The sequence below is a fragment of the Saccopteryx leptura genome, chromosome 1 (assembly GCF_036850995.1).
Source record: "Saccopteryx leptura isolate mSacLep1 chromosome 1, mSacLep1_pri_phased_curated, whole genome shotgun sequence".
NCBI classification, from domain to species: Eukaryota; Metazoa; Chordata; class Mammalia; order Chiroptera; family Emballonuridae; genus Saccopteryx; species Saccopteryx leptura.
Window position 1 is genome coordinate 90,447,947 of NC_089503.1, and position 144,179 is coordinate 90,592,125.

A 144,179-nucleotide genomic window follows, 5' to 3' on the forward strand; every position below is an offset into this window, starting at 1 on the left:
TGGGCTCTTGATTTCATGTAAGAAAGATTTCACAGCATAAGCTCTGGTGATTTTGAGCATATGTTTATTAAAGCTGGGGATAGTGAAACAAGAAAGAGCTAGAATAGAAGTAACAGGAGAGAGACTGGAATTAGTTGCTTTGGCTCTTGAGAAGACTTGTGGAGAGAAATGAGGCGATACTGGTAAGTCAGAGCAAAGGAGACTTGGAGGCAGGTTCAGGGGCATTACCCCAGCATAATATTCCACAGTACACTGTCTCTCTTGCTTGCAAGTCTTATGGGGACCTTTAGAGTTTAAGACATGCATGTTTTGGGGCAAAAAAAAAAATCAGCTTTCCAGGTGTGTTCTTTTAGGGTTGTGGTGTCCACTGATTGATTGGCACCAGGACAGGGAGTGATTAGTCATTGCAGGTGATCTTGAAGTCAGCAGTAGAGTCACTTGTCTGCTTTTACTGCTTTTCTACGCCTGCAGCTGAAACACAACAGAAACCTAGATGTATTTGATACAAGTTAGAACTTTGTTTTCCTTGATGTTTAATGTTTAAGGGCTATATTCTATACCAGAGGGATGGGGAGGTCTACAACACATGAAGAGCAAGGTGCAGAGTGCAGGAGAGAAAAGTTAGGGGAGAGTCCAAACCACATAACTATCAATATGAAGGGCCAAGGGGCCCACACAGCATGACCAGTAATATGTTAGTGGAGGAAAGGTTACCCTTGGGGGTGAGGTCCTTCTTTTCTAATATTTTCCCATTGCTAGACACCTGGGGATTTCCACCCTGGTGACCTGTACCTGGCCCATCTTTCTTGCTCTGACTATGTCTGTCTAACTGACCTCCACATGTGGAACTGGGTTCTTAGAAGGATTGGTGGAAGAGAGGGTAGTCTTCAGGGGGCTACCCACAGACTGGCACATGCAGGAGGACAATACTTCACAAAATAAGAAACAAAAGAATTTATTAGAAAAAAAGAATTCATGTGTAATTTAATACAATGCAATTGATTAATGCACACTTAATTTTATAATAAATTTGCTCCCTGACACTTCTAACATCACTATGTATTTTGAAAAGGACATTAATAGAATGATGAGATAGAGCAGGGTGTAGGTAGAAAAAGAGCTATGTCTAGCCTAGAGACAAGAGAACATGCACTGGAGCCACATAGGAACAAGGTCCGAGGCTAAGACAATAGGAAGCTTTTTCTAACCAGACAAGACAAATGAACATAACAGGAACTGATCTCAGGATAGGGGGACTGCTAAGACTTTAAGTTGAAGCATTGGACCTTACTTTATTACAGCTTTATTTTTAATGTAAGTGCAGGGTCTTTTTCAAAGAGATAGTTAATAAATATCTGGCAGGCATGGTATCCTTTCCCAATAATAAGATCAATCAAGACTCGAGCCCTATCCATGGCTGTGTTATTCTCATCTTTCACTTGACACATCTCCTCCTGGTTAATCATTTTGCCCTGCAACAGGTCATCCAACAAGGCATTTATTGTACCATGTCCCACTGAACAAATAAACAGCCTCCTCTTCTGAGTCAGGATGTTGTCTGCAGGTACATAACAATTTCCTAAGTAAACACAACAATTGTCTTCTCAATTTACAAACAAGAAAGCAATAATTTGCCTGACCAGGCAGTGGTGCAGTGGATAGAGCGTCGGACTGGGATGCAGAGTACCCAGGTTCAAGACCCTGAGATCGCCAGCTTGAGCGTTGGCTCATCTGGTTTGAGCAAGAGCCCACCAGCTTGAACCCAATGTCACTGGCTCCAGCAAGGGGTTGCTCGGTCTGCTGGAGGCCCACGGTCAAGGCACATATGAGAGAGCAATCAATGAACAGCTAAGGTGTTGCAACACGCAATGAAAAACTAATGATTGATGCTTCTCATCTCTCTCCGTTCCTGTCTGTCTGTCCCTGTCTATCCCTCTCTCTGACTCACTGTCTCTGTAAAAAATAAATAAATAAATAAAATTAAAAAAAAATAAAGCAATAATTTGAATAATTTTCTGTGAATGTTTTTATTTCTCCTTCATATTTGAAGGATAGCTTTGATGGGTATAGTATTCGTGGCTGAAAGTTCCTCTCTTTCAGGACTTTAAATATTGGGGTCCATTCTCTTCTAGCTTGTAGAGTTTCTGCTGAGAAATCTGATGATAATCTAATGGGCCTTCCTTTATATGTTGTATTCTTCTTTTCCCTGGCTGCCTTGAGAATTTTTTCTTTGCTGTTGGTTTGTGTCAATTTCATTATGATATGCCTTGGAGTAGGTTTGTTGGGGTTAAGAAAACTTGGAGTTCTGTTTGCTTCTTGAACTTGAGGCTTTAGTTCTTTCCACAGGCTTGGGAAGTTCTCATCTATTATTTGTTTGAGTATGTTCTCCATTCCATTTTCTCTCTCTTCTCCCTCTGATATACCTATTATTCTTATGTTATTCTTTTTGATGGAGTCAGATAATTCTTGTAGGGCTATCTCATTTTTTTTAATTTTTGAGTCTCTTTCTTCTTCTCTCTGTTGTGCCTCAAGTTGCTTGTCTTCTATTTCACTAATCCTCTCTTCTATCTGACCTGTTCTATTAGCTAAGCTTGTTACTTCGTTTTTCAGCTCGTGAATTGAGTTTTTCATCTCTGTTTGATTTGTTTTTATAGTTTCAATTTCCTTGGACATATATTCTTTGTGTTCATTGAGTTGTTTTCTGAGCTCCCTAAATTGCCTTTCTGTGTTTTCTTGTATATCTCGGAGGATTTTTAGGATTTCTATCTTGAATTCTCTGTCATTTAGCTCCAAGGTTTCCAATATATTAAATTTTTTCTCCATAGATTTTTCTTCATCTAGCTGTGTTACCTCTCTTTCTTTTGTATCCATGATGTTCGATTTTCTCTTCCTTAATGGCATCTGATGGTGGTTTTGTTGATAGTATTAATGAGATTTAATAAAGAATAAAAAGTTTAAAAAAATAATAAAAAAAAATCGAAAAAAGTTGTTTTTTTTTTTAAAAATTAATAATGTAATAAAGAAAAATAAAATAAAATAAAAATTTAAAAAAAAAAAAAAAAAAAAAAGGAAATTATTCCCCCCCTCCTTTTTTCCTCTCCTCTCCTCTCCCCTCTTTCTTGATAAAATCTTGTGGTGGACTGTGAATTATAACAAACAATGCCTGTGATGGAGGGCCTGAATTGGGGAAAAGTAATAAAGGGGCAAAAAAAAAAAAAAAAAAAAAAAAAAAAAAGAAAAAAGAAGAAAAAAAAAAAAAGAGCGTATGGACCCACAAAAAGCAAATAAGGAAAAAATTTGGGTCAAGAATAAAATGATTTGCTTTTAGGTGTTGGTTGTCTAAGAGTTATGATGAGAGGATTAAGAGGAAAACGGGGGGACAAATTAAAAAATTACTATTGTATTTAGTGGAACAAGAACTAGATAATATGGAGAGCCAGGGATGGGAGCACTGCTAGTGAGTTAAAAAGGTGAAGTAAAAACCCCCCAGAATGCCACAAACATAAGTTTGAGTCCCAGATAAGATAATTTGTTTGTTATTGAGGTTTGAGTGAGAGGAGATGTAAAGGAGAAAGGAAGAAACTAATATAGAGGGAGAAAAGAAAGAGAGAGAGAGAAAAAAAAGAGGGAACCACTAAAAGAAGAAAAAAGAAAGGAGAGAGAGAGAGAGAGTTAAGGGTTTTGGAGTGCAACCCTCATAGAGAGAAAGGAAGAGAAGAGAAAAGATAATGGGAGATGTAACACTTATGGGTAGTGTAGTTCAAGGAGAGGAGAGAGTAAGACCGGTAGAGAGTTAATCGGCCAAATTGGAGGAGGAAAAAAAAAGTATCAAGAATGAAGATAAGAGAAACAAACGAACAAATATAATAAAATGGGATAGGTTATAAAGTCTGCAGATTATTCTTGATTTTGAGAGGTTATCTTCTTGCTTTTTCTTTTCTCTCCCTCTTCCTGGTCGGTGACTCTGTACCCCGGGTTTTGCCCCTTTGCCACGCTCAGGTGGAGGTTTGCAGTTGATAAGTCTCTATGGCAATGTCATGTATTGTGCTTTAGTCTTGTTGGCAGTCTAGGCTATTAGCATTTATAGGCTCCGACAGTGAGAGAGTCCGTGTTTCTAGAGCCTTTCTCCTAGTCTTTCCTTCCTCAATTAGTAGCCTGATAATCCAGCTATGGGGTTGCTGCTGCCTCTGCCTGGATAGTAAGAGGCTCAAAGAGCTGGCAACTCCCCACTCTATTTCCACTCAGCACAGGGCTCTGGGTAAGGCTCAGTCAGTCAGAGCTGCTAGCATAATCAGGTGGGCTTTCCGGCCATTCAAAGACCTCTGGCTCTGCCACTCTGTCCGGTAACACAAGCGCGTGTCCACTTCGGGGCGCTTGGAGGAAACGCTCACTCACTGGCTGCGCGCGCAGACCAGGATATCCGGCCAGCAGTCTCACGCTCTGAGTGAAACCCCCAACCGCAGGGAAAAGTTGCAGCGTTGGAATTGAGTCTCGCTCCGTCCCCGTGCGTGGCTTTTGCAAGGCGCTGGGGCGGCCCGAGATTCCGCTTTGGCCCACACAAAGGCCCCTGACTCTGCCCCTCTGTGCGATAACACGGGCGCGCACTGCCGAGGCACTCGGAGGAATCGCTCACTCCTTATCTGCGCGCGCAAACCAGGATATGAGGCCGGCCGCTTTCCCTCTGAGTGAAACACCCTCCGGCAAGGAAAATCTCCACCGTTGGAATTAGTTCTCACTCCCTCCCGTGCGTGGCTTTCCCAGGGCGCTGGGGCTGCCCAGAGACTCTGCCTCGGCCCACAGAAAGGCCTCTGACCCTCCCTCTCCGTGAGGCAACACGGGCACTGACTCCCGGGGCCTAGGAAGAAATCTCTCGCCCACTAACTGCGCACCAGCCAGGAGATTGGGTAAAATGGCCGCACCGCTTGTCTTTCTTTGTTTGGGTTTGGCGCGAGTGTTAGCTTGTATTGCCCGGGTTGCCACAGGATCAGATTTTCCTCGGCTTGGATCTCCGTGCCACAGCCTGGTTCGGCCGTTTGTTTCGCGGCCTGGATGTATTCACCCCCTTTGCCAGCCTCAGTTTCTATATTCACAGTTACCAGAGAAAGCCGCCCTGTTTAGGTTAGTGAGGAAGGCGGAGCATTTCTTACTCCCTAATTCCTTCGGGGTTTGGTTATATATTTAGCCAATTTTTCACTCAATCATACCTTTGGGTGTATTGCGAAGCATCTGGAAGCTCCAAGTATAGGTTTTTCTGTTTCTGGTTGAAGATCTTGTTGAGTTTTGGGGGAGATTTATCGGTATCGCTTCCTACCCCGCCATTACTCTGACGTCATCTCAATTTGAATAATTTTCAATCAAACTTTTCTCTCCATGGGGTTCAGTAATCTACAGCCATAACCCAATGCCTTTGAATCTTGAGACATCTACTTCATAGAATCTTTCTTTTTTTTTTTCTTTTTCCGGAGACAGAGAGAAAATCAGAAAGAGATCAGAAAGAGGGATGGACATGGACAGACAGACAGGAACGGAGAGATGAGAAGCATCAATCATTAGTTTTTCATTGCACGTTGCAACACCTTAGTTGTTCATTGATTGCTTTCTCATATGTACCTTGACTGCGGGCCTTCAGCAGACTGAGTAACCCCTTGCTGGAGCCAGTGACCTTGGGTTCAAGCTGGTGGGCTTTTCCTCAAACCAGATGAGCCCGCACTCAAGCTGGCGACCTCGGGGTCTCGAACTCGGGTCCTCTGCATCCCTGTCCAACGATCTATCCACTGCGCCACCACCTGGTCAGGCCAATCATTAGTTTTTCGTTGCGAATTCAACACCTTAGCTGTTCATTGATTGCCTTCCCATATGTGCCTTGACCACGGGCATTCAGCAGACTGAGTAACCCCTTTCTTGAGCCAGCGACCTTGGACTCAAGCTGGTGAGTTTTTTGCTCAAACTAGATGAGCCCTTGCTCAAGCTGGCAACCTCGGGGTCTCGAACCTGGTCTTCCGCATCCCAGTCCAACGCTCTATCCACTGTGCCACCGCCTAGTCAGGCCATAGAATCTTTCTGATTCTAGCACTTCTCACATGTAATCTCTGAATAAAATCAGAGAGTTGATTTTATGCTTTTTCTGTTGGCTTTCTGAAAATCAGAGGTTATTCTGCTTTGACACACTCTAATTTATTAAATTCTGAAAAGCTTTGGCTGACTGGTTTTTTTTATTTTTGTTTTGGAAACAACAGCTGTTGATATCCATCCTGTGCACAAGTGTTTCATCATTTCAAATTCAGATAAGACTAGCAAAATAACAAGATACTAATATCCTCCCCCATTCTGCCTGGCCTTTACCTTTTATGTCAAAAATGCTGTGAAAGGCCACTGAGCTCTTTCTCATCCTACTTCTTTTCCTTCTCCACATAAGCCTCTGAGTGTTAGGTTGCTCACACAAACCTTCACCAAGTCTAACAAGGAAGGCAGGCCTTTCCCAAACCATTTCCTCCCGTAAGCACTCAGACTAGAAAGGACTCACGAGCCATGGCTCCTCACTTTTCCCTCGGTGTGCAGTGGAAATGGCAAGGAAGTTCACCCTGTATTTATAAGGTGTATGTAGGTGCATGCAGAGATTAAGATAATGTATTAACAAATATCACAGCTCATGAGTCAAACACTATTTACAAACTGACCAGGGCAGGTTGGAGTAGAGACGTGTGTTCACCTGTTGAGGCTAGTTTTCTCTAAAAGTCAGGGGTGCCTCAGGCTAGCTGATTTTGACCAAGGGAATGAAGATCCAGTTCACTCTATTTTACAATTGCCTTTAGTACAGTGGTTCTTAAACTTTTTGTAGTCGGGGCACTTTTAAAATCCTACAAATAATTATAGGTGCACTATATGCAAGTTTCTGAGAAATATGTTATAATAATTAAGTCAAGCCTGACAGGGCAGTGGCACAGTGGATAGAGCGTGGGACTGGGATGTGGAGGTCCCAAGTTCGAGACCCTGAGGTATCCAGCTTGAGCGCAGGCTCATCTGGTTTGAGCAGAGCTCACCAGCTTGAGCCCAAGGTTGCTGGCTTGAGCAAGGGGTCAATCACTTTGCTGTAGCCCCACGCCTGCTCAAGGCACATACGAGAACATTAGCAATAGCCTTGAAGAAAAGTATCTTCAAACCTTATCTTTATTTATAAAGTGCTTACAAGTTTTAACATCCCTTATTTTATTCTCTTTTATAAAAATGTCTCTCTAAGTTGAGACAAAATATACCTCTGTTGTATGAAGAAGAATGCTAAGTATTACAGATTCAGAGACCTGCTCAACACAAAGGCTCCCTTGCTCAACACTGGGCCCTGTGTGAGCAGAGGCTTGCTGTCCATCCAGCACTGTGACAGAAAATATGGAGAACCCGATCATGTAAGATAGGACTTAGATCCTACTCTTAAGGAGTTTAAAGTAATTTGGGGGTGATAAGGCATGACAATACAGCAGAACATAGCATAAAAGTGCTATATATGAAAACGGTGAATTACCGGTAAATGTTCTGAAGCAGACAGGAAGATTTTGCACAGGTTGTAGGATGCGCTCCCAGAACCTGTAGGGTGGAAATTTCTATGTAAGTACTGGGAGAAGAGAAAAGGTTTATAATTTGGTAACACCTAATTTTTTTCTCTAGGTACTATAACAGGTTGTTTAAGTTGGCCAAGAACACTGAGAAAATGACATTTGTAGTTCACTTTTGCCAAAGAGGAAAAAAGGTGAATCTTTCAGAAAATAAACCTCTTGTCCATGATCATTGGATCAGTAAATGTGACTTTAGGCAGATTTGATACATATTTTTAATGAAAGTTAAGGTTTGGGTACCTACTTCTATAATTGAGAATGAAAGGATTCTCTAACTCTTTTGTTATGCTCGACAAAATTCAGATGTTAATATTTTACTATGTATGAGGAATTACATTCACAACCTGGGTTTGAGTGGCACTAGAGCCAGAAGATGGGGAGGAGCACCTGGGATTTGGGGTGGACAAGAAGGTGCAGAGTGAGCAGCAGGGAGTCTGACTAAATTAGCAGACAGTCACGAGGTGTGGGGCCTGTCAGAGGCAATTTCCTATAGTGGGATAGCTGGGGAATGCCAAGGGTGAAAACTCAGCAAATGACTTGCTCTAAGCCAAAGCCTTTCAGTTACTGGTGGGATTCAGCCGGTTCTCACGGGTTTGACAGAACCAACACCTAAGTTTTTGTTGAGTTCGAAGAACTTGTTAAATGGCACTAGTAGTCAGGGTTCTGTCTGCCTTGGGTGACTGAGTATCTGCCCAATGTGGAAATCACAACTTTATATTCCTTATTCCATTTTAATGTTCATCTGCTCAACAGAGTATTTATTCTAAGCGCCTATACTAATGTTCATTCTGTTTATTAGTGAAAAAAAGTTGCAGGTGAGGACGCAAATCAAGAAGCAATATGGAAATAGATTACATAATAGTTACATGGTTTTTGGTCAGGTATGATTTAATATTATTTCATTAATATTTTAAAACTTTTTATAACATAATCTAGTTTTGTGCACCTCTTTTATTGTTTTTATTTAAGTATTAAATACATGAAATAAAGTACCTTTAGGTCCATTGTTATTTCATACTTAAAATGGTCATTAAGGCAGAGAACCAGTTGTTAAATTATTTGACTCCCACCACTGGCTCCACTGGTTCTAGCATATTTGTCCCAGGCACTGAGGACAGCTCCATGGCCTCATCTCAGGCACTAAAATAGTTTGGTTGCTGAGCAGTGGAGCAAAGGACCCAGATGAGCAGAGCACTGCAGAGTAAGGGGTTTACCAGTGGATCCAGTTAAGGGAGTATACAGAAATCTGACTTTCTGCCACCCCACCTCTCACTTAATAAAAAAAAAAGAATATTGTATTTTCATTGTATTCTGTGTTGTACTATTTCTGAAAATAAATTTGCAGTCACTTTTATTTTTATTTCCCTATATGTAATTTGTCTTTTTCTCATGGCTTAAAATAATCTTACTGGATTTTGGGATTAGGATTCATTGAGTTCTTCAGTTCTGTGAGTTCATATTTTTTATCAATTTTAAAAATATGCCCATCATTATATCAAGACTTCTTTCTAAAGTATTGCTCTGGAAGATTTAATGTAGTTTTTATTCCAGGATTTTTGTCCAACTATGTTGCAGTAATATGAGGTTATAGTAATTAAAAATATAGAAATATAGAAAATATGGAAGATATATAATAATAATTAGGATATAATATTGAAAGCAATTAAAGAAATTAAATAAAGTTATACTGTCTGGATAGGAATTATATAGTGTGTTCAGATATGATAAACAGACTCTGCCTTTCGCGCAGGGCTCAGTTAGTATGTGTGTGAAGTGATATATAGATAAGAAGTGGCTTGATGTCATAACTATGTGGATTGACGAAGGCAGGAGGCTCCCCTAAAAACATCTTAAAAGTAGCTTGATATAACATTTCAGTAGATTAACATAAAAAGGGCTCCCTTCGAGGAACTCCCAAAAAAGTGGTTTGAAATGACAATCTGTAGATTGACATCTATTAGAAGGCATTGGCCAGAAAAGGTACTAAAGCTAAGGGGCCTCCCTGAGGCAATAATCACCCAGACTCCAACGTGAACATGGACAGTCTCCACATGCTTTGTCCAAAGACAACCAAGAGGAGCATGTCAACGGAGCCCCTTTAAGCTGTACCCAGGCACCCCAAAAGTATTTGTGAGTAATAAACTGCCTGTGTAATTCCTGCAACTAACTTGTGTGTCAGTTGTGTCTTTCCCCCAGTGGCAGTTGGTCACTGATAAGTAGAATCCTCATAGCCGCCTCAAGAGTAGTCTTGAAAAGACTGCAAGCCTTGCTAATAAGAAGGAGTGTCCCACGGCATAAGGAAGTCGAATCAGGGATGCCTGATCAACGTAGAGCTTGAGCTCTACTGGGACAAACTACAAAAACATGATTTAGTGTTCTGAGTGTTCACTGAGCCCTATCCATTCATCATGGGTAAATTCAAACATCTACTAATGCTGTGTGAATCATATGGATTATTGATGTTACAATTCCTGATCATTCCATAAAAGTGTAGGCCAATACTCTTCCAAAGACTAAGGAGGACCATTCTATAGTTATTTGGAAGTGTTTTATCTCCTTCACCACTGGAATTTAATTTTTCATACTTTAGCTGCCTCGACTTACCTAAAATCAATCTCTTCCTTCTCAACTCACAGATACTGTCATATTTTGCTTGTTACTCGTTTCTGTATTGTGTAACACAAATTTTGACCAAGCATAAAATTGTGTGTTGTAGTTGTAATTGTATGCTTTATCTTATTTATTTCCCTTCTCTAAGCAAAAGCAGGCTGATACTTCTCATTATCCAATACATAAAAAGAACTGTTTCAAAATTTTTGCAAAATTTTTGAATTGTTTATGGTGGAAATACAATACCAGTTACTAATCAATAGCCACATGACAAATTTTTATTTTTGATAGATACTAGAAGCAAGAATAAAATAATAAATACTAAATATTCTAAAGTTCTTTTGTACATAAATTATCATCATTCTGTTCCTTACTTTAGTCAATATGCTACTCAGCAATAAAAAGGAGCAAATTGCTGATACATGTAGGTAATAACATTGATAAATAATTTCTGTTTTTATTATGAGTGAAAGAAGCCACCTACAATACAGAATCTATGATTCTAATTATACAAAGTTCTAGAATAGAAAACACTAATGCCTTTTATTTATTTATTTTTTTGTATTTTTCTGAAGCTGGAAACGGGGAGAGACAGTCAGACAGACTCCCGCATGCGCCCGACCGGGATCCGGCACGCCCACCAGGGGCGACGCTCTGTCCACCAGGGGGCGATGCTCTGCCCCTCCAGGGCCTCGCTCTGCCGCGACCAGAGCCACTCTAACGCCTGGGGCAGAGGCCAAGGAGCCATCCCCAGCGCCCGGGCAGTCTTTGCTCCAATGGAGCCTTGGCTGCAGGAGGGGAAGAGAGAGACAGAGAGACAGAGAGGAAGGGGGGGGGGTGGAGAAGCAAATGGACGCTTCTCCTATGTGCCCTGGCCGGGAATCAAACCCGGGTTCCCCGAACGCCAGGCCGACGCTCTACCGCTGAGCCAGCCGGCCAGGGCACTAATGCCTTTTAATAGGAGTCAGATAACTATTTCTGAGGAGGAAGTGGAGAGAAATTGAGTGCAAAGGGCGTGAAAGGATATCATGGGGTGATAAAAGTTCAGCATCTAAATGGTGTTATTCTACATTCTACATCTGTCAATAAAATCATATAATATCCTAAATAGAAATATATTTTATGTTATGCAAATTATACCACAATAATGTTAATATTTAAAAACTAAAATCAGTGATTGTAATGATAAATTGAATGGGAATGGATTTTCTGTCCTTGTATTTATGAACATACTCAAGTCTCAAAAAAAATCAGAGAAAGAGCTTTCTGTACTGACTGAAACAGAATTACCTACCATTAGATGGAGATTTGTGGACATAATGGAAACAAATTATAGAAATAATATGCTTATGTACTCAGATATGTACCTAGAAAATAGTATTATATAGATAAAATCTTCATAAAATAAATTAATGGAACAGTTCAATTACAAGTAGTGTTTTAAAGGAAGCATACTTATTTAAAATCCTCATATCAGAATTTCCTGTGATAGCCTGTACACCAAAATAATTTTTAATAACAGTAGATAATATGAAAAGTTTTTACATAGAAGGCAGAAGACCTCTGTGCTTGTTATGCTCTGGTTGTGTCGTTTCCAACGCCTAGAAAGCTACTTACACAGTCAGCTTATTTATCTCTTGTTTTTCTGTATTATTTTAGAGCCGTTAGGATATTTTGGTAAATACATTTTAGTAAGAGCACTAACCATCCCATGTTAACTTATTTTTTTATTTGTCTAAAACCTTATCTATAGCCTGATCAGGTGGTGGCACAGTGGATAGAGCGTTGGACTGGGATGCAGAGGACTCAGGTTCGAAACATCGAGGTCACCAGCTACCTTGATATTGGATCAACTGGTTTGAGCAAGGCTCACTAGCTTGAGCCCTAGGTCACTGGCTTGAGCAAGGGGTCACTCCGTCTGCTGTAGCCCCCAGTTGAGGCACATATGAGAAAGCAATCAATGAACAACTAAGGTGCTGCAACAAAGAATTAATGCTTCTCATCTCTCTCCCTTCCAGTCTGTCTGTGCCTATCTGTCCCTCTCTCTGTCTCTGTCACATAATATAAATGATATAAAAAATAAAAATAAAATCTTATCTATATATAGCTTATCTACACGGACTTTGAGATCCAACAGCCACTGGTATCAACTTTCATTCATTAGCTGTAGACCTTGGGCAATTTATTTAATGTCTTTATGCTTTGGTTTACTCACCTGTATGTATATATGTGTGAGTGGGATAGAGGGTGTTCATAATTGTTCTTACATCCTAGAATGGAATGGTATGGGTAAAGGCCATGCCACAGTGCCTTCTGCGTACAGTAGTCATGTCAGGAGCTGTATTTCAAAAGCCAATAATGTCAAAATATATTTCTTTATGAAGTGCTTCCAAATGTTTCATATACTTTCTTTCATGGTCTTTCATGACAACTATTTAAGTTAAACAGCTTATATAAGCATTTATTCAATTCATGAATAAAAAAAAAAGGTAAAAAATATTGTTCCAGAAAATCAGCAGACACGACTTAAAGAACTTCAGTGAAAAGCATGCTCTCCGCTTCATTCAATTCAGTCATGTACCACATAACAGTGCTTCAGGTAATGACTGACAGCATATATGGCACTGGTCTCATTATATTATAATGGAGCTAAATTTCCTGTAAGAAATGGAAGGATATGTGGTTCAGAAGAATTTCTTTTAATCTTTAAATTATGATTGACATACAATATTATATTAGTTTTAGGTACATTCCGTGATTACACATTTATATAAGTTTACCCTCATAAATCTAGAAGTGATTACTCCCATAAATCTAGTATCCACTTGACATCATATATATATATATAATTATTACAGTATTATTGACTATAGTTTGTATGCTGTACTTTACATCCCGGTGACTATTCTGTAACTACCAATTTGTATTTCTAAATCCCTTCACCATTTTTAGCCATTCTCCGAACCCCAGTTTTATCTGGCTACTGTCAGAATGTTCTCTGTATCTGAGTTTTTTTCTGTTCTGCTTGTTTGTTTATTTGTTTTTTGATTCTACCAATGAGTGAAAATGTACAGCATTTGCCTTTCTCTGTGTGACTTACATCACTTAGCATAATACCCTCTAGGTCCCTCTTCATTGTCTCAACTGAAAATATTTTATTCTTTATTATAGATGAATCATGTGTCCTTGTATATCAGCACCCTTTTATTTGTGTATTCATATAAAGATGGACACTAAGGTTTCTTCCATATCTTGGCTATTGTAAATAATGCCACAATAGCATATGAGTGTATATATCTTTTTGATTTCATGTTTTTGGTTTCTTTGGATAAATACACAGTCGAGTTGTTGGGTCCTTTCTTAGCCTTTTGTTATAGTCTTTTTTTTTTAAAGTCTTGTTTCTCTGATAGAACTATTGCTTTGCAATATATATTTTTTAGTTTTTATTTTCATGAAATTTTTTTTCAATTCCTTTACTTTCATTTTGACTATATCATTGGATCTGAAGTGAGTCTCTTATAGAGAGTATATGTAAGAGTCTTTTTTTGTTATGCATTCAGTCACCCTGTCTTTATAAATTTCTTTTTAGTTTATTGATTTGAGAGAGAAAGAGAGAGAGAGAGAGAAAGAGAAATCAATATGTTGTTCCACTTATTGAAGCATTCATTGGTTAATTCTTGTGCTGTCCTGACTGGGGATAAAACTTACCTTGGCATATGGGGATGATGCTTTAACCAACTAAGATACTTGACCAGACCCACCCTATGTCTTTTGATTATACATTTAATCCAATTGAATTTAAAGTAATTGTTGATAAATACACATTTATTACCAGATTATTATTTATATTTTTGATCTGCTTCTGTTTTTCTTCTTCTTTTTCATGAAGACCTTTTGTGTAGTACTGCTTTGGTGGTGATAAATTCCTTTAGCTTTTTCATGTCTGAGAAGTTCTTTGTATTTCCTTTGACTCTAAATGATAGTAATGTTGGGTAGCATAATCTTGGTAAGAGGTTTTTACTTTTTTCATCACTTTGAATATTAATGCTAATTCCTTCCGACCTGCAACCTTTCTATTGAGGAATCTGCTGAAAGTCTTATGGGAGCTTCCATATAGGTAACTAACTGCTTTTATCTTATTGCTTTTAAGATTCTCTGTTTTTCTATAACCTTTGTTATTTTAATTATGATTTGTCTTGATGTGAGCCTCTTTGGATTCATCTTTGTTTGAGATCTGTGTTTCCTAAACTTGTCTGTTTTTATCACCAGTTTAAGGAAATTTTCCACAATTATTTTTTAAAATAGGTTTTTAATTTTTGTTTTTGCTGTTTTCACTAGGTGTTTTTTGCTTCCTTATTTTGCAAATCACTGATTGGACGCTCTACTTCATCTATTCTACCATTACTTCCCTGGAATGTATTTATTTTTATCTGTTATAGTCCTTATTTCTTTTTTATGGTTTCTATGTCCTATTAATGCTGTTGAAATTCTCACTAAAGGCCCTGGTCAGTTAGGTCTGTCAGTGAAGAGTGTCCTCCCAAAACAAGAAGGTTGTGGGTTCAATCCCCAGTAAAGGCACACACAGGAAACAATCAGTGAAAGCACAATTGAGTGGAACAATAAGTGGATGCTTTCTTCCCTCTCCCTCCTCTCCCCTTCTCTCTCTGTCTCTTTAAAAATCAACAAAAATTAAGCTCTGGCTGGATAGCTTCAGTTGTCCCTGAGCCCAGAGCTTGCTGGTTTGATTACCCAGTCAGGGCATGTACAGGAGCACCTCCATGTTTCTGTCTCTTTCTCTCTGCCTCTTTTTCAAAAATAAAAAAAATGGAAGAAATAAAATTCTGACTAAATTTCTCGAGCATGCTTATAATCAATGTTTTAAACTCTGTATCTGGTGGTATGCTTGCCTCCATTTTATTTTATTCTTTTTCTGAAGATTTCTTCTGTTCTTTCATGTGGGACCTGTTTCTTTGTCTCATAATTTTAGCTACTTACCTGTGTTTGTTTTTATGTATTAGGTAGAGCTGCTATGTGTCCCAGAGTTGTTAAAGTGGCCTTATGTAGTAGTAGTCTTATATGGCCCAATGTCACAGACTCTCCAGTCACGTGAGCTGGGTGCTCCATTTGCACCCTTCCTGTGGGCAGTGCGCACCCTCAAGCTACAGTGGAGCCTTGATTGCTGTTGGCATGTTAGTAGGAGGGATTGACCCCGAAGGCATCACCTGTGAGGACTAGGTACAACTACAGCTGGAGGAGCTGCTGTGGAGGAGCTGACACCAAGAAACAGGATTTGCTACAGCAGCACTCTGATACCCAACAAGTCTGCCCCTAGTGTGTCATTCATGGAGGTGGTTATGTTGTAATTTGGCATGTTGTGAAGCTTTCCGCTGGGTACACTGGGTCTGAGGCTTACCAGGAGATGCAAAGCAAGGTCAATTACTGCCTGATCCCCGTTAAGGAACACTTGGAATGAGCTACAAAAGATCTTCAGATGTCTGCTACTTGTGCTGGGCTTAGAGGTACCTGGGAGAGGCCATGTTGCAACCCCATATGTCTATGGCATCTTTTGATAGGCTGCCCTAGTGCTGGGGCTCAGAGTAAGTAAGTTTAAGTAAGTCAGTGTGTGGGCCCTTTAACAGAAATGCCTGCAACTCCAGAAGCTTGTTGTCTCATTCAGCCACAATCCTTGCTGTTTTTCACAGCCAGCAGTGATGGGTATTTCTCATCCTGGCACTGTAAATCTAGGCTGGGGATTCTGGTGGTGGGGGGAGGTTGAACACCTGCCTCCTAAGGAGGGACCTGCACAGCTGAGATATTTCTCTCAACGTTTAACCATCACATGTGGTTGTGGGACCAGCATGTTTCATGTCTCTGACCCTCCTACCAGGTTTAGCATAGCTTCTTCTGAATATCACTAGTTATAAGACTACTGTTTAGCTAGGCTCCACGTGGTTCTGAATGAAGATTATGCTTTAAATTAATTGTAATCTTGATGTAGTTGTGGAAGATCCCAGGTACCACATTCACCTATGCTGCCATCTTAACCAGAAACCCAGAAGGAGTCTTTGTTGTTTGTTTGTTTCTTTTTTTATTTTCTCTGACAATAGCCATATCTGTTGAGCTTGGCAATGGATTTCCTCTCACTCACATGAACTTACTTTTGGGTATACAGACTACATCCCAGTTAGTGAGCCACTGATCTATTTCAGCACAGAAGAACCTAACTGCCCAGTGTAAAATCCAGAAGGTGTTACATTTCTCCCAGATCTAGGTTGATGGTCTTCAGAATACATTGTATAAATTTTTTGTTGAGGACTTAAGATCCTCTACAAGAAAACAGTTCCACAGGAGCTATCTTAGCAACTATTAAGTGCCTTTTTCCGCTTTAATAATAGTTTTCTGTGGTAGTGTGAGCCAGCCTGTCATTGAACTTTGGAAGTATTTTCAGGTTGCAATGATTGTCAAGAGTAGATAGGTTTTATTTCTTCTATCAATGCAATGCCAGAGAGAGACTTTTGTGTCAGAAAAGATAACTGGAATCAAAATAAATTTAGTTACCAAAGTCAAAATGTTGAGTCTGAGAGCCCTGGCCTGCTAGCTCAGCGGTAGAGCATCAGCTCGGCGTTTGGAATTACCATGTTTGATTCCCAACCAGGGCACACAGGAGAGGCGCCCATTTGTTTCTCCACCCTTCCCCCTCTCCTTCCTCTCTGTCTCTCACTTCCCCTCCTACAGCCAAAGCTCCACTGGAGCAAAGTTAGTCAGGGCAATAAAGATGGCTCCATGGCCTCCACCTCAGGTGCTAGAATGGCTCTGGTTGCAATGGAGCAATGCTCCAGAGGAGCAGAGCATCACCCCTCTTGGGCATGCTGGGTGGATCCTGGTCGGGCGCATGCGGGAGTCTGTCTCTCTGCCTCCCTGCTTCTCACTTCAGAAACACACACACACACACACACACACACACACACACACACACACACAAAATGTTGAGTCCTTACAGTTCTATACCTTCTCCACGTTAAACATCCTCTTTTTTGCGATTACCACAAAGTGTCTTAATCTGACCACTGCTTTTATCTGCAATAGCCAAAACCACATTGCCATGACTATCCCTTATGTTTATCTTTTCATCTTGAGTTCTTACTTTTAATGATATTCAGGCACTATTATGGTGACCTATGCCTTACCCAGCCAGTTTCTTCTCACTATTTCTAATCAATTCAGCCCACATTTCTGTTCATGGAATAGCACTGACGTTTCAAACTTCTATTTCTGACACTGTATGAAAGAAGCAGGGAGAGGGCTTGTGAATCAATGTTTATATTAATAAAATCAATGGTAGTGCTCAGTAATGTCTAGGTCTTTACATCACTCACCACTCACTCAGTGGACTCACCAGGGCAGCTTTCACTGCAATAAGTTTTATTCATGGGCAGTGGCCTATAGAGGTATATCATTTTTCAAAATTTTTATACACATCACTGTACATTTTATACACTGAAATATATTTAGATACACAAATACTTACCATTGTGTTGCAGTTGCCTAAGGTGTTCAGTACAGTAACACACTGCACAGGTTTATAGCCCCGGAGCGAAAGTCTGTGCCAAATAACATAGATGTGCAGTAGGCTGTACTATTTAGGATAGTATGAGTGTGCTCTGTGATGTTCACACAATGACAAGATCACCTAATGATACATTTTTCAGAATTATCTCCTTTATTCGGGAACGCATGACTAGACTTGCTCATTGGGAGCGTCCTCCTCCTCAGCCAGGCACTGCTTTAAGAAATTAGTATTAAAGCATTGAATAGGAGTATTCCTTATTTTTATGGAACTAAAGATAATTCAGGGAGATATAAATGGTGAAAAGAATTATAGTGACAATAAATGAGGGCAAAGATAAATGTGCTGTGAGATATCAGAAGAGAAGTCAGTTAAAGATGACATTGAACAATTGGGGAAGGCTGCACAGGCAGGAGGGATGGCTTTTGGACTAGCAATGGGGGGAGAGAAGATAAATACCTTAATGAAGCATTTATGTGTTCTAGGTAGTGAGATAGGTATTTTCAACAATACTTAAAAATTATTAGCTCAATATTACAGATTTTGAAATTGAAGCTTAAAGGGGCTAAGTCTCTTTCCCAGTAGCAGAGTCCATGAGTGCAAAGTGTAATCAGATTGCTTTCCTCTTCTGTCAATGGTTTTGTTTGTTTGTTTTGAGATGAAAATGATCTAATGAGAAGAGTAATATAAACAAAATGCAGAGGCCAGCATTATGATCAAAATGTTTATATCAAAGGATGCTTGTTTTGGATCAATGGGAAGTGAGTTTTGAGAGAAATATTGTGTCAGATTATGATGATTTACAGCAGTAAAACTCAGTGAGGAATTTAAACTGTGGGACAGGCATTAGGGAGAAAATTTAGCTCCTTGAGTAGAACACTCATGTGAATATACCTCTAAAGAAGCTATTTTATATTGAGTATTGAACGAGAACTAGACCTTGGAGTATTTGATCAATATCAGTCCTGCAAGTGAAAACTTTTGAAAATACTAATATTCAGGCTTACTCCAGGTTATTATATCAGAATGTTTAGGTATGAGGTTCCAGGCTATGAATATACATAGAAATAATCCTAGGTGGTTTTGATATATATCCTCTTGTGAATGTTATTGCTGAACGTCTTAACCTATTATCAGGGACAACTAGAAGCTCTCTGAGACCCCCTTGTACCATAACATTGGGATTTGAGGCATTGCTGGTCTCATATGAACCAAGATATGGGACCTGAGTGGCCAGGATATTGAGACCAAGAGATGTGATGGGAGCTCCTGGGAGTCAGGGTTGTCTGGGAGAAGATACTTCAGAGGTTGTGAGCTGAAGAGAAGCAGCAAAGAGCTTGTCTGGACTAACATTTTCCCAAGAGGTATGTAGTCTCCAAGCATCAGATTTTTATACCAGCAGTATTATAAAATACTGACCTATGGAACCTCTACAGAGTGGAAAGACTGATCTTAGAATCACATTGGTGTCAAATTCTTGTGGAGGGATGAATGTGATCTTGAATCCAGAGTGTCACTTGTGGGCAAACCAGAAGGAATCCTTCTCTAATTTCAATCCTAGGTCTTTTACTCAAGAAAGAGCCATATCACAGGTGAAGTTCATAAACATACTAAAAATCAAGCCACTATAAAAATATATCATAATAAAACAGCAACTACAAATTGACCTCCCCAAGGATAAGCAAATGTTAGTTTGATCAAATATAAAGTATAGAATGGCAATGAAAGAGGAGTTCAAATAAAGACAGCAAAAAATGCAATTGTCATATAGTAGGGATAATCAGAGCTATTTATTAATGGAAGTATATCAGTTGTAATTAATAGGGGTTAGGTTGAAAGGAAGATACATAAAGTTTGTGATAGCATAAGTGATTGGAAAGATATTTTCAAACAATTTGTCTAGAATGTTATTGAAACAGAGATGAGGAGCTTGGAAATATGAAGATGGGGTTTAATGATATGAAGACTAGAATGAGAAGCTCTAATATATATCTGATTAAAATTGCAGAAAGACATAATTGAGAAAATGGAAAAGAAAACAATATTGAAGGAACTTTCTAGAACTGAGAAAAATATAAGTCCACAAAATTAGGAAACACAATATATCCCAGCAAGATAAATTCAAAGAATAACAGCTTTATGATAGCCCTTGAGTGAGCCATTATTATGAGTTGTATTGTGTTCCACAAAATAAAGGGTTTGCAAAAGTAAGTTTATACTTGTTCGTATGAAAAAAGACATGTATATTGAAAACATAGACATGCAGAGAAAATGCAGCAATGATTATGAAGTCAGAGTTTGAAGATGTGCAAGTATAAACCAATGAGTGTCATGTATTGCTGGGATCAACCAGAAGCTGGCAGAGAGAATATGGCCCTGTTCACACCTTGATTTCAGACTCTTAGACTTCAGATCTGTAAAAGAATGCATATCTGTTTTAAGCCTTATAGTTTGTACTATTTTGTTACTGAAGCTCTAGAAAGGGAATGTAGGCATAATTTGTTTCATTTGCAGATTAATCTCTGAGAAATGAACTACATTGTCAGAATGACTGAGGAGCAATCTCAGCCTCATGGATTTTTAATGGGTTAGAACAGAAATCAGAAATCGGTGACCTACAGTCTCCATGATGAGTGAAGATATCTTTTCTCTGACCCCCACAGCTAAAATTTATTTTGGTTTGTTTAACAGGCATTTATAATTGTGAGATTTTAAATAAAATTTTGGATTAAAGTCCTTTCTTACCTGACTTTCTACATGGCAATACTTATCTAAAAAAGTCCATAATACTACAGTCATGATTCATATGCTCTTCCGATTTTCCCTGTCCTTATATAACCTGATAAACTTATTTATGTTTTTTGCCAAGACTCTAGGGTATTAACATTTCTGGCCTCTGTTGGAAAGATTACAGGTTAAACTTTTGACTCGGTTATTTTTTTGTGAATAAATTTTTATTAATTTTAATGGGGTGACATCAATAAATCAGGGTACATATATTCAGAGAAAACATGTCCAGGTTATCTTGTCATTCAATTATGTTGCATACCCATCACCCAAAGTCAGATTGTCCTCAGTCACCTTCTATCTAGTTTTCTTTGTGCCCCTCCCCCTCCCCCTTCTTCTATCCCTCCTTCCCTCCCCCCTTCCTGTAACCACCACACTCTTGTCCATATCTCTTAGTCTCATTTTTATGTCCCACCAATGTATGGAATCATGCAGTTCTTGTTTTTTTCTGATTTACTTATTTCACTCTGTATAATGTTATCAAGATCCCACCATTTTGTTGTAAATGATCCAATGTCATCATTTCTTATGGCTGAGTAGTATACCCTAGTGTATATGTGCCACATCTTTATCCAGTCTTCTATTTTTTTTTACAGTGATTAAAGCCTTTAAGCAAACTCTTGGCCAATACAACAACAATCCATAAAAGAGTAGTGTACTTAACATGTTCACCAAGTACAAGTTGGCACTAACACCATTCCAAATCCCTACAAATGCAACCCAACCCCAGTTCAGTCTGTTAGGAGCTATCACAGGGAGCAGGAGTCCAGGAAAAGTCCACATCCAGGAAAAGTCCGCATGGCACTGGAATTTTTGTCACAATTCTATACTTTGCAGCTCACGTCCAAGTCCCAATGACTGCTGCTTCTAGCTGGTAATGATTCAGGTAGACTGGAAAAGCCATCTGCAGCATGTGTGGAGATGGAGCTACTGTTCTCCTCTGCCTGGAGAGATGAGACCAGGGTGCTTTTCCCTGGAGCTCTGCAACTGTGGTGTGGTAAAGAGAACCTTGGGATACACTAAGCTGGGTGGCAAAGGTAAGTCCATAATAGAAGTTGGCAAAAGGGGGAAGAGAGCTCTAAATTAGGAGTAGGTCCCAGCCTGAAATATGAGTGGGGCATTGAGATAGGAGGAATAAAGGAAACACTATATATTAAACAAAGCAGCAGAAAATAGGACTATCAACACCCACAACAGAGATCTTCAAGACTCAGCTATTTTTAATACTCTCAGCATTACTCTGGGTAATTATTGACATGATTGGTATTTAACTCAAGTGTCAATTTCCTTATCTGTATACTACCTGCTTTGGAGAGTTGTTGAATTAAATTTAATGCTTGAAATTCAATATCTCTCGGTAAACAGTAGACATCCAGTAATGTTAATTATTACCTTAATATAATTCTTCAAGTATCTATAATAGCATTAGAATATGAGAAGTGTCATAAGAGAAAAACAACATATTTCCTTTTATTAGTTTTTAAAAACATGAACAATTACATCCATTTCAAGGATAGGAAGAGAGTGTAGTGACATGAAGATTATGTTGATTAAAAAAGAAAATAAATTAGGGCATAAATAATATAAATTTAATAAGCAACATAGTGTATGGGATTAATTTGCACGATGGATTTGAAAATCATTCTACATGCCACAGGTCACTAGCTCACCTGATGAATGCTGCAATGGTAGGGCATTCCCTAGATGTGGCCCCTGCCCCAAATCAAGCTACTATGCCCCAGGTTCTCTCTGCTTTTCTTTCTGGGCATGTTCACCAAAGTACTGAGGGTTGTCTGCTGTGGGCATACACACCCAGAAAATTGGGGGTGGGTAAGAGCTTGCCTCCAGGGGAAAGCTTGAACCAAAGGAGGGAAGTAGTCAGTTGATGAATGCCCCCCTCCACCAATTCTTCATCTTCTAGAAAGGTAGAGTCTACACAACTTCAGAGGATCCTCAAGTAAATTGAAATCTGGTTGCTAAGAACAGTGATGAATTCATTAATGCAGTTCTGAAGGGCAGTTTTCTCCCTTTTATCTCCCTTCCCCACTCCCTCAATTCTGCTTCCTGGGAACCATTTCCAAATAAGCTACCCACGTGCAAGTCCCCAGATCTCTCTTTATTTACAGGAGCACTTAAATTGAGACAGTTGAGATCATCAACATCCTTATCTTTACTGAGTATTTTTCAGTATGGAAAGCACTATTAATTTCCTATATATATCATCTCACATAATCTTTACTACACTGAGATTGGTAGTATTAATTCACCTCACAGATAAAAATCTGTGCAAAATTAATTACAGATATAACCACACATCTAATAATAAGGATGAAACAAAGGTGGATCTGAATGTATATCCAGATTACTTTAATTCCCAAAATTCTATCTAAACTGAGTACTAGATTTATTTATTTTTAATAACTTATGCATCTCAGTACAACTTTTTTTACCTTAGATTTTAAAGCCTGAAACTATGTTCTTAATATGTCTATTAGACTGATTCTCCCAGTTCTCCACAATATTTACTCACTAACTTTAAGAAAACAATGTGCAAAATAATCCCTAAAATAATTACCTTGTCTGAGTAGTAAGCTCCAAGCTTTTTGTTTTTATCTAAGAGATCTCTACAGATTTATTTGTGATTCTTTTACTACTCCTTGAAGGAGCCATTAAATGACCAGTAAACTACAGAAGTGTGTAGACTTATTATATGTCAATAAACAAAACCTGAAACAGCACAGAGAAGAATAAATAAAATAATATGCAAACTAAGATGCTCATTTCATCTATCTAAACCTTCTCATTCATGTTCACATAGTGCATGGCCTCCTGCCCCTTCCATTCTGGGGTTTATTGAAATCTAGGTATTGCTGACCTCAACTTGTAAAAGTTATCTAGAAAACTGCTTTCTTGAGGTTGAAGGAAAGAAAAGAAATTTCCTACACATGTGCTTTGTGAATGGAATCTTCTAAGTTCATTAAACAAGTCATCTCAGGTATTCTAGTGACGTCTTCACTCATAAATGTTTTTGTTTGCTTGCTTTTATGGAACACATGCTCATACTTTGTTATCTTTCATGTCTCCTTTTATCTTCATAATCGTCTTTCTATTATTTCTACCAATCATCATCTATCTCTTTCTCTCTCTCTCTCTCTCTCTCTCTCTCACACACACACACACATACACACACACACATGCACATACACACATATACATATACTCACTCAAAACCTGTATCCCCACTTTCCTCCAAATGGTCAAAACTCTACTCTTCTTCTCCTTTAAAGAACACTAATTCAACACAGTAAGCTCTGAAAACAGACATAGCAAACACCATGTCCAGTAATAAAATATTAGATTGAATATTCATTGCCAAGTTACTCAATCACTTGATAGCAAGAAAAATACAGCATGGAGATAAAGTTCCAAGAAGCATTGGACACAGTCCTTGATATTCACTAGGCTATAAATACCATTGAATGCAGTGCTAAACAAGAAATTCGCAAATTTTACATCCCCAGCACTGAAGTAATAGCATTCACCCAACATAGAACTAGATAATGATGACCTTCAGTTGTTCTTAAAACTAGAAGCAGTTCCAAGCATCCCATATTTGAAAGTTTGTTTTGCAGCAATATTGGATCATCTCCTCAATCCCTCATAGTCAAAATTCACTCTTACTCTAGCAGTATTGAAATTAGCCATAACTCAGTAGAAATGCACAAGCTCATGTACCACCCAGACCTGCTGAATCTGAGTCTTCAATTTAACAAGCTCGCTAGGTGGCTTATTTGTCCACATAAATTTGGAACACAACTCTAAATGCTTCTTTCCACTAACACCCCCTGAAATAGTACAAGATATAAATACAAGAAGAATTGCCAACAGCAATTCAAAGTTTCTGGACAGGCAGCAGAAAATCTTTAACACTGAAGTCATATTTTGAAAATATTCCAGAGTCATTGAATTTGGATTCACATCAAGTTCAACTTACTCATTAAAGCAAACTGAACAAATGGTGAATGAATCTTAAATTAGTAAATCCTCTCCCTTACTCTCTAGGGTCTACTTATCCACTTTCTGATGGACAATTGTATTCCCCATTAGAAAACTCAAAAGACAAAGAGTTAATGTGATTTATATTTTATTCCAATACAGCAAGAAATAACAAAACTTTGAAAGATTGGCAAATTTGTTTCTAGTATAGAAGGCAAGACGTCTGTCATTTGCTAAAAAAAATGGAGGGAAAAAGGAAAAGTTTGGCAATCCTGCCTTAAGCCATTTCCTGAAATAACAGCACATGTGCTATTAGTTCTTCATCACCAAACATGTCTTTATTAATTGAAGAATGATAAGAAATTACTAAGAAAAATTTGTAGTGTTGTGTAGCAATAGTAATGCCAAATAACTTAGAATATTAAACAATTATTGACATAAATGGTAACAAGTGTTCTGCATGAGTGATATAATTGCTGTGACTGAGTGTTTGATGACACATACTAAGAGACAAAATTAGGTGAATTAAAGAGGGTAAGTTTAAAATGGCATACGAAGACCCTAAACTTACCACCTGTCATGGACACACCATATATACAAATACATATAGAGCAATTTCTCCTGAAAAAGATTGAGGACTGATTAAAGAATTCTGCACAACAAATAAGAGAGGGACCATAGAAAAGGGTAGAAGAAATAGAGACATGACAACCACAGAATATCACTCCCATATGAGATATGGCAATAAGGAAGGATATGACTGAGGGGCCCACATGCAGACTTGGCTGCCCTTTGGCACAGGGCAAAAAAAAAAAAAAAAAAAAAAAAAAAAGGTAGTTTAAAAGGCACATGGACTGTATCAGAAAGGAGCCCCTTTACTAATTTCAAAGCATCTACCATGTAGAAGCTGTTAGAACTCTCCAGAATCTGAGGTGTCAGTGAATGCCATTGTTTGTATCACCTCCCCACCTGAATAAATCAGGTGGGAGCTCAGTGGAGGTGCTCCAGCCCATCTACAGGTCTGCTGCAGCACACCTAGGGCCTCTCACCCACTCCATCTGAAGCAGTCCTCTTCAGGACATACCGGAACAGTGGCTGTGGAACTCCTCAGACCCTGCCTACTTCAGATTTCTCTACCCACACTTACTTCATCCAACCATGCCCAGGCAGCTTGCTGAAGTGTGCTCAGGACACCTCAAACTGTGTCTGCTCCATATCTAGCTACCTCCCTACCCAGGGTAATTCAAACCCACGCTACCATAGCCAACTCAGCCAGCGCACCCAGGTGCAACAAACCCCAGGTCTGCTAAATTGGTATCGACTTCAGACCAAGATAATTTTAAAAAAATTATTATGGATTAAATTAGTGGTTCTCTAAAGTTTCCTAAGACTTATTATAATTTCAAGGAGAGCTTACTCTGCTTACAGACAGTATCTCTTTCACAGAAACTCTACGATACTGCTGACATTAGACTACAGGTACCTGAAACAGAGTGACAACGTGCATTTAATTTGTTAAAGAAAATCTGCCCTGGCCAGCTGGCTCAGTGGTAGAACACTGGCCCCACATGTGGATGTCCCAGGTTCGATTCCTGATCAGGGCACACAAGAGAAGCTCCCATCTGCTTCTCCACCCCTCCCCGTCTTGCTTCTCTCTCTTTCTCTTCCCATCTGCAGCCATGGCTCTATTGGACCTAGTTGGCCCAGGCTGCTGAGGATGGTTCCATGGCCTCTGCCTCAGGCATTAAGAAGAGCTCAATTGCTGAACAAAAGAGCAATGCTACAGATGGCAGAACATCACCCTTTACTAGGTTTACTGAGTGTATACTGGCCGGGGTGCATGTGGACATTTATCTCTCTGCCTCCCCTTCTCTCATTGAATAAATTAACAATAACAATAACAATAATAGTAATAATAATGAAGAAGAAGATGAAGAAGAATTTGTTAAAGAAAGTCCAACCTTCTTTTCCATGATAAATGAGGAACTGGCTATCCTTATGTCTATATTCTTCTACTTAATTTCCATGAATACTCCTGTCACTAGAACTTTTACAGAAGCAGAACAAGAGTGTCATCTTATTGGTTAGTATTTCTCTAATGATAACTCTGTAATTTAACCTCCCCATGACAATTTATCTTTGGATATTTCAGCAGCAGCATGCCACTCACCATTAGTATACCAATATAACTCATCAGGTTACTGTGCTGTGCGGAAGGTGCTGTACAGAGATACAATTACTCATGGATGGATTTTAGGGAAAAATTTACTATGATTAATAACAATAATAAAAATAATCAGGCAAAATAAAAAAGGGTTTGAACTTATGTAACCTAAAATAGAATAAATGAAAAGCTTAATACAATCAGCACAACAATAAGCTACACAACATCACCAGATTGAGAAACATCAGCCTGGGCTTTAGAGTAATAGCTAGTTAAAGCAGCTGGCTAAGAAAAAGAGAATTATGAGTATGTACAAATCTCACCAAACTGCGGAAGAACATAATACCAGACAGGGAAGCTTCAGCATAGGCCCCAAAGTCGGCCACCCGCCATAAGCATCCATCAGGAAGAGTTCTCTAGAGCTTCAGACCATACATATTCTTTGGGAAAATTTTGGTCCTTTGTGCATAGCCTCTAGGAACAAAGAAAGGTCACCACATTCCAGAATAGTTACCTAGGCAGGCAGGCAAGTGATAAGAACATCCTCCCTGGCTGCAGGGGAAACTGCGGCAGGACTACTCATTCCACTCTGAGTAAATGACTCAGACATTCCTGTAACTATTTTTTTTTTTTTTTTTTTTTTACAGAGACAGAGAGAGAGTCAGAGAGAGGGATAGATAGGGACAGACAGGAACGGAGAGATGAGAAGCATCAATCATTAGTTTTTCATTGCGTGTTGCAACACCTTAGTTGTTCATTGATTGCTTTCTCATATGTGCCCTGACCGCGGGCCTTCAGCAGACCGAGCAACCCCTCGCTGGAACCAGCAACCCTGGGTTCAAGCCGGTGGGCCTTTGCTCAAACCAGATGAGCCCGCGCTCAAGCTGGCGACCCCGGTGTCTCGAACCTGGGTCCTCTGCATCCCAGTCCGACGCTCTATCCACTGCGCCACCACCTGGTCAGGCCTCTGTAACCATTTTTTGGTGACCCATATTGTTCATGTTCAATTGAGTTCAAATTCATATATTTTTTTTATATATTGTTCCTCCAGTTGCACATTCTACACTTGCTCTCTATGGGCTACTCTGGTCCACATAGATATTTTACATTTTTAGAAACTTTGTTTTCAGAGCAACACTAGTTTTTAGTACCACTTTATGTATGTCACTGTATTTAATTTTTTTTTTTTTTGCAACAGATACACAGCTTTAAAGACTTATCTTAGAGAAAAATTAATGGTTCTCTCAAATAAATTCTTTGTTTATAGGGCACAGGGATAGCCAGTGTAAAGCCAGGAGGCACGGCCAGGGCCACTATCACAGCAGCCCGGCCCGTGCAGGTTCGCATTGGATTCGGACAGTGGGTAAAGAAACGGCGGAGCCAAAAACTGATGGGCCATAGTCTTTAATTCTAGCTTGCACCCGGCGGGCAAGTAAAAATACACACTGGGCTCCAAAACCCAGTCACATTCAGTGCTCACAAAGCCACTGACTTATCCGAGTTTCCTAGAATCAAAGGTTTCTAGCTCACCAGACTTATTCACCTCTGTTCCCCATCTCCTTCCTTATCCCAAATACAAACTCTACACAAACTGGCATCTCACTCAGCACTCCACCATCTTGGCTGCTTTTCCTGGCCTCCTCCACGTGGCCTCCTTCCGCTGCTGGCTCTACTCTCTCTGCTCTCTCATGCTAACCTCAGGAACCAAGAGCCGGCAACCTCCTGTTCTGCTCCTATTTTATAGTGTAGCTTCACAACCTCTAATCCAATATACAAAATAGGGAAGTCTCTAATACAAAGTCACTTCTCTGAGGCATGATTGGATTGTACTGCCCCACAGCAAAAAGGGTGGGAAAGGCTCAATCCCAAAACCAAGCCTCAGGCTACAACGATTCTCAACACACATTAATATCACCTGGGCAATGGCCTCTTTAACGAAGTGAGCATAATACATTTTATCTGCCCAACAGCCAGCTATTAAATAAAATAAAAATGTTTCTTATATATATTAAGTTGACTCCTGATTAACATTTTATACTTAATTATTAACATTTCACACAGTTTCTGTTCAACCATTTCAGAACTTCAAAAAACGTTGGGTGGTAGGTTCAGTAATAGGATAACACTATTGGAGCCTTTCTCCAAAGCTAGCATGTGAATACAGTAACTGAATTTTTCTCCGTAGTCATTTGCTGTACTTCAGGCTGCTCTTGAGGATGTGAAACTGCTGGTCCCACAGAACTGCTTGGATGAGACTTCATAGCTGGAACAAACCCAAAAGCCCCTTCACCACTTGTTTCATAATACTGACCACAAAAATAATCATGGTGGGATGACTTTGTACAAAGGACATCATCCAGCTAAGAGTAAACTTTGTTGACCCTTTGTTGGTCAAATAAGTTTGTAAATATGATATATATGTTTGCTTGCTTGTGACTTATATTGGGTGTGGGGGACAGGCTATAAGCAGGCCAGGTCGTTGTAGCCTGGGGTTTGGTTTTGGGACTAAGCTTTTCCCCACACCCTTGACTGATTGTATGATCTGGGTGGTGCACTCTCATGAGGAATCCAATTATGCCTTGTGTTGGGCAGATAAAATGTATTATGCTCACTTTGTTAAAGAGGCCGTTGCCCAGGTGTTGGGGTGGGCTAAAGGCAGGCAGAATCCTTGTAGCCTGGGGCTTGGTTTTGGGATTAAGCCTTTCCTACCCTTTTTGGTGTAAGGTGGTACAATCCTATCATGCCTCAGAGAAGTGACTTTGTATTAAGAGACTTCCCTATTATGTATATTGGATTAAGGGTTTGGATTTCTACACTATAAAGTAGGACAGACCAGGAGCTTGGACACACAGTTCCTGCTATCACAATTGCAGGGACTTCCCTGATCCCTGGCCCTTCATAGGAAGAGCTGGTTTTCTGCTTTTCCCTTGTCTTCTTTTGTGGTTTGCCTGTCTTGGTGAGACACCAATAAATAGGATGGCCCCCCATCCTCTGACTCCGCCATTTCTTTACCGACTGTCCGAATCCAATGCGAACCTGCATGTGAATGGCCACGATGGCGGCTCCTGGCCTTACAACTGGTGTAGTTTCCGGCAGGATTCAGAGATTGGTATGGAGCCACCACCCTTGATGGGTGGGATAGAGTACTGGTTGCTGCTCTGGCTCCCCATGGCTGTCCTTTTAGGGGCCATGGGCTACATGTTTTTTACTCAAGAGGAAAACTGCCCGAGGTCAAAAGCTTCAGTATGAATTGAAAATAGAACGGCAGAAAAGGCTGGAATTGGAGCGAGCACTGAGGAGAATGAATTACGGGTTCGCGAGTTGCAGTTTACCCTGGAAGTTGAACGTGTTCACCGCAGTTATTGGAGAAACAAACTGCGGATTCAAGAGCTCGAGTCTCAGCTTCAGGCCAAAAGCCAGCAGCCACACAGGAGCCTAATGGTCACCAAAGGAGCCAGCAGCATCCGTGCCGGTGGATTGGCTTTGAGTCAGCGGGAGCAGGCGCTTGCGACTCCTCTTCGTAGGATGAGAAGGCTCAGGCTGAAGCTGCCTTAACGCACAGTGAGAGCCCGACCAGTTGTCGCCCAAGAAGGTAAAAACCCAGCAACAAAGAGTCCCTCAGGGGCAGCCACAGCCTCCAGCCCAGGTAATGGAACACTCTGTTGGTCCGGCCTATAACCCAGGCAGAGCTGATGGAGTTGGGGGCACAATTTAGGCAGAAACCTACTGAATCCCTGGTAGCCTGGTTACTACGATTATGGGATATAGGGGTGGATGGCATCATCGTCTCCGGAACAGAGATGGAGAAATTGGCCGGCCATTACCACACACATCTTCCTTGAGGCTGCGTCTTTCAGAACTGCCATGGCAACCCAGGAGACCATACCCTATTAGAATGGGTGATGGCTGCCATTCGTCATGGTCTGGCAGAAGCTGGATAGAACTGCCAGGGGGCAATGAGTCGGTGGCAGTGCTACAGTGAGTTAGTAAAGGTCCTTCGAGAACTAGGTATGAAGATTGCTGTTTTCAACCCTGGGTCTCGTGGGCAGCTACGAGGAAGTGTTACGGCCAAAATGAGGGAATTTTGTCCTTGCTAGCGCCCCGTCATGCCCTTTTTGGGTCACTTGTGGCAATCTTGGGCCCCTATGTGGGGCAGCCCATCAATGCAGTTACACAGATGGTAGCAGAATTTGGGAGAGCTGGAGGCCGCTCGGGATCATAAAGCAGTGAGGGCTTGCTGCCTATGTTTCTCCCCCCCAACTAACAAGGGAAACGGGCCTGTAAAGGTTACCCGAAACACAGATGTGGGTAGACTTGATTGCGGCTGGAGAGATAAGGGGAAATTGGAGGGCCAGGTCTAATAAAAATTCTTTTGGAGCTTTGGCAGCAGCTTAAACCAGAACAGAAGTTCAGCCACTGAGGACGAAAGCCCCTGCCAGCTACCAATAAAAACGTTTGGTGCGCGCCCACAGCTCGGTTACAAGATTATATGATAGAGACGGCCGAGGGAGAGGGGAACTCCAAGACCCACTGTACCAGTTGAATAGGAAAAAGGCCCGAGGGACCCGTCTAACGGGGAATGGGCGGGGACCGGAGGCCACATGTGGAACTGGCTATCCACTGGTCCCCTTCCATGTACAACAGGTGTTGGCCTGGTGGATACAGGTGCAGAATGTTCCCTTCTCTATGGAAACCCAGAGCGGTTTTGCTGGGACCCCCAGTGGCCACTTGACGGTTTATGGGGGCCAAACTGTTCAAAGTGAAGCCAATAACTATTCCATTGGGGATAGGGAGACTGCCTACCAAAGCCATATAAGGTGTATGTATCTCCTATTCCTGAATATATTTTGGGGTAGAATGTCTTGCAAGGACTGTGGTTGGAAACTACAGCTGGGGAAGTTCCGGCATGCGGATCAGGGTTGTGAAGGCAGTATTGCTGGGACATGCATCACATTCCCCTTTTGCAATTACCCGTCCCTCGGCGTGTGACTAACACCAAGCGTACTGCCTGCCAGGTGGTTATGAAGAAGTCACAGGGGACAATCCTTGAGCTAGAAAAGGGGGGATCATCCGGACCATGCACAACAGTCCTTACAACGTCCCCAGTATGGCCTGTGCGCAAAGCAGATGGAACCTGGAGAATGACAGTAGATTACAGGGAACTTAATAAAGTTGTTCCCCCCTTTGCACGCTGCTGTTCCTTCGATAGCTAACATGATGGACGGCTAAGCCATGAGTTGGGGACATACCACTTTGTGGCAGACTTGGCCAATGCTTTTTTCTCTATTGATATAGCAGCAGAGAGTCAAGACCAATTTGCCTTTCAGTTGGGAAGCGGAGACAATGGACCTTTACAGTGTTACCCCAGGGCTATTTGCATAGCCCCACCTTGTGCCATGGGCTGGTGGCTGCTGACCTGGCTAAATGGAAACAGCCAGAGGTAGTCTGCATGTATCATTATATTGATGATATTATGCTAACTAGTGATTCTCTTCCAGAATTGGAGCAAGCAGTCCCTACCCTGCTATCCCATTTGAAAGCATGTGGCTGGGCAGTTAACGAGACAAATTACAAGGACCTGGGTTATCTGTTAAATTCTTGGGAGTTGTCTGGTCGTGTAAGACAAAAGTTATCCCTGACGCAGTTATAGATAAGATTCAAGCATACCCCGTGCCCACTACGGTAAAAACAGTTACAGGAATTCTTAGGTTTGTTGGGGTATTGGCGAGCATTTATACCGCATTTGGCTCAGTTACTACGCCCCTTGTACAACCTTATTCGAAAGGGGGTTCGCTGGGATTGGACTGAGCAGGGCGCAAGGTTCATTTGCAGCTGCTAAGAGAGCTGTCAAGGTGGCACAGGCCTTGAATGTGTTTGATCCCTGCCAGGCCCTGTGAGCTGGATGTTCATGTAACCTCGGAGGGGTTTGGATGGGGCTTGTGGCAGCGGACAGAGCGCCTACGGCAACCTATTGGATTTTGGTCCCAATTTGTGGAAAGGTGCTGAAGTTCGTTACTCATTAGTAGAGAAGCAGCTGGCAGCTGTGTATGCTGCCCTCCTGGCAACTGAGAGTATTACAACCACAACACCAGTTACAGTCAAAACAACATACCCTATAGCTGGATGGGTGAGAGATTGGGCAACTAAACCACGTAGTGGTATGGCCCAAATGTCTACCCTGGCCAAGTGGGGTGCCAATCTGCAACAAACGCTGTGCTCTTAGCACCAGCCCATTGAGGGCAGAACTGCAGGAAGTCTTGGGTCCAGTCACCTATGCGACTTTAGAGTCAGGTGCAACTGGGGCTCAGGAGGCAGAACCTGAGGTCAGTCCCTACCAGGAGGGGCGGGTGCCCATCCCCGAAGATGCCTGGTATACTGATGGTTCCAGCAGGGGCCAACCTGCCAAATGGACGGCTATCGCCTTCCATCCGGCCACTGAGACTATTTGGATGGACACGGGTACAGGCCAAAGCAGCCAATGGGCAGAATTAAGAGCTGTTTGGCTAGTTGCCCATAATGAACCTTCACCTCTGGTGATCTGTACTGACAGTTGGGCTGTCTATCGTGGACTGACCCTTTGGATTGCTACTTGGCACATTAACCAGTGGATGGTAATGCACCGTCCATTATGGGGTCAGGCCATGTGGCAGGACTTATGGGAAATAGGACACCAGAAGCAGGTGACAGTATATCATGTCACAGGGCATGCCCCTCTAGCCCATCCTGGGAATGATGAGGCAGATACGGTGGCAAGGGTGCGATGGTTGGAGACTGCACCTGCAGGTGATGTGGCACAGTGGCTCCACCGGCGCCTGCTCCATGCAGACAGAAAACCTATGTGGCTACGGTTAAGGCTTGGAACTTGCCTGTGTCCTATGCAGAGGTACTTGCAGCCTGTGAGCAATGTGCAGTATGTTCCAAGGAACACCCTCGGTAGACCACTGGTGTCACCTGGACAGATCCAGAGGGGTCATGGTCCCACTGACACGATGGCAGATAGACATCATTGGACCCTTACCAAATGTCAGATGGGTACCGTATGCAGTCACTTGTGTAGATACTGCCACTGGGCTGCTTGCTGCTTTACCCGCTCGTAACCCCTGACCAGAGGGCAGTCATACAGGCTCTGGACCGCCTGTGTGCTACATTATGGGCGACCGCTGGTCCTTGAAGTGACAATGGTACCCACTTCACTGGTTCAACGGTGAGGCAATGGGCTCAAAAGCTGGGGGCTGGACTGGAAAGTACCATGTTCCCTACCACCCCCAGGCTGCTGGTATCATTGAGCGTTATAATGGACTCTTAAAGCAGGGACTGCGACAGGAGGGGGGCACCGGACTCTCTTACTGGATGGACACGCCGCTTATGGACAGTACTTCGGATTTTGAATGAGCGACCTCGACGGGGAAGCCCAGCTCCAGTAGAGGCCCTCCTGCATCGGACAGCTGCCCCTATTCAGTTTGCAGATACGCACCAAGGACATTTTACTCAAGCCAGGTTTCGGACAGCAGGGCAACATGCTCTTGCCTGCTCCAACAGCCCTTCTTAAAGGACAACGGCTTCAATGGACTTGGCCCTGGACTGTACAGGCCCCCCATCTGAGATGGGTGGCCTTGTTGGCACCATGGGGAAAGGGGTTAGAGGTGGACCTCCAGTTAACTCCTTGGGCACCAGCACCTGGCCACCTAAGGTAGAAGTGTATTATCCCTTGAGTGCTCAAGGGGACAGCATTTTGAAGGGCACCTTTGTAATTTCTTTATGGCCAATAATGAGTTCCCCTATTTTACTACACATAGAACCAGCAGATGCTGGTGTATTGGCCAATAAGGTTGGTATGCCCGCTCAGGGCGGCCTCTGGTGCCAGCTACGGTGCTGTCTGCAGACAAAACTCTGGCCTGTATTCTGCCAGAGGGAAAAGATTTGCCTCTCTTGGTGCCACTGACAGCTCTCTCATTTCGCCCATAGTTTTTGATCTGTTAATCCTATTGCTGTAGTTGGTATTATTTCTGTTTATGCAATGTATCCTACTCCTTGCAGAGTGACCATCATGAAGATGCCTGTGGTTTAGATTGTAAAGCGAGCAAAAGGGGTGGAATGTTGGTCAAATAAGTTTGTAAATGTGATATATATGTTTGCTCGCTTGTGACTTATATTGGGTGTGGGGGACAGGCTATAGGCAGGCCAGGTCGTTGTAGCCTGGGTTTGGGTTTGGGGACTAAGCTTTTCCCCACACCCTTGAATGATTGTATTATCTGGGTGGTGCACTCTACATGAGGAATCCAATTATGGCCTTGATTGGGTGACTTTGTATCGGAGACTTCCTTGTTTGTAATATTGGATTAAGGGATTTTGGTTTTCTACATATAAAGTGGGGACAGACTCAGGAGCTTGGACACACAGTGTCCTGCTATCACAATTGCAGGGGGCTTCCCTGATCCCTTGCCCTCATGGGAAGAGCTGGTTTTCTATGCTTTTTTCCCTTGTCTTCTTTTTGTGGTTTGCCTGTCTTGGTGAGACACCAATAAATAGGATGGCCCCCCGTCCTCTGACTCCGCCATTTCTTTATCGTCTGCCCGAATCCAATGGGAACCTGCATGTGAATGGCCACGATGGCGGCTCCTGGCCTTACAAGCCCCTTCACCACTTGTTTCATAATACTGACCACAAAAATAATCATGGTTGGATGACTTTGTACAAAGGACATCATCCAGCTAAGAGTAAACTTTGTTGACCCTTTTTTGGTCAAATAAGTTTGTAAATAAGATATATATGTTTGCTTGCTTGTGACTTATATTGGGTGTGGGGGACAGGCTATAAGCAGGCCAGGTCGTTGTAGCCTGGGGTTTGGTTTTGGGACTAAGCTTTTCCCCACACCCTTGACTGATTGTATGATCTGGGTGGTGCACTCTCATGAGGAATCCAATTATGCCTTGTGTTGGGCAGATAAAATGTATTATGCTCACTTTGTTAAAGAGGCCGTTGCCCAGGTGTTGGGGTGGGCTAAAGGCAGGCAGAATCCTTGTAGCCTGGGGCTTGGTTTTGGGATTAAGCCTTTCCTACCCTTTTTGGTGTAAGGTGGTACAATCCTATCATGCCTCAGAGAAGTGACTTTGTATTAAGAGACTTCCCTATTATGTATATTGGATTAAGGGTTTGGATTTCTACACTATAAAGTAGGACAGACCAGGAGCTTGGACACACAGTTCCTGCTATCACAATTGCAGGGACTTCCCTGATCCCTGGCCCTTCATAGGAAGAGCTGGTTTTCTGCTTTTCCCTTGTCTTCTTTTGTGGTTTGCCTGTCTTGGTGAGACACCAATAAATAGGATGGCCCCCCATCCTCTGACTCCGCCATTTCTTTACCGACTGTCTGAATCCAATGCGAACCTGCATGGGCCGGGCTGCTCTGATGGTGGCCCTGGCCCCAGCTGCTGGCTTTACATTTGGCGTAGTCTGTGGCAGGATTCGATACAGATCGGCAAGGAGCCTTTGAGCGGTGGAGTAGAGGACTGGCTAGTATTAGGGTTCCCCATGGCTGTCCTTTTGGGGACCATAGGCTGGCTGACTTTTACAACCATGTGTGAGGAAACTGAGAGCTCTGTGGAAGAGGCTGCCCGGGACCTGCAAACCGAGCAGTGGAAGGAGATGGAGCAAACGCAGGAGAAACCGATGCTGACCCTGGAGCTGGAGGAAATACTGGAGGAGGAGCCCGACCAGGTGTTCGAGATTCGCCTGGAAATGGAGCAAACGCTGGAGGAGGATTCAGAGGTTCGTGAGTTGCAGCTTGCCCTGGATGTTGCGGAGAGCCAGCAGCGGCAGGAGGCCAGGGCTGAGGCTGAGGCTGAAGCCGGGGCCAGGGCCGGGGCCGAGGCTGAGGTTGAGGCCGGGCCCGGAGCTGCAAGGTCTGCGGAGCAGAAGGCTGTGGCAGCCCGGGGCTCGAGACTGGCAGCGGAAGCTGGTGTTTTCAGTTCCTCTTTGGAGGATGTTGGGCAGATAAAATGTATTATGCTCACTTTGTTAAAGAGGCCGTTGCCCAGGTGGTATTAATGTGTGTTGGGGTGGGCTAAAGGCAGGCAGAATCCTTGTAGCCTGGGGCTTGGTTTTGGGATTAAGCCTTTCCTACCCTTTTTGGTGTAAAGTGGTACAATCCTATCATGCCTCAGAGAAGTGACTTTGTATTAGAGACTTCCCTATTATGTATATTGGATTAAGGGTTTGGATTTCTACACTATAAAATGGGGATGGAACGAGAGTTTGCTCTCTTGGTTCCTGAGGTTAGCATGAGAGAGCGGAGAGAGTAGAGCCAGCAGCTAGAGGAGGCCACGTGGAGGAGGCCAGGAGAAGCAGCCAAGATGGCGGAGTGCTGAGTGAGATGCCAGTTTGTGTAGAGTTTGTATCTGGGATAAGGAAGGAGATGGGGAACTGAGGAGAAGAAGGCTGGTGAGCTAGAAACCTTTGATTCTAGGAAACTCGGATAAGTCAGTGGCTTTGTGAGCACTGAGTGTGACTGGGTTTTGGAGCCCAGTGTGTATTTTTACTTGCCCGCCGGGTGCAAGGTAGGATTAAAGGCTATGGCCCATCAGCTTTTGGCTCCACTGTTTCTTTACCGACTGTCCGAATCCAATGCGAACCTGCATGGGCTGGGCTGCTCTGATAGTGGCCCCGGCCATGCCTGCTGGCTTTACAGAGGATGAGGAGAATCGGACTGGAGTTGTGATCTGCAGTCTCCAGAAGATGGAAGCCCAGCTGGAAGGAGCACCTACTGCGGCCCCGGTAGGTCTGCGATTTTGGGACATAGGGCTGGACATGCTTTCTGGAGCAGAGATGGAAATGCTGACTGCCATTGCCACGTGCTCCTCTTTGGGACAGTGTAAGACCTGCCAGGACGGCAGGGATGAGGGGGGTGGCTGATGCCCCATGTGCGTGGACTGATTTCCTGGACTATGACCGGAGTGGGCATTGGCTCCTTTGTTGGATGGACTTTCGGATTACGGATTTTGGACAATGTAAAATACCCTGATGGGGGTGGGGGATGGCTTTGCTGGAAGCACTCCCCTACCCCGGGAAGCTTTTCCCGTGGCTAGAAAGAAGCCAAGGACATTTTGCGCTTTGGGCTAAGTGCTCAGAGACTGGTGAAGTGTACCATTGTAATTGTTGAAACTGTATGATTTTTGCTGTTGTGATTTGTGTAATGTTCTAATTTCCTTGCACAGGGATGCCTGTGGTATAAATTGTGGGTAGTAAAGTGAGCATAGGGGTGGATTGTTGGGCAGATAAAATGTATTATGCTCATTTTGTTAAAGAGGCCGTTGCCCAGGTGATATTAATGTGTGTTGGGGTGGGCTAAAGGCAGGCAGAATCCTTGTAGCCTGGGGCTTGGTTTTGGGATTAAGCCTTTCCTACCCTTTTTGGTGTAAGGTGGTACAATCCTATCATGCCTCAGAGAAGTGACTTTGTATTAAGAGACTTCCCTATTATGTATATTGGATTAAGGGTTTGGATTTCTACACTATAAAATGGGAATGGAGCAGGAGTTTGGCTCTTGGTTCCTGAGGTTAGCATGAGAGAGTAGAGCCAGCAGCTAAAGGAGGCCACGTGGAGGAGGCCAGGAGAAGCAGCCAAGATGGCGGAGTGCTGAGTGAGATGCCAGTTTGTGTAGAGTTTGTATCTGGGATAAGGAAGGAGATGGGGAACTGAGGAGAATAAGTCTGGTGAGCTAGAAACCTTTGATTCTAGGAAACTCGGATAAGTCAGTGGCTTTGTGAGCACTGAGTGTGACTGGGTTTTGGAGCCCAGTGTGTATTTTTACTTGCCCGCCAGGTGCAAGGTAGGATTAAAGGCTATGGCCCACCAGTTTTTGGCTCCATGGTTTCTTTACCGACTGTCCGAATCCAATGCGAACCTGCATGGGCCGGGCTGCTCTGATGGTGGCCCTGGCCTTGGCTTCTGGCTTTACACCTTGGATGAGTGACTTTGTATCGGAGACTTCCTTGTTTGTATATTGGATTAAGGAATTTTGGTTTTCTACACTATAAAGTGGGACAGACCAGGAGCTTGGACACACAGTTCCTGCTATCACAATTGTAGGGGCTTCCCTGATCCCTTGCCCTTCATGGGAAGAGCTGGTATTCTGCTTTTCCCTGTCTTCTTTTGTGGTTTGCCTGTCTTGGTGAGACACCAATAAATAGGATGGCCCCCTGTTGGGCGGATAAAATGTATTATGCTCACTTTGTTAAAGATAACACGAGGAGGCAGTCGCCCAGGTGACATTAATGTGTGTTGGAGATTGTTGTAACCTGGGGCTTGGTTTTGGGATTAAGCCTTTCCCACCCTTTTTGCTGTAGGGCGGTACAATCCTATCATGCCTCAGAGAAGTGACTTTGTATTAGAGACTTCCCTATTATGTATATTGGATTAAGGGTTTGGATTTCTACACTATAAAAGGGAGGCAGAACGGGACTCGGTCCTTGGTTCCTGAGGTTAGCATGAGAGAGCGGAGAGAGTAGAGCCAGCAGCTAAAGGAGGCCACGTGGAGGAGGCCAGGAGAAGCAGCCAAGATGGCAGAGTGCTGAGTGAGATGCCAGTTTGTGTAGAGTTTGTATCTGGGATAAGGATGCAGATGGGGAACTGAGGAGAAGAAGGCTGGTGAGCTAGAAACCTTTGATTCTAGGAAACTCGGATAAGTCAGTGGCTTTGTGAGCACTGAGTGTGATTGGGTTTTGGAGCCCAGTGTGTATTTTTACTTGCCCGCCGGGTGCAAGGTAGGATTAAAGGCTATGGCCCATCAGTTTTTGGCTCCGCTGTTTCTTTACCGACTGTCCGAATCCAATGCGAATCTGCATGGGCCAGGCGGCTCTGATGGTGGCTCTGGTCCTGGCTGCTGGCCTTACAACCCCCATCTTCTGACTCCGCCATTTCTTTATCGTCTGCCCGAATCCAATGGGAACCTGCATGTGAATGGCCACGATGGCGGCTCCTGGCCTTACAACTGGCGTAGTTTCCGGCAGGATTCAGAGATTGGTATGGAGCCACCACCCTTGATGGGTGGAATAGAGTACTGGTTGCTGCTCTGGCTCCCCATGGCTGTCCTTTTAGGGGCCATGGGCTACATGTTTTTTACTCAAGAGGAAACTGCCTGAGGTCAAAAGCTTCAGCATGAATTGCAAATAGAACGGCAGAAAAGGCTGGAATTGGAGCGAGCACTGGAGAAGGAATTAGGGGTTCGCGAGTTGCAGTTTGCCCTGGAAGCTGAACGTTTTCACCGGCAGTTGTTGGAGAAACAACTGCAGATTCAAGAGCTTGAGTCTCAGCTTCTGGCCAAAAGCCAGCAGCCACAGGAGCCTAAACGGTCACCAAAGGAGCAGCAGCATCCGTACTGGTGGATTGGCTTTGCATCAGCGGGAGCAGGCGCTTGCGACTCCTCTTCTGAGGATGAGAAGGCTCAGGCTGAAGCTGCCATACACACACTGAGAGCCCGACCAGTTGTCACCAAGAAGGTAAAAACCCAGCAACAAAGAGTCCCTCAGGGCAGCCACAGCCTCCTGCCCAGGTAATGGAACACTCTGTGGTCCGGCCCTATACCCAGGCAGAGCTGATGGAGTTGGGGGCACAATTTAGGCAGAAACCTACTGAATCCCTGGTAGCTTGGTTACTATGATTATGGGATATAGGGGTGGATGGCATCATGCTCTCCGGAACAGAGATGGAGAAATTGGCCGCCATTACCACACACTCTTCCTTGAGGCAGCGTCTTCAGAACTGCCATGGCAACCCAGGAGACCATACCCTATTAGAATGGGTGATGGCTGCCATTCGTATGGTCTGGCAGAATGCTGGAGAACTGCCGGGGGCAATGAGTCGGTGGCAGTGCTACAGTGAGTTAGTAAAGGTCCTTCAAGAACTAGGTATGAAGAATGCTGTTTTCAACCCTGGGTCTCGTGGGCCAGACGAGGAAGTGTTTACAGCCAAAATGAGGGAATTTGTCCTTGCTAGCTCCCCGTCAGCCCTTTTTGGGTCACTTGTGGCTATCTTGGGCCCCTATGTGGGGCAGCCCATCAATGCAGTTACACAGATGGTAGCAGATTTGGGAGAGCTGGAGGCCGCTCGGGATCATAAAGCAGTGAGGGCTGCTGCCTATGTTTCCCCCCCAACTAACAAGGGAAACAGGCCTGTAAAGGTTACCCGAACGCAGATGTGGGTAGACTTGTTTGCGGCTGGAGCAGATAAGGGGAAATTGGATGGCCAGTCTAATAAAATTCTTTTGGAGCTTTGGCGGCAGCTTAAACCAGAACAGAAGTTCCAGCCACTGAGACGAAAGGCCCCAGCAGCTACCAATAAAACGTTTGGTGCGCGCACAGCTCGGTTACAAGATTATATGATAGAGACGGCCGAGGGAGAGGGGAACTCCCAAGACCCATTGTACCAGTTTGAATAGGAAAAGGGCCAAGGGACTCGTCTAACGGGGATGGGCGGGGACCGGAGGCCACATGTGGAACTGGCTATCCACTGGTCCCCTTCCAATGTACAACAGGTGTTGGCCTTGGTGGATACAGGTGCAGAATGTTCCCTTCTCTGTGGAAACCCAGAGCGGTTTGCTGGGACCCCAGTGGCCATTGACGGTTATGGGGGCCAAACTGTTCAAGTGAAGCCAATAACTATTCCATTGGGGATAGGGAGACTGCCTCCTAAGCCATATAAGGTGTATGTATGTATCTCCTATTCCTGAATATATTTTGGGGGTAGATGTCTTGCAAGGACTGTGGTTGGAAACTACAGCCGGGGAGTTCCGGCTGCGGATCAGGGTTGTGAAGGCAGTATTGCGGGGACATGCATCACATTCCCCTTTGCAATTACCCGTCCCTCGGCGTGTGACTAACACCAAGCAGTACCGCCTGCCAGGTGGTTATGAAGAAGTCACAGGGACAATCCTTGAACTAGAAAAGGTGGGGATCATCCGGCCAGCACACAGTCCTTACAACTCCCCAGTATGGCCTGTGCGCAAAGCAGATGGAACCTGGAGAATGACAGTAGATTACAGGGAACTTAATAAAGTTGTTCCCCCTTTGCACGCTGCTGTTCCCTCAATAGCTAACATGATGGATCGGCTAAGCCATGAGTTGGGGACATACCACTTTGTGGCAGACTTGGCCAATGCTTTTTTCTCTATTGATATAGCCGCAGAGAGTCAAGACCAATTTGCCTTCAGTTGGGAAGGGAGACAATGGACCTTTACAGTGTTACCCCAGGGCTATTTGCATAGCCCCACCTTGTGCCATGGGTTGGTGGCTGCTGACCTGGCTAAATGGAAACAGCCAGAGGTAGTCCGCATGTACCATTATATTGATGATATTATGCTAACTAGTGATTCTCTTTCAGAATTGGAGCAAGCAGTCCCTACCCTGCTATCCCATTTGAAAGCATGTGGCTGGGCAGTTAACGAGAACAAATTACAAGGACCTGGGTTATCTGTTAAATTCTTGGGAGTTGTCTGGTCGGGTAAGACAAAAGTTATCCCTGACGCAGTTATAGATAAGATTCAAGCATACCCCGTGCCCACTACGGTAAAACAGTTACAGGAATTCTTAGGCTTGTTGGGGTATTGGCGAGCATTTATACCGCATTTGGCTCAGTTACTACGCCCCTTGTACAACCTTATTCGAAAGGGGGTTCGCTGGGATTGGACTGAGCAGGTGCAAGGTTCATTTGCAGCTGCTAAGAGAGCTGTCAAGGTGGCACAGGCCTTGAATGTGTTTGATCCTGCCAGGCCCTGTGAGCTGGATGTTCATGTAACCTCGGAGGGGTTTGGATGGGGCTTGTGGCAGCGGACAGAACGCCTACGACAACCTATTGGATTTTGGTCCCAATTGTGGAAAGGTGCTGAAGTTCGTTACTCATTAGTAGAGAAGCAGCTGGCAGCTGTGTATGCTGCCCTCCTGGCAACTGAGAGTATTACAACCACAACACCAGTTACAGTCAAAACAACATACCCTATAGCTGGATGGGTGAGAGATTGGGCAACTAAACCACGTAGTGGTATGGCCCAAATGTCTACCCTGGCCAAGTGGGGTGCCTATCTGCAACAACCCATTGAGGGCAGAACTGCAGGAAGTCTTGGGTCCAGTCACCTATGCGACCTTAGAGTCAGGTGCAACTGGGGCTCAGGAGGCAGAACCTGAGGTCAGTCCCTACCAGGAGGGGCGGGTACCCATCCCCGAAGATGCCTGGTATACTGATGGTTCCAGCAGGGGCCAACCTGCCAAATGGACGGCTATCGCCTTCCATCCGGCCACTGAGACTATTTGGATGGACACGGGTACAGGCCAAAGCAGCCAATGGGCAGAATTAAGAGCTGTTTGGCTAGTTGCCCATAATGAACCTTCACCTCTGGTGATCTGTACTGACAGTTGGGCTATCTATCGTGGACTGACCCTTTGGATTGCTACTTGGCACATTAACCAGTGGATGGTAATGCACCGTCCATTATGGGGTCAGGCCATGTGGCAGGACTTATGGGAAATAGGACACCAGAAGCAGGTGACAGTATATCATGTCACAGGGCATGCCCCTCTAGCCCATCCTGGGAATGATGAGGCAGATACGTTGGCAAGGGTGCGATGGTTGGAGACTGCACCTGCAGGTGATGTGGCACAGTGGCTCCACCGGCGCCTGCTCCATGCAGGACAGAAAACTATGTGGGCTACAGTTAAGGCTTGGAACTTGCCTGTGTCCTATGCAGAGGTACTTGCAGCCTGTGAGCAATGTGCAGTATGTTCCAAGGAACACTCTCGGAGACCACTGGTGTCACCTGGACAGATCCAGAGGGGTCATGTCCCACTGACACGATGGCAGATAGACATCATTGGACCCTTACCAAAGTCAGAAGGGTACCAGTATGCAGTCACTTGTGTAGATACTGCCACCGGGCTGCTTGCTGCTTACCCCGCTAGTAACCCTGACCAGAGGGCAGTCATACAGGCTCTGGACCACCTGAGTGCTGCATACGAGCGACCGCTGGTCCTTGAAAGTGACAATGGTACCCACTTCACTGGTTCAATGGTGAGGCAATGGGCTCAAAAGCTGGGGGTGGACTGGAAGTACCATGTTCCCTACCACCCCCAGGCTGCTGGTATCATTGAGCGTTGTAATGGACTCTTAAATCAGGGACTGCGACAGGAGGGGGGCACCGGCTCTCTTACTGGATGGACACGCCGCTTATGGACAGTACTTCGGATTTTGAATGAGCGACCTCGACGGGGAAGCCCAGCTCCAGTAGAGGCCCCCCTGCATCGGACAGCTGCCCCCATTCAGTTGCAGATACGCACCAAGGACATTTTACTCAAGCCAGGTTTCGGACAGCAGGGCAATATGCTCTTACCTGCTCCAACAGCCCTTCTTAAAGGACAACGGCTTCAATGGACTTGGCCCTGGACTGTACAGGCCCCCCATCTGAGATGGGTGGCCTTGTTGGCACCATGGGGAAAGGGGTTAGAGGTGGACCTCCAGTTAACTCCTTGGGCAACCAGTACCTGGCCACCTAAGGTAGAAGTGTATTATCCCTTGAGTGCTCAAGGGGACAGCATTTTGAAGGGCACTTTTGTAATTTCTTTATGGCCAATAATGAGTTCCCCTATTTTACTACACATAGAACCAGCAGATGCTGGTGTATTGGCCAATAAGGTTTGGTATGCCTGCTCAGGGCGGCCTCTGGTGCCAGCCATGGTGCTCTCTGCAGACAAAACTCTGGCCTGTATTCTGCCAGAGGGAAAAGACTTGCCTCTCTTGGTGCCACTGACAGCTCTCTCATTTCGCCCATAGTTTTTGATCTGTTAATCCTATTGCTGTAGTTGGTACTATTTCTGTTTATGCAATGTATCCTACTCCTTGCACAGTGACCATCATGGAAGATGCCTGTGGTTTAGATTGTAAAGCGAGCAAAAGGGGTGGAATGTTGGTCAAATAAGTTTGTAAATATGATATATATGTTTGCTCGCTTGTGATTTATATTGGGTGTGGGGGACAGGCTATAAGCAGGCCAGGTCGTTGTAGCCTGGGGTTTGGTTTTGGGACTAAGCTATTCCCCACACCCTTGACTGATTGTATGATCTGGGTGGTGCACTCTCATGAGGAATCCAATTATGCCTTGGATGAGTGACTTTGTATCGGAGACTTCCTTGTTTGTATATTGGATTAAGGGATTTTGGTTTTCTACACTATAAAGTGGGACAGACCAGGAGCTTGGACACACAGTTCCTGCTATCACAATTGCAGGGGCTTCCCTGATCCCTTGCCCTTCATGAGAAGAGCTGGTTTTCTGCTTTTCCCTTGTCTTCTTTTGTGGTTTGCCTGTCTTGGTGAGACACCAATAAATAGGATGGCCCCCCAGCCTCTGACTCCGCCATTTCTTTATCGTCTGCCCGAATCCAATGGGAACCTGCATGTGAATGGCCACGATGGCGGCTCTGGCCTTACACCCTTATTTAAGGTTTATCTGCTAGAAGAGAAGAGTTATCTCACATGAACAGTTTGTAGCTGTATCTGTATATTCTAGGGCAAACTTCGGCATCAAAAGACATCTCAACTAAAATTGAATTAGCCACCAACTGGATATCACAGGACAAGATTAGAGAAACTAAGGTTTGCTAATTAAAATTACTGTTGGACAGATAAAATGTATTATGCTCACTTTGTTAAAGATTACGCTGCCCACGAGGAGGCCTTTGCCCAGGTGATATTAATGTGTGTTGGGGGCAGGCAGGATCATTGTAGCCTGGGGCTTGGTTTGGGGATTAAGCCTTTCCCACCCTTTTTGCTGTGGGGCGGTACAATCCAATCATGCCTCAGAGAAGTGACTTTGTATTAGAGACTTCCCTATTTTGTATATTGGATTAAAGGTTTTGAATCTACACTATAAAATAGGGGCAGAAAGGGAACTTGCACTCTTGGTTCCTGAGATTATCATTAGAAGAGAGAGCAGAGGAGAGCAGAGAAAGGCCACGTGGAGGAGGCCAGGAGAAGCAGCCAAGATGGTGGAGTGCTGAGTGAGATGCCAGTTTGTGTAGAGTTTGTATTTGGGATAAGGAAGGAGATGGGGAACAGAGGTGAATAAGTCTGGTGAGCTAGAAACCTTTGATTCTAGGAAACTCGGATAAGTCAGTGGCTTTGTGAGCACTGAATGTGACTGGGTTTTGGAGCCCAGTGTGTATTTTTACTTGCCTGCCGGGTGCAAGCTAGAATTAAAGACTATGGCCCATCAGTTTTTGGCTCCGCTGTTTCTTTACCGACTGTCCGAATCCAATGCGAACCTGCATGGGCCAGGCGGCTGTGATAGTGGCCCTGGCTCCTGGCTTTACAATTACCAAGAGATTATACTCTTCGGGTCCATCCATACTGTCCCAAAAGGTAAGATTTCCTTCTTTTTTTATGGCTGAGGAGTATCTTATTTTGTAAATGACCCAAAGCTTTTTCTTATCCACTCATTTACTGATGGGTTCTTGGGCTTGTTCCAAATCCTGATTATTGTAAATAACATTGCAGTGAACATAGGGGTGCATGTATTCTTTCAAATTACTGTTTTGAGTTTCTTAGGTTCTATTTCCACCAAACATCATCAAACATCAAACTCTGAGTCTGTATAATTTCAATACAAGCGCCTGCTCATCAGCTGCATGGTTTTTATTTTGAAGTGCATTCTTTTCCCTAGACTCTGGCAAGTACTCATGAAGTTTGTTCATTAAGAAATAAAAAAACTAGCCCTGGCCAGTTGGCTCAGCGGTAGAGCGTCGGCCTGGCGTGTGGGGGACCCAGGTTTGATTCCCGGCCAGGGCACATAGGAGAAGCGTCCATTTGCTTCTCCACCCCCCCCCTTCCTCTCTGTCTCTCTCTTCCCCTCCCGCAGCCAAGGCTCCATTGGAGCAAAGATGGCCTGGGCGCTGGGGATGGCTCCTTGGCCTCTGCCCCAGGCGCTAGAGTGGCTCTGGTCTCGACAGAGCATCGCCCCCTGGTGGGCAGAGTTTCTCCCCTGGTGGGCGTGCCGGGTGGATCCCAGTCGGGCGCATGCGGGAGTCTGTCTGACTGTCTCTCCCCGTTTCCAGCTTCAGAAAAATACAAAAAAAAAAAAAAAATTAAAAATAAAAAGAAATAAAAAAACTCATGTTTTCCAGAAAAGTCTTTCAGAATGAAGTTTTTTTTTTGAATTCCTAATTTCAGTTCTGTAATTAAATAAAGTATCTTGCTCAAAGTATTGTCTTTAAGGGAAAGTTCAGATCTAAGTGGACTAAAATGTTTAATTTTCTCCTAGATCTGTATAGCTTTTGACCTTCCAATAGCAAGACTAAGCTCACTAACATATAGGAGATCTTGTAAAAAGAGTAGCTTTTCTAATATAATTGTTACTCTAACTTTTTTTAATGTAGAAATATTTATAAAGTTGTGGAAATAATGCACAAATGAATTTCTCTCTTTCTTTCTTCCTTTTTTCTTTTCAAGTGAGAGGAGGAGAGATAGAGAGACAGACTCCTGCATGTGCCCTCACCAGGATCCATCTGGCAACCCCTGTCTGGAGTCGATGCTCTGTATATTTGGGGCTATGCTCACAACAAAGCTATTTTTAGTGCTTGAAGTGGAGGCTCCAGGGAGCCATCTTCTGTGCCTGGGGCCGATATGCTCGAACCAGTCAAGCCATGGCTGTGACAGGAGAAGAAAGAGAAGAAGTAGAGAGAGGTAAAGAAGCAGATGGTCACTTCTCCTGTGGGCCTTGAGCTGGAATTAAACCTGGGACATCCACATACTAGTTTGATGCTTTGCCACTGAGCCAACCATCCAGGGTCACTAATGAATTTCTGATTCCTTTTTATCTGTAGGTATGGGTTGCTTTGTAACTTGAAGGTCAGGGAGAAATTTCTTAAGTAAAACTCATTTTCATCCTTATTGTACTTGAAAGAAACATTAAGTCTTAGTGACCTGGAAATCCTTTGGGTTTTTTCTGTTTGCTGTGCAAGATGGCTTGCTGACAGCTTTTCTGGTAGCAGCCATGAACTGACAGCTCCTCCTGGAGGAGGAAGTTAAATATCTAAAGGGATTTCTGTCATAAAGGTATAGTCTACAGAGGCCTGAAGGAGGACATGAAGTTGAGTGCTTGGAAAGTGTGCTGTTGTCTTTGTGTTACCTAAGGGTGCATTTATTCATACTTCTAGGTTGTTTGCCTCTCTGAAGAAGATACTATATTTTTCCTTGACTTTTTGTTGTTAGCATTGGCATAATGAACTGGAAATCATAATTTTCAGAACTTATAGATTTTGGACTCTTTCCCCACTGCCTGAGGCAGCAGATGCTCTGCTTAGCCCTGCCTCCCCACCACTCCTAGTGGAACTCCTGTGAACCACAAAAACACTTATCTTGCCACTGCCACCTTCCTTGAACTTGGAGACTCCAAGCCTCAGATCAAAGTCATTTAAAGATATTTGTACACTCAGTTGATCAAAAACCTGGTTTGTTATAGTTAACAGTCTCTGATGAATTAGTATCTGATCACTCCCATTGGTAATAGTGTGTTTGTGGTTTTATCACATGGGTATGTATGAATAAATAACTATTTGCAAATATTGTTCTTTCACTACAGAAATATCTTGCTTTATTTTTTTTAACTAATACCAAGAATACACACACACACAAAACAACAATTAAAAACAGTATCACCATATAACTGGAAGCCCATTATGACCCAACTTACTGTGAATTTTATTTTCTATTCTAGTCACTTATATAAATTGTTAACAACAGATACTGATACCATAAAGAATTTATGAGATCTACAGATACCACTTAAGAAGTCATAATTCCCCAGGGAAGCACAAAGCCAACAACAGCTTGGTTGAAACAGGTAAAATAAGCTGTTGCATTTTATCTGTGATAGATGTTTCCATAAACTGGCACTGTTTGGAATGACATGAAAAGAACATCCACTTTCTGCTTCTCTCTCAGGAGTTAAAGTTAAAAGGGGGTTTATAATGGCTTTGGGGGTACTACCCAAGGTGCTGGTTCCTGCCTCATCTAATTTAGAGTACTGAGAGGTAAACAGAAAACTTTGGATGCCTGAGGGATACTGAGAATAAAGGTAAATTCAGGTGCCTTGTTGCAGCATAGAGATAAACCCCAGAGAGAGAATGAGATTATGAGCTCTTTAAAAAGAAACCAGAAAACTCTTCTCATTGGGAGATTAAATACATAATCCTAGAGCACATGCATTCCCAGAAAACATTAAAGAGGCCTCAGAATATCTAATGGAGGCAATGGTTGAAGGTCTTTCCCTTTTCAAACCAGTGTATAAAAACTGGGAGAGGTAGTAGTTTTTAAAATTTTTCAAGTTTTAGAAAATAAAAATAATGAGGCATACAAAGAAACAAATAAATATGATCTGATCCAAAGAACAAGTGAATCTTCTGACAATAACCTTAAAGAATGTAAAACTCATGATATCCTGAAAAACAATTTAATAATAACTATCTTAAGCTCAGTGAGCTAAAACAGAACACAGATACAAAATTTAGGGAAATCAGAAAAATAAAGCATGAATCTAATGTCATGCAAAATCAACAGAATTATATTAAAAAAAAACAAACAAAAAAAACCACAGCGCCTGACCAGTAGTGATGCAGTGGATAAAGCCTTAACCTGTTAACCTGGAAATGCTGAGGTTGCAGGTTCAAAAGCCTGGGCTTGCTTGGTCAAGGCACATATGGGAGTTGATACTTCCAGCTCTTTCTTTCTTGTCTCTTTCTCTCTCTCCCCTCTCTAAAATGAATAAATAAAATCTTTTTTAAAAAGTACTTTTAAAAAAAACAAAGAAACACAGACATTTTAAAAGTGAAGAATAAAATAACTGAATGGAAAAAAATAATTACCAGGCTGCTTTAACAGCAGTCTTCATGAGACAGAAGATAAAATTAACAAACTCAAAGATACTATTTTTTGAAATTATCTAATCATAGGAGCAAATAGAAAAATTAATGAAGAAAAATGAAGAAAACCTAAGATTCTTACAGGAAAACATCAAACAGACTAATATATACATTATGGGAGTCCTAGGAGAAAAAGAGAGAGAAAGTGTCAGAGTTTATTTGAAGAAACAATAGCAAACAACAACAAAAACCAAAAAAACAAAACAAAAACTTTTTATATTTCAAAAGGGATATAGACATCCAAGTGCAAAAATTTCAGTGGACTCTGAGTCCAATGAAATCCATTCCAAGACACATTACAATCACATAGTCAAAACCAAAGGCAAAGAAGCTTAAAAGCAGTAACATAAAATTGACTCATCATATACAAGGTGGTCTTATAAGATTATCAGTAGATTTCTCAGCAGAATTCTTACAGGCAAGAAGATAGTGGAATAATATATTTAAAGTGAGAAAAGAAAAACAATTTTTAAACACAAATATTATATCTGGCAAAGATAACTTTGAAAAATGAACAAAGACTTTTTCAGATAAATCAAATGTAAAGTAGTTCATCATCATTAGATCTGTTTTACAAGAAATGCTAAAGAGTGTTTTCTAAGTTGAAATAAAAACACACTAGACAGAAACATGAAAGCATACAAAAATATAAAGCTCTGTGGTAAAGGTAAATTATATACAAATGTGCAATCCTATAATTATGGAATGGTAGTACATAAATCATTTTTAATTCTGGTAAAAATTAAAAGCATAAAAATAAGTATAACTACAAAACTATGTTAATATGTACACAAAATAAGATATGTAGTTTGTGACACTGATAACATAAAGTGGGGGAATGCAAGGGAGTAAGGTAATTATATATAATTAAAGTTAATTGTTATCAATGTAAAATATATTGTTTTAACTATAAGATTTTTAATGTAATCCCTTTGGTAACCACAAAGAAAATAGCTACAGAAGGTACACAAAAAAATGAGAAAGAAATCAAAGCATATCATTCAAAGAATCAGTAAAGCATCAAGAAAGACAGCAAAAAAAAAGAAAATAACTATAAGACAAAGCAAAAAATTCATAAAGCAATAGTTAAGGAGGTCCCTGTCAATAAATACTTTAAATGTAAATGAATAAACTGTTGAATCAAAAGACACAGAATAGCTGAATAAACAATAACAACAAATCCAGATGCACACACACACACATAACACAAAAACATTTTCAACTATGTACTGTCAATAAGAAACTCACTTTATTAGTTATTTTTAGTGAAATATATATATATATATTAGAGAGAAAGGAAAAGAGATGAGAAGCATCAACTCATAGTTGCGGCACCTTAGTTGTCTATTGATTGCTTTTTTATATATGCTTTGACTGGAGGGCTCCAACTGAGCCAGTGACCCCCTGTTAAAACCAGAGATATTGGGCTTCAAGCTAGTGATTTTCGGGCTCAAGCCAGAGACCATGGGATCATGTCTATGATCTTACGCTCAAGCTAGTGGCCATAGGGTTTCAAACCTGGGTCTTCAGCATCCCAGGTTGATACTCCATCCACTGTGCCACTACCTGGTCAGGCAAGAAGCTCACTTTAGTTGTAAGGACATATGTAGGATAAAAGTAAAAGGATGGAAAAAACATTCTATGCAAATGTTAACCAAAAGACAGAAGAAGTGATTATATTTGTACCTGACAAAATAGACTGGACAGGTGTTTACTGTCTTGATTTTGTTACTTGTAATTTTGTATTAATACTATACACGAAGTTAAGAAAAAATTATTTGCGGAATCTACCATGTGGGATATAATTCTTGTTTTTTGTACTTTCATTCTTTTAATCAGTATCATGATTCTGTGTTTCCATGAACAAAAATAACAATACAATGATTAAAATTATGTACAAATCATTCTTCAAACAACAAGCCATGCCTTGTTCCACCTTACCCATTTGGGTTTGAAAGTCTGTATTTTTATCAGTACTTCCATGACCATTTTTTAAAGAAGCTTGGTTTTTGATGCTGGAATATTTGTCTATGAGTTTTCTGTAGTGTTCTCCCAGCAAGGAAGGTTTGTTTATTACATTGGCTAGTTATCACAGAGCTGGAACTGAAAAACTAACATGCATTATAAAGATGAGTGCATTATAAAGAGTCAATGTTATTGAAGATTCTGACTGAGGGTTTTATTTGTTTCTTATCACAGCAGAAACCAAAGTGAGTTTTTAGTTATGTCTACTGAATTGTAAGCAAATAGAACAGAAATCAAAAGGAGGAGGAGAGGCATTCTCAATTAGATTACAATCATCCATGGCCTTTGTTATTAATGGGATGTCATTGGCTGGGTTAGGGAAGGGAAAAATAAGTAACAAGAATTGTAACAGGGTAAAAGACTTAAAAATAGATGACCACTGGAGACATTAATCTATGATAAAGCAGACACTTTTTCTCCCACAATGACTAGCAGATTCTCCCTTGGAAGTATATTAAGGAAGAGCTGATATTCTAGTACTGATGGTCAACCAGAGATCCCATCTTCACTCTATGAAGAGAGCAAAGAATGATAAGAACAGTCCAACCCACTGATGTATATATGTATCAGTGGAAGAGAATAAAGAGCCCAAAAAGAAACCCATGCCTTTATAGTCAATTAATATTTGATAAAGAAGAAAAAAAAACACAAAATGAGTTAATGATAATCTATTCAATAATTGGTGTTGGAAAAATTGAACAGATACATATAAAAAAATAAAGCTAGACCAACTTCTTACACCATAACAAAAGAATCAACTCAGAATAAATTAAAGACTGAAGTATTAGACTTAAATCAATAAAATTACTAGAAGAACACATGAGTAGTAAAGTCTCAGATATTTTTTGTAACACTATTTTTTCTGATATATCACCTTAGGTAAAGAAAACAAGAAAAATGTAAACAAATGAAAGTACATCAAACTAAAAAGCTTTTACACAGCAAAGGAACAAAGAAAACCATCAATGAAATGAAAAGAAAACTCACTAAATGGAAGAACATATTTGCTGATGCATCTATAAGGGCATGATATCCAAACTTTATAAAAAACATATACAATTCAACACCAAGTAAAACAAACTATCCAATTAAAAATTGACAAAGTTCCTAAATAGAAACTTCTCTAAAGAGGACATAGAGATGGCCAACACACATATGAAAAAAATGCTTAGTATCGCTAATAACACTGGGGAACAATTTTGTTTTTCATTTTCTGTTGCATGAGGTTTTAGAACTGTTCCTATAATTCCTGCATCACTGATTCCAAATCTTAAATCCATGTTTGTTGTATGCTCTAGTTTTTAAGCAATTTTAATTTCTTTTTGTTAAAGTTAATGGCATGCATTGGTTTTTAAATTGAAGTAAAAGGGCAACAACTCTCTTGGATTGAACATAACTACAAGGCAATTAATGTTTTTACAAACATCACTTTTACATAATTGTAGTTTTTTTAATGTAAAAAATTATTATCTGATAAAAACACCTTCTTATTTTGTTTTAAGATTGAATCATGGCTTCTTCTAGTAGGCATAAATGTAAGAATAGTCCTGACACCTTCTGTTATATATGTGGTTGTTACACACTTGGTCATCTAAGGCACACTATTTCATCATTTGTGACACGTGCATATATTGCTTATTTTCAACTTCCCCTTGGCGATCAAGATAAGAATTGGGCTCCTCATATTGTGTGTCATAATCGTGAGGAAATGCTTCATGACTGGACAAAAGGAAAATGCAAAAGAATGCCTTTTGGTATTCCCATGGTTTGGCATGAACCTAAGGACCACGGCAGTGACTATTATTTCTGTCTGATCTATACAAAGAGTATTGGCATGAAAAAACGGCATATGATCGCATATCCTAATATTCCTTCAGCAATACGACCTATCCCACACTCTGAGACACTCCTGGTTTCAGTTTTCAATGGCTTTATTTCTTCTAAGGACAAAGAAAGTGAACATGGTGATCAAGTGTATTTTGATAAGATGCATGAGGAAATGGTTGTAGAATCTGAAGGATCTTAGTCTGATGCCAAGCAGTGATTAACCCCTCAGCAGTTTAGGCAACCTGAATTAAATGACTTAGTAAGAGATTAGGGCCTATCAAAGAAAGCAGCTGAGTTATTAGCCTCCACGCTTCAAGAAAAGAATGTACTTCACCGGTCAGCTAAAGTATCCCATTTCAGGAAGCATGAACAAGTTTTTGTGGACTTTTTTTCCAAAGACAAACACTTTGTTTATTGTCATGATATCAGTAGTCTTCTCAGCCAGCTAGATGTTACTACTTACAGTCCCACAGAATGATGACTATTTCTTGACAGCTCCAAAAAGAGTCTGACATATGTATTCCTACACAATGGTAATGTTTATGCAGCAGTTCCAATTGGCTATTCAACTCATTGCAAGAAGATTATAATGACATAAAAAATTGTCCTCAACTTTCTAAAGTATGAGGAGCATAACTGGATCATTTGTGTGGATTTTAAAATGGTAAACTTTCTGCTAGGACAACAGAGAGGTTTCACAAAGTTTCCTTGCTTTCTGTGTTTGTGGGACAGCCGAGCTCGAGAGAAACACTGGACACAGAAGGAGTGGCCAAAACGTGAAGCTCTGGAAGTAGGGATGCAAAATATTGTGAATGAACTCGTAGTTAATAGAGAAAGGATTATTTTTCCCTCACTTCACATTTAACTTGGCTTAATGAATAGAAAAAGTGAATGCTTTCAAGATATTATTTTTGCTTTTCTTGCCTTGTCTTTTGAGAAGATAAAAGCAGGTGTACTCGATAAACCTCAAATTCAAACCCTCATATGTAATGAAGAATTTGCCAGTAAGATGAATAAGGAGGAGAAAGCAGCATGGCAGTCTTTTGTGGCAGATACAAAGAACTTCCTTGGTAACAACAAAGCAGAAAACTATGAACTTCTGGTTCAAAGGATGCTTTTGGCTTTCCGTGACATTGGATGTAACATGAATGTTAAGATTCACTTCCTGAACTGTCACCTTGATAAGTTTCCAAAAATCTTGGAGCTGTTACTAATGAGCTGACTACTGCTGGAGCATCAAACGAGATTGTCCTCAACAAGTACACAAATGCAAGAGCTACAAACGCAAATTTTTGCCTGAATAGAATTTAAATGTTTTGTGCAAATTTTATTATTAAACTAAGTGTTTTAATATGTTCTATTTTGAAATTGTAGACAAATTTTGATGCAATCATATCTTTTAGTATATTAATGTATTTATTGCATTATATAAATTATTATATTTTCACAAAGATGATGTCCAAGAAGACATTCTACTTGTTATGTTTAACTAAATCTTAAAAATTTTGCAATAAGATAAAAACCTAAAATCTCGAATTACAAAAAAACTGTAGCTTACAGAGAAAAACTAATGTCAGATTTGAGATCAGCACACTTGAGTTAGGTAAGAACAAGTGTTTTTGTGGATGAAAACAAAAATTTTGTTCCCCAGTGTTAGAGAGAAGCAATTTAAAAGCACATTAAGTCATCACTTCACTTGTCAAAATGATTATCATCAACAAATCAACAAACAAGTGTTGGCAAGGATGTGGAGAAAAGAGAACCCTTGTGTACTGTTGGTGGGAATGTAGATCGGTGCAGCCACTGTGGAAAGTAGTATGAAGTTAATTCAAAAAATGAAAAATGAAACTGCCTTATGGCCCCAAAATTCCAACTCTGAGAATTTATCTGAAAAAACCTGAAAAACTAATTTGAAAGAATACATACATCCCTATGTTCATTGAAGTGTTATTTAAAATAGTCAAGATTTGGAAGCAGCCTAAAAGCCCGTAAGTAGATGAGTGGATAAAAAAATCAGTGGTACTTTTACACAATGGAATACTACTCATCCATAAAAAGAAGTAAATATTACTTTTTGTAACAATATGGATGGACCTTAAGAGCAGTATGCTAAGTGAAATAAGCCAGTCAGAGAGGACAAGTACCATATGATTTTACTCACATGTGGAATCTAATGAACAAATGAACATACAAGCAAAATGGAAACAGAATCATAGATAGAGAGCAGGCTGACAGCTGTCCATGAAGGGGGCTGGGTTGGATCAGGGGAGTGGATGTATTTATCAAAAAAAAAAATAAATAAATAAAAGAGGGTGAGAGAGAATGAACCAGCTCAGATACCAGTGCCTGTGTTACGGAAAAGGGATCTGGTTCTTTAAGTTCGTCTAAGCCAGCCAGTAGTGCGTGGACTGTTGACTTCATGTAAGAAAGATTTCACAACGTAAGCTCTGGTAATTTTGAGCATATGTTTATTAAAGCTAGGGAAAGTGAAACCAGGAAGGGCCTAAAATAGAAGAAGTAACACGAGAGAGACTGGAATGAGTTGCTTTGACTCTCTAGAAGTCTTGTGAGAGAAAAATGAGGCTATGCTGATAAGCCAGAGCAAAGGAGATTTGGAGACAGGTTCAGAGGCATTACCCCAGTATAATATTCCACTGTACACTGCCTCTCTTTCTTGCAAGTCTTATGGGGACCTTTAGAGTTTAGCAGATGCATGCTGTGGGGCAAAAAGATGGGGATAGGAAAGGTGTGGCATGTTCCTGGCAGTGCCCAGGGAAGGCTCTCAATAGACTATTTGTCAGCTTTCCAGGTGTGTTCTTTCAGGTTTGTGGTGTCCACTGATTGGCTGGCACCAGGACAGGGAGTGATTAGTCATTGCAGGTGATCTTGAAGTCAGCAGTGGAGTCACTTATCTTCTTTTGCTGCTTTTCTACACCTGGAGTTGAAAGACAACAGAAGCTTAGATGTATTTGATACAGGTGATAACTTTGTTTTCCTAGAGGTTTAATGTTTAACAGCTATATTCTATACCCCTTAAGGGGGGGGTGTCAACACCACATACATAGCAAGGTGCCGATTGCCGAGGGGAAAGGTTAGGGGAGGTTCAAACCATACGACCAGCAATATGAAGGGACAGGGGGTCCACACAGCATAACCAGTAATATGTTAGTGGAGGAAAGGTTACCCTTGGGGGTGATGTCTTTTTTTCTAAAATTTTCCCATTGCTAGGCACCCGGGGATTTCCACCTTGGTGACCTGTACTGGCCCATCTTCCTCGCTCTGATCATGTCTATGTAACTGACCACCACATGTGGAACTGGGCTCTTAGGAGGACTGGTGGAAGAGAGGGTAGTCTTCATCAAGCTACCCATAGACTTCCACATATAAGTGAACAATACTACACAAAATAAGAAACAAAGGAATTTACTAGAACAAAGAATCCATGTGTAATTTAATGCAATGCAATTGTTTAATGCACACTTAATTTTATAATAAATTTGCTCCCTGACACTTTCACCATCACTATGTATTTTGAAAAGGACATTAATAGAATGATGAGATAGAGCAGGGTGTAGGTACAAAAAGAGCTATGTCTAGCCTAGAGACAAGAGAACATGCACTGGAGCCACATAGGAACAAGGTCCGAGGCTAAGATAATAGGAAGCTTATTCTAAGCAGACAAGACAAATAAAAATAACAGGTACCGAGCTCAGGATAGGGGAACTGCTAGGACTTTAAGGTTGAGGCATTGGACCTTACTTTATTTTAGCTCCATCTTTAATGAAAGTTGCGGGTCTTCTGCAAGGAGATAATCAATAAATACTTGGCAGGCATGCTGTCCTTTTCCAATAATAAGATCAATCAAGACTCGAGCCTTATCCATGACTGTGTTATTCTCATCTTTCACTTTACACATCTCCTCCTGGCTAATCACTTGGTCTTCTAATAGGCCATCCAGCAAGGCATTTATTGTACTATGGCCCACTGAACGAATAAACAGCCTCCTCTTCTGAGTCAGGACGTAGTCTGCAGAAACACAGCAGGTTTTTAAAAAAATAATTATCCTTTTATTTTATAAATAAGAAAGCAATAATTTATCTTTCTCAACCAAACTTTTCTCTCCATGGGGTTTATTAGTCTTCAGACATGATCCAATGCCTTTGAATCTTGAGACATCTACTCCATAGAATTTTTCTATTCTAGCATATTCCACATATGATCCCTGAGTAACCTGAGAGAGTTGACTTTATGATTTTTCTGTTGGCTTCCTGAAAATCAGAGGTCATTCTGCTCTGACACACTCTAATTTATTAAATTCTGAAGAGCTTTGGTCGACTGTTTCCTTTGAAAACAATAGCTGCTGATATCCATCCTGTGCACAAGTATTTCATCATTTCAAATTTGGATTCAGACTAGTAAAATAACAGGATACTAATAGCCTCTCCCATTCTGCCTGGCCTTTACCTTTTATGTCAAAAATGCTGTGAAAGGCCACTGAGCTCTTTCCCATTCTCCTCCTTTTCCTTCTCCACATAAACCTCTGAGTGTTAGGTTGCTCACACAAACCTTCACCAAGTCTAACAAGGAAGGCAGGCTTTTCCCAAACCATTTCTTCCCATAAGCACTCAGACTAGAAAGGACTCACCAGCCATGGCTCCTCACTTGTCTTCGTTGTGCAATGGAAATAGCAAGTAAGTTGGTCCTGTTTTTATAAGGTGTATGTAGGTGTGTGCAGAGATTAAGAAATAGTTTTAACACATACAAAAGCTCATGAGTCAAGCTATTTATGAACTGACTAGGGAAGGTTGGAGTGAGGAGGTGTGTTCACCTGTTGAGGCTAGTTTTCACAGAAAGGCATGGGTATCTCAGTACAACTGATTTTGCTCAAAAGAATAAAGATTCAGTTTACTCTTTTTTACCTTTGCCTGCAGTCTTTTTCTCATTATTTTTTTTCACCTGTGTTATTGTTTTAAAACACTGTACAGATTAAATAAAAGCTTACTTTTTAATCACATTTGTTCTGCAGGCCACATATATGTCTTCAGTGCTCTTGGAAAATTATTGCCTTTGTATTCTTACAAAAGGACCCTTTGTCTTAGGAATGTGTAGTGTAAAATTTTGTCGTTTTTAATCTGTGGTTTTCTTAAAGCATTTTTTTTTTTACTTTCCCTTTTTACTTCCCCAAGTAAGATTGTAGCAAGCTCTGTATCCTGTTGCCATAGGGAATAATCACGGCAAAGCAGAAATTGGAAATGATCAGAAAGCCATTGGGATCTGGAGAGAGAAAAAGACAAGGCATATATGTGTTAAAATGGGAATGTTATTGTGAAAATGCAGAGAACATTGTTCTCAAAATAATGGACCTGGTAAGAAGGCAGAGGTGATGGTGTATTTCAGCCAGCTAGGACAATTGCTAGCACTGTGAGGTGGTGTCTTGACCATAGTCAATGGCCAAACCATGCCTCTAGGGAGCAAGACTGTACCAGGATGCCTGACTCTCAGTTTTCTGGAAGGCCAAGAGAGAGTTACTAGACACAAAAACCCATGGCTGGCTTTAAAAATGAAAATGTCAATGATTATATTGTTTAAATGGAAATGAAAGGACTCTTTTCTCATCTTTCTGGAGACCACTCAAGTATATATACATCTCGTAAGACTCCAAGAAGAGGATGAGACTCATATAGTAGCTAAAATTGGCATTACTCACCACTCCATTTTGATAGAGACTCAGAATATAACTTGGATTTAGATATAAATATCATCCAATAGATGAAAGTAGGGCCGGGGACCAACACCTCGTGGCCATTCACATGCAGGTTCTCTTAAAATTTGGACAGATGGTAAAGAAGCAATGGAACCAAAAAATGGTGGGTCATTTCTTTATTAACGTCTCACACCGCCGATGAACATACATACAGGGCTCCCCAAGCTACTGATGCATTCTCCGATTCCACAACCCGAAGAATCTTGTCTGGTTCCTCTTAAAATCAAAAGCCCCACCAGTCTCAGTAGGGTTCCGTAGTAGCTGCGACCACCATCACAGCTGCCTGGCCCATGCAGTTCACATTTGATTTGGACGGACGGTAATGAAACAAAGGAGCCAAGAACTGGTGGGCCATTAGCTTTAATCCTAGCTTGCACCCAGCAGGCAGGAGATATACACACAGTGGGAAAACACTTCTCTTTCCATTCAGGGCTCCCAAAGCCACTGACTTATTCGAGTTTCCTAGAATCAAGGTTTCTACCTTACCAGCCTTATTCACCTCTGTTTCCTGTTGGGCAGATAAAATATATCATGCTCACTTTGTTAAAGATGGCCCTGCCCATGTGGAAGCCCATCTCCCAGGTGATGTGATTGGTTGCCCTTCTTGCTTGGGATAGGCATGATTATATTAATGTGTGTTGGGGGCGGGCTGTGGGCAGGCAGGATCCTTGTAGCCTGGGGATTGGTTTTGGGACTAAGCCTTTCCCACCCTTTTTGATGTGGGGTGGTGCACTCTCATGAGGAATCCCATTATGCCTCAGATAAGTGACTTTGTATCAGAGACTTCCTTGTTTGTATATTGGATTAAAGGTTTTGGCTTCTATACTATAAACTGGGGCAGTCCAGGAGCTTGCTCTCTCTCAGTTCCTGAGATTAGCATTAGAGAGGAGAGCAAAGAAAGGCCACATGTAGAAGAGGAGAGGTAGCCAAGATGGCAGAGTGCTGAGGGAGAAACCAGTTTGTATAGTTTGTACAGAGAGAAGGAGATGGGAAACAGAGGTGAATAAGGTTGGTGAGGTAGATACCTTTGATTCTGGAAAACTTGGATAAGTCAGTAGCTTTGTGAGCACTGAATGAGTGGGTTTTGGAGCCCAGTGTGTGTTTTTACTTACCCACTGCATGCAAACTAGGATTAAAGGTGATGGCTCACCAGTTTTTGGCTCCATCCATTGTTTCATTACCGTCTGTCTGAATCTAATGAAAACCTGCATTAGATTTTCGTGGCTACTGGTCCTACATTTCCCATCTTCTTCTCTCTGCACAAACTGGCTTCTCCTTCAGCACTCTGCCATCTTGACTGCCTCTCCTCTCCTCCAAGTGGCCTTTTTCTACTTTCCTCCAGCATGGGCTCCTCTACCTCATTTTATAGTGTAGAAATCAAAACCTTTAATCCAATATACAAACAAGGAAGTTTCTGATACAAAGTCACTTATCTGAGTCATAATGGAATTCCTCATGAGAGTGCACCACCCCACATCATGCAACAGTCAAGGGTGTGGGGAAAAGCTTAGTTTTGAAAAGATCTTAATTTTAAATTGGTAGGAAAGACTTAGTGTTGGTCAAATAAGTTTGTAAATACAATGTATATATTTGCTCACTCATACTTTGCAGTGGGTGTGGGAGACAGGCTTAAACTGGCAAAGTCATTATAGCCTAAGGTTTAGTTTTAAAACTAAGCTTTTCCCCACACCCTTGAGTGTTGCATGATAGGGGGTGGTGCACTCTTATGAGGAATTCCATTTAAACCTCAGATAAGTGATTTTGTATCAGAGACTTCCTTGTTTGTATATTGGATTAAAGGTTTTGATTTCTACACTATAAAATGGGGCAGAGGATCCCATGCTGGAGGAGAGCAGAAAAAGGCCACGTGGAGGAGAGGAGAGGCAGCCAGGATAGTGGGGTGCTGAAGGAGAAGCCAGTTTGTGCAGAGTTTGTGCAGAGAGAAGGAGATGGGAAACAGAGGTGAATAAGGCTGGTGAGGTAGATACATTTGATTCTAGGAAACTCGGATAAGTCAATGGCTTTGGGAGCCCTGAATGGAAAGGGAAGTGTTTTCCCACAGTGTGTATTACTTGCCTGCTGAGAGCGAGCTAAGATTAAAAAGGTAATGACCCACCAGTTCTTGGCTCCGTTGTTTCATTACTGTCTGTCTGAATCAAATTCAAACCTGCATGGGCCAGGTGGCTGTGATGGTGGCCATGGCTACTGGCCATACATTTAGTCTTAAAACTAAGCCTTAGGCTATAATGACCCTGCCTGCTGATAGCCTTTCCCCCAAACCCAAGATAAACTATAAATAGTGGACAAACATATATATCATATTTACAAACTTATTTGACCAACAGGCTCCCAATGCCCCTCAGCTCTGGTTCCCCATCTACATACCTTCTCTTTCCCTGCAAAACTTGCTTCTTCTTCAGCACTCTGCATTCTCACTGCTCTCTTCACAAAACTGGCTTTCTGCCTCTTTTCCTTCTTCTCTCTCTTTCAAAACTTTCTGGGTGGAAAACCTCTCCCCCAGCAAACATTAGCAAGACAATGGCCCTTCGAAAGCAGGAAAGTAATTTGCAATTTCACAGACCACATATACCTGGCGCTGCCCAGCCCCCAATGCAAACTATAAGCTAGCAAACATAAAAATCATATTTTATAAACTTATATGACCAATAATTAATAACAAATTAAATGATAGTAATGTTTTAAATGACAAATAATGACTAAAGTTTAGGTCAAGCCTATGTCACATTTCTGGAATTTGAGTTCCTGGTGACAATTCAAATTTGTGATGATGACAATGGGGTTGCTGTAGTAGATGTCATCTGACATAGGAGGCAGAAGGTCCTGGTTCTTTGGGACACCGTACTTCTCATAACTTATCTGTCTGGTCTTAGATAAAGACATGCTAAAATAAATTTAATGACTATATATCAATGAGAACACTGATAGAGATTTTTTTTTTCTTTTCTGGAAAACTTGGCCTCTTTTGAATGAGTTAGTTATTTTTATTGTCTATACTTGTTTTGACAATTTATCATAATATATATAAAATTGTTGCCTGGTCATAAATGAAAATGATTGCTGTCACATTAGCCTTTAAGAAAAGTATCCTCAAACCTTACATTTCTTTATAAAGTGCTTACAAGTTTTAACATTTCTTATTTCATTATCTTTTATAAAAATGTCTCTCTACGTTAAGACAAAACATACCTCTGTTGTATGAAGAAGAATGCTAAGTATTACAGATTCAGAGACCTGCTCAACACAAAGGCTCCCTTGCTCAACACTGGGCCCTGTGTGAGCAGAGGCTTGCTGTCCATCCAGCACTGTGACAGAAAATATGGAGAAACCGATCATGTAAGATAGGATTTAGATCCTACTTTTAAGCAGTTTAAAGTAATTTGGGGGTGGTAAGGTGTGATAGGGACCTATGTTGTATATGGGACCTCAGTATTGTGTATAGAGTTGGACATAAAGAGGAACTTTAAACTTGCTTTTAGTAGCTGCATAGAGTAGAAAATCCTCAACAGTCTGTACAAGGAAGTTAAGCATTAAAAGGAGCTTGCCTGTGGCTGTAGTTTAAAGTGAAAATTTTTAGAAGCCCAACTAGTTAGATATCTTGACTTAAATCTTGCCTACAGAAGCAAGATGTAGTTTTATGCTTTTAGCTTTGCAGCAATTATAGGAAGAGCTGTAATCAGCTTTAGAACAAAGAATGCTTTCTACGGAAAGGTCAAGAATGTTGTGCATACCTGTTGTAATACCTATGACTTCGTGGTTTATCCCCTTAAATACTGCCCTCTCCCTAGGCTCGGGGCTGTTAGCTGTTTCTCAGCTAGCAGTCGCTGGCTGGCTAATAAAGGCTCTTTAGATTTATAATCAGTTTGGGCTCCAATCAATAATTACTCACATTCAGTTCATAACAAAGGCATGAGAGTACAGCAGAACATAGAATAAAGGTGCTATATCAGAAAATTGGGAATTAAACGTTCTGAAGCAGACAGGAAGATTTTGCACAGGTTGTAGGCCTTGCTCCTGGAACCTATAAGGTGAAAATTTTTATGTAAGTACTTGTAAGGTGACCAACATTTTTACAATGAAAAGGAAGACAAAAATAAATTGAAGAAAACAATATCATAACTAAAAGAGACATCTTATTCATTGCAACAATAATATACTTGTTGGGCAGATAAAATATATTATGCTCACTTTGTTAAAGATGGTGCTGCCCACAAGGAGGCTGTGGCCCAGGTGATATTAATGTGTGTTGGGGGCAGGCTGTGGGCAGGCAGAATCCTTGTAGCCTGGGGCTTGGTTTTGGGATTAAGCCTTTCCTACCCTTTTTGATATGGGGTGGTACAATCCCATCATGCCCCAGATAAGTGACTTTGTATTAGAGACTTCCCTATTTTGCACATTGGATTAAAGGTTTGGATTTCTACACTATAAAATAGGGGCAGAATAGGAGCTTGCTCTCTTGGTTCCTGGGATTAGCATTAGAGAGCAGAGCAGAGAAAGGCCACATGGAGGAGGCCAGGAGAAGCAACCAAGATGGTGGAGTGCTGAGTGAGAAGCCAGTTTGTGCAGTTTGTGCAAGGAGAAGGAAGGAGATGGGGAACAGAGGTGAATAAGTCTGATGAGCTAGAAACCTTTGATTCTAGGAAACTCGGATAAGTCAGTAGTTTTGTGAGCACTGAATGTGAGTGGGTTTTGGAGCCCAGTGTGTGTTTTTACTTGCCCGCCGGGTGCAAGGTAGGATTAAAGGCGTTGGCCCATCAGTTCTTGGCTCAATTGTTTCTTTACTGACTGTCCGAATCCAATGCGAACCTGCATGGGCCAGGCTGCTTTGATAGTGGTAGCCCTGGCTGCTGGCTTTACAATACTATAATAAGATAAATGCATAATAAAAACCTTTGTAATATTTTATATGTAATTACTCTTACATGCCTATTTTTAATAATAAATATAAGAAAAAGTACTCATTTAGATACTATTATCCATAATATTATCTATCTAAATGAATATTTTTCCATTGAATGAAATTTTTTTAAATGTATCATCTTGTAACAATATATTGGAAATATCTGAACAAAAAATATACTTCATATTGAATTTTATGGCAAGAGCTGCAACTAGAGTATCAACATTCAATCTCTAGTTCTCACTTGTCCAAAACTCATTAGCAACTAAAAAAACTCTTTCAACTGCTGCATTAGTTCCAGGGCAGCACAATGTAAATTGAACAAGAATAAATAAATTTTCATACCGAATATGTTCATTTTGGAAATGGCTGTATATTTCCACCCATCTTTTATCAATTTTGACATGTTCATTTTTCCATTGTATTTATTTTTTAGAATTTAAATATATATTCAGTCTTCTAATCTCTTCAAAGAAATGATTGTCATCTATTTGATGTCTAGCATTTCTTTAGATGAAAACTCAAGACAAGATTCAGTATCTGTCCAATTTATTTGTGATGAAGTAAAAAAAACCATTGAAAACTGTTATTTCCCATGATGTTTGTTTCAGATCATTCTTCGATATATTGAAAACATGTCTGGTAAAAATTTTGCAATTCTTTGATAAACTTTTCTGTTATGCTCAGATTTGATTTCTCTAAGTCTGAAAATTTTCTTTTTATAATTAAAGAAAGAAATTTTTCTTCAAAATGAGATTTATATTGAAGATTAATGTCATTCAAAATAAAACTAACTTCTGTAGCTGAACTGTATTCACCTTCAATCTTTTGAATTGTTTTGTGAAAAATAGATGCTTGATTATGTACAAAATACATTAATATCTCAGATATTTTATTATTGAAAAACAAGTCCAGGATTTTAGGACATTCGTTTAAACTTAAAAAAATAAGAATGGAGAGGTTCAAATAATTATAGAACACACCTATAACAGGTGTTAAAGCAAGCCATCTAACTTTTGAATATCCTAAAAGTTTTTTATATTCAACATTTGCTTCTTCACAGACTTATTTTAAAGTAGCAACACAAATGATAAAATGACTGAAATGCAAATAAATTGTAGTTATTATTACTTCTACATCAATTGGCATGACACATGACATTGTGTTGATTGCATTTGACAAAATATGTGCCTTACAACCTCTTCCTAGTATTTTCTTTTGGAGTACCTTTTGTAATTTTACATACACATTATTTGCATCTTTGCCCACCAAAATTTGTACAATATTTATATTATCAGCCATTAGTGGAACAACTTTGGATTTCAAGTTGTTTTCATTCATTACTCTGTATAGATAATTTGACAAAATTTCAGAAGTTTCACCCTCAATAGATTCTAAATTTAAAATGTTTACTTGAATGCCCTTGGTAACAATAAAATATCTTCCTATTATTGGATGCAATTTAATTTTATTATGATTTGATACATCAGATAAAAATGTTAGAAATGCTGCAGTTTCCAAGTCCTCTGTAACTATTTTGTCACAGTAATTTTTAAATATTGATTTCAAAATAGCCTTGCATTTTGCGCTGGCACATGAAAATTTTGCATTGTGTAACTTTTACAATAATTTAGTTGTACAATCTATACTACAAAAACTTTGATTGTGAATTATGCTATGAAATGCAAATGTTCCCTCCATTGCAGCCAACTGTTTTTTATCTTCAGAATAATTTGAAGTTTTTAAAAAAATGTTACTTTACAACTGAAAGCTGATGCATCTAATGATTGCTTATGTTTGTTGGTGGTCAGGTGTTTCATTATTGCTGCTCTGCCCCCAACTTCAATACAAAATTCTCCACTGCAAATATTGCAGAAAACAATGGTATCTTTGTTTAATATGAGGAATGAAAATCCCTTTTTCAATTTATTGTTGAAATGGCATTTTTGCTCTTTTTATTTTTCCATCCCTTAAATGAAATTTAGGATTAAAAATAAAATATAGAGCTACAAATATGATGCAAGCACATTAGGAACTGAAAACGTTATATTATGGTAGGCGAATTTTCCAGAAGCTAAATTAACAAAACTAAATATCAAACAAAACCACTAATTTGAAATGAGATTTGAGTGTACTTATCATTTTCTAATTAAAAAACTATTTTATGCAACAAATTAATCAAAATGCATTATTAATAGATATGGTTTGAGGTTAGATTTTCACTTTAAAACTCATATTTGGGAAAATACTTGTAAATAAAATTATATGGTATTTGGAAATGATTAAAAAGATAATGAATTAACAAAATGTAAATTGTGCTTACCTGTCTATGATTGAATATTCACTGAGAAAGTAATAATCTTGAGTCTACAATGTTGTATGTGCCGTGTCATGTTTCAGTAAAAAGTACACAAAGCCATTTGTGCCCAGGGTATATTGCACACTCTCTCAAGGTGTTCTGTGCAGAGCACATGCATCTCATAATCTCATCTCACTGCACTGTACTCCTCCTTGACAAATCATCATGTCAAATACAAATATGTCACATCATACGCAATGGATCAACTCTGCATCGATCAAATATGAACATTTACAGTTTAGTCTTTTAATATCAAAAGGGAGGACATGTAGGAGGACACTTTTTGAGGGAGGATGGAGCTTACAAAAGAAGAACAATTGGTCACCTTATATGACACTTGTAATCAGGGTTCTCTCTGAGGTGGGCACCTGCGCAGTTGCCCATTGTGGAAATCACAAATTTACATTCCTTACTCTTTTAAAATTTTCATCTGCTCCATAGAGTATTCTAAGTGCCTGTAGTAATGTTCATTCTGTTTACTGGTGAAAAAAATTGCAAGTGAGAACGCCAATCAAGAAGCAATATGGAAATATCTTAAATAACAGTTATACCATTTTTTGTTAGGTATTATTTAATATGTTTTCATTAAGACTTTAAAACAGTTTGTTATAACATAATCTAGTTTTGTGTACCTCTTCAATTTTCTATTTAAGTATTAAATACATGAAACAATAAACTACCTTTCAGTATATATTTTTCCTTACTTAAAATGGTCATTAGGGCAGAGAACCAGTTGTTAAATTATTTGAATCCCACCACTGGCTTCATTGGTTTTAGCAATTGGCCCTATGTTCTGAGGATGGCTCAGTGGCCTTGCCTCAGGTGCTAAAATAGCTTGGCTGCTGTACAATGGAGCAAGGGCCCCAGATGAGCAGAGCATTGCTGGATAAGAGGGGCTTGCCTGGTGGATCCAGTTCAGGGCACACGCAGGAGTCTGTCTCTCAGCCTCCCTGTCACTCAATAATAAAAAAAAAAATGTCCTTTTATTGTTTTCTGTGTTGTAATATTTCTGACAATAAGTTTGCAGTCATTTTTATTTTCATTTCCTTATATATAATTTGTCCTTTTCCTATGGCTTAAAAACATATTACTGAATTTTTGGACTAGTATTTATTGAGTTTTTTAACTCTATGAGTTCATAATTTTTATAAATCTTAAAAATATGCTCATTATGTCTTTGAATACTTGTACCTCTCTGTCTTTTTCTAGAAATCCAATTACACAAGTATTTGTTAGATCCACTTTTTTTCTTTTTTTATGAGACAGAGAGAGGGATAGACAGACAGGAACGGAGAGATGAGAAGCATCAATCATTAGTTTTTCGTTGCGCATTGCGACACCTTAGTTGTTCATTGATTGCTTTCTCATATGTGCCTTGACCGTGGGGCTATAGCAAACCCAGTAATCCCTTGCTTGAGCCAGCGACCTTGGGTCCAATCTGGTGAGCTTTGCTCAAACCAGATGAGCCCGCGCTCAAGCTGGTGACCTTGGGATCTTGAACCAGGGTCCTCTGCATCCCAGTTCGACGCTCTATCCACTGCGCCACCGCCTGGTCAGGCTAGATCCACTTTTTATTATCCCACAGATTACTGAGGCTCTGTGTCTGTTATTTTTTTTCTATATGCCTTAGTTTAAATAGTTTCTATTGCTAAGATTTCAATTTCAGTTTATTTTTGTACAGTTTTTAATAGGCAGTTAACTATATCCAGTGAAATTTCCACCTCCTATAAATATATTACCTTTTCAAGCTCTTCAAATTCAATTTGAATATTTTTCAACCCATTTAACTCTCACTTTTTATGGTTATGATTTTCTTAATATTACTAAGCCTACTTTTATTATTCTTTTAAAGTCTTTGTCTAATTTTATAATTTTGCCAGTTTATACTTAATAATATTTTTATTGTGTCAAGTAACACTTTGATGATTCTTTAAATGTGTAGTAATATTTGATATGTTGCCAAATGTCCATTAAAAACATTATATATTTCTAACTTTGAATTTAAAGACTTTTATTTAAAGAGTGTTAACATTTGTTTTGGCAGGAACTTAAATTTATTTGTATGTCACTTTTATCATTTCAAGACTTCTTTTTAAAGTGTATTCCTCTGGAAGATTTAAAGTAGTTTTTATTCCAGCGTTTTTTAGTCCAACTACAAAAGCATGACTTCTGGAATCTTTACTTATTACTTTGAGTGTTCACTGAGCCCTGTCCATCATGATTAAAATTCAACTATCTATCAATGTTGTATGAATCATATGGATTATTAATGTTACAATTCCTTATCATTCCATAAAAGTGTTGATACTCTTTTGAAAACTAAAGAGGACTACTCTGTAGCAATTTGAATTTCTTTTTTATCTCCTTTACCTCAGGAATTTAATTTTTCATATTTCAGCTGCCTCAACATACCTAAAGTTGATTTCTGTCTTTTCAACTCATTGAAACTGTCATAATTTGCTTCTTATTTGTTTCTGTGCTGTGTAACAGAAATTTTAATCAAGCATAAAAATGTGTGTTGTGATATATTTTTATGCTTTATGTCATTTGTTTTCCTTCTCTTAGCAAAAGCAATAGCCTAAACTTTCATTGTTAAATGCCTGAAATGAACTGTTTCAAAATTTTTGCACAGTCTTTTTATTATTTATGGCAGAATGACAATACCTGTTACTAGTCTATAGCCACATGACAATTTTTTAAATTTTGGTAGATATTAGAGGCAAGAATAAAACAAAAAATACTAAAAATTGTGTAGTTTATTTGGATATAAATTATCACCCCTCTGTTCCCTACTTTAATCAATATTCTGATGGCTAACATTAGCTATTGATACTAATTTTAGTTGCCTGGAAAGAGGTAAAATTCTCTGGTCATAGTTTGTCTTTCAAGTGTGGGCATCTGGGCTTTAACTGTTGGATTTTCAAATGATTGCTGAACCTGAAAATAAAAAGAAAGTTTTGAGTTCTGCTTCTTGGACAGGAACAGAGAACTCATTACACCATTTGCCAAAATGAGGATGTTTGGGAAGAAGGATGCTTGTACAAATGTCAGAGAAGAGCTATAATAGTCTTAAAATGGAATCAGTCCTTTAGTTATGCTGTCAATCCCCATTTACACCATAAACTGATATCCTAAATCAGAGCCTAAATTCACCTTTCAATAAATTCCCACCAAATACAAGACCACAATGTTATAGGCTGAATTGCGATTTCCCAAATATTGTTTTGTTTTATGCAGTCTCACAATGTCTAATTTATTTGGTGTGTTTTAGACCATTTATATTTAATATAATTATTGTTAAGGTTAGGTTAAATTTTGCAACTTTAAAACAATTTGTATTATCTGTTATTTTTCCCTTTTTTCACTTTTTCTGCTATCCCTTGGATTGAGTATCATGATTTTAGATCCTTTTGTTAAATTATTAGCTATAATTTCTAATTTTTTTATTTTTCACAATTAAAGGTTTATGATATATAACTAATGTCATAAACTCACCACAGGTGTTATTATTTTTGTTTAAACCATCAACTTTTCCCTTAATAAAGAATTGGATAAAAAAGAAGTGGTACATATATACAATGGAATACTATTCAGCCATAAGAAATGTGACATAGTGCCTTTACGACAACATTCATGGACCTTGAGAATATTATACTGAGTAAAATAAATTAATCTAAGAAAGCTAAAAACTTTACAGTTTCACACATAGGTGGGATATAAAACTGAGACTCATGGACATAGATAAAATTGAAGTGGTTACCAGGGGAAGGGGATGTAGGGACGTGGGGATTGGAAAGTGGAGGAAGGTGTAAAAAAGGGAAAATATAAAGTGACAGAAAATTATTTGACTTTGAGTGATGGATATACTGTACAACATAATTAACAGCTCAAATGCTATAGAAATGTTTGCCTGAAACCTATGTACTCTTATTGATCAATATCACCCTGTTAAATTTAATTTCCTAAATAAAATTTTAAAAAATCAAATTTTCCCTTAAAGATTATTTTTAAAAGGAATATATGTATATTTGTCCATGTAGTTACCACTTCTAGTGTTTTCATTCTTATTTGTAGATCTCTATTTTCATATGGTATCATTTTTCTTCTGCTGACTGACTTCCATTAACATATCTTGTAGTTTAGATCTGCTGGTGATGGGCTATTTCAGCCTCTGTATGGCTAAAAAGTCTTTACTTTGTCTTTCTTTATGAAAAATAATTTTATGTTTTTCTAGACTTGGAATTTTAAAATGACTTTATTTTGTCTTTCACTACTGTTGTCCAGCATGAATTGTCTCTGATAATTCATCTGCTTCATTCTTTGTTTATTTGTATTTAGCATGTCTCTTTATTCTCTTTACTTTTAGAATTATATTTTTATCAATGTTTCAGATAATTCAGGTTAATATGGATCTGTTGTATTTATTCTACTTTTTCAAAACTTCAGGTTTGCTACCTTTCTTAAACCTATAGATTTATAGATTTCATTACATTTGGAGAAAATTTGGCTATAATTTCTTCAGATATTATTTTGTTTCTTCTCCTTTGAGACATGACTTAAATATATCTTAAGTCTTTTCATTTGATTTCACAGTTCACTACTGCTTTTTCTTAATTGTATTTTTGTAGTCTGCTGTACTTTATCTTGCACAGATTCTTAAATTCATTATTTTTTACACTGTCTAATCTGCTGTTAATCCTATTCATTGTATTGTTCAGTTTACACATTTTAGTTTTTCTATCTTAAAATACACTTTACACCTTTTAGTATCTTCCATTGCTCCACTTAACTACATATTTGGACATATGGAGCACTGTTTATTGTCCATATTTGTTATTCTTATTATCTGCACCAGTTATGATTCAATTTTGATTATTCTGCTGATAGTAGGTTTTATTTTTGATTCTTTACATCTCTGATAATTTTTATTGATGTCCTATATTTTAAATTTTATATTTTCAAGTGCTAAATACTTTTGTATTTACTCTAGTACTTTGCTCTTGGATACACTATGTTACTTGGGAATAGTTTGATCTTCTTGGGTGTGGTTTTAAATCTGTTTGGAAGGATTGGAAAGAATTATTTCAGAGTTTTTTATTCCCCACAATTTAGGTAAGACTCTACTGATTAATCTGAAGGAAAATTATGATATATTTCCAGTCTGGCTGGTGGCAATAGGCAATATACCCGGTTATGCATGAGTATAATATTTTTCCCTATAATGGAAATGGTAGTTCTTTCCCCTGACTCACACATATCCATGCTGAACATACTCTGCTAAATACTTCACGAGGACCCTCTAAAGAACTCCAGAGTTCTCTCTTTGTGTAGGTCACTCTTTTTTGGTATTCCTTTCTGTGAACTCTAACCACCTTGTTCTCTTTGGACTGCCAGCTCTGTCTCTTAAACTTTGGGAATCCACCAGATTCTGTCTTGTTTCTGCCTAGCCGTGCAGTGACCTGGAAACTCAAGATAGTAAATTGATATTATTTTAGGACTCATTGTTGTTTACCATTCCTCAAGAATCAATGTTCTTCCTGGCCTAATTTCCAGTGTATTGAAAACCATTGCTTCATATAGTTTACATTTTGGTGTTTTGTTTATTAGTTTGTTTCAGACAGTAATCTAAATCTAGTCCCCCTTACATCATCTTTGCTGAAAGCAGGAGTTTCTGATCCTTAGATTTTTAACTACAAATTTTTACATCATGGTCTATGCCCTAGAGATCTTAATTTTGAAGATTTTTTTCCCCTTTATTCACCATCAAGACCTGATATCTTCAGTCCTCTGAGATTCCCATCTCAAATTCTCTTATCTTTTTAAGTATAATAGACATACTATATTATGTTAGTTTCAGGTGTACAACCTAGTGGTTAGAAATTGTATAACTAATGAAGTGCTCACCACAATAAGTTTAGTACCCTTCTGGCACCATATATATTAATAGTTTTTACAATATTAATGACTATATTCTCTATTCTGTACTAGCATCCTCTTAACTAATTTTGTGACTGGCAGTTTTGTACTTCTTAGTCTCCTCCCCTCCTATCTGGCAACTGTCTGTTTGTTTCTTGTCTCTACAGGTTTGTTTCTTTTAGTTTGGTTTATTCTGTGTTTTAGATTTCACATATTAATAAAACCACATGGTTTTTGTCTTTCTCTATATGACTTATTTTGCTTAGCATAGTATCTTGTAGGTTAATTCAAGTTGTTGCAAATGTCAAGGGCTTATTATGTTTTTTTACAGCTAAGCAAGAGTCCACTGTACATTTTTTAATTAGACTTTTTATTTCTTTCATAAGTTTTTTGCATTTGTTTGCAGAATCTCTTGGATAAGGTACTAAATGAAAAGGGAAAAGGAGGAAATGGTGTTCATATTACTGATGTTTACTTTACCTTTTTTCCATTGTTTCTCACCTTATCTGAAAATAGTTGCATATTAAAAAATATAGATTCCATAAACAGGTCATTTGTTGATGAGATTTTTGCTATTTATACCTTCTTTTAAGTTAATATTTTTAGTAAATATCAACTCATTTTCTAATAAGCCTCATTTTATTGTTGACAATATAAATTTTATAGTAATAGAGTCCACTGAAAATATGTACCACATTCTCTTTATCCAATCATCTAGCAATGGATACTTAAAACCTTACCTTGGATATTTTTCCTCATTTACCATTCCATGTTATCCTTTTCCAAAAACCAGTTAATACTTTTATGCCAGTCAAAATCACACAAATTGCTTTACTCTACCAAATTTTCACTTTACCGATGACAATATGTAACACAGAACTTTTTTGCCTATTCTCTCTCATGAAATCCTGTTATACTTTTTCTTAGAAATTGAAAATTACATATTTTAAATAATGTGGTTTTTACTACTTACATCTAATACTAGAATATTAGCTATGAAAGCAGGATTATGTCACTCTTTTATTTTTTTACTTTTTTATCTGAACTAGGCAGTTTTAGTTATTTATAAAGAAAACCAATCAGTATTAATCAAATGTATATTTTATACCAAAATGTTCTCTATATGGTATGACTATATAAGTGTATATTATTCCATACCACATTAACCTTATAGATAATATTTTTTATCACTTTCTGTATTTGACAGTCCTTCTAATCTCTTCTTTATCTTCCAAATTTTTAAAATTTTGAATACAGAATCTTAGAATGTATTATCTTTCTTTGCCTACTAGAGCTTAGTACTTTGGAAATAATTAAAAACCAAGGTATAGTACAGTATGAGTAATATTCTATCATTTGTGTGACATGCTCAGGTAGGTTATCATATACAATTTTTTTTTACTTTTATCAATAAATAGTTTAACAGATAATATGTAACTTACATTCATAAATATTTCTGTCAGGTGACAATTCCAAGAATGTTCTTGAACACAATTTATTAATTCTTTGATGAAGAGAGAACCACTTGGTTTTCTCCAGGAAACATTATCTGTACATGAAGAAAATTATATATTTTGAGTTACAGTCTTCATTCTTACAAAAAGGTCATAGATTACAAAAATCTCTAAGGAGACTTAAGCATGGAGGAGAAATAAGGACATAGATTTATGTATTTGGCTTTATATACAAAGTAACAGGATGGACACAGACTGAACCATAAAAAATCATGTAAGGGTTATAGCATCTCACATGAAAAAATAGAGTTTTGCATAGCTTTACGGTTCAAAATCTAAAACTGATATGTTTAAATTGGTTATATAAGTCATATATTATAGTAAATATTCTCTCACTCTTAACTTTTTCAAGGCTTAACAGTCTTGATGGAGCAGTTATTAAACCCACATCTGTCTATCTAAGAAGATGCTTCAATACTACACCATTAATGCCCTCTTCAGGTAACAGGACAGCCAGAAGGTAACCGGGAGGGTGCTTTCTCTTAATTAACACTGGTTGGTTCAATTCCTAGATCAGTCATGGACAGAGTCTATCTTTGTTAAGACTGCTGTGTTCTGGTATTCCAGTATCCTATTTCTGAGCACAAAATTCTTCGTTTCTGACTTTGGAATTGTCCAAATGTCTAAATAATATAGGTTCTCTATTGTTTTTGTTGGATTAGCAAAAATATACTAAACTTCATATTCAAATGGACTTGGATTTATATGTGAATACTACCAGTGTTTATTCAGGAAATTGATATAATTTTTATGAGCTTTAGTTTCCTTATTTGGGTGAATGAAGTAATAGTATCTAGCTGATAGACATGTGTTATAATAAAATATATTAAATAAGAATAAACTTTAGCTTCAGCATGTTAGAAATTCTATCTGCCTTTGTTTAGGCCTGAAAATTCTCTTTTCTTTACTATCTTATTGTCTTTTTTAAATTATATTACCTTAAATATGATGGTTATTGGAATTGATTCTCTAATACTCATTACTACCCTTAGGTTGCAATCTCACTTTACCCAGTGCTACTAATTATTTGAAGATCTTCTAACAGTATTTTATACCTACATATTTTATTTTCCAAACTAGAAAATATACTTTCTGCAAAGGAATTCACGTCTTCCTTTAAAAAAAATTCTTCAGCAGCAAAAATAATGCTATTTTGCTTAACCAATACTGCTCACTAAACCAATACTCTTGTATGCCTACTGATTGATCACTTAGAAGATATGCAAGACTAGCATCTGGGTATATATAGAATCTGAAGGAGACTGGACGACTATGGGAATCTACAAAGAAGCCTGTAAAAACTTAAATGGGCTCTTCATTCTTTATAAACGCCTTCCAAAGACTTTTAGCCTGTGTTCTTTCCTGGAATATTGAGCCAAATTACAAAGACAGGCAGGTCTTATCCCCCCCAAAAGTCTTGCTTACAAATAAAAGACACATACGTGGGGTTGAGGAGTAGAAAGCAACAAAGTCCTTCTCCACGTGGGTCTTGTGAGCACTGTCCTCCTTCAGGTCCTCTGGAGACTGTGCAGAGCTCTCTGTTGAGGCCACTGGAGAATCATTGACCCACAGCTCTCCCATATTTGCTGCAGGAACAACATCCTGCTATGTTACTCACTACTAAATCCATTTTAAAAAATCCTTGACAATTAAATAAATAAGATGCCCTTATGATTATGTTCCAATTAATTACACATGCGCACACACATACATACATACACCTAACACAATGTCATCTCTGCTTACATCTAACAGGATGTCAATAAATAGAAACTGCCATCTGGATTTGGAACATGCTTATTGATCAGAGAGAGTAATGATGTTTTAAACTGCTATTGACTATTCCTAAGTAAAGTAACCAGTAGTAAAATGACAATTCATAGTCAAGGAAAAAAATATCTGCTCTACTCAACAACAGACATAGAATTCCAAAACAATTTTTCCCTATCTTTTCCCATTACTCTTCTTTCCTTCTAAGTCATTCCCTATTTGATTAATTACATTAAACTTTAGAGTAAAATATTTATGGGAGAAGGCAAAGTCATAATTGAGGTATAATTATATATATATAATTATATATATATATATATGAGGTTAATTGAGGTATAATTTATATATATAGAATTTACTTTTTTAAAATGTATAATTTACTTTATAAATATATACGGTTTATAACTACCACTGCAATAAAAAAGAGACCTATTATCCTTCACGCTTAACAATCATTGACCTAGTTTTGTCCCTGTGCTTTTGCTTTTCTCACGCCATGTAAACAGAGTTATATAAAATGTAAACTTGGGGTCAGTCTTCTTTCACTTACTTAGCATTGTATTGCATTTTAATCCCTCACTATCGTGTGAGATACTTCTCAAGCCAGAGATCCTAAAATTTTGATTAACAATGTTGAAATCGGCCCTGGCCAGTTAGCTCAGTGGCAGAGCGTCGGCCTGGCGTGCAGGAGTCCGGGTTCGATTCCCGGCCAGGGCACACAGGAGAAGCGCCCATCTGCTTCTCCACCCCTCCCCCTCTCCTTCCTCTCTGTCTCTCTCTTCCCCTCCCACAGCCAAGGCTCCATTGGAGCAAAAGTTTGCCCGGGCCCTGAGGATGGCTCTGTGGCCTCTGCCTCAGGCGCTAGAATGGCTCTGATTGTGGCAGAGCGACGCCCCGGATAGGCAGAGCATCGCCCCCTGGTGGGCGTGCAGAGTGGATCCCCGTCAAGCGCATGCGGGAGTATGTCTGACTGCCTCCCCGTTTCCAATTTCAGAAAAATGCAAAAAAAAAAAAAAAGTTGAAATTAAAGTCATTTTTCTGCCATAATTTTAATAATTCCATGTAAAGATAATTTAGAATTAACTTTAATATCATCATCACTTGCTATGGGTCACTAAGAGCAGATGGCTTTTATATTTATTTATTTGTATATCAATTTCTCTATTGTCACTGCTGGGTATTTAAGAAGTATATTTGATATAATTACACTAAAGTGAGGCATAGTGTTATTTTCTTCTTTTTCCTTTCTGTTGAATTTATAAGGGTGACACTGGTTAACAAAATTATTTAGGTTTTAGGTACCCAATTCTATAACACATTATCTGTACACTATATTGTGTGTTTACCATCCTAAGGCACAGTATTATTTTCTAGACATAAAGCATCCAGTAATACCTTGCATGATACACACCACCCTGTCCTTTAGACCCATCAGAACTCACCACCTCTGCAGGCCTGGATGATAATGACCTTGGGTTTATCCCTAAGATGGCAGCAGTTTCGACTATTAAAAATCTGGAATATGGTGTCATAAGGTAGCACATCTGGTTTTTCATCACTATGCAGAGTCCCACACATTCTATCCAGGATGCCATGTGACATGAACACCAAGAATGTGCTGTCTGAGGACATGTGCTCTGGGCGATTGGCAAATTTCTTTAGCACTGACTCCATGGCCTGAAAAAGAATAAAGCTTTAAATATCAGATCATGATACCTACCCTTTATACCTCTGATGCTTTGAGGATTAGATAGAATAAATGTCTACTTTCTAGTACTTTACAGTGACTGATATATAAAAGATGTTCAGAAGTAGCCATTGTCACAGTAATTTTGCTGTTATTGTAAATGTCATACTTACTATAATAATTCTGACAAGTATTTCACAATATACATAATATAATACTGACCATTTTAACCATTCATAAGTACAACTCAGTGGCATGAATTACAGTCACAGTATTCTATAAACATTATAATGATCTGTTCCAAAACTTTTAAAATTTATTTATTAATTTTTTTAGAGAGAGAATATGGAGGAAGGGAAGGGAGAAAGATAGAGAGATAAACATTAATTTTTTTGTGAGTTATGCATTCATTGGTTGATTTTTGCATGTGCCCTGATCAGAGATCAAACACACAACCTTGGCATATCAGGACAATGCTCTAACCCACTGGGTTACATTGCCAGAGCCCGAAAACATTTTCCCTATCCCCAATTAAATAATTACTCTTCCTCATCCTCATCTCACAATCCTGGGTGATTTATTCTAATTTCTTTTTCTATGAATTTGCATATTCTAGGCACATCAGATTATATAACATGGAGTTATATAATATTTGTCCTTCTATATCTAATATTTCAATTAATATGATTTAAGCCCCATTCGTATATCAAAATTTCATTCCTTTTTATGGCTAAATAATACTTTATTTTAAGTATATGGTATTTTGGGTCATTTCTACCTTTTAGCTGTTGTGATTAATGCTGCTATGAACAATGGTGTACAAATATCTTTTCAAATCCCTGCTCTCAATTCTTTTGGATATATACCTAAAAGTATATATTGATGGCCATAGAGTAGTATAACATTTTGAGAAACTATTAAACTCTTTTCTACACTGCTGTACCACTTTACATTACTACCACCAATTTCACCACATTCTTGCCAACATTTGTTATTATGTGTGTTTCTAATAGCCTACTTGGTAAGTGTGGAGTGGTATCTCATTTTTTTTTTACTTGAATTTTTCTAATAGCCAATGATATTGAGCATCTTTCATGTCCTTATCAGCCATTTGTATATGTTTTTGGAGAAATGACTATTCAAGTCCTTTGCTTAATTTTGAATTGAGTTGTTTGTATTTTTGTTGTTGCTGAGTTTTAGAAGGCTTTATTTACTCTGAATATAAGTCCCTTACCAGATATAAGATATATAACCATTTTGTCCCACTCAATGGATTATCTTTTTACTTTATTGATTGTATTCTTCAAGACACAAAAGTTCTTAATTTGATGAACTCCACTTTATCTACATTTTTCTTTTATTGCCTGCTCTTTTGGTGATATTGCATAAAGTTGTTTACAAATCTGATGTCATGAAGATGTCCTCCAATGTTTTTATAAGGAGTTTAGCATTTTAACTCTTAAATTTAGATGTTTGATTCATTTTGTGTTCATTTTATATTTGATGTAAGGTAAGGGTCCAACTTTATCTATTTGCATATGTATATCCAGTTTTCCTAGCACCATTTGTTGAAAGACTGTTCATTCCATTTTACTAGTCTTGGTACCTTTGTCAAAAATCAATTAACCATATATATGAGAGTTTATTTCTAGATGATCCATTATATTCCATTGATTTATATGTCTGTCCCTATACAAGTATGATATTATTTTAATTACTGTATCTTTGTATTACATTTCAAAGTTAAGCAGTATAAATTATCCTCTGTTTTATTCTTTTTCAAAATAGCTTTGGCTATTTGAGTTTCCTTGAAATTTCATATGATTTGAGGATTGGCTTTTCTACTACAAAGAAATGGTTGTTGGAATTTTGATAGAGGTTATGTTGCATCTATAAATCACTTTGGGTAATATTGACATCCTAACAAGATTATTATGAAAATGAGTTCTATTTTCACTTATTTAGCTCTTTCTTAATTTCTTTCATAAAATGTTTTATAATTTTCAGTGTACCTCTTTTTTAAAAAAATTATTCCTAAGTATATAATTATTTTAAGTGCTATTATAAACAAAATTGCTTTTCCAGTTTTATTTTCATATATTGATTATGGACCTATAAAAAAACATACTAATTTTTATGTAAGTTGATCTTGCACCCTGTAAATTTGCTGAATTTGTTTATTAGTTCTAATAGATTTCTTGATAATTCTCTGTATGATTATCTATATGAAGATTACATTATCTGTGAATGAGATCATTTTACCTCTTAACTTACAATTTGGATATTTATTTATTTGTTTGTTTGTTTTTTAGTGTCTCTGTCAAGAACTTCTATTATAATGTTGAATAGCAGCAGTGAAAGCAGTTACCCTAATAGTTTTCTTCATCTTAGTGGGAAAGATTTTAGCTTTTCTTCATGAAGTATGATGTTTGTTGTGAGTTTTTTATAAATACCTTTAACATGCTGAGTAATTTTCTTTTTTATTCTTATTTTTCTGAAAGTTTTTAACATGAAAGAATTTGGGATTTTGTCATAGGTAATTTTATGTATCAGTTGAGATTATCATGTGTTTTTTGCCATTTCCTTCTATTAATGTGATGTATTATGCTGATTGATTTTCTAATGTTGAAACATCCTTACATTATTGGAAAAAATCCTACTTGGTCAGAGTGAATGTCTTTTTTAATATTCCAGTCAATATTATTTTGTTGAGAATTTTTACCCTGTAATATATTTTCTGTGATGTCTTTATCTAGTTTTAGTATCAAAGTAAATCTAGCCTTATAGAATATATTAAAAACTGTTTTTTAATATTCTTCAATTTTTAAAAAGAGTTTGAGAAAGAGCAATGTTAATTTTTCTTTAAATGTTTCTTAGAATTTATCACTGAAGACATTTGGTCCAATATTTATTTATTTTTTTAAATTTATTTATTTATTCATTTTAGAGTGGAGAGACAGAGAGAGAGAGATGGGTAGGGGAAGAGCAGGAAGCACGAACTCCTATATGTGCCTTGACCAGGCAAGTCCAGGGTTTTGAATTGGTGACCTCAGCCTTCCAGGTCGACACTTTTTCCACTGCACCACCACAGGTCAGGCCAATATTTATTTTTGTGAGGATTTTGATAGAATTTTAATCTCATTATTAGTGTACATTATTTAAGAATTTCTATACCTTCATGATTTAGTTTTATTAGACTGTACCTTTCTTATTTAAATACTTTATTGAATTTATTGGTGTGACATTGGTTAACAAAATCATGTATGTTTCAGGTATACAGCTCGGTAACACATCATCTGTATATTGTATTGTGTTTTCAGCCCCAAGAGTAAAGTCTTCTTCTATCCTCATTTATGCCCTTTATTCTCTTCTGCTGCCCCTCATTCCCCTTTATCTCCTGTAATCCCTGTATAGTTGGCTCTGTGTATAAGGGTTTTATTTTATTTTTGCTTAATCCTTTCATCTTTTTCACCCAGCCCCCATAACCCCTTTCTCTTTCCCTTCTAACAGCTGTCAGTATGTTTTCTGCTTTAAGAATTTGTTTACTTTATCTAAATTATTCATTTGTTGGTGTTAATAATTATTCATAGTACAAACTCTCTTAAAATCTTATTTATCTCTATATAAGTACAAAGTAAATTAATATCCCCACTTTCATTTGTGATTTTACTTATTCGAATCTTTTTTTCTTTGGTTTTTTTTTTTTTTTTTTGTCAGTTTAGCTAATGGTTTAGTATTTCTGTTGATTTCTATTTTTTTTAAGAACTAAGTATTAATTTTTTATTGATTTTCCTCACTTGCTTTTTTGTTTCTGTTCATAATTTTTCTCTTTATTGATATTCTTATTTTGTTTATGTATCTTATTCTTGTTTTTGCCAATGTCTTCCTTAAACTTTTTGAGTATACTTATTTGTCTAAAGGTTTTGTCTAATAAATCTGCCATCTCGACTTTCTCATATAATGTTTTTTTCTTTTATTTTGTTCCTTTGAATGACCTGTGCTTTTCTGCTTCTTTGTGTGCCTTATGAGTTCTTGTTAAAGTGGGATATTTTAATTTTATAATATCTTTAGAAGTCTGTTTCTCCTCTTACCTTAGAGTTTGCAGTTTATTGTTTATTATTTCTATTATTATTATTATGTATCTCTGTGTCAGAGACTAGCCTGAGGTAAAAAACTTGGTCATCTCAAATATTTTTTGAATATCTGAGCATAGATAATAGCTTTCTAAATCCTCTAATATTCACAGTTGTTTTGAATGTCAAAAAGAAACCAATCGATATAGCTCCTTTAAATCATAAAGAAGTACCTTTGGGAACTAAAACAATGGTATTCAACTTCTGTGCCCACCATGGAACAATCTAGAGCATCAATGCAGTCAGGACAAAGGGCCCTGCTATTTGGGGAGAAGTTCCTTATTGCCCATGCTGGACCCATCAGGTGGCACCATAAATGTGGCTGGTAGTCCCCACAGCTGCCTGCCACAAGCTGGGGAGTGAGCAATAGGCAGGCATCATTGTATTTATAATTAACTGACTGAAACTAGCATCAATTTATTAGCTCAAATGACCCCTGCAAACTTTAAATATTCAATAAATTCTGGATTCCAAAAAAGTTCTATTAAACCATTTCTATCAGTACATTTGTTGCAGTGATGGATTTCTGGCACTTCCTACTGCTCTGCCTCCCTGATGTCACTCTGCGGTATTGGTTATTTTTACTTGCTATCCATAGAGCCAGTTGTTGCTCTTATCATGCCTGTTTTACTGCTGTCTGGATCATATACCAGTAGAACTTTCTTGTCAACAAGTTTTGTTTTGCCAATAGGAGGCCCTAGCAGGAGGTTTGAGGAAATTGAAGAGTAGTAGAAAAGAGCAGTCAGAACACTCCACATGCACACATACCCCGGCGTTGCCACAATTCTATTGACAGCTATGTCTTCTATAATTACAGTGCCTTGTGAATAATCCCTGTCTCTAGCTGTTTACTACATCAGCACATTCTGGAACAAAGTATGTGTACATATGTGTATGTGTGTGTGTGTAATTCTTACATAAAGTAAAGTGAGCAGTTTTTGGTTTAATAATAATAAAATCACTAGAATTATAATAATATCATTGTGGCTGAAATATACATACACATGCACACACATATGTATGTGTTTATATGTGCATGTATATACACCACTCAAAGGAGGCATAAAGAATTATAGAAACCACCTTTAACTTTTTTTTTTTTTCTGTATTTTTCTGAAGCCGGAAACGGGGAGAGACAGTCAGACAGACTCCCGCATGCACCCGACCGGGATCCACCCGGCATGCGACGCTCTGCCCACCGGGGACTATGCTCTGCCCCTCAGGGGCATCGCTCTGTTGCGACCAGAGCCACTCTAGCGCCTGGGGCAGAGACCGGGGAGCCATCCCCAGCGCCCGGGTCATCTTTGCTCCAGTGGAGCCTCGGCTGCAGGAGGGGAAGAGAGAGACAGAGAGGAAGAAGAGGGGGAGGGGTGGAGAAGCAGATGGGCGCTTCTCCTGTGTGCCCTGGCCAGGAATCGAACCCGGGACTTCTGCACGCCAGGCCGACGCTCTACCACTGAGCTAACCGGCCAGGGCCACCTTTAACTTTTTAAAGTTTAAGAAAGCAAGGTCCAGAGAAGTTAAATGGCCCCAAATTACAAAGCTAGTCATTTGAGGTATATGGGCATGTAGGTTTATATGTACTACCCAGGGGAGAGATGCTTACACTGGCTGTGAGATTCTCTTCCACGTGCACACTGTAGTCCAGGTCCCCAAGCAATCCCTTCATGTTAGTGATGTCATGGTTGGACCCATTACGCCTTGGGAGTTGGTCAAACTCTGTGTTACAGATGATGAGGGCCAGACGTGTGCGGTCCCCCTTCTCTCTTATTGGATAAATCTGCAGAATAAAGACAAGTGAGATGCATTACAATTTTTTTCTCATATTCACAAGGTAGTCAGTTATATGCTCAAGGATATGATAGCTATTTGTTTGTCTGATAACTTTTGCCAGAAGTATTTTTTTACTCTCTATAACTATGGATAGGAGATGAAGTTTCTGAAAGAAAGCAGTGAGAAATGATTTAGGGTATGATTTAAAAAGTGAAATACCAGAGTAGTGAACAAGAACAGCTATAGGCTTTCATATTCAATGGTTTTGTGGAGTGCACTAGAATATTTTCTCCAAATATTTTGAACAAAACTTATTTAATATTTAAGATCCATTTCAAATATTTTGAACATTAAAGCCATTCTCCTGCTACTTCAGTCTACATTGATTATAACTAAACCTTCATGCCTCTTGCACAGACATTGTTTTTCTACAGTATATATAAGTATACATGTTTTAGCCCCTATATATAATGCATTGCAACATTATCGACTCATTAATGCTTATCTAACTCTTTTAGTAGAATGAAATTACCTATTTATAATTATTTATTAGTTATTATAGTGCCGTAAGACATCACTGAAAAAGATAATCTAGGGATATTTCCACTTCACTTTGCCCCTATTTCTGCATTGATCTTCTTACCCTTCCAGCCTTCATTTTGCAAATTTCCAGGAATTTTTCACGAGGACAAAGCTTTAGTTGACCTTTGGATTCTGTGGATGCAGACTCTGTTCTTCTAACAAGAACTTCTGTACAAATTTTAAAACACATGGTATAATTAGGATCATAATATCTGGTAAATGACTCTCATATTGGGCCGCCTGCCCTATGTCACCCTAGAAACCATTACAGAAAAGGGCACTCATTGTTTTGAAAGATGGAAGGATACTTTAAAGAAGACAGCGCAGCTTGTAAAAGTTATAATTTTGTTCATCATTTTGTTTACAGAGAAATTATGGACAGGCAAAAGAGACAGCTGCTATGTGGGAAAACTTATTTAATTATAAGATCTACCCAAGATGCAGAATTGCATGCATGTGCTTATTTAGGGAAGTTTAAAAGGAAAGAGGTCTAATAAGTTTCTTCTAATCTATTTTTCTCTCATGTTTCTGCTTTTTAATAAATGATACCACTATTCACTTATTTGCCCATGATGAAAACCTGGAGGCCTTCCTTGATTCCACTATTTTCCTTACCCTATACCCATTTCATTGCCCAGATCCATTCCATCAGTGTATTATTTTGTTAACTCTACCACCCAAATATATCCTATACTTTAGTTCTCACATCCCCATTGATACCTTTCTGTTCCCAACACCAACATACTCCCATATAGATCACTAAAATAGCCTGAAAACTACCATTCCAGTCTGCTCTTATTCCATTCTACTGTCCAAATAGTGACCAGAATGGCATTTTATAAAGGTACATTGGCATTTTTCTCTTTTTTCAGTTCTGAGGCTCATTCATTGTACTTTCTTTAGCCCAATGCCTTCAAGAACAAAAATTTTGTAAAAATACCAATATAATCATCCTCCAGAATAAAATAAATCAATCATAGACATCATCAGAGAGCTTTACAATACCTTTTCTGAGGAGACATTTGAAATGTCAGAGATTTCTCTGTCCTTACAATTAACTTTCCATTCTGGAAAATTACATTGGCACTGAAAGAAACACTCCAATGACTTTTCACCATAGTTAAAATAATATCCATGTGGTTTTAACATGCCATTTGAGGATCTATATCAGGGGTCCCCAAACTACAGCCCGTGGGCCGCATGCGGCCCCCTGAGGCCATTTATCCGGCCCACCGCACTTCCAGATGGGGCACCTCTTTCATTGGTGGTCAGTGAGAGCACATGCATCCTGTGCTCCTGGAGTACTACTCTATGTGATGGTACCGCAAAGTGCAGCATTGCTCACTTACAGTACTACTTCTGGTGACACGGGACGCACGTGTCATGGCTCCAGAAGCACGTCATATCACTTATTATGGCTAGCAGTGACAAATATGGTACTGAACATTGACCATCTCATTAGCCAAAGCAAGCCCATAGTTCCCATTGAAATACAGGTCAGTTTGTTGATTTAAATTTACTTGTTCTTTATTTTAAATATTGTATTTGTTTCCATTTTGTTTTTTTACTTCAAAATAAGATTTGTGTAGTGTGCATAGGGATTTGTTCATAGTTTTTTTTTTATAGTCCGACCCTCCAACGGTCTGAGGGACAGTGAACTGGCCCCCTGTATAAAAAGTTTGGGGACCCCTGATCTATATGATCAAGTTGCTGTCTAAACTTTAACTTCATTCTATTCTTGCTCACAATATCTACAGTCTTTCTGAGTTTCTCTAATACCCCATTGCCGCCTTGAGACCTTTGCAATTACTGTCCTCCTTATTTGTGGTTTTCTTTCCCTAGACTCATGTAAGACTGGCTTTTGTCATTTGTTCATTAACATAAACTTAACAAGTAGTGTTTGTCATCTTCGATTCTAAGCTATTCCATTGCTGTCTTTTGTTTTTCTGTATAGCTTTTATCAACATCTGCAAGCATATTATTTATTTTTTTACTTCTAATTGCCACCTTCTCCTCACTTGAGTCTTAAATCATATGAGTTTTACTTTAAAGTTATATAAGCTCAAAGTGAAGAAGAATAATTGGCAGGAATTATTCATAGTTTCTGTTGAGAAGGAAGAATAAATGAACTAATTGGTGAGTTTAAGAAATTCAGGTTATATTTTGACCTAAGTTCTTTTACAAACTGAGTCTGGGTCTTAGTTTCAATTTAATAAGAGGTCTTTGAGAAGAAAATGAGCATTCTTCTATTACAAGGAGCCAAATATAACATGGAGAGCTGTGCAAAGTGGGTTAGAAGCTGGATTAGAAAACAAGAATAAGTGCCAAGTTAAGAATCATGGGTTTTGCCCTTAATAAAATGGGAAGATAAAGTTTTTCAAGTTACAGAAAGACATTTTACTTAGTCCTCTACTTTGTACCCTGTTACCCTCGCTGTTACCATTACTATTTAAATAGCATCCTTCTTGAAGCAAAAACATTTAAATCTGACATGTTTAAGACTATAAGAAATAGTTCTAAGATGTATCACTGTAAAAAATATAAAATAAACACAGAGAAAAGAATGACACTTTGATTTTGTAGAATAGATGACAGGTTGGGTCTATTGTTATTGAAAAAAAATAAGTTATTTATTTTAGGTGGAGGCAGGAAAAATGTGGCCATAGAAATGGCTTAAAAACATGTCAAAATCAAGTAAGTAAAGAAAAGAAGAGGGGAAAACTCTTTTCATTTTATTTCAAGAGCCTTCATGAACTACAAAGGCCTGCTGTCAATGACCAAAATGAAGGTTTTTGTTTTTTATTTACTTAGGAAGATTGGAATAAAAATTTCCAAATTTTTCTGTAGGATTAAATTACTATCTTGTAATAAACTGATACTTCAAACTAAGAGTAAGACATGGTCTAGATGTGAGAAAGAAGCAGAGAACTGGGAGAATTCTGCAGGAACAGAGTGAGGAAGAACAGAGGAAGCAGGTTAGCCTCAACTATGGGATGTGAATGGGAACCAAAGAGTGAAAGGATAGAAAGTTTAGAGCTGATGAGTCATCTATTATCTGACAAGTGAATAAAAAACAGAGATTGGGTGCCAAGATACATGGGCAAGTTGAAACATTCCTTAAACAAATTTGAGGAATCTTACCTGAGGAAAATCCTAACATAAAAGCAAGAGTGGAATCTCTCTTGCAGATAAAGCCTATAAATAATTGGCTGGCATGGGACCCTTTGGGAGTCACCAAGTCAATCAATTCACGGGCCTTGTCTTTAGTATAATTTTTCATTTTTACTCTTTCAGTCTCTTCATGGTTTAGCACTTTTTCACTTACGACGTCATCCAGCAAGCCATTAAGTGTATTTTCAGATACTGAGTTAACAAATATTTGTCTTGTCTTACATAGTCTATCTATTGGAAACACAGAAAGGTTGAGACTTATAAACAACTGAGAAAATATTATTGTTACCTCAATAACTGGGATACTCTTTATTTCTATATTCGCTCTTTATAGATTAGATGTTCCCAGGAATGGATTAGTAACTGTCTTCAGGATCTCTTCCATTCTAAACTCGTGGGTGCCCACAGACAGAATTCTAATCCAGCTAAGTCAAAGCATTGTTGTACTTACACTGTTCTCCTTGTTTTGCTTTGGTGAGTGACAGGCAGGATACAAGGAGCTTCATCTGTGCTTGATTATGTGTGTGGAAATCAGATTCAATAATGGTCACTTCTTATCATTTTTATTTCTCTTATTTAGGAATACTAGCCTGTGGTGTTCCTGTCACACAGAGCAGAGCCTGAACTTTGATAATATTTGGGTATATGAGCATTCAGGGAAGACCCACATAAGAATCTCAGAAAATGAGGTCACACCTTTCTGGCATTTACTTTTCCTTCTATATACCAGAAAAACCCAACTGACTTATAGATCTCCCCCCTCAAAACCTGAAAAAATATTGATCAAGGATGAAGGCTCCTTCTTTTCTTTTCTAGTTAAATATTGTTCACACAAACTATATAGAACCTGGTAAAAAAATGTGAGTCAATTTTATCTTCCAAATATATCTCCTAAAGATACTGAGATAGGGTATATAGCAGAAGAGTTGCAATCAATAAAATCTACAGGAGCTGTCAAGAAGAAGCTTGTCCCCCCCATCCTGACACACACACACACACACTAAATTTATAACTTAAAACTGGCAGACACCTGCTCAATTTAACATAAGGACTAATTTCACCTAAGGGTAACCAGGCTAAACAACATACCCAGCCTCCAAGATATAAAACAAAAAGCCCCCATAGGACACAAAGCAGCCATTGAAGCTCCTTCAAAAAAAATCTCTGCATCTTTCCCTGGGAAGATTCCAAACATTTCTTCCCCTAATTAAATACCCTACCCCTCGATTAAATGAACTTCAATAAAAAGAGCAAATTCTGCTAGCGGAAAGCTTCTCTGCCTGTGGAGTAGCTCATCTCTCACTGCTTCAGTAATAAACTCACTTCCACTTTCAACTCTGCACTGGCTTACATTTAAATTCTTTCCTATGCAAAGCCAAGAACCCACTGTGGGTCTTGAACTCTAGGGTCCCTGAACCCAAACTCATCTCAAAATACCCGCATCGACACAACAAAATATTACCAGCCATGGCTTCTGTGTCTCTCTTCTTAGGAGGAAGACAAAAAGAAAAAACAAAACAAAACAAAAAAAAACCTCAGGACAATCAGGATCTTCCTGTCAGGCAGAAAATGAGAAAATGAATATTCATAGCTTGAGACTTATATTCATTAGCTGTTGCTTCAGTCATGTGAATAGCTACATATAAACACACCTTTTTTTTTATGAAACTCATCATGATATCATCTCTCAGGATCTCTTATGAAAAAATGAAGTAGCGTTCTGTAGGTTGCCTTTTTATTTTGGAGATTCTTTCCTCTGCTGTGCAGAAGCCTTTAGTTCAATGCAGTCTCACTTGATTATTTTTGCCTTTGTAGTATGGGCTTTTGGTGTTGCTGGGGCAGGCCACCTCAAGATATCCCTCAATCTCATATTGAGAATTTTGAACTAAAAATCACTTGAAAAGCAGCAGGAGCTTCTGTAGTCTCTCTAAATGCAAGAAATAATGCTGCATATGATAGGTACCTTTCTATGCCAAAGGGCTGAGAGACAATATTATCAAAGAGTTGTTAAACCCTGGCCCTGGCCCTGGCCCATGAGTTCAGTCGGTTAAGAGCATCACCTGGAAACAACACAGTTGCAGGTTCAATCCCCCAGTCAAGGCACACATGGGAAGCAACCAAAAAATGCTCTATTGAATGGAACAACAAATACTTTTCTTCCCCCTCCCTTCTCTTTCCCTTCCCCTCTCTGTCTCTCTAAAGATCAGTAAAGGTTAAGCCCTGGACCTATGGCTCGGTTGGTTGGAGTGTCATCCTGGAGCATAGAGATCGCCGGTTTGATTCCCCAGTCAGGGCACATTCAGGAGCAGCTAAAAAAAAAAAGTTATTAAATCCAGAGTCAAAAAAGCCTGTATAAACAAACTTTGTATGTTCTTTACTAATTTACTACTTAAACCTTATCCTCACTCAGATTCCTTTCTCCTTAGCACTAACTTCCTTTGTCCTGTCAATTTCTCAAAAATTTACTGTTTGTCTAAAAAGTATAAAAGGTATCTAGTTTGATCATTTCTTTGAACCATTTTATTCTAAACATCAAATTGGGATTTTCCTGTACACGCATTTGTTTTTTATTCCTTCTGTTAATCTAGCTTTGTGTCAATTTTATTAGTCTACCTATAAGAACTAAAGAAGGGTAGAAGGGGGAAATTCTCTCTTAACTACAGTTTCATATCCGAAAAGTCATTGCCAAGATCAATGTCAAAGAGCTTCTCCCTAGGTTTTCTTCTAGAAGTTTTATGGTTTCAAGTCTTGCATGTAAGTTTAATCCATGTTGAATTAATTTTAGTGAGTGGTATAAGATAGGAATTCAATTTAACTATTTTGCATGTGACTATCTAATTTTTCCTACACTGTTTGTTTATTTATTTATTTTTGCTTAACAATTTGTATTTTTATTAACAGTTTTTGAATTTTTAAAAACTTTCTGCCTTGTTACAACAATTAAATGGGAAGCCACAATTACAATTCACAAACTATGACTTGAGAAATAACACACATTCCATCAGACATTGAAGTAGGCAGTTAGGAATGAACAGAGCAGGAATGTGAGGCCAGGTGCACAGAGGTCATGCAAGGCCTTGTAATTTTACCTATTGCATGACACCTCCCTTAAGCATTAACTCCTAATGATGACATCTAGGCCTCAGCTGTGTTTCAACTCCAGGTCCAAAAAAGCAAAAAAACTAGGTGAAGGCCATGGCTGACATCAGGAACAGTTTGGGTGACTAAAGATCCCTCCCCTGGAGCTGGCCAATCAATGGAGACCACAATTTTGAAGAGACACACTAAGAAAGCTAATGACTATTCTATTGAGAGCCTCCTGTAAGACTTCCAGATATCAAGACTGCGGAACCTGCAGCTTTCTCTGTGAAGCACCCCTAAGCTTGCCTCCACCCCTTCTTTCTTCTAGGCATTCTCTCCCCTGCTCCAGAGCACCCCTGAACCTCTCCTTCTTCTTTTGTTTCTCAAGGCACCTCTATCTCTCCCCTGAGCTCCAGAGCTTTACTTTCGCTATAACTTGTTTCCTGAAACTATTTCTAGTATGGCTCACTTCTTCTACCTCTGTGACTTTCTAAATAAACTTTGTCTTATAATTAGAGTCTTGGCTCTAAAATCTTCTTTTAGCCAGATCTCAAGTACAGAAGTAGCTGAACCAACATCTGGCTTGACTCCATGGTGTAGTTTTTTCACTGTCAACAGAATGACACCAACCCCTTTCCATTTTATTCATTCAAAAGAGTCCACCACACAAGTGTCAAATATGAGCATTGTCATTTTTTTCTTGAAAGTAGGGGAAACCATTTATTCAGGTGGTATTTTACAATTCTAGAAAGTGGTTTTGATACCACGAGTTGCAGGAATAGAAACCATAACTAATTTGGAGGACGTTTCTTTGTAAGGCCAGGGACTGCTCAGCTGTAAGACTTCTCTTGTGCTTTAGTGAAGTGCCTGTCAGCTTCAGCTGGCTGAGTCGTCCCGGGGGATGAAAGAGGAAGTCCGCTTTCCTGCACTGATGGCGAAAATTCTTGTAGAGCGAAAGGAGTGTTCTCTGCAACTTCAAACCTCCTCCCACCCAGAAGCAAGTTCTCAAACTTTTCTGGAGCTGCTTTCAGTCATCTGATCCTCTATCACAATTACCTTTTTCTACACCATTAATTGAAAAAAACTATCCTCTCCCACTGAGTATTCTTCACTCCCCTTCAAAGATTTAGTTGACCATACATGCCTGGGTTCTGGTCTCTGTTTCATTGATTATGTCTGTTTTTATGCCAGTGACACACAGTTTTTATTACTATTGCTTTAAAATGTGGATTAAAATCAGGAGGTAAGATCTCTCTGGCTTTGTTTTTTTTTTGTTTTTGTTTTTTTTAAGATTACTATGGCGACTTAAGGTGTGTTGTTAATTAACCCCTTTGATTAAAGAGATTAATATACAAAATATATAAGAAACTCATATAAATTAATAACAAAAATACAAATAATATGATTTAAAAATAAACAAAGAATTTGAATAGGCAGTTTTCTCCAAACATAGAGGGTCCATAGGTAAATGAAAAGGCCCTTGATAATACTAATAATCATCAGGGAAACACAAATCAAAACCACAATGAGATCTCACTTCACATCTATTAGGATGGCTGTTACCAAAATGACAAGAGATAACAAGTACTGGCCAGCACGTAGAGAAAAGAAAACCCTTGTACGTAGTTTATAGGAACGTAAATTGGTACAGCCACTCATGAAAACAGCATGGAGGTTCCTCAAAAAGTGAAGGAATAGAACTACCATCTGATTTAGTAATCCCATTCCGGCTATATGTCTGAAGGAAATAAAATCACTATCTCAAAATAATGTCTGCACCACCATATTAATTGAAACATTATCCCCAATAGCCACACATGGAAGCAACCTAGTTGTCCATCAATAGTTAAGTGAATAAAGAAAACATTATATATTTATTATATATATTATATATATTAAATTTATATTAATACATATTCAGTCATGAAAAATAAATAAATTCTGTTATTTGAGACAACATGGATAAATCTTGAAGGCATTATACTAGGTAAAATAAATCAGGCAGAGAAAGGAAACTACTGACATGTGAAATCTAAAAATGCTGAATTCATAGAAATAGAGAGCAGATTTTTAGTTGCCAGGGATTAGGGGGTGGAGGAAATGAGGAATGTTAGTCAATGGATATAAACTTTCAGTTATAAGTTAATAAGTTCTGGGGCTTTAATGTGACTAAAGTTAGGAGTACTATATTAGATATTTAAAAGTTGCTGAGATTTGCCCCAGCCGGGCTATTCAGTTGGGTAGAGTACTGTCCGATATATCAAAGTTCAATCCTCCGGTCAAGTCACATACAAGAATCAACCAAAGATTGGATAAATAAATAGAATAACAAATTGATTGACCTCTCTTTCTCTTTCTTCTATCTCTTCTCTCTCTAATATCAATTAAAAATTTTTTTTAAATTCCTGAGAATAGAACTTAAATATTCTCATAAAAAAAGAAACAGTTATAAATGTGAAGTGATAGATGTTAACTAACTTCATTGTGGTAATTATTTCACAGTATAAACACATATCAAATTGTTACATGTACATCCTAGATTTATACAGTATATATCAATTATATCTCAATAAAGCATGGGGAAAAATAAGGTAGCAGAATTAAGCATTGACCTGGAAGATTTTTCTTTTCGTTTTTTTTTGTTTGTTTGTTTGTTTGTTTTGTGACAGAGACAGATATGGACAGACAGACAGGAAAGGAAAGAGATGAGAAGCATCAATTCTTCATTGCTCCACCTTAGCTATTCATTGACTGCTTTCTCATATGTGATTTGATGGGGGGGGGGGGATGGCTAAAGCAGAGTGAGTGACCCCTTGCTCAAGCCAGAGAACTTGAGCTCAAGTTGGTGAGCTGTGCTCAAACCACATGAGCCTGGGCTCAAGCCAGTGACCTCAGGGTTTTGAACCTGGGTCCTCCGAGTCCCAGTCCAATGTTCTATCCATTGTGCCACCACCTGGTCAGGTGACCTGGGAGATTTCTAAACTGAAAATTAACTCAGTCAAAATTAATGCAAGCTTCCAAGCCCACGGGCCCCTTCTTTCAGCTTTGGTTGCCATTAGCCAGCCCCCAAAGACAGGAGAGCACTCCTTGGAGCACCTGCACAGAGCCTCTCTGCTCCCAACATCACAAACTATACAAAGACTTTAAAATAATGTTTGTTTTTGGCATTCAGTCTTTATTTGTAATAAAACACCAAAAGCAATTACAAAAACAACTATTTGATGAGTTATTTAGACAAGCCTGGCACTTAGCATCAGATGACTGAGAATTTCTCTGTAGAAACAAAATAAATAAGTGGCTCCTCAGGCTGCTTATAACATAATTTCAAGTTCAACAATTTTATGTCTGTTATTAGTCATTGGTTTCTCTTTAATCATAACCCATGCCCTTATGCTAAATTTCTGAATCAATAAATTAAGGGCTATAAGAGTTTGTTAAAAAGTCACTGTTTGTATGATAAAATTGGTCAATGAATTATAATATTCCTGTATTCTAACCCTAGTCTTTTCTACTCTTTAGCTCTATGGTCCTGAACAAATAAATGACCCTTTCTAGGTCTTATTTTATAAACTGCAAATTAGGAGTATTTCATGTACCTCCAATTCACAGAGATTTTATAAAGAGCTAATGAGGTACTTTCTACCTAGCAAGACTAAGCAACTAAAACTCATGAATCCTGGTTAAATATGTCTGAAATATTTTATGGGGCATGTTTATCTAAACATTTAGATCTTCTTTATAGTAAAATGATCATATGTTATTTAGCTGAAATTTAAATTTGACTGCTTTTCAGCATTTTGTCTGGCAACATTATGAACATTTGGGCCAGATCATAATGTGTTGTAGGGACTCTGCTATGCATTGTAGGGTGTTCAGCAAGATTGCTTGTTTCCACTGACTGGATTCCACTAATACTTCCACTGTGGTGACAACAAAAAATGTGTCCAGGCATTGCAAATTGCCACCCCCTTCCCCACCCTCACTTCACAATAAGCCAATAAGTTTATTTAATACACAATTATATAAAGCTGTGTACACACACATTTCAATTATCTATTAGTTTAATATACATACTGATAGATACGTGTATTCCAAACTGCCCTCTTTTTTTTTTTTTTTTTTTTAAATAAATTTTTATTAATGGTAATGGGATGACATTAATAAATCAGGGTACATATATTCAAAGAAAACATGTCTAGGTTATTTTGTCATTAAATTATGTTGCATACCCCTCGCCCAAAGTCAGATTGTCCTTCGCCACCCTCTATCTAGTTCTCTGTGCCCCTCCCCCTCCCCCTAACTCTCCCCCTGTCCTCCCTCCCCCCACCCCTGGTAACCACCACACTCTTGTCCATGTTTCCTAGTCTCATTTTTATGTTCCACCAATGTATGGAATCATGTAGTTCTTGTTTTTTTCTGATTTACTTATTTCACTCCTTATAATGTTATCAAGATCCCACCATTTTGCTGTAAATGATCTGATGTCATCATTTCTTATGGCTGAGTAGTATTCCATAGTGTATATGTGCCACATCTTCTTTATCCAGTCTTCTATTGAAGGGCTTTTTGGTTGTTTCCATGTCTTGGCCACTGTGAACAGTGCTGCAATGAACATGGGGCTACATGTGTCTTCCCGTATCAATGTTTCTGAGGTTTTGGGGTATATACCCAGTAGAGGGATTGCTGGGTCATAAGGTAGTTCTATTTGCAGTTTTGTGAGGAACCACCATACTTTCCTCCATAATGGTTGTACTACTTTACAGTCCCACCAACAGTGAATGAGGGTTCCTTTTTCTCCACAGCCTCTCCAACATTTGCTATTACCCGTCTTGTTGATAATAGCTAATCTAACAGGGGTGAGGTGGTATCTCATTGTAGTTTTGATTTGCATTTCCCTAATAACTAATGAAGCTGAGCATCTTTTCATATATCTGTTGGCCATTTGTATCTCTTCCTGGGAGAAGTGTCTATTCATGTCCTCTTCCCATTTTTTTATTGGATTGTTTGTTTGTTTGTTGTTGAGTTTTATGAGTTCTTTGTAAATTTTGGAAATTAGGCCCTTATCTGAGCTGTTGTTTGAAAATATCATTTCCCATTTAGTTGGCTGTCTGTTTATTTTTATATCAGTTTCTCTTGCTGAGCAAAAACTTTTTATTCTGATGTAGTCCCATTCATTTATCTTTGCCTTCACTTCTCTTGCCATTGGAGTCAAGTTCATAAAATGTTCTTTAAAACCCAGGTCCATGAGTTTAGTACCTATGTCTTCTTCTATGTACTTTATTGTTTCAGGTCTTATATTTAGGTCTTTGATCCATTTTGAATTAATTTTAGTACACGGGGACAGGCTGTAGTTGAGTTTCATTCTTTTGCATGTGGCTTTCCAGTTTTCCCAACACCATTTGTTGAAGAGGCTTTCTTTTCTCCATTGTGTGTTGTTGGCCCCTTTATCAAAGATTATTTGACCATATATATGTGGTTTTATTTCTGGGCTTTCTATTCTGTTCCATTGGTCTGAGTGTCTATTTTTCTGCCAATACCATGCTGTTTTGATTATTGCGGCCCTATAATATAGTTTAAAGTCAGGTATTGTAATGCCCCCAGCTTCATTCTTTTTCCTTAGGATTGTTTTGGCTATTCGGGGTTTTTTATAGTTCCATATAAATCTGATGATTTTTTGTTCCATTTCTTTAAAAAATCTCATAGGGATTTTGATGGGAATTGCATTAAATTTGTATATTGCTTTGGGTAATATGGCCATTTTGATTATATTTATTCTTCCTATCCAAGAACAAGGAATATTTTTCCATCTCATTGTATCTTTTTTGATTTCCCTTAACAATGCTTTGTAATTTTCATTATATAGGTCCTTTACATTCTTTGTTATGTTTATTCCTAGGTATTTTATTTTTTTTGTTGCAATCGTGAAGGGGATTATTTTTTTGAGTTCGTTTTCTAATATTTTATTGTTGGCATAGAGAAAGGCTATGGACTTCTGTATGTTAATTTTGTATCCTGCGACCTTACTGTATTGGTTTATTGTTTCTAATAATCTTTTTGTGGAGTCCTTCGGGTTTTCGATGTATAGGATCATATCATCAGCAAAAAGTGATACTTTTACTTCTTCTTTTCCGATATGGATGCCTTTTATTTCTTTGTCTTGTCTGATTGCTCTGGCCAGAACTTCTAGCACCACGTTAAATAAGAGTGGAGAGAGTGGACAACCCTGTCTTGTTCCTGATTTAAGGTAGAAAGTCCTCAGTTTTATGCCGTTTAAAATTATGTTGGCTGATGGTTTATCATATATGGCCTTTATCATGTTGAGATATTTTCCTTCTATACCCATTTTGTTGAGAGTCTTAAACATAAAATTGTGTTGTATTTTATCAAAAGCCTTTTCTGCATCTATTGATAAGATCATGTGGTTTTTGTTCTTTGTTTTGTTGATATGGTGTATTACGTTAACCGTTTTGCGTATGTTGAACCATCCTTGAGATTCTGGGATGAATCCCACTTGATCATGATGTATTATTTTTTTAATATGTTGTTGTATTCGGTTTGCCAGTATTTTGTTTAGAATTTTAGCATCTGTATTCATTAGAGATATTGGTCTGTAGTTTTCTTTCTTTGTGCCATCCTTGCCAGGTTTTGGTATGAGGGTTATGTTGGCCTCATAAAATGTGTTTGGAGGTATTGCTTCTTCTTCAATTTTTTGGAAGACTTTGAGTAGAATAGGAACCAAGTCTTCTTTGAATGTTTGATAGAATTCACTAGTATAACCGTCTGGGCCTGGACTTTTATTTTTGGGGAGGTTTTCAATAGTTTTTTCTATTTCCGCCCTGCTGATTGGTCTGTTTAGGCTTTCTGCTTCTTCATGACTCAGTCTAGGAAGGTTGTATTGTTCTAGGAATTTATCCATTTCTTCTAGATTGTTGTATTTGGTGGCATATAATTTTTCATAGTATTCTACCATAATTCTTTGTATATCTATGATGTCTGTGGTGATCTCTCCTCTTTCATTTTGGATTTTATTTATTTGAGTCCTGTGCCTTTTTTCCTTGGTGAGTCTTGCCAAGGGTTTGTCAATTTTGTTGATCTTTTCAAAGAACCAGCTCCTTGTTTTATTGATTTTTTCTATAGTTTTTCTGTTCTCTATTTCATTTATTTCTGCTCTGATTTTTATTATCTCCTTTCTTCGGCTGGTTTTGGGTTGTCTTTGTTCTTCTTTTTCTAGTTCCTTAAGGTGTGAAGTTAAGTGGTTTACTTCGGCTCTCTCTTGTTTGTTCATATAGGCCTGAAGTGATATGAACTTTCCTCTTATTACTGCTTTTGCTGCATCCCAGAGATTCTGATATGTCGTATTTTCATTTTCATTTGTCTGTATATATCTTTTGATCTCTGCGCTTATTTCTTCTTTGACCCATTCATTTTTTAGAAGTATGTTGTTTAGTTTCCACATTTATGTGGGTATTTCCCCCTCTTTTTTGCAGTTGAATTCTAGTTTCAAGGCTTTATGATCAGAAAATATGCTTGGTACAATTTCAATTTTTCTAAATTTGCTGATATTGTCTTTGTGGCCCAACATATGGTCAATTCTTGAGAATGTTCCATGTACACTAGAGAAAAATGTATACTCTGTCGCTTTGGGATGAAGTGTCCTGTAGATGTCTATCATATCCAGGTGTTCTAGTATTTCGTTCAAGGCCACTATATCTTTATTGATTCTCTGTTTGGATGACCGATCTAGAGCCGTCAGCGGAGTATTGAGGTCTCCAAGTATGATTGTATTTTTGTTAGTTTTTGTTTTAAGGTCAATAAGTAGCTGTCTTATATATTTTGGTGCTCCTTGGTTTGGTGCATATATATTAAGGATTGTTATGTCTTCTTGATTCAGTGTCCCCTTAATCATTATGAAGTGACCATTTTTGTCTCTGAGTACTTTTTCTGTCTTGTAGTCAGCATTATCACATATGAGTATTGCTACACCTGCTTTTTTTTGGGTGTTGTTTGCTTGGAGTATTGTTTTCCAGCCTTTCACTTTGAATTTGTTTTTATCCTTGTTGCTTAGATGTGTTTCTTGTAGGCAGCATATAGTTGGATTTTCTTTTTTAATCCATTCTGCTACTCTGTGTCTTTTTATTGGTAAGTTTAATCCATTTACATTTAGTGTAATTATTGACACTTGTGGGTTCCCTACTGCCATTTTATAAATTGCTTTCTGTTAGTTTTGTATCTAGTTTGATTCTTCTCTTTTGTTTTTCTATCATTTGTTTCTGTTTGTTTGTGTTCCATACTTCTTTCCTCTGTTGCTACCTTTTTTAAGTCATGTGTTTTTGTGGTGGTTTTTTCTAGGGTGGTTACCATTAAGTAATGAAAAGGGTACCTACCATATTCATTGTAGTACCCTATCTTATAAGTATTTCTGCACTTCATCGTCCTTTGCTACTGTTAATCTCCATTCTCTCCCCCCTTTTTTTTCCTTTGTTGTCACAGTTTAAGTTTGGTTTTATTGTGTTCTTGGTGGAGCTGTTACTTGTGGTGTTGTTTTCTTTTGTTCTTTGAATCTGGTTGGAAAACCCCCTTTAGTATTTCCTGGAGTGGGGGCTTTCTGGTGATAAATTCTCTCATCTTTTCTGTATTTGTGAATGTTTTTATATCTCCTTCATACTTGAAGGATAGCTTTGATGGGTATATTATTCGTGGCTGAAAGTTCCTCTCTTTCAGGGCTTTAAATATTGGGGTCCACTCTCTTCTAGCTTGTAGAGTTTCTGCTGAGAAATCTGGTGATAATCTAATAGGCCTTCCTTTATATGTTGTACTCTTCTTTTCCCTGGCTGCCTTGAGAATTTTTTCTTTGTCATTGGTTTGTGTCATCTTTATTATGATGTGCCTTGGAGTGGGTTTGTTGGGGTTAAGAAAACTCGGTGTTCTGTTTGCTTCTTGAATTTGAGGCTTTAGTTCTTTCCACAGGCTTGGGAAGTTCTCGTCTATTATTTGTTTGAGTATATTCTCCATTCCATTTTCTTTCTCTTCTCCCTCTGATATACCTATTATTCTTATGTTATTCTTTCTGATAGAGTCAGATAATTCCTGTAGGGCTTTCTCGTTTTTTATTATTTTTGAGTCTCTTTCTTCTTCTCTCTGTTGTGCCTCAAGTTGTTTGTCTTCTATTTCACTAATCCTATCTTCAATCTGGGTTGTTCTGCTAGCTAAGCTTGTTACCTCGTTTTTCAGCTCGTGAATTGAGTTTTTCATTTCTGTTTGATTTCTTTTTATAGTTTCAATTTCCTTGGTAATATATTCTTTGTGTTCATTGAGTTGTTTTCTGATCTCCCTATATTGCCTTTCTGTGTTTTCTTGTATATCTCTGAGTATTTTTAAGATTTCTATTTTAAATTCTCTGTCATTTAGCTCCAAGGCTTCCAATATGTTAAGTCTTTTCTCCATAGATTTTTCCACATCTATTTGTGTTACCTCTCTTTCTTTTGTATCCATAATATTCGATTTCCTCTTTCTTATTGGCATCTGAGGGTGGTCTTGTTGATAGCACTAATTAGAATTAATAAAGAGTAAAAAGTAAAAAAAAAAAAAGGGTAAAACACCCCACAAAAAAAAGCAGTAATAATTTATTATTTCCCCCTTTTTTTCTTTCTTCTCTTTCCCTCCTCTCCCCTCCTCAGGGAAATATCATGCCTATAATGAAGGGCCTGGTTTGCGGTGAAGAGTTCAAGGGGCAAAAAAAAAGGGGAGTAGGGACCTACTAAATGCAAAAAAAAAAAAAAAAAAGGAAGAAAATCTTAGACAAGCATAAGATGATCTGCCTGCGGGTGATGGTCAACTAAGAGATATAATGAGAAGTATAAGAGGGAACCAGAAAAAAGGACAAAAAAAGGAATAATAACGAAGAAAAAAATAAAAATAATAAGTAAAAATCTGTTGTATTAAGTGGAGCGAAGACCAAATACAATGGAGACCTTGGGTTGGGAGGACCCAAAATGCCACAAAAATAAACAAACAAGAAAAAAACAAAAACAAAAGCGAAAAAGAAAAATAAAGCCAAAAAAAAGCCTTGAGTCCCAAATTAACTAATTTGTTCGTGATTGAGGATTAAATGGGAGGAAAGTAAAACGAGAAAAGAAAAGATGAATAGAAAGGAAAAAATAAGAAAAAGAGAAAAACGAAGGAAGAAATAAAAAAGGAAGAGAAAAAAACAAAATAAAGCAAAAAAAAAAAAAAAAAAAAAGAGGAGAGAGTGAGAGTTAAGTGTCCTGGAGTATAACCCCAAAGGAGGGTGAGGATGAAGAAGAGAAATAAAATGTAACACTTATGGGTAGTGTAGTTCAAGAAAAGGGAAGCATAAGATGGGCAGAGAATAGAAGGACCGAGGTGGAGGAAATAAAGGCAATAAGATAGAAGAAACAAACAACAACAACAACAACAAAAAAAATAAATTAGTGGAACAAGTTGTAAAGTCTGTGGATTTTTCTTGATTTTGAGATGTTAACTTCTTCCTTTTTCTTTTCTCTCCCTCTTCTTGGTCGGTGACTCTGTACCCCAGGCTCTGCCCCTGTGTCACACTTAGGTAGGGATTTGCAGTTGATGGGATTCTATGGCAATGTCATATAATTGGCTTTAGTCTTGCTGGTAGTCAAGGCTTGTTGGCGTTTGCAGGGTCCAATGATGAGAGAGTTTGCTTTCCTGGATTCTCTCTCCTAGTCCCCCCTTCCTGAATTAGCAGCCTGGTGATCCAGCTATAAGGCTGCCACTGCTTCTGCCTGGGGAGTAAGAGGCTCAAAGAGCTGGGAAATCCCCACTCTATCCCCACTCAGTGCAAGGCTTTGGGAAAGGCTCTGGCAGTCAGGGCCTCCAGTGTAATCAGGCGGGGGTGGGAGTCAGTTGTTGTCAAGGTGACTGTTCAGCACCTAGCATTCAGTTGGATCTCTCAACCCAGGCTTTCCACACTTTGTAGCCTGTTTTGGCTGGGAAGAAGAGGCACTAGTCTCTGCTTGAGACTAGTGTAGTATAGATCTTATTATCTGCCAAGTCCTTCTTGTTAGCATTTATCCCTGAATATGGAGGCTCTATCAATCAGAAGTTGCCCCCACCCCTTTAGCGAGAGGCACTAAAAAATATCACGCCTCTTGTCTTGGGTCGGTGAACTGAGAGAGATCTTATCAATTAGAACCGAGGGTGCGCAGATTTCACGGGTTAAGTTAATTTCAGTAATTGGGTCGCAGCTGTGCTCCCGAAGGTATTTCAGGCTGCCTGCGCGCGCCCCTCCCCCAACGCTTGATTGTTAGCTTGAATGGCTGGGTGAGGTGCCCCGCCCGCGGAGAGAATCTCCCAAGTAGGGAATACCGCCCTGGGGCCTCTCCCGCTCCCCGTGCGCGGGCCGCTGGGAACCTTAGCGGTGCTCGGTCTGCAACCGGACCGGGTGCTGCTCGCGGCGGCTGCTCGCAGCGGCAGTGCTCGCTCTGCAACCGACCCGGGCGCTGCTCGCGGCGGCGGCTCGCGGCTCCCGAATGCGGGCTTACTCACCACAGGCGCACTTCCTGGCGGCTTGAATGAACGTCCCTGCGGTAGCTTCCTCCACACCCTCGTCTCTCAGATTCAAGTGATAACAGTCCTTTCGCTTTCAGTTTGTGTGGAACTCCGGAATGCTCCGAAGATAAATTTTCCTGTTTCTAGTTGATAAATTTGTTGTGATTTTGGGGAGATCTGTCGGACGCGCTGCTCACAGCGCCATTTCCGTGACGTCACTCCAGATCCAAACTGCCCTCTTGATGTTCCGTTTATCTGTCAGACCTCACCCTTACTGGACTATTGCCCCTGAGACAGAGGAATTCCTAAAAGCTGACAAGTCGCCCCAAGGAGGGGCTCCGGACATACCAGGACTTTTGATTCAACCCCCACATGCTTGAAGCCCCCCAAGGAGGAGCATTTCGGACATACCAGGACTTTTGCCTCAGTATCCCCTCAGGCTCTCCCAAACACTATATAACTCGCCCCTAGTCTATAACCCAGTGCACTTCTCCTGGAGGAGTGCCCTAGCAGGTCTTTCTCCTCTAATAAAGCCTGCACATCTGGTGATGGAGTGCCATCTCATTCTTACATATAATGATTATATAAGGTGGGTAAATTCAAGTCTATTCAATAAATGAGAAAACTGAGGCACAGAGAGGGTAAACAATTTTCCCAAGTCCATCAGCAAGTAAGTAGCAGAGCCAGAATTTAAAGTCAGATGTTTGGGCAGCAAAGTATGGTGATTCATTCTGCCATGCTGCCTCTGAGAAAGAGGGCACAAATTGGATGGCAGGTTTCAGCACATTGTTAAGAGCTTAATAGATTGCATTGATATTAGAGTTAGTTTGGTGTTAATATTTTATACAGCCCTGAAAACAGGTGTTGTGCCATAAGTTCATTTAATACTTTTTTTACACACCATCCTTACAACCACCTTGTGAGCTAGAACAGGCAGGCAAATAATAGCAACATTGTCTGATGAATAATTATGAGCCTGCATACTTGCCAGAGAGGTGAAATGAGCCTGAGTGGGAATCTAATTATTCTGATCCCTGGGCCAGCTCCTATGTGTCAAAGCAACTTTCATATTGAGAATTGTGCCAAGTCCTAAAAGATGACAAGGAAAGTAATATTGAGGGTCTGCTTTCAAATAGCTTAGCTAGTCTGGGGGACAAAAGCATAAGCATAAGAAAAAAATAGATATTACAATAGAAGAGAGTAGAGCATACACTAAATGGTAGGGCAAACCAGGAATACCATATTAGAATTTTAGAAAAGGATGGATTTAAAAGTGCTCTGGGTTTTAAAGCAAGGCAAGGCTTTGAATATGCAAGTGAAAAAGAAAGGGACTGTATTTAAGGAATATTTACTAAGTGCTAGGCATTGCTGTGAATGCTTTACAATAGGGTATTGTTCACTTAACATCCCTGCAAAGAAATGTTCATTTTTTATCTATGTTTCACAGATGGAGTAAAGCTCTAGATTTAAACTCTTTCAGGAGGTGACATTGTTAATATCTGGTAGAAATCAAATGTAAACTAACTCTCCCAATTCCAAAATTTAAGCTATTTCATTCATGTGCAAATAGTAGAGAGGAAGGGCGAGGTTGGGGAGGAAAGGTATTTCCTTTGAAAGAGAGAATGCTTGTGAAAGCAGTGTTCAAACAAAATGACCCAGGTGAACTGGTTTCTTCACAAAGGACTTTTTTTACTTAGTAATATTTTCTGTTTATTTATTGTCTGTCTTCACTTCAGAATGAATCCCCAGGAAAGAGTGACCTTGCCCATCTTCATTTCTATGTCCACACATCACCTAAAACAATGGTTGCTTTCTCCTGGGTAAGCAGCACACCAGTGTATGGTAAAACACAAATGTTTTACAGTGAAAGAAGAATAATGTCTACATAGCAAATTTGTTACTGAAAATTAATTTAGAAAAATATTTGATAATACAGAAAAACTAATTGAAAATTAAACTGAATACATTTGCAGGAAAGGTAAAAATGAGGTATGAATTTAATCATAATACCTTTCCCCATTTATTTTCATCCATTAAATACATGTTTATAGTATGTCTAATAAATTTAAAGCTCTGAATTAAAATCTGAGGATTCAAAATAAGAATAAAGTGTTGTCCTTTCCTTAAATATTTTTATTGACTACACAGAGATTCAGGCATGTAAATCATTCATTGGTGTTAACAAAATTCATATCTACACAAGGTGATAGATAACATTGTTAGATGAATAGGTTCGGCTATATCTTTTGTGTAGAATAAATGACCTGGGGTATTTTGTTCTCATAAATTCAGTAGGTGCTAGAAAAACTGAATATAATCTTACATTGTATTAATCTCTTTTTAAAATTTTTTTAGAAAATTAAATTTAACAGGGTGACAGTGTGGCCAGTAGTCCTGGCCGTTGCATCCATGCACATGCAGATTCTCATTGAATTCAGGCAGATGGTAAAGAAACAGTGAAACCAAAAAATGGTGGGCCATTCCTTTATTAAAGTCCTGCACTGGCCAACGAGCAAACAGGCGGGAAAAACACTTTCCTTTCACTCGTTTAGAGCTCCCAAAGCCCTGACACATTCTCCAGTTACACAACCAAGAGAATTTTCTCTGGTTTTCTTTTAGAATCAAAGGCCTCAGTCGCAGCGGAGCTACTCTGTTTCCCAGAAAATAAGACATCCCCCCAAAATAAGACCTAGTACAATTTTTTTCAAGCCTAGAAATATAAGGCCTCCCCTGAAAATAAGACCTAGCACATCTTTAGAAGCAAAAATTAATATAAGACACTGGCTTATTTTCAGGGAAACAGGGTAGACTGTTGTACATGGAAGAGTCACAAGAAATTCTTGATGGAATTGAGAGTTCGGCTGGTTATGCTGTTGTTTGTGATGACGTGACTACAGTATACTATTAAATGTTGATTTTTTGTTCAACAATAATTGGGAATTCTTGTTCTCCTCAAAATAAGACCTAGTGTGTCTTTAGGAGCCAAAATTAGTATAAGACACAGTCTTATTTTGGGGGAAACACAGTAGCAAAGTCCCTCACCTCTGGTTCTTCATCTGTACACTTTCTCACTTCTCAGCCAACATGGCTTCCTCTTTAGCATTCTCTCTGCTCTCGGTCTGCAAAGATGGCTTCTTTCTGCTTCTCCTTCTTCTCCTCTCTTTTTAAAACTTTCTGGCATGAAAACCTCTCCTCCAGCAAACATCAGCAAAACAATGGCCCTTCTCAAGCAGGAAGGTAATTTGCAATTTCACAGACCACATATACACGGTGTTGCCCAGTGCCATTTTGTAACAATAAAAGTGAGCAAACTCAAAAAATACATTTTTTACAAACTCATTTGCCCAACAGTGACACTGATCAATAAGAGTTCAAATCTTAACTTACTTAAAAATATTTACTGTGACCCTACTAAATGTGCTTAGCGAGAATGAATAAGTTATAGAATCTTGGTTTCATAAAGCATACATTTTCACAGGAAAGAGACAGTTAATAAATCCACAGAGTAATACACATTACTATTGCAAATTATAGTTAATATTATTGGAGGCCCAGTAGTCGTGGGTGTCACAGCCAGGCATGTGCAGCTTCCCATTAGATTTGGACAGATGGTAAAGAAACAGAGGAGTCAAAAACTGGTGGGCCATCCCTTTATTCTAGCTTCACAACCAGCCAGTGAGTAAAAACAAACACATGGGGCACGGAAACCCACTCACACGTTCTTTGGTTCCACAACCAGGAGAATGTGTTCGGGTTTTAATTAGAATCAAAGGCCCTCACCAGCTCAGTCACCTCTGGTTCCCCATCTGCACACCTTCTCCCTTCTCATCTCTGCACAAACTGGCTTCTTCAGCACCCTGTTATCTTGGCTGCTTCTTTCTGTCTTCTCTCACTCTGCAAAAATATGGCTTCCTTCTTCTTCCTTCTTCTTCTTAAAACTTTTTGGCACGAAACCTCTCCTCCAGCACACATTAGCATAACAAGGCCCTTCCCCAAGCAGGAAGTTAATTAGTAGTTTCACCTGCCATTTTTTAACAGTAAAAGTGAGCAAACTCTGAAAATACAAATTTTACAAACTCATTTGCCCAACAATTATGAAGGAAACCTGTGTGGGTGTGGTGGGGGGTGTATCTTTAACAAAGTACTACAAATCTAATGGCTTAACACAGCAAAAGTATATGATTTTATACTTTTGAAAGTCAGAAGTCTGAAATGGACTGCACTGAGCTGAGATCAAGGTGTCAGCAGTGCTGTGTTCCTTCTAGAGGTGCCAAGAGGGAATTCTGCCTCTTGCCTTTTCCACCTTCCTGTAGCTGCCCACATTTCTAGGCTCACGGTCTTTTGTTACTTTGACCACTGCTTCTGTTATTATGTCTACTTCTGTGACTCTTATTTCCCTTCCTTCCTCTTTTCCTTATAAAGAACCTTGTAATTACATGGGTGCACCTGGGTAATACAGGGTATTCTCCCCATCTCAACGTTTTTTATTTAAATATGTCTACAAAGTCCCTTGTATTAAGTGAGAGGGATCAGATTTTGACATCCCAAAATATGCCTTTTAGAGTATTAATTTTAAGCTGATTATTTTTAAGAAACAAAAGACACAGAAAGAAACTTTGACAACCCCACACTTGCCTAACAGAATTCAGATAGAAAAACCTGTTTAAAGGAGGGAAGCTATTCACCATAGCATAAATGAATCATGTGGCAAACAGGCAGTACTCAAGTAACCTGTTTGGAAGACTCCCATCTATGTCTCATTGTTTCTGGATGGGCCAGCAAGAATTTTTTATCACATGATTGCCCTTTCTCATCTCTCTGCCTGCCTACTTCCTCTCTATAACATTAGACCTCTGCCTTCCTCTATTTAGTCCAGAATGGCATGCAGATTTTAACTGGCCAATGCTTCCTTAGATCTCATGTTCTTATGGCACCCTTATATGTACTTATGTATGAAATTTGTTCATGTTGTCTTGTTAATCTGTCTCATGTTGATTTCTTCCTTTTTCTTTCTTTTTTTTTTTTTTTTAGGAGAGGAGAGGAGATAGTGAGGCAGACTCCCACATGCGCCCTGACTGGGATCCACCCAGCAACCCCATCTTGGCCTGATGCTCTAGTACCTAGTCTGAGGCTGATGTGCTTCAACTGAGCTACCCTCAGAGCCCGGGGTCATGCTCAAACCAATTGAGCCACTGGCTGTGGGAGGGCAAAAGGGAAAGAAGGAGGAGAAGGAGATGGGGAGAAGCAGATTGTCACTTCTCTTCTATGCTCTGACTGGAAATCAAACCCGGGCTGTCCATAGGCTGGGCTGACACTCTATCCACTGAACCATTGACCAGTTCCTCTCTCATGTTAATTTGATTATTAGTCCAACCATAAAAACTTAAAAAGAAAAATGGAAAAATTATTTTTTACTCCTCCATGGAGCTAACATTCATAGTTTCTAATAATTAAGATATAAACCTATTTGGGTGTTCATTATTCTTTCTAACAAAAAATTAACATTGGAAAATAAGACAATGAAAGCAATAAAATTTTAATAAGATTGAAAGTTCTAACTATGTAGGCAAAACTGTGTATTCAATAAAGCAATTTTATTCTAAATCACATCCAGAATATTTCCTTCATCTCTGAGTATCGATTTTAAATAATTTTTAGCACACTACAGAAAATGAAATATTTTAAATCTGGAAGTTGAGGGCATAGGGAAACTGCAAAGTATAATACAGTCTGGTTATTTTGAACTCATAGTACATTAAAACTTGATGAAAATATATACTTGTTATGATACAACAACATTTTCACCTTAAGAGTAAAAAGTTTCAGCCCTGGCCAGTTGGCTCAGTAGCAGAGCATCGGCCCGGCGTGTGGAAGTCTTGGGTTCAATTCCCAGCCAGGGCACACAGAAAAAGTGCACATGTTTCTCCACCCTTCTCCCTCTCCTTTCTGTCTCTCTCCTCCCCTCCCACAGCCAAGGCTCCATTGGAGCAAAGTTGGCCTGGGGTTGATTATAGCTCCATGGCATCTGTCTCAGGTGCTAGATCAGGGGTCCCCAAACTACAGCCCGCGGACTGCATGCAGCCCTCTGAGGCCATTCATCCGGCCCCTTCCGCACTTCTGGAAGGGGCACCTCTTTCATTGGTGCTCTTGGAGTACTGTATGTGGCGGCACCACAAAGCACGACGTGTACAGTACTACTTCCGGTGACGCAGGATGCACGCGTCACGGCTCCAAAGCGGGTCATATCACTTGTTATGGCAAGCAGTGACAAATATGGAAGTGGACATTGACCATCTCATTAGCCAAAAGCAGGCCTATAGTTCCCATTGAAATACTGGTCAGTTTGTTGATTTAAATTTACTTGTTCTTTATTTTAAATATTGTATTTGTTCCCATTTTGTTTTTTTACTTTAAAATAAGATATATGCAGTGTGCATAGGGATTTGTTCATAGTTTTTTTTATAGTCCAGCCCTCCAATGGTCTGAGGGACAGTGAACTGGCCCCCTGTGAAAAAAGTTTGAGGACCCCTGTGCTAGATTGTATCTGGTTGCAATGGAGCCACACCCCAGATGGAGAAAGCATCACCCCCTAGTGGGCTTGCAGGGTGGATCCCGGTCAGGCATATGTTGGAGTCTGTCTCTCTGCTTCCCCGCTTGTCACTTCAGAAAAATACAAAAAAAAAAAAGAGTTTCAACTATAAACTTAAATTATTAAATAAAAACTATAGAATCTTAACTATAATTTGTAAACATCACTGTGAATGCCTGGTCTCTACGCTTTTAACAAAATACATATATTCAATATTTTTATCTCTATGTAAAAGTCCTACATGCCAGGACAGTCTTGTAGTGATACTCACATCTAGCATTCAAATTTAATTTCTAAATATTATTTGTCACTAAAAAGTATAAGTGCTCCTTAGAGAAATCACTGATCCCAGGTGAGGAGCAGGAAATGTACAAAACAAAGGCAGGATTTCTTCTAGGACCGGAAAGTAAGGAAGCACTCATGGGATAAGATAAAGAGACACAGAGAGCCAAGATAAGGGCTCTCACTTGCTACCAATGGGGCAGTTTTTGTTTCAAAAAATTATGTCTTCAAATTATTATAAAAGACAGACAATAGTTAATAAACCAGTGTGCACCAACTTTTAAGGATCACCAGTTGAAGTTGCTAAAGGACCCATTAATTACTCTGAAATTTGAAATGAAAGGGAAATGAGTTATCCTTTTATCTTTCTTTTCCCATATAAATTGGAATAAGGGTATTTAAATTAGACCTAGCACATTAAATTAGACTTAGTACTTAAAAGAAGTTCTTATATTATGAAGCATTTAGCTGATAGATGAAATAAAAATGATGGGAAAACCATCATTTTATAACTGGTAATGAAAAATAAGTCATGGGAGTGGAAACCAATGAATAGTAAAAGTGATACAAAAATGTTGACAAGGATCTTTATAAAAAAAAGATCAAGACTGTCATCACCTAAACCAACTGGTCGTTTTCAGCATTTTTAAAGCTGAGTCATCCCAAACATTATGTACCTTCTAATAGGATGTCTCATGAGGTATTCAGTGTAACCCAAGGAGTCTCACCAGACCACAGTGGAGCTCTCTGATTTTGGCAGGCTGGAGTGGAATGGAGTGAGGCAGAGCCATCTCCATAGCTGTGCTGGTTAATATTTGAGCTATTATACTATTGAGTTGTTCCATAGCTATGTTGTTTCACAAACATGCTGTATCACAATTGAGCTCTTTGCAATAAACAAAGTCTCTTCCTTTACTGCACCCTAATTTTGTTACTCCTGTTGGCATTGAACTGGCACCAGCAAGCATCAATTGACAATCTGAATCTAATCAAGATTTTAGAATTAACATTCAATTTACAGGAAATCTGGGGCATAGATAAACTTGTTAAAAACCACTATAAGCAAGAAGTCAGCCAGATACAGAATATGGGATCTTCTGCAGGACAATTTATTCAATTTCTTAAAAGAAGAAATTGTATATTAAAAGAGAAAGGGCTGTTTCAGATAAAAAATTATATATTTGTAAGATACTTAAATATAACAAAATACAAAGGACATATTTGATTTGAATTCCAATTTAGACAAATCAATTATAAAGATGCATTTTTAAAAAATAAATAATGAGCTATTTTAGAACCAAGAGAATCAAAAGAATTAAGTAAGTATCCAAAAACCCATAAAGATATAAATGAATGGTTGAATAAATAATTAAGTGAGAAGGAAAAGACAAGTCCTCCTTATGGAAAAACCCAAATAATATATGTAGACACTCTTTCTTAAAGGAGGTAGAAAGTATGAAAAAAAGGAACTTTAAAGTAGAGAAATATTGCATATACCAGAAATATAGCATTACACACACACATGCATGCACACACATGTATACAACTTATGTACATGTATGTGTGTATAATATACACACACACATTATACATCCATGGGCACATGCATGTGTGTATAGTACACACAACATGTCACTGTAACCAAGTGATCAAAGTTAACATTACCTACGATAAGTCGTGTTGTTACCAACTGACCATTGGTATTAAGCAATGAAAAAGGGACTTCATCTCCGTGGTCTATTTCCTAAGAATTTATGACTATAGTGTAATCGTAAAAGAAATCACACAAACCTCAAGAAGGGTGTTCTACAAAATAGCTGCTTTAAAATGTCAAGGTTATACAAATTAATAAGTTATTAATTTTTTATTATTATTCTCCATGTTTAATGCTCTTCTATAGATTTATACTAAAATGTAAAATATGTAATAGAGTTTAGTGTTATACTGGATCCAGTTCTTAAATCAAAACCTATCATAGTGGCTCAATGTATTTTTTCCCCTAAATTGGTTGGTATAAGGAAATACTATAATAATTTTTACTTACAATTTTAGATTTTTAGCTATCATGAATATTTGGAATTGGATTTATCCCAACTTTAAATATGATGAAAAACATAAAATTATAAGACATAAACCGTTAATGACAAACCTGATTCTAGTCAGCTACTTTAGAAAGGCTTTAGATTAGTTTTAAGGGCGTCATCTCCAACATAACAGAGTTTAGAAATGGGAAAATTTATGTTAACATATTTTAATTTCTTAATGGTAAATACATAGTAATATGCTAACTTTCTCCACTGCAACATGGTAATTGGTGGTTAGTAGCTTCTGAATTGCAGGCATTTTACTGTGGTAGGTACTGTTCTATGGTATGTATTATAACTTTTATGTGTGGAACTATGCCATTTATACATGGTAGGTGGTATTCCTTTTCTGCAGTCTTTTAGTATAAGAAAGTGGGAAGCATGCATAAACCAATAGGAAAATAGGGAAGAAAGTGACTCTCATCTAGGGAGAACTTCGCATTGCTTTAATAAGTACTGACCCTCAAAAATTCTGAGAACTGCTGAGAGCAATATCTCAATAGAGATTATAAGTAGATATGTAGAAACACAGAATAGATTAAGAAAGTAACCTTACAGAAATGACAAATGGCTCCTGAACTCTCTTGATCTTTTCTGGAATGCTTCCGCCTAACTACTAAGCCCAAAAATCAAAAGAAAGACAAAAAGTGGAAAACTGTGGAGATGTGTGTATGTGTGGTGTGTGTGTGTGTGTGTGTGTGTGTGTGTGTGTGTGTGTGTATGTAGAGGTCCTGTTTATTTCCCAGCTCTGAAAAAAAATTTTTCCTGGACACTTCTCTCTCTCCTTTTCTCTCTCACCACCCTCCTTCACACCCACTCTCTCTTTCTTATTTTATTTTACTTTTTTTTGCTACCACTCAAAGTGAGAAGAATTACAAACCTGATGTAGACTTCCAGAACATTAATTTGGACCCAGTCCCAGTGGTTTAGGAAAGTGATTCCATCATGAGAATGGAGATCTCTTCTGCAATTTTCTTCCATGATCCTAAAAGAGCAGGAGGCACAGCTGACTTATTTTCTCTCTGCATAAATGCTCCTCTTTTCTTTATCCCAGGCCGCTGGAGTGGTGGTAGATTCAGTGTTCACCATTTCTTGGAAGGCAGCTTAACTCACTAATTCTTTTTTTTTTTTTTTCTGAAGCTGGAAACGGGGAGAGACAGTCAGACAGACTCCCGCATGCGCCCAACCGGGATCCACCCGGCACGCCCACCAGGGTTGACGCTCTGCCCACCAGGGGGAGATGCTCTGCCCCTCTGGGGCGTTACTCTGCCATGACCAGAGCCACTCTAGCGCCCGGGGCAGAGGCCAAGGAGCCATCCCCAGCGCCTGGGCCATCTTTGCTCCAGTGGAGCCTTGGCTGCCGGAGGGGAAGAGAGAGACAGAGAGGAAGGAGGGGGTGGGGGTGGAGAAGCAAATGGGCGCTTCTCCTATGTGCCCTGGCCGGGAATCGAACCCGGGTCCCCCGCACGCCAGGCCGACGCTCTACCGCTGAGCCAACCGGCCAGGGCCTCACTAATTCTTTATTTTGTACCAACATACTGTGCATTCTCACCTCTTCAATCTCTGTGGACTGACCAGTAGGAAAAGGGAAATATATCTTTGTTAGGACTTAGCATTGTATTTTAGCCCACTTTAGTCAAAAGCTCTGAATTGAAAATGCACTAACATATGGATGGGAAGAAATAAACAACGCACTCAAACTCAAAGACCCACTCATTAAAAGTTCCCAGTTTATTTGATCAAAGATATAAAATTTTATGTATGTTGGTTACTACCCAAAGAAAAACAGCTCTGAGCATCTATGAAGAGTCCATCTTGCTCATCAAAAGTAAGGTCCTACAAGATCAAAAGAAGCAGCTAATTTCTTGCTAGACACTGTTTTAAAATATAGGTTTAGGTAACAATTGGAATAATTTACAGTAAGCATCTATGCACTGCCATCTAAAAACATGCTTACAAACATCAAGATTTTCTGTTTCATAATCAGACCCAACTTTCTTAATACCATATCCCAGAAAAGACTTTTGTCTCAAATAGCATCCCTTGATTCTGACTTTTCTACCTTTTATATGGGGGGGGGGGCAATTTTTACTAAGAGTAAGAAACAGTGGAGGGAATTTACATTGCTCTGGACAACCGGCTTGCTTTCACTATCCCCTCTCTGTAAGCATCTTAGATTTTATAATCTTTTACCAAAGAGTCTTATACACAGTTAAGATTTATTTCCCTTCATTTCCCACACCCAATGGACCATGCAATTAAAGGCAACAGTCAACTTATTATTGTTTGTAAACAGAAATGATTTTCAGCATAATTTACATCTATCTGTTTTGAAAACCTTCATAGACTCCCTGACATTTATATACCTTGAGAATTTAAATTTGAATAAATATATAATTATTGTCATTGAGTTTTATGTCTGTGTGTATGTGTGTTAATAACACTGTCAATTAGCAACGTAATATTTTTCCCTTTTTTTCCTTTTTAAGTTACTCTAAATACCCTTAAAATATTCTTGCTTTGGGGAAAAAAGTTAAAAAATAAGGATGTCTTTCAGTTTTATTGATTTTCCTCACCCCAAACAAGAAAGTAAACTACTTTGCAAGGAGCCTTGAGTTCTTTTTGTGGGGAATAGAGTCAAAAATCTTGGAGCCACTAATTTGTTGTTCAGATGCATGTACAGATGAATGTAGCAATATTTTACATGAGTATTCAGGATAAAGTAAAGTGAAGTAGGGTGTATTATCTATTCCCAAGAGAGAACTTTTTTTCTCCAAAAGAGCCAGAAATTCACATTTAAGTTTCTAATTTAATTTTTTGTGTGACAGAGACAGAGAGAGACAGAGACAGTCAGAGGGACAGATAGGGACAGACAGACAGGAAGGAGAGAGATGAGAAGAATCAATTATTTGTTGCAGCACCTTAGCTTTTCATTGATTGCTTTCTCATATGTGCTTTGACAAGTGGGTTACATCAGACCAAGTGACCCCTTGCTCAAGCCAAGTGACCTTAGGCTCAAACTGGGAGCCTTGCTCAAACTAGATGAGACCACACTCAAGCTGGCGACCTTAGGGTTTTCAACCTGGGTCCTTCGCATACCAGTCCAATGCTCTATCCAGTGTGCCACCGCCTGGTCACGCTAATTTTATATATATATATTTTATCCTGTTTTAATATGAGGGCTAATTTCCTCCTTTTTGCTCTTTAAATTTTACTCATTGTTTTATCAAACCATATATTTATACTGGTGTACCCACCCAACTTGAGTATTTATTCTTTTACAATACATATTCACTTATTTCATTACTTACTGTTTTATATCTAACTCAAGTGTTTCAGAAAATAATGTTTCAAATTATACAAGTCCAAGTGATATTTTCCTTATGATTATTTAAAAACCAATTGCTTAAAAATAAATCTCAATATCCCTCCAAGCTTAAAAAATTCACAAACAGAAACCACTTAAAATATCATAGCAAATACCATATGGTTAATTTAAAACAGTGGCTATGATGAACCCATTAAATACAAGCCATTGTGATTTAGTTGAAAACAGTCCTTTAAGTAATTTCACAGGCATGAATGTCACTCTTTGATTTTCTAGCTAGTTAGCCTGAATATATAGGCAAATGGATAACTGTAGATGTTAATTTTATTGTATTATAATAATCTAACATTTTAAAATTTGACTGAGAATAGCATAAAATAAATCTAATAGTGAGAAAATAATTAATAGTAATAAGAATCATCCAAGCCTTTTCAAACTATACTAAAACATATTAAGAAGGGCAATTTCTGTGGACTCAATACACCAAAAGGTCCAACCCATAAAAGACAACATTACACATGGATTAGGATATATTTTGATAAGGTAGCCAATATGCTTTGCTATCTGCCTGAGTCTATACTAGGGAAATGAAGGGCTACCTTTCTCAACTAGGCACACAGCATCTGGGAATATTTCTCAACTAGTCCTTCATCCTTCCACCCACACCTCCACCTGGACTCAGGGATTTTCTTCCTTCTAAAGCACAACAGCACAATTGTTATTTCTATATGTTGTGACTGATGCTTTATCCAACTCCTAAATTTCTTCTTTTAGCCTGGTTGTGTTTGGGCTACCTCTGTGCAGAGTTTGGCCTGACTGAGAGTTTGAAAACCTTGACCTTACCATCTGCTCTGCTCTCTTTACTTTCCCAATACCAACAGCCTCCATACTACATTAAATAATTTTGATACTTTAGAAAAAAACTACACACACACACACACACACACACACACACACACACACTTCCATTGTGTCACTTGAGAAATTTAGGTCTTAGACAAACATTAGGTCTTCCCACTTCGACTCCCTTTAAAGATGATCAGGTTCTCCATTCACTGGGCTAATAAAATTAGAAGTCAAAGAATCATGTGTGGGCTCTCTCCCTTGTCCTGATCCTCTTTATTTATCATGTAGGATCAACTTGGAGGCATATTTTAGCAATGGTAGAATTTTACTGATAGACTGTTAATTTCTTTAGAAACATCTCTCGGGTTGTTAGGTTTTCCTCTCAAAACCTTTTTCTTTCACTTACTTCCAACACCCCTTCCAATATGAAGCCAAAAGAGTGTCTTCCTTTATAATCCACGGTTGAGGCAGTCATTGTCATGGTTCACGAGAGAACAGAGGGTGGGAGAGTCCAAGTACAATCACTAGAAATGAGACCCACGAACTGGGTCATAACTTAGTGGAAGTCAGGGGGCTACACAGAGCCAATCTGTGTGAAACTGTAGCCTAACCCCTGTTATCTTGTGAAGTTCCCATGACAGCTTCTTCTCTGGCTCCTTTTGGGAGACAAGAAAGCAGCAGAATTCTTGTCACTACTGCCTTTTCCAAGCTTACATCCCCGTGTGGGCAGACTTTAAACTGATAAATAGATATTTTTGTTAAAGGAAACCTGTAAGCCTGTGTGAGCAGACAGGATTTACCAGAGAGCTAGAAAAAGAGTTGTTAAGGGTCACCCAGCCTTGTTTCTGCTTTTCCCTCCGGAAACAGGTTTGGTTTGAGAACCATCAAGTGCTTTTCTGCCTTTGCCATTGTTTTCTCTGGGTTCATTTCCTTTGACGACCTCACAGGGGGAAGACCTTCCAATATCTTTGGCTGCATTCAGGCTTTTTTTCCCCTTATCTATTAATGCATGGTCATCTTAAAGTTGCAAGTAACATTCCAATACATACTGATAGCTCAGTATTTCTGACAAGTCCATTTAAATAAATTAGCTAAGTATTTTTATTATTAATCTTTGCAGCCCTGGCTAGAGAGCTCAATTGGTTAGAACATTGTCCCAAAGCTCAGAGGTTGCTGGTTTGATGCCCGATTAGGGCACATACAGGAACAGCTGAATGTTTCTGTCTCTCTCTCTCTCTCTCTCTCTCTCTCTCTTTCTCTCTCTCTCTTTTTGCCTCTTTCACTCCCACCCTCTCTCACTGAAATCAATAAATAAAAAAAATTAAATCTTTGCAGAAAAGTATACTCTGAGAGATATACCAAAGGTGATCCTTATGTAGCTCTCTGTTTTGGACATTTTCTACGTCAAGAATCTTAAAACTCTTGAAGTGGACCAATTTATTGCTAAACAAGTTGAGTTGAAAAAAAGATGGTTTACCATACATATAGGCAAACTTGCTTTCCAGTAATGTTTTGTAAAAATTTTTGGACATCCTAATTCACAAAATAGCATGCATGTGTTATCTATAAGAATGCTTCTAATACTTCTGGTAATTAGCTTTTCCTTAAGTATTCTTTGGGTAAAGCAACATCACAGATGCAAGGTCACATGGTGAGGAAGATGTGATAATGCTCATCTGACTGCTGGCCCAATGCTGATCCATGGCTTCTCTGAAGGAACTCGGAGCATCCTGCCTCTTTTATTTATTTATTTTTAAAATTGCTTTAGGCATTTATTAGTATGGTAAAAAGGGCCAAGTTTAAAAGAATTTTCTTCTTAAAGAACCATTATTTGTCAAAGAAAACCCACAGCTGAACTATTACGATCCCTTCTCTCTGTGGAACGCTGAGAGCAAAACAATGTGGTGGAGTCGCTGGTCCCTGATGGGGTGGAACCTCCGGTCTTGGTGACAGTTTTCAAGTCAAGACCATTATGTGATTTTCCTACTTCAAACTCAGTTCTGAGATATCAATTAAATCTCAACATCACTGAGTAAACTATTCTTAAATTATTCTGAACTTGAATTATAAATGTTCACAAATAATCCTTTCATCGTTATTATTATAATTTAGATTAGTAAAACCTAGAGTATAAGTCAGAAAATGGTCAGAATGCAGCAGCCTCTACCAACATATGTTTTGTGTTGGCGAATGAGCCAGAATTGGCTGACACCTCTCATTGAGCCCAATAAGTGTGGAAGGGAAGGAACTAGGTCAGAGTTCCGCCTCTCTCTAATAAGAGGACCAAAGTAAAGGCACTTCTTGTCAGCATACACGCTCAGTTGATGGGGGAGTTTATGTATCAGGATTTCAACAAGATAGAATTTTACTTCCCTCTCAATTAATAGCCTGAGCACTTGAGCATAAGTGTTCCAGGGCTGATATGTTGGGGAGTTGGGGATACAGTCTTACACCTTCTTATCATGGTTTAAGCTAACTACTTCTGTTTATGTCAACTTGCCTTTACTCCATTCTGAAGGAACAGAACAGTGGAAAGGGAAAGTATGTTTCATTTATTTCAAGTACATCCACAACACATAGCATATGTTGGGGAAGGAGGAGAATATTCCCTCTAACTTTTAATTCTTATGGCTGGACTAAGAGAAAAACAATAAAATCGACACGAGACTAAATGAACATTTGGAAATTCAGTTTAATACATGTGCAAGAAGGAATCAGGAAATGATGCCCAGGTCACAAACTATGGTTCAAAGAAATGATCAAATGAAGCACCTTTCTATACTTTTTAGACAGACAAAAAAGTTATGAGAAATTGACAGGACAAAGAAAATTAGTCCTTATGAGACAGGAATCTAAATAAGGTTTAGATACTGGTAGGAAATTAGGAAAAACAATACTAGATTTTTTTATAGAAGCTTTTCAATTTAGGATTTTATGAATGTGATAAGGTTGTCTCTCAGCCCTCAGGAGCAGCAAGGGCGCCTGCCACATGGACTCACTCCCACATTTGGAGAGACAGAGAAGTGTTAGAGAGCTCTTGTTCTTGTTGTTTCTCAACTGATTTTAATTTGAAATAATTAATATGCCATTGTTAGAAATCTTGGGGTGGCCTTCCCTGGGGCCAGACACATATAAATTTCACTAACTTCTCTTTGGACAAAACCCAATCATTTGGCCAAAGATAACTGCAACAGAGCTGGTAGAGAAAATAAACAAAAAATACAAACTTTAGTTGGACTGACATGGGTTACATTGAAAGCTTCATTACCATACAAGAATGAGAGATGAAGCCTGATTAACAGTCTCTTTCACAGCCTCTGAAAGAGCCTGACAGATTGATGCCTGGCACCCTGCAGTGGCAGGAGGCTGTTCAGTAAACTTGTTACACAAAGCGATCTCTTTTTTTGTTCCCATTGTGTTATTCTTGGTTCCATTCCCATTTTCTGTATGAATTGATAACCAGGTCTTGATTCACCTGTTTCCCGATGGCCTCCTAGGTTGGCATGCAATTTCCCTCTCAATGTGTCCCAGTTTAGCACACATTGGCTGTGGTCACCTTATCTGTGGCCTTCATGCAACACCTTGCCTGAGAACCCTGCCCTTCCAGCCCCATCCCAAACTGTTAGGAAGACTGGACAAGTGTAGAGGGGGCAAAAAACAAACAAACAAAAAACAACCTCTATTATCCTTCTAGGTTTTTTGGCTAGCTTAATAATTAAATTGACCTAAACAAATTAATAAGAAAAAATACACAAAAGTTTATGTATACATGACTGAAGGTCAGAAAAACTGAATAACTCTCCAGAAGGACTGAAGCCACCACCTTAAATACAATTTTAAAATAAAGATTAAATAAGATATTGGGGTTGGGGAGCCAGCTATGGCAGATTACCAGGAAAAGCCCAGTAAACAAAGGCAAAGTTGTTGTAGAGACTTGTTATTGCCTTCAGTACTGACAAGAGTTTTGAGAGTTAATGTTATTCATCTCTTTTTGGTACAGCTAGGGAGATTTCCCTTGTACAAGTAGTTGTTTTACAGAAGGATGACCTCTATTCATTTTAGAGTTTTCTATGCCTTCAATTTCATAAAAAATAATCAATCCTAAAATAATTCTTATGTCAAACAGATTTATTTAGGGGTTGCAAATTTTATTCCTGTACACTAGAGGTAAACCTGGGGCCCAATTCCCAACTCTTACCAGAGATCCATGACTACTTCCCAGTAAAAAAACTCTTTCACAGGGGCAGACAGTAAGAGGCATCATGAGACTCCATTACTATTTTTTGTTGATTTCTAAATATTGACAGCCATTTTAAGTGATATGCTTGCAATTACACCCGAACCAAAAGATTCTAAATACCATCTACCATTGGCAGTTTGTTTCAGTATAATCTTGCTATTACTGCTGTACCACCAAAGGCAATCTGTTAGCTTTTCATTACTAGCAGGGTTTTTTTTTTTTTTTTCAGAGCAAATTTCACCAAAATGTGCCAATTTGGCATGTGAATTATTTTGAGCTGAAGGCATTTAAGACCCTATAGACTCATCAAAAACTTTTACCTCTTCCTTAAAGATTTTAAATTAGGGGACTTGCTCATAATAAGACTTAACAGAAATAACATTTTATGACCTACTTACTGGGAAAGGCATAATACTAACTACTAACATCTGATTTTCTTGTGGTCCTGCAATAATTCTTCCTCTCTATGAAGATTCAAGGTACCTTACACCATCCTTAGTTCCAAATATCTTATACACCTCATTTTCCCTTGTGTATGTGAGGGCTCTGATTCTCAGTTATGTGGTTGGAGTTCTATGCTTACATATATAAATAGATTTGGGGATTTTCTCTTATTAATCTATCTCATATAGATTTAATTATTAGACCAGCTAAAAGATCTTTGAAAAAATGAGGCCTTCAGGATATTTCCAAGATTTGAAAAAGGGAGATATACCAGATAGAAAATAGATGTTGAATTGTAAACAGGAGAAAGAAACTGTAGAGTCATGTCACCGAAGCAAGGAGGACATAGAACAGCTTAACCCAAGGTCTTAGATGTAGGAACTAGGGTCAGAAAGTAAGGGATACTGGATTAAATTGGGTTATTGAAGTGTCTGAGAATTGACAAAATATGGAAACCAGAAATTAGACTCTATTATACAGTGGCTACTTCATCTTATCTTTAGAAGAATATATTTAAACTTAGTTGGAGAAAATTCTAAGCTGCTGTAAAGACATGAGTCTCTGGCATATTGTACTTGATAAAATTTGGCTGGCCTGGGGCTTTTTCCAAATGATAGTGTTAATCAGAGGTCAAGCCAGGTCTATTACTGTATCATTTTCATTTCACCCTTTTTTCCATCTCCTCCTGATTTACACTCTGTCCTCTAACAAACCCCTGATTATGTCCTTGCCCACTGACTCAGTAAAAAACACTTGATCTGCTAAAAACAATAAGTTGCCAAAAGTCATAAGTATGGTGAGAGATGTCATCCCTTTGCTTCTCACTGATGTGAGGATCCCCACAAAAATGACCTGTTAGTTAACTGTTCCCCCTTCTCACTTCTTTTTTTCTTCTTCTAGAGGAGAGCTATTCCTCATACACAAATGCTGTCGGAACTGTGTGGTTGTGTTTATACACATGTGTGGAATCCTCTCCATGGTTTTCCTCAATGATTACTCGTTAAAAATACAGCACCCAATTTTCACTTCAGGAAGCCTTCAGTTCATGAAAACCAGTCCTGGTTTCCTCTAGCAGCTGAGTAAACTCCCCCAAAGCCTTCCTAATGAGGCCAATAGTCCACGGTGCTCTTTTCACCCAAATAAGGCTCCCTCAGTCAAATCTGGTCCATTTAAGCAATCAGAGAAGAATTACAAATGAAGCACAATGTATTAATAAAGACCCAGATCCTTCCGGACTTTCTCATCCTTTTCCAAGGAGCCCGGGGAGATATTTGGCTTGTCATTCGACCCTTTTTCACAAGTGAAAGGAAGCAACAGACTCTGGCTGACGGGGCAAAGCTAGCCTGGCAAATTTCTGCCAGTGAGGCAGCTTCCCTTCTTCTTCCTCTTTGTCCTTCTTAGTGTCCACCCTCTTTCCAGTTCTCAGCAATTTAAGAATAATGAAGATTTTGAAAGCAGATATTATCTTTCCCATGGATCTCCTCAAATGTCAGCTTTTTTATATGATAAAGGCTTATGGCTGGGTCTACAAACTTTTGGAAAAGGAAAGGAGAAATTAAAGAAAAGCATATTGTTCCTTTCTTTTTCTTCAGATTATGCATATACTCTTCCACTTTAGAGCTGTAAAACAGAAAATTAATTTTTTTGCAAGAAACAGCATGCAAAGGAGGATAATAAACCCTCAGATAACTTAATAGAGGAAGAAGAATTTATTAGTAGCTGGCAGAGCATGTAAAGATAATAGCACCAAAACACGAGCTCCCCAAAGTTAGATTTCTTACATTTTATATACCTTTTACAGGGTCCATGCAAGGGGCATGTGATTCCTTTGTCTGAGGTTCTGCATGGACCCTGTGGCTCAAGGTGGGGCAGGGGAGTTTCATCGGGGCAGCAAGTGTGAAGGGTTTTCCAGACCCCTGGCCTTATCTATTTATAGATCTTGTTTTTCTTGTGAGTGTTGTAAGAGTCTCCAGGAGGTCAGTTAGAGATCTATAGGATGTGGATAATCTTTAACTGGCTGAGCCAGTCATTCCCATAGGTCCCTTCTGTATTCTTCTGGCTTCTCTTCTCTCAATACCAACTTTCTAATCACATTCAGCATGCTCCTGGTTTTTCCCTGGGCTCAATTAATCATATCTTACATAGGCTATGATTGTCCTTAATAAAGGACAAAGTAAAAACCCAGCCAGTTGACTCAGTGGTACAGTGTTGGTCCGGCATCTGGAAGTCAGGTTCGATTCCTGGCCAGGGCACACAAGGAGAAATGCCCATCTGCTTCTCTACCCTTCCCCCTCTCCTTTCTCTCTATCTCTCTCTTCCCCTCCTGCACCCAAGGCTCCATTGGAGCAAAGTTGACCTGGGCACTGAACATGGCTCCTTGGCCTCCATGTCAGGCTCTAGAATGGCTCCAGTTGCAAAGGAGCAATGCCCCAGGTGGACAGAACATCCCCTCTTAGTGGGCTAGCCAAGTGGATTCCAGTCGGGCACATGCGGGAGTCTGTCTCTCTGCCTTCCCACTTCTCACTTCTAAAAATACACACACAAAAAAGATAAAGTAGTTCTGCACACTTACATATCAGAGATTTTCTCAGATGTGCAGTTCTCCACTCATTTTCCTTGATATTTGCATTATTAAAAAACCACTTTCTGTAATCCCATGAGAGAGAAAAAGGGGACAGGGAATACAAAGACTTTAAGAGGCTTTCGTTGTAAGCTAATTAATTCAGCTGACACATGGGAAAAACTGAGTTGAGAAGTTGCATAGGTAGGAAAAGAACAGTCTTTTTTTATATACATACAGAAAAGACAGGTTTGATAAAAGATGATTGATCTATACAACTTGGCAGACACACAGGCTGATTTCAGCAGATACAGGGTGAAGTTAAAAGAGAATTTAAGTGGTAAATCTAAAAAATATTTTAGTTATTGTGTGGATAACATGTAGAATTAAAGAGAGAACAAGTCTGGGAAATTAGACATCAGAGTTTCCTCTTTGCTTTGGTGGGTATTGGGCAGATAAGATATATTATGCTCACTTTGTTAAAGATGGTGCTGCCCACATGGATGGCAGTCACCTAGGTGAAAATATTAACTGCTTTCATGCTTGGGCAGAGGTGTGGTTATGTTAATGTGTGTTGGGGGAAGGCTTTTGCGCCAAAAGGTTTTAAAAGGAGGAACTAAGAGACCATCGGAGAGAGAGATCCCATTGTTCTGGGGGAGAGTGTTTACATCCTAGGGAGGAGAAGCCCAGGCTGGAGCAGGGCAAGGAAGCCATGTGGAGGAGGCAGCCAAAATAGTGGAATGGGGGAAGGATTAGCCAGTTTGTGGAGGAGAAGGGGATGGGAAACAGAGGTGAATAAGACTGGTGAGGTGGAAGCCTTTGATTCTAGGAAAACCCAGATGAGTCAGTAGCTTTGTGAGTGCTGAATGAGTGGGTTTTGGAGCCCAGTGTGTGTTTTTACTCATTTGCAGGGTGCGAGCTGGAAGAAAGGAAAATGGAACACTAATTTTTGGCTCAGTTGCTTCTTTACTATCTGAATGAAATGCAAACTTGCGTTGGCCAGGTGGCTTTGATAGCAGCTGTGAATACTGGCCATACAGTGGGTAAGATATGTTCAACCTTAAGATTAATGAGAAAATGAAGGTCTGAATGTTGTCCTGTGTTGAAAAGCCACAACTACCTTGCAGACACCTACATGTACCTTGTGGATGTGGGAGAAGAATTTGTCCAAAAGATTATTAGTACTTTCTCCAGGAAAAAATAGTTAACCTATTTGATTACAAACTCTGTGCTACAGCTCATTTATATTATGAATATATATATTTTTTTCATTACAGGTTAACAGAAATGGAGATGTTTATATGTTTTCCCAAGAAAATTAAAGAGTCATGATAAACCTTTTCCTCTCTGAAGATGAATGAGAAGTTCATAATCATTATTTGAACAAGATCTTCATTTAAAAAACAATTGAGATAGCAAGTCTCATGGCTGTTTGGCTGGCAATATAGCAGTTTGTTCAACAGCAAGATTTTATTCCTTTCTGCTTCTTAGTGAGAAAATTAAATCTATTTGTTCAGTAATAATTACCTGTCCTTGCTTTCTCTACTTAGATACTTAGATACTGAATGTGAGCATATTCAGTCTTTTAACCTTGCCGATATTGCTCTGTAAAAAACCTTTTGTTATGCAATTAGATAAATTTAAAAAGTGATGTCTTGTGATACATCTTGAGTTAAATTTTGTGAACAATGACCAATAGCAGTCTAGTTTCACGCTTTAGCATATGGCTTTCTAATTTTCCCAGTACCATTTACCAAAGAGGATCTCTTTTCTCTATTGTATATTTTTGGCTCCTTTGTCAAAAACTAGTTACATACACACTCATGTGTGCACACACATGCACATACATCTGTATGTATGTATATATATTTTTATATTTATGTATATATGTTAGCATAGGTAGCTATCTCAGATATTACCTATATTTCCCCATGTATAAGATGTACCTCTTTTTGAAAAATTTGGGGTCTAAATATTGGGTATGTCTTATACAGTGGTTGTAGATTGTTTTACTTACATTTCCTGCTTTTTGCACTGGTTTTGACAGTGATGAGTTGTATGAATTTTATGATGAATAAAACTTGAGTTCAATAACTTTATGCAATACATTATTTTTTCAAATTTTGGGCCCCAAAATCAAGGTGCGTCTTATACATGGGAGCATCTTATACACTGGGAAATACGGTAATTATAGAAGGAAGCAGAGAGATTCAGACATTCAGCAAGTTTAATAAAACTGAGAAGTCTGCTTTAGTAGGAATCTATAGCATTTACAGGCTCATTCACACACTGCAGGAGTCCATTGTGACCTCTGAACTTAGTTTTCAAACTGGTTAAGATGAGTGTCCCCAGAGTACAAGGACCCATCCTGAGACTATAGAGAGAGGTGCTTCTGTGCTTTTTCATGCAACATTAAGGTGCTTAAAACTTCTGCAGACCAACACAAAATTTCTGGCAGACCAACATTTTGGGAACTAGCAGTTGAAAACTATTCCTCTTAGTCATGTGCTGTGGAAGCCAAAATGTGTGCCATAGAAGCCTGTCATTCTAGCTTAGAAGAAGGATCTATTGGTTAATGGGAAGAACCAATGAAAGCCTGGAAAAGATCAAGAAATTGATTTGTTGGCTTAAAGAAAAGCTAGTCTCTTTTAGTCTGAAAATATAAAGAAGCTTAACAAATAATTGGTCCTTCCCTTTTTTCTTCTTGCTTGAAAAATGTACCTGCCCATTTGTTCACAGGTTCTCTAAGCATCCATGATGTATAGTCTGCTAAGTATAGACTTTGAGCAGCACCAAGACTGGATTAATTTGACATGAATTGAACCATGACACAAAATCTGTGGGCTCTAATCTTTGCATTGGTTTTAAGACTAGACTGAACTTTTCCCACAGTGGAACAAATGAAGATGAGATACTGGGAACTTGTGGGCAGACTTCTATTTTAATCCCAATTAAATCTTACAGGGAAAATCTCTTCCTCTTTATGTAGCACTGTGGAATTCCTTTCCTGAGTCTCTATAAAAAAACCCCACCATTTCCACAGGCCATATATATGTATTTTTGTGGACTCTCAATTTTGTCTTATTGGTCTGTATGTCTTCTTTTTCTGTCAATTCCATGCTGCTTTGATATGATTATTGTAACTTTGTATCAAAATTTGAAATCAGGGAGTATAATACCTCTGTTTTGTTTTTCTATTTTGTAATTCCTTACAAATCTGATGTTTTTATTCTACTTTTTTTTTTTAATGCCATTGGAATTTTGATGAGATTGCATTAAACTTGTATGTTGTTTTGGGTAACATGGTCATTTTAACTGTTGATTCTTCCAATTCATGAAAACTGTATAGCCAGATGCTGCCATCATTGTGGCCATGCAGGTTCTCATTGGATTTGGGCAGACAGTAAAAAAAACAGTAGAGCCAAAAAATGGTGGGCCATTCCTTTATTAAAATCTCTCACTGGCCAATGAGCAAACAGGCAGGGAAAACACTTCCCTTTCACCCAAAGCCCTGATGCATTCTCTGGTTCCACAACCAGAAAAATCTTCTCTGGTTTCTCCTAGAATCAAAGGCTCCACCAATCTCAGTGGAGCTTGCAAAAGCCCCTCACCTCTAGTTCCCCATCTGTACACCTTCTCTCCACACAACTGCCTTCTTTTTTGGCACTCTGCATTCTGTCTGCTCTCACTCTGCAAACATGGCTTCTTTCCTGCCTCTTCTCCTTCTTCTCTCTCTTTTCAAAACATTCTGGCTTGAAAACCTCTCCTCCAGAAAACATCAGCAAAACAATGGTTCTTCCCAAGCAGGAAGGTAATTTGCAATTTCACAGTCAACATATACCTGTTGCTTCCCAGCCTACAGTGCAAACTATAGGTGAGCAAACATAAAAATCATATTTTACAAACTTATTTGACCAACAAACACAAAATATCTTTCTACTTTTTTGTGTTTCTTCTTTAATTTCTTTTTGATAATGTCTTCCGTGTATAAGTCCTTCACATTCTTTGTTAATTATATTCCTAAGTATTTTATTCTTTTTGTTGCAATTGCAAATGAAAATAAGTTTTATTTCTTTCTGTAAACTTTTTATTGTCAATATATAGGGATATAATGGATTAAATATAAAACCTGAAATAATAAAATACATAGAAGAAAACATGGATACTAAATTTAAGAAAGTTGGTTTTAGAAAGGATTTTATGACTTTGACTACAAAGAAAAGAAAAATAGGAGTGAAAATAAATGAATGGGAATATATCAAACTAAAAGCTTTTGCACAGAAAAAAAAAAACTATCAACAAAACAAAAAATAATTAACCAAATAAAGGAGATATTTTCAAACAATACTATGTTTTCAATAAGAAGCTAATATCCAAAACATAAAGAAAACTCAAATTACTCAACAACAGATGATATAATTAAAAATGGGCAGAGGACTTAAACAAATACTTCTCCCAAGAAAGCATAAAAATGACCAATACTCAACTTCACTAGCTGTAAGAAAAATAAAAATCAAAACCACAAATAGATATCACCTCATATATGTTAGAATGGTCTATTATCAACTAGACAAGAAAAAAGAAGTGTTGGAGAAATTATGAAGAAAAAGGAGCCCTCATTCACTGCTGGTGGGAATGTAAATTAGTACAGTCACTATTGTAAACAGTATGGCAGGTCCCCAAAAATTTAAGAATAGAGCTACTATATGACCCAGAAATCCCTTTCTGGGCATCTACCTAAAATTTTGAAAACAATTATTTGTAAAGATATATGTATTCTTATGTTCATTGAAGCATTCACCGGAGCCAAGACATAGAAAAAACTGAAATGCCTTTGATTGCTAACTGGATAAAGAAGGTGTAATACATACATATAATGGAATACTACTCAGTCATTGATTTTGGATGGTGAGTACACAATGTAATATGTAGACGTTACATTTTATATTATATAAAATTGTACACTTGAAATTTATATAATCTTATTAACCAATATTATCCCAATAAAGTAAATAAAATTAAAAAAATGGCATCCTTATAAAAATACTGAGAGATTCAGGGTAGAAAAAACTATATTAAAAATGTAGAGTAATCTCCATACTGTTTTCCACAGTGGCTGCACCAGTCTGCATTCCCACCAGCAGTGCAGGAGGGTTCCCTTTTCTCCACATCCTCGCCAGCACTTATTATGTGTTGTTTTGTTGATGAGCGCCATTCTGACTGGTGTGAGGTGATATCTCATTGTGGTTTTAATTTGCATTTCTCTAATGATTAGTGATGTTGAGCATTTTTTCATATGCCTATTGGCCATCTGTATGTCCTCTTTGGAAAAGTGTCTTTTGACCAAGCTATCCCACTGTTAGGAATATACCCCAAGAACACCATAGCACTGTATGAAAAGAAGAAATGCACCCCCATGTTTATGGCAACATTGTTCACAATAGCGAAGATCTGGAAACAGCCCAAGTGTCCGTCAGAGGACGAGTGGATAAAAAAATTTTGGTACATATATACTATGGAATACTACTCAGCCATAAGAAATGATATCATCGGATCATTTACAATAACATGGATGGACCTTGATAACATTATACGGAATGAAATAAGTAAATCAGAAAAAAACTAAGAACTATATGAATCCATACATAGATGGGACATAAAAATGAGACTCAGAGACATGAACAAGAATATGATGGCAATGGGGTTGAGGGGTGGAGGGAGGGGGGATGGGTCGAGGAAGGAGAGAGGGGTTGGGGGAGGGGAGGGGCACAAAGAAAACCAGATAGAAGGTAACAGAAGACAATTTGACTTTGGGGGAGGGGTATACAGCACAATCAAATGTCAAAATAATCTGGAGATGTTTTCTCTCAACATATGTACCCTGATTTATCAATGTCACTGCATTAAATTTAATAAATAAATTTTAAAAAATGTAGAGTACATAAATGCTTTTAAATTTCATTAGAATGAGTGAGTGTGTGTTAAATGTGTGTGTATGTACTCACTACTAGTTGTGGAGATTATAATAAGTCATCTCCAGTAAGAATTGTAAAAAGAAAAAAAATAGAATGGTTCAGTGATTTTTATTACCTTAAAACAATACAATTTCAAGATAGAAAACCTTAAGACTATAAAAAAGTTTTCAATAGAAAAGAAGTACTGTCTCTGGCTGATTGTTCAGTAGGTTAAGAACATCTTTTGGAAACAGCAAGGTTGCATGTTCAATCCTGATCAGGGCACACATGGGAAGCAACAAAAAAAAGCACGACTGAGTAGAACAACAAATGCTTCCTTTCCCCCTCCCCTCTCTCAGTTCCTCTCTCTGTCTCTCTAAAAATCAATAAAGGTTAAGCCCTGGCTAGAGAGCTCTGGAGCATCATCCAGGAGTGCAGAGTTGCCAGTTCTGTTCTCCAATGAAGGCACATACAGGAGCAGCTCAATGTTCCTGTCCCTCTCTCTCCCTTTACCTCTCTCTCAAAAGAAAAGAAGAAAAGAAAAGAAAAACAAAAACAAGAACAAAAACAAAAGAAATACCAAAAAGATATCATAATAAATTTGTATTTTTCATTTTGTTATACAAGTACCATTATACTGTCTATGCATTAGTGCAAAGTACATTTGGACCACAGTCCAAAATTGGAAACCTTGCCAAAACATAGAAATTTACCAAAACAAGCTCATACAATGATTATATGTGCTAGTATTATAACCTCATAGAAATTTTTAGGAAGAAATACAAAGAAAATTGAATTACATATTATTATTTTTTTCTATGATTCTTTAAGTGATACAGGTGGCACTTTTAACTTACCGCAAGGTTTTATATAAGATTCACCAAAAACTATGAAGTTTTTTTGAGCTGCTAAAAACAAGAGGATACTAACAAACATTATAATGCCCTTAAGATATGTTAATTCTAGATACACTAACATTAGTGAGCTAGATTTTCTTCTCGTTTATGTGGTTTCTGATCTGTTTAGGGTATTTTATTGTATTATTTTTGAAAATACTAAAATGCATTTAAAGGTTTTTAGTTATGGGAGAAAAAAGTAAATGAAACAAACTAAAGGAACTCTGAGAAGATTAAGAAATACTTGGCAAAACTAACATGAAAAGAAAAAGTTGATGGTTCTATCATCAGGATACAGTGCAACGTAGTTGTCAATCTAGCACATTGTCATTTCAGTTGTATCTTTATAACACATAAGAAAATATGTGTTGGTTTATATTATCAAATAACTATACTAAAACAGTTTGCATGTGTATGGCTTCTAGATTTGCAATGTGACTTGGGCAAAATCTAAAAGATATATTTCAAATAAAAGGGGAAATATATAGTAACTCTACAGGACTATAAAAATTTTCAAATTAATATGAAAACATACATCAGAAAGCAGAGAAATTGATCGGTATACTATCAAACTAATTATAGGGAAGAAGAAAAAGTTATGAGAAGTTCAGTGCTAGACAAAGAAGAAAAAATATTTCAAGCATTAACAACAGGAAAGGCATGGGTTAGAAATAGTCATTCTTGGCCCTGGCCAGTTGGCTCAGTGGTAGAACATCAGCCTGGCGTGCGGAAGTCCCGGGTTCGATTCCCGGCCAGGGCACACAGGAGAAGCACCCATCTGCTTCTCCACCCCTCTCCCTCTCCTTCCTCTCTGTCTCTCTCTTCCCCTCCTGCAGCCAAGGCTCCATTGGAGCAAAGATGGCCCGGGCACTGGGGATGGCTCCATGGCTTCTGCCTCAAGTGCTAGACTGGCTCTGGTTGCAACAGAGCGATGCCCCGGATGGGCAGAGCATCGCTCCCTGGTGGGCATGCTGGGTGGATCCTGGTCAGGCGCATGCGGGAGTCTGTCTGACTGCCTCCCCATTTCCAGCTTCAGAAAAATACAAAAAAAAAAAAGAAAGAAAAGAAATAGTCATTCTTAAGATAAAAAGAAAAAAATTAAAATCACATTTACATCACTTTTTTTTCTTTCCCATTCTTATTGATGTTGTATAAGTAAGTAATAACGTCTGATAGAACAACAAAAACATTTACGATTTCCCTATTCATTTCCAACTGTATATTCTGTCAAGAAATTTGTAAACACATTACTATCTAATTTTAATATAAATTTTTAAAAAATATAATAAAAATTAAGGAGTAGAAGAAAATGCTAAAATGTTCACTTATCAATAGTGAGTGTCCATCTCAGCAGGTTAAGAAGTACAAGTAGAAAAGACACTGGGATTAGCTTTAGAACTGATATCTCTTCTCTTGTTTTGAGGACTAAGATGTCAGCACTGACTCCAGCATCCTGGAAATCATCACAAATAAGATGAAAAGAAAATACTGGTCAGGACCAAGGTCCTGGATCGGTAAACAGCACTGTGTCCTTTTCAAAAACGTATTCTGCATGAAAAGGAAAATCATAGTGTCTCAAAATCAGCCTTAAGTAGCTTACTTTTTTAAAACAAAAAATATATTTTCAAACTCTGTTATTCTCCCCACTCTTCTCTCTATGTATTACTTTTTGTACAACACAGTTCTTTTTTCACCAATTATGTAAATATACACAGCTAGTGTTAAAGTACATGAATTGATTCACTCTGACCGGATAGTTCAGTTGGTTAGAGCATTGTTCCAAAGCACAGAGGTTGCAAGTTTGATTCCTCATCAGGGTATATAAAAAAACAGATTGATGTCCCCCACATTTCTCTTGCCAAAATCAATAAATAAAAATTTAAAAGAAAATGTCATCTGAGGACAATCTTGATGGTGCTGTCATTTTCATGAGCTTTAAGCTCGTTCCTACCTTCAAATTTGATTTGACCTTACATTGTCTGAGTCTTTTTACTTCATCTCTAAGAATAGTGAGAATATCTTGCATAGTTCCTGTTGAACACACTAGATCTTAACATACTAACTGGACCATACTATGTATAAAAATCCGTTCCATTTTCCCCACTTTATTCAGAGATTTACTACTCAGATGGCATTTCCTCCAAATCTCAGGCTAACAGCTCTGTATGTAAGGAAGAACCCTGACCCCTAAGAACTCTTTTCTCCCTTGGTTACTATTAGCTAGGTTTGAAGTAGCTGACATTCTAAAATTCAGGTAAGTGAAATGTTACTATGCATACAGATTTTCTAGGTACTCTTATTTCTCTCTCTTAAATCATTACTGATCCTCTCTGTCATGCATTCTTCTTTGGGGGCTAGAATATACACAACAGTCCTTTCTAGTACTCTCTGAACTGTAATCTTGAGAAAAAATTTTATTCAAGCACAAAATTAGCAGCCATATATGTTTGTTGAATGAATAGCTACATGAACAAATTAGTGACAATTACTTGGTTAATAAGAGGAAGGAGCAATTCTTCTCTATGAGTTTTTCCAGCTCACTCTAAGCAGACTCACATTTTGTTTCTCCAGATAAATATAAAAATTTCAATCCCGCCTTTTCTCAGTAATAAAAAGTATCTGGATTCCAATGGTAGACAACTATGTTTTAGACTTCAGTTACTAATTTGAATAAATAGATAATGTTAATTAAATTATTTAAAACACAGTGACTTAATTTTTGTCTTGATCATTACCTACTGAGTCTTTCTAAGAAGCAATGTCAGTGATCACAAGACAGATGAAGTATTATTTCCTTGCCAGAAAAGAACATTGTAAATGATTGGCAGTTTTTAGAAACTCTCAATGCTTTTCCATCTTCATTTTATTTCACAGGACTTAAAAAACAAAAAGATAAGCAAGTAACAGCTCTAGTAATGACTGACTTAAAAACTATTACAAAAAGCAAATGTTTTATGCTATTGACAAAATGGTGAGCAGATGACCAGCAATTTTCATTTCTTAGACTCATCATGCTCCTGAAATAAACAGCCACCGGGTTCACTACAACTCAGAAGCACAGTGTGACCTTTATTAATAAGTACCATAACTTAGAACCAGGAGATGTTCTTCTGTAAATGGTTCAATAAATTGCGGTACATTCCAACAACAGAGTATCATTCAATGATAAAAATAAGTGAGCCATCAAGCCATAAATAGACATGGAGAAACGTTAAGTGCTTATTATTAAGTAAAAGAAGGCAATCTCAAAACGTTACATACATAGTCTGTGATTCCAATGCTATTCTGGGAAAAGTAAAGACTAGGGAGAAAGTAAAAAGATCAGTGGTTCCAGGAGTCAGGCAGGAAAAAGGCACCAACACACAGAGCACGGAGGACTTTTAGGGCAGTGTTAACTATTGCACATGGTCCTATAATGGTAGATACATGTCATACATCTGTCAAAACCCACAGCGTGTGCAATACCAAGAGCGAACTCTAATATAAACTACGGTTTACATTAGACATTGAGTGATAAAGATGTGTCATAGTAGGTCCATCAGTTGTAACAAGTGCACAACTTTGCTGCAGGATGTTGATAATGCATTATGAGGGTGAGAGCTATATAGTAATTCTACTTCTGATCAATTAACAATTCTAAAACTAGAATCTATTTTTAAAAAAGGCAATAATGTATATTTTTCAGAATATTATATCTAATGGCTCCATATTTCCTTTAAAAGTGCTGAGTTAATTTTATCTTTATACTATTGATTTAAAATGTTTTAGACACTTGTTTCAATAATTTATTATTATTATTATGATTTTAAAGAGAGAGAGAGAGAAAAACAGACATAGACAGACAGGAAGAGAGAGAGAGATGAGTAACATCAATTCTTTGTTGCATCACCTTAGCTGTTTATTGATTGCTTTCTCATATGTGCTTTGACCAGGCGGCTTAAACCAAGTCATTGGGACCCCTTGGTCAAGCCAGCAACCTTGGGTTCAAGCCAGCAACCATGGGGTCATGTCTATGATCCCACGCTCAAGCCAGCAATCCCGCACTCAAGCTGGAGACCTTGGGATTTAGAACCTGGGTGCTCAGCATACCAGGTTGATGCGCTATCCACTGTGCCACTGTCTGCTTAGTCTTGTTCCAATTATTGATTAAAATATGAAGGTATTTTAATTTCAAGAAATAGCTATCTTGAAAATTTTAATTGTTCCCAAATTTGGGGACTATTTTGGCTCCAAACTTTTAGAGTGAACTTTGTAAAAATTATACCTAGTTATGCAGCTAAAACAGTTCTTTACATGTAAAAATAAATGTAAAATTTCAAGCAACATATGCTTTTTACCAAAATGAAAACCACTGTAAAAATGGCTTTGAAAACCATGAAAGAAAATATTCTATGATTTTTGTATAGGACATAGAAGTGAAGACTCATAGGAACTGAAATTATTTTATCACAAAAATGGCAAGGTAGAAAACCAATTTCTTCAGGAAGCACTGTGTATTTTCCTGGGAAACAATTTTTTTTTTCTGTTGCATGAGATTTTAAAATTTTTCTATATATTTCTGCATCGCTGATTACAAATATAAAATCCATTTTTTGATGCATGTTCTAGTTTTTATGCAATTTTAAGTTCCTTTTGTTACAGTTAATGGCATGCACTGGTTTTTAAATTGGATTGAACATAACCACAAGGCAACAACTTCAACGTCAAAGGTGCAATATTTCATCATTTGTGACATGTGCATATATTGCCTATTTTCAAGTTCCCCTTGGCGATTAAGATAAAAATTGGGTTCCTTATATTGTGTGTCATAATTGTGAGGAAATACTTCATGACTGGACAAAAGGAAAATGCAAAGGAATGCCTTTTGGTATTCCAATGGTTTGGCGTGAACCTAAGGACCACAACAGTGACTATTATTTCTGTCTGATCCATACAAAGGGTATTGGCAAGAAAAAACAGCATATGATCGCATATTCTAATATTCCTTCAGCAATACGACTTATCCCACACTCTGAGACAGTCCCGATTCCAGTTTTCAATGGTTTTATTTCTTCTAAGGATGAAGAAAGTGAACATGGTGATCAAGTATATTTTGATAAGATTCATGAGAAAATGGTAGTAGAATCTGAAGGGTCTTCTTCTGATGCCAAGCAGTCATTAACCCCTCAGCAGTTTAGCCAACCCAAATTGAATGACTTAGTAAGAGATTTGGGCCTATCAAAGAAAGCAGCTGAGTTATTAGCCTCCAGGCTTAAAAAAAAAATGTACTTCACCGGTCAGCTAAAGTATCCCATTTCAGGAAGCATGAACAAATTTTTGTGGACTTTTTTTCTAAAGATGAACACTTCATTTACTGTCATGATATCAGTAGTCTTCTCAGCCAATTAGGTGTTACCACTTACAGTCAAACAGAATGGCGGCTATTTCTTGACAGCTTTAAATGGTGTCTGAAATGTGTTCTCCTACACAACGGTAATGTTTATGCAGCAGTTCCAATTGGTTATTCAATTCATCTGTGAGAAGATTATAATGACATAAAAATTGTCCTCGACTTTCTGAAGTACGAGGAGTATAACTGGATCATTTGTGTGGATCTTAAAATGGTAAATTTCCTGCTAGGACAACAGAGAGGTTTCATGAAATAACCTTGCTTTCTGTGTTTGTGGGACAGCCGAGCTCAGGAGAAACACTGGACACAGAAGGAGTGGCCGAAACGTGAAGCTCTAGAAGTAGGGATGCAAAATATTGTGAATGAACCAGTAGTTAATCGAGACAGGATCATTTTTCCCCCACTTTAAATCAAGCTTGGCTTAATGAAGCAGTTTGTTCAGGCTTTGAATAGAGAAAATGAATGCTCTCAACATATTATTTCTGCTTTTCCTGCCTTGTCTTTCGAGAAGATAAAAGCAGGTAGACCTCAAATTCGAACCCTCATACGTGACAAAGAATCTGCCAGGGAGATGAATAAGGAGAAAGCAGCATGGCAGTCTTTTGTGGCAGTTACAAAGAACTTCCTTGGCAACAAAAAAGCAGAAAACTATGAACTTCTGGTTCAAAGGACGTTGTTGGCTTTCTGCGACATTGAATGTAACATGAGCGTTAAGATTCACTTCCTGAACAGTCACCTTGATAAGTTTCTCAAAAATCTTGGAGCTGTTAGTGATGAGCAGGGAGAACACTTTCATCAAGATCTGAAGATGATGGAATAGTGTTATCAGGGGTGATGGGACTGAAATATGATGGCAGACTACTGCTGGAGCATTAAATGAGATTGTTCTCAACAAGTATACAAATGCAAGAGCTACTAACGCAAATTTTTGCCTGAATATAATTTAAATAAGTTTTGCACAAATTTTATGATTAAAATAAGTGTTTTAACATGTTCTATTTTAATATTGTAGACAAATTCTGATGCAATCATATCTTTTAGTGTATTAGTGTATTTACTGCATTACATAAATTATTATATTTTCACAAAGATGATGCCCAAGAAGACATTCTACTTTATTATGTTAAACAAAATGTTGAAAATTTTACAATAAGATGAAAAGCTAAAATCTTGAATTGCAAAAAATCTGTAGCTTACAGAGAAAAACTAATGTCATATTTGAGATCAGCACACTCGAGTTAGGTAAGAACAAGTGTTTTAGTGAATGCAACAAAATTTTTGTTCCCCAGTGTTATCAAAAACTGCTAACACTCACTTCTTGGACACAGGATAACATAATTGACTGTTCTATGAATAGCTACAGTCCATTTTATTTATCTTTTCATATTCTTCAAAATTTTCTGCCATTTTCTTTTTTAAGTTTTAGGTAGAAAATGCTTTTAGGGTTTTTTTCCACCCAGTGTGTGTTCTATAATTAAGAAAAAGATGGTTTAAAACTTTCTTTTGCACCCTTCTCCATTAAATTCTAAACGAACAGATAGTGGCATTTTTAAACTTTTGCACAATTCCCCCATACATACTTCCAGAGTGAAATAAAGTTTTGGCTAGCCAAATTTTGTTCTCTCCATAATTTGGTTTTATATGCCAGCTGTTTTTTTGTTTTGTTTTGTTTTATTTTCTCTTTACAGAAGAAATGCCCACGTTGTGTTCTTTGATCAGCAAGTTTGGGAAATGTGAAATTACTCTCTTCACTAAACATGTTGAGCAATTTAATATGCTAATGTGTTGTGTAATTATTAAAGCTAAATTGCAGTGTGTACAATACTTCTGAATCACTTTTATTTTATAGAAAAAGTTTTAAAATTTTAAAATACTTTTAATTTTAAAATACTTCTAGATTCACAGTTGGAAAGATAGGATGAAGAGTTTATTTTTATTCTTTACCTACACAATGGTTACATCCTACACAATTATATTAATGTCAAAGTCAGGAAATTGACATTGTATAATATATATAAATATATATGCTATACTATTTAATGGTATATTATATATACTATATAATTGATATATAAATATTAATTAATTACATGTATAGATTTCTGTAACTATCTCAGCAATCTAGATACAGATTGAGTTTATCACCACAAACAGTTCCCTCATGATATTCCTTTAAAATTATACTGTCCCCAACCCATCCTCACTATCCCTAAACTTTGACAAACACAAATTTGTCCTACATCTCTATAATTTAGTCATTTAAAGATGTTATGTATATGGAAACACATAATATGTGATCCTTTTTTATCTGCTTTTTTTTTTTTACTGACCATACTGCCTTTGAGACCCATTCAAGTTGTTGGTTGTATCGATAGTCTGTTTCTTTTTATTGCTGAGTATTATTCCATGATATGGAAATATACCTGTGTTTAACAATTTACCTTTTAATATGTTTTTTTCATCATTTTTATTTATTTATTTTAGAGAAGAGAGATAGAGAGATAGAGAGATAGAGAGAAGGGGGGAGGAGCAGGAAGCATCAACTCCCAAGTGTGCCTTGACCAGGCAAGCCCAGGGTTTCGAACTGGCAACCTCAGAATTCTAGGTTGACACTTGATCCACTGCACCACCACAGATCAGGCAACAATTTACCTTTTGAGAAATATTTTTGCTATTTTCATTTTTCTGGCTATTATAAATAAAGCTGCTATGAACATTCGTGTACAAATTTTGTGTAGAATACATTTTTGTTTATGTGGAATAAATGCCCAAGAGTGCTACTGCTGGGTTCTTTAGTAACTGTATGCTTGTCTTTACAGAAACTGCCAGATATTTTCCAGGCTGGCTGTTCCAGCTTATATCCTCATTGGCTGTATATGATAGATTCAGTTTCCCTACATCCTTGCAGTATTGGTGCTGTACATATTTTTAATTTTAGTCATTCTGATAGGTATATAATATCTCATGGTGATCTTTAATTTGTATTTCCCTAATGGCCAGTAATATTGAATAATTTTTATATGTTTATTTCTCACCAGAATCTGTTCTTTGTAAAAACATCTTTTTGGGTTTTTGCTCATCATCTAATTGTGTTACTAAAGGAAAGTCCATGCGTTTATTGTCTTGAAAGCCAAAACTCAAAGGTCAGGGTTTGGAGTAAGGAAAAGTTTATTGATCAAGAAGGTGCCAGCCAAAAAAGATGGAGAATGAATGGTGCCTAACATTTATCTTGCTCACGGTTAAGGGTTTTCTCAGAGGTTAGGGGAACAGGTATGCGGAAGTGCTGGTGGGGCAAATTTTAACTGGAAGACCTTGGAACTTGGCCATTTACTCTTAAGGGACATCAATACCAGATTTTCCTGTACAAGAGACCTTTGGCTTAAAGAATTTTGGTGTTCAAGTTCAGCTTATGTCCTGGTTCTTTAGTTTTGTGTGTGTGTGTGGGGGGGGGGGGGCGGGGAGGGAGGAGATGGGATGGATAAGACTTTGGTTCTGGGAGCAGCTGGAGGTCAAATTTCTCTCCTCTGTATGACTTGCAGTTTTGGTCTGCTGTCTCTGAAAGATAACTAAGTTAGTATCTTCCTAAACAGTATAGAACCAGTTTGAGCACCTTCTGCAATTACCACTGGATTGTTTAATTTTGTTGTTGTTGTTGTTTGCTATAGAATTTTTACAGCTCTTTCTTTATTCAAGATGAGAGTCGTTTGACAGAGGCACGATTGACAAATACTTTCTCTGAGTCTGTAACTTTTCTTTTTATCCTCTGAAGAGGTTTTTGCAGGGTAATTTTTGCTTTAATTTTGATAAAGTTCAATTTATTAGTTTTTCTCTTATGGGTAATATTTCTGTGTTGATTTTAAAAAATCTTTACCAAGCTTCTATACCTCAAAAATTTCCTTTTATCTTAATTTCTAAAAGTTCTATTGTTTCATATTTTACTGTAAAGTCTTCATTTTGAATAAAGTTGTGTAAAAGTTGTAAGGTTTGGCAAATATATATTATTTCTTTATTTAAATTTTGCCTGTAGATATTCAGTGTTTGACACTTTTTGGCTCAAAAGTCATTCTCTCTTCATTGTGCTTTCCCATCTTAATAAATTAAAATATTAGTTGGTTGTATTTATGTGAGGGCTAATTCTGGGTTATTTTCTCTATTATGTTGATCTATGTGTTTATCCTTTTGCCAAATACTTTAGGAGCTTGATTACAATACCTAAACCAGAATTTCCTTTCATTTCTCTCCCTTCACAAAATTGTTTTAGTTATTCTGGTACTATTATCTTTCTAAATATGTGATATATATATATATATATATATATATATATATATATATATATATATAAAATCTCTACAAAAATTGTTTCTGGAATTTTCATATGAATGTCATGAGAAATATATATATGTAAATTTGAGAAGAATTAACATCTTTAATATTTGAAATTTCCAATCCATAAATATGTTGTCTCGTTATTAATGTAAATCTTCTTTTATTTATCTCTTAGTTTAAAAGTTAGCATACAAGTCCTTAACATGTTTTTGGTAAATTTACCACTAAAAATGTCATTTTGTTGAGGTATTTAAAATGGTAAGTGGTATTTTATATTTAAGTGGTTTCCCCATTTTCCATATTTCCATATTCATTTCTATTTTTCACTTGTTTTACTCATGCTTCTCACTGCTTTTTGAAGCATGTTGATTATGGATGCTTTAAAATTATTATCAGGTAATTCTACCATCTGTGTGACCTTTATGTTAACATCTGTTACTTATCTTTTGTCATTCAAGTGGAGATGCTTCTCTTTCATGGCATATGGGGTGATTTTTTTATTCAAATGTGGACATTTTGGGTACTGTGTCATGAGATGATGGATCTTATTTAAATCCTGTATTTTAACAAGTTTCCTCTGACACTTCCCAGTGGGATAGAGAAACTGTCTTGTGTTTGTCAGGTAGGAGTTTCAGGTTCTCAACCTGTTTCTGTTGACATTGTGGGGGAGAGGTGCATCTCTTTACTGATGAACGGACAGGAGTCTAGGTTCCCCACGTGCTCTCACTGATACCAGCTTGGCTGGGACGGGGAGCGGTGCTTTGTTACAGCAGTGAGGTGGTTGCCTTATTGATATTTATTGGTGGTGAAAGGCCCAATTAGGCACTGGGTTTCCTCAGACACTCCAGATAGCACCAGTGTAGAGTGGTAGGTGCTTTCCACAGAGTCAGGGGAGGAGAAAGTGGGAGCTTCTCACATGGCCTGCATTCCCAGCACCTGGGACGAGGCTCATTCTTACTCAGCAAATGCGAAAATCCTGGCTCTTCATGCTGCCTTCCTCATCCCCACCTTAGAAAAGGTGGTATCTTACATAGCGTTTGTCAGGAGTACAGTGGTATTGTCTCTAAGTTTTCTGTTTTGTCCCATTGCCCCTTTTCCTGGTCCTTTGGCTAGAGAAAGCCAGCTTTTCTTGAGGCTTTTTGGTCTGTGCCTCCCGATATTTCTGGATTACCAGCTATTCCTACCCCCAGTCTCCTACCTAAGGCTAAACAAAAAAGACATTTTCCATTATCCCCTTTGTAACCATGCTCATGAACAAAGAAAAAGATTGGTGACTACTTCAAAAAACTCGAATAGAAGAAGGAAAATTCTTGTCAAAAGTTTATTGCCAGGTGAAATGAGATTTTTAACCCCTTGAGTAGTACAAACGTTCATGTATATCCTCGTGCCTCCTGACCATCCAAGCATGAGATAGCAAAAATTTATATTTTAAAAATATGTAAGGCAACATTTAAAAAAAGGCAAATGTATGTTCTTCTTCTTTCCATAAATTGGTTATCAAACAAACATGATTTTAAGTTAATCAAACTGGAACTGGAACTAATTTTATTTTTTTTTAAAAAACTCACTCCCGAGGGTCAGCGAGCAAGAAAAAAAACCCACTACTCAAAGGGTTAAAGCAGTGAAACCACTCTGTATGATTCTGTGAGAGTGGATTCACATTACACACTTGTGAAAACCCATAGGCTTACCATCAAGCTGATTTTAAAACTTAACTTAAAATTAGAGAAAAAGCTAGTTCCTTTTAATGACCTATACATTATCTTAGCCCTTTCTAAGCTAGTGATAGATATTTTTATGGAAGTGATTCATTTATTAATCTCTATAATCAAGCATACATAAATACATATAGTAATTAACTAAAATTTATTAATATATATTTTATACATGTCTAATAATTCATTTTATCTCAAGGAATTAATTCTGAGTACAAAAATTTTCTATTTCATCTGTTTATCTGGTAAATATTTTTTCTATCAATCCATTTATTTATATAAAACATATTTTTGGGCTCTTAACCATAAAATCTATCTAGATGCATGCATTTACAAAAACTTACAAGCACTTATTTTTAAACATCGCTTCAGACACAGTTCCATATTTTGACCATATGTTCTACCCATGTACATCTCAGTATCTGTCTGCTCAGATCAAGCCAATACAACTTTAAGAAAGTGATATAAATACAATATAGCACATGAAATGGCATGGCATTTTTAAAGGTAGAAATATGACACTTGGGGGAATTTCTTTACGAATCCCAAGGATATTCTAACAATCTAGGTAATGAATTCCTTGTTCAATTTAATAAATGCTGAACACTAAAACTTTGCTCACATTCACACAGATAATGTCATGCCAGTGAACTAAATGCCTACCTCTTAATCTTTAAGAAGTGGAGTTTCCCTATGCCCCTCTAGAACTGGGCATGCAGAAAGAACTACTGAGACTTCTGATAATGCATTCACTGGTACATTTCACAAAGTGTGAAGGGCACTACTATATAAATAAATTGAAATTTTGTATTGTAATAAAGTTGCTTATATACTTCCACAGATATATTGCTTTTGTACTTATGTAGGAGTGAAAAGAAAGTGTAGCTTTTTAAAGCATTAATTAATATTTCAAGTTTAGAACCATGAAACATCGTAGAAACAACTGATTACTTTTTTTTGACATTCTCTATCTTTGTTTATTTAGTCCTACAAATAGTAAATTACTCAGAGTACACATTTATCATATGCTAACTGTCTGCCCAGAATAACCTAGTTAGAAGAAATTGGGCAGAAAAGATAGGTCAAGAGCACATTCAAAGGAATATTAAAAAAATATATTTTCTTACAGGTTTTTAAAGAATTAATGATTAAATTCATTTTGTCCTAACCTAGATTTGATAGATTGCTCTCTTCTAAAATGTCTTGAAAGTTTGTTTTCTCTAAAAGTCAAACAATATTTATGATAAGGATATAATAGCTGAACTAAAGTATTTTTTTTAAAGTTTCTGCTTCAGTTGCTGACTAGATCCTTCGAAACAAACAGAAGTTCTATCTATGCTTATCCTTTTTTAAACAATCGTACTTACATTTCTTCCTTTGTTTATCTATTATTATTGATTGCATTTAAGTGTAAACCTAAAGAGAAGTTTTCTCAAAATATTATTCTTATATAATCTATTTTAATAATTATTAATATTGTGTTTACTTAAGCAATTTACTGAAGGGTTCCATAGCAGTTATTTTGAGTGTTAGACTCCTCCTTTGAAAATGTTGACCTTTTGTACCTTAATAATAGGAGAAAATTAAGCTGTGAGCAAAGTGATTTAAGTTTATTAAAGTCACATAACTACCATTGGCAGAACCTGATTTTGAATTCAGTGTATGAGTCCAAAGCCAGTGAGATTAACTATTCATAAAGATTTTTTTTTTAATTTTTATTTTCTTTCAAATGGATTATTAAAGTAAAAGTTAAGATCTTACCTAACTATGAACAGATATTCTATTAAGATAATTCTTGGCCTGTTACAAAACTAACAGTAAAATAAGATCATGGAAATTCCTCTGAATGCCTTGCCCTTGAGCCAACCCAAATCTCAGAAGGAATGTGAATGATTCAGCCTGGGCTTTATAACAGAGATCTAGAAATAGCTTAGAAACTTACAAAGAACTAATGGGATACATTCTTCAACAGACAATGGACATACTGAGATTTGATAAGCCAATGGAAATAAAAATTATGCAATATTTTAGCATATTTTAAAATATAAACATGCTTCTAGAAATATAAATTGTTACTGCTTATTCATTTATCATTATTCAGTGATCTGTCTAATGCTTTTCATCAAGTCAATATATTCTGGTTTCTTTTTCATGTAAAAAAGGAAAGGGATTTTTCAGCAGAAAAGCCATACAGTTTCCTGTAGTATAGGCAAATGATATGAGGATTACTCGATATAGTCGTTCGGGAAGTATGAGTTATAGAAACACACTCTGCAACTCTTGAGCAAGAATAACTGAGGCCAATCAACATGAAATTCTTGTCAGCATACTGGCATTATGGGATTTATTAAGTTTACTTCCTGAAAATCATTTGACTCTAAACACAAGTAACAAACATGACCATTTATGGTTTTCTGACTTTTCTGAATAGAAAGGGCAAGGGCAAGCCAAATGTTGTTACAACTCTGGTTGACCTTGAAATTACTTTTGAAACTAACGCTGTTTTTGATGAAGACCTACTCTGATTCTTGTGCACAGAAAATGAAGAAATAACAAGTATGTTTAAAGATAACTATAATTTAAAAGTCAGAACATTTATAGTTACGGTTGTAGAGATCAGGAGAGTTAATTCCCTTACAAACTTGATTAAATACACAGAAAGGGGCCCTGGCCTGTTGGCTCAGTGGTAGAGCGTCGGCCTGGCGTGAGGGGGACCAGGGTTCGATTCCCGGCCAGGGCACATAGGAGAAGCACCCATTTGCTTCTCCATCCCCACCCCCCTCCTTCCTCTCTGTTTCTCTCTTCCCCTCCCGCAGCCAAGGCTCCATTGGAGCAAAGATGGCCCGGGGCGCTGGAGATGGCTCCTTGGCCTCTGCCCCAGGAGCTAGAGTGGCTCTGGTCACGGCAGAGCATCACCCCCGGTGGGCAGAGCTTCGCCCCTGGTGGGCGTGCCGGGTGGATCCCTGTCAGGGCGCATGCGGGAGTCTGTCTGACTGTCTCTCCCTGTTTCCAGTTTCAGAAAAATACAAAAAAAAAAAAAGAAAAAAAAAAAACACAGAAAGGAAGTGCCCAGTGTTGAGAGAACTTAAGAGACAGCTAAGTTCTTTACTAGAAAGTTCCTGTGTTCTTTTTTTGACACCTCAGTGAGGTGGGAGAGGGCCATGACTTTAAGCCGGAGTAAGACTTCAAAGAACAGAAAAAGCAGCAATACAAAGAAATGTATACATCAACCCTTGTTATAAAAATTTTCTTCTCTCTGAAATATATCAACTTTTATGTGCATATCACTTGAACTAAAATATACAAGTTTAAGAGTTTTGCTGAAGTTACTTGTTACTGTAATAAAAATTTAGAATGAAAAGAGAAATTCATAAGCAGTTATTAAAGCTTGATAAATACTGAAAATTGTCCTTAACAGCCACGTCAAGAAAAAAGTGTATATATTTATAATAGCATTCTTTCTTTTGCCTACTGCAGTATGAGACCATAACAATGTATATTCTGATATTAAGTTCTATTTATTGATCCTCAAGAACATTATTATTGTTATTCAATTTTTTTTTGAAAGCATGCTGTGAACAAAAACTGTTCCATAAAGAGAACAGGCACAGCTCTGATATTTAAGTAATTTTCAAGCATCCAGAACCATTCAAGCATACTTTCTACTTAGTACAATTTAACATTTATAAATCTCAGTTTAAAATTTTATGCTGGCATATTTGTTTTGATTGTTTTTATTTGTTTTTCTAGCTTGTCTCATACTCTATGACCTAGGAACTGAG

General features: G+C 38.3%; 2 protein-coding genes across 4 annotated transcripts; both read right to left on the minus strand.

Moving 5' to 3' along the window:
* Positions 1-318: 318 nt before the first annotated feature.
* On the minus strand, positions 319-58,298 carry LOC136388951 (caspase recruitment domain-containing protein 18-like). 2 transcript variants are annotated; one of them, XM_066360749.1, is made up of 3 exons: positions 58,184-58,298; positions 57,298-57,564; positions 319-471 (listed from the first exon to the last, which is right to left on the minus strand). In XM_066360749.1, exons 1-2 carry the CDS (start codon positions 58,188-58,190, stop codon positions 57,299-57,301), a joined length of 273 nt encoding a protein of 90 aa, XP_066216846.1. In that variant the 5' UTR covers positions 58,191-58,298; the 3' UTR covers positions 319-471; position 57,298. The 2 variants fall into 2 exon arrangements, with proteins under 2 accessions (XP_066216846.1, XP_066216847.1); XM_066360750.1 differs by lacking the exon at positions 319-471 and adding an exon at positions 55,990-56,479.
* An 11,119-nt stretch (positions 58,299-69,417) lies between these two features.
* On the minus strand, positions 69,418-105,621 carry LOC136388952 (caspase-13-like). Of its 2 annotated transcripts, none has more exons than XM_066360752.1 (8): positions 105,525-105,621; positions 87,096-87,356; positions 84,016-84,122; positions 83,206-83,379; positions 77,222-77,456; positions 75,452-75,595; positions 73,938-74,044; positions 69,418-69,516 (listed from the first exon to the last, which is right to left on the minus strand). In XM_066360752.1, exons 2-8 carry the CDS (start codon positions 87,232-87,234, stop codon positions 69,418-69,420), a joined length of 1,005 nt encoding a protein of 334 aa, XP_066216849.1. In that variant the 5' UTR covers positions 87,235-87,356; positions 105,525-105,621. The 2 variants fall into 2 exon arrangements, with proteins under 2 accessions (XP_066216849.1, XP_066216848.1); XM_066360751.1 differs by lacking the exon at positions 105,525-105,621 and adding an exon at positions 88,588-88,667.
* Positions 105,622-144,179: the final 38,558 nt, after the last annotated feature.

Bases quoted from the DNA above. Each gene is read 5' to 3' on its own strand.
- LOC136388952 (XM_066360751.1), bottom strand. The intron at 75,596-77,221 runs GTGAGTTCTGAT...TTGTTCCTGCAG, and splicing joins CATCCAGGCCTGCAGAGGTG to CAAATATGGGAGAGCTGTGG. The intron at 69,517-73,937 runs GTAAGTTACATA...TTTTATTTTCAG, and splicing joins TGACAGAAATATTTATGAAT to GTTCAGCAATCATTTGAAAA.